This window comes from Juglans regia, chromosome 4, assembly GCF_001411555.2.
Source record: "Juglans regia cultivar Chandler chromosome 4, Walnut 2.0, whole genome shotgun sequence".
Lineage (NCBI taxonomy): Eukaryota > Viridiplantae > Streptophyta > Magnoliopsida > Fagales > Juglandaceae > Juglans > Juglans regia.
Genome location: NC_049904.1, coordinates 22,281,077 through 22,424,253, shown reverse-complemented (window position 1 = coordinate 22,424,253; position 143,177 = coordinate 22,281,077). Strand labels below are relative to the sequence as shown.

The 143,177-nt window shown below is 36.0% G+C and overlaps 13 protein-coding genes, 1 long non-coding RNA gene and 2 pseudogenes across 16 annotated transcripts; 12 read left to right on the top strand and 4 right to left on the bottom strand.

Annotated features, from left to right (window-relative positions):
- Positions 1–22,138: 22,138 nt before the first annotated feature.
- LOC109019995 (GDSL esterase/lipase At4g18970-like) lies at positions 22,139–23,356 on the top strand. Its single transcript, XM_035689887.1, has 3 exons — positions 22,139–22,263; positions 22,565–22,820; positions 22,946–23,356. Exons 1-3 carry the CDS (start codon positions 22,177–22,179, stop codon positions 23,167–23,169), a joined length of 567 nt encoding a protein of 188 aa, XP_035545780.1. The 5' UTR covers positions 22,139–22,176; the 3' UTR covers positions 23,170–23,356.
- Positions 23,357–46,006: 22,650 nt separating this feature from the next.
- LOC109019994 (GDSL esterase/lipase At1g29670-like) lies at positions 46,007–48,110 on the top strand. Its single transcript, XM_019002379.2, has 5 exons — positions 46,007–46,350; positions 46,706–46,830; positions 46,968–47,213; positions 47,331–47,574; positions 47,662–48,110. The coding sequence occupies exons 1-5, from the start codon at positions 46,113–46,115 to the stop codon at positions 47,877–47,879; spliced, it is 1,071 nt and encodes a 356-aa protein (XP_018857924.1). The 5' UTR covers positions 46,007–46,112; the 3' UTR covers positions 47,880–48,110.
- Positions 48,111–50,786: 2,676 nt separating this feature from the next.
- On the top strand, positions 50,787–51,136 carry LOC118348333. The gene is made up of 3 exons (XR_004801422.1): positions 50,787–50,856; positions 50,956–51,015; positions 51,108–51,136. It is a non-coding gene; the product is annotated as an uncharacterized LOC118348333 (long non-coding RNA).
- Positions 51,137–51,554: 418 nt separating this feature from the next.
- Positions 51,555–52,687, top strand: LOC118348202 (protein FAR-RED IMPAIRED RESPONSE 1-like). The gene is made up of 3 exons (XM_035689229.1): positions 51,555–52,235; positions 52,395–52,554; positions 52,674–52,687. The coding sequence occupies exons 1-3, from the start codon at positions 51,555–51,557 to the stop codon at positions 52,685–52,687; spliced, it is 855 nt and encodes a 284-aa protein (XP_035545122.1).
- A 76-nt stretch (positions 52,688–52,763) lies between these two features.
- LOC109016366 (protein FAR1-RELATED SEQUENCE 9-like) lies at positions 52,764–54,938 on the top strand. The gene is made up of 4 exons (XM_018998783.1): positions 52,764–53,651; positions 53,739–53,828; positions 54,346–54,426; positions 54,906–54,938. The coding sequence occupies exons 1-4, from the start codon at positions 52,764–52,766 to the stop codon at positions 54,936–54,938; spliced, it is 1,092 nt and encodes a 363-aa protein (XP_018854328.1).
- Positions 54,939–71,193: 16,255 nt separating this feature from the next.
- On the top strand, positions 71,194–74,600 carry LOC109017061 (acyl carrier protein 1, mitochondrial-like). The gene is made up of 2 exons (XM_018999385.2): positions 71,194–71,461; positions 74,166–74,600. Exons 1-2 carry the CDS (start codon positions 71,255–71,257, stop codon positions 74,340–74,342), a joined length of 384 nt encoding a protein of 127 aa, XP_018854930.1. The 5' UTR covers positions 71,194–71,254; the 3' UTR covers positions 74,343–74,600.
- Positions 74,601–74,880: 280 nt separating this feature from the next.
- Positions 74,881–76,014, bottom strand: LOC109015016 (putative invertase inhibitor). The gene has a single exon (XM_018997513.2). The coding sequence runs from the start codon at positions 75,692–75,694 to the stop codon at positions 75,146–75,148; it is 549 nt and encodes a 182-aa protein (XP_018853058.1). The 5' UTR covers positions 75,695–76,014; the 3' UTR covers positions 74,881–75,145.
- A 4,171-nt stretch (positions 76,015–80,185) lies between these two features.
- LOC109017055 (10 kDa chaperonin 1, chloroplastic-like) lies at positions 80,186–83,085 on the bottom strand. The gene is made up of 7 exons (XM_018999381.2): positions 82,959–83,085; positions 82,777–82,835; positions 82,510–82,560; positions 81,816–81,881; positions 81,642–81,689; positions 81,421–81,450; positions 80,186–80,519 (listed from the first exon to the last, which is right to left on the bottom strand). The coding sequence occupies exons 1-7, from the start codon at positions 83,038–83,040 to the stop codon at positions 80,451–80,453; spliced, it is 405 nt and encodes a 134-aa protein (XP_018854926.1). The 5' UTR covers positions 83,041–83,085; the 3' UTR covers positions 80,186–80,450.
- A 1,382-nt stretch (positions 83,086–84,467) lies between these two features.
- LOC118348201 lies at positions 84,468–86,237 on the top strand (annotated as a pseudogene).
- Positions 86,238–87,978: 1,741 nt separating this feature from the next.
- LOC109017037 (E3 ubiquitin-protein ligase ATL4-like) lies at positions 87,979–89,285 on the bottom strand. The gene has a single exon (XM_018999369.2). The coding sequence runs from the start codon at positions 89,252–89,254 to the stop codon at positions 88,235–88,237; it is 1,020 nt and encodes a 339-aa protein (XP_018854914.1). The 5' UTR covers positions 89,255–89,285; the 3' UTR covers positions 87,979–88,234.
- Positions 89,286–91,473: 2,188 nt separating this feature from the next.
- On the top strand, positions 91,474–92,670 carry LOC109014808 (annotated as a pseudogene).
- Positions 92,671–95,387: 2,717 nt separating this feature from the next.
- LOC109017045 (ATP synthase subunit delta', mitochondrial-like) lies at positions 95,388–98,058 on the top strand. The gene is made up of 2 exons (XM_018999376.2): positions 95,388–95,762; positions 97,501–98,058. Exons 1-2 carry the CDS (start codon positions 95,493–95,495, stop codon positions 97,843–97,845), a joined length of 615 nt encoding a protein of 204 aa, XP_018854921.1. The 5' UTR covers positions 95,388–95,492; the 3' UTR covers positions 97,846–98,058.
- A 4,140-nt stretch (positions 98,059–102,198) lies between these two features.
- LOC109017030 (FCS-Like Zinc finger 3-like) lies at positions 102,199–103,431 on the top strand. Its single transcript, XM_018999361.2, has 2 exons — positions 102,199–102,500; positions 102,805–103,431. Exons 1-2 carry the CDS (start codon positions 102,376–102,378, stop codon positions 102,995–102,997), a joined length of 318 nt encoding a protein of 105 aa, XP_018854906.1. The 5' UTR covers positions 102,199–102,375; the 3' UTR covers positions 102,998–103,431.
- A 1,587-nt stretch (positions 103,432–105,018) lies between these two features.
- On the top strand, positions 105,019–108,707 carry LOC109017009 (pentatricopeptide repeat-containing protein At1g12620-like). The gene has a single exon (XM_018999344.1). It carries the CDS (start codon positions 105,093–105,095, stop codon positions 107,757–107,759), a length of 2,667 nt encoding a protein of 888 aa, XP_018854889.1. The 5' UTR covers positions 105,019–105,092; the 3' UTR covers positions 107,760–108,707.
- An 810-nt stretch (positions 108,708–109,517) lies between these two features.
- LOC109017020 (probable serine/threonine-protein kinase PBL19) lies at positions 109,518–114,393 on the bottom strand. Its single transcript, XM_018999353.2, has 4 exons — positions 113,456–114,393; positions 111,839–112,099; positions 111,608–111,730; positions 109,518–110,251 (listed from the first exon to the last, which is right to left on the bottom strand). Exons 1-4 carry the CDS (start codon positions 113,804–113,806, stop codon positions 109,703–109,705), a joined length of 1,284 nt encoding a protein of 427 aa, XP_018854898.1. The 5' UTR covers positions 113,807–114,393; the 3' UTR covers positions 109,518–109,702.
- An 11,197-nt stretch (positions 114,394–125,590) lies between these two features.
- On the top strand, positions 125,591–139,003 carry LOC109016986 (eukaryotic translation initiation factor 4G-like). 3 transcript variants are annotated; one of them, XM_018999334.2, is made up of 10 exons: positions 125,591–125,716; positions 125,834–126,062; positions 126,256–126,404; positions 126,595–126,741; positions 126,903–126,976; positions 127,104–127,160; positions 132,164–133,585; positions 133,689–136,858; positions 138,144–138,338; positions 138,438–139,003. In XM_018999334.2, exons 2-10 carry the CDS (start codon positions 125,899–125,901, stop codon positions 138,778–138,780), a joined length of 5,721 nt encoding a protein of 1,906 aa, XP_018854879.2. In that variant the 5' UTR covers positions 125,591–125,716; positions 125,834–125,898; the 3' UTR covers positions 138,781–139,003. The 3 variants fall into 3 exon arrangements, with proteins under 3 accessions (XP_018854879.2, XP_018854869.2, XP_018854875.2); XM_018999324.2 differs by having other exon boundaries at positions 126,589–126,741; XM_018999330.2 differs by lacking the exon at positions 125,591–125,716 and adding an exon at positions 125,730–125,748 and having other exon boundaries at positions 126,589–126,741.
- Positions 139,004–143,177: the final 4,174 nt, after the last annotated feature.

Sequence of the window (143,177 nt, the reverse complement as noted above, 5' to 3'; positions counted from 1 at the left end):
CAACCGAGTTTATGGCTTTATCGGCGTGTAAATCGACATAAATAGTCCACAATGCAGCAGTTCCCTTATTGGCGAAAACCAGAGCAAATGTTAAGGTAAAATCGCGACGTCTTGTCTACGATGGGAAAAACGTGGCTGAAGGGTATTATCGACATTTTTATATCCTAATACGACGACTAAATAGCACCGTTAAAAATATGTTCTCTTGTGGTGGTTGGAAGTCTATTTATTAGATAAATTGTAGTTTCAAAGGCAACGCCCACTAAGAAAAGAGAAGAGATGTATGGGCCAGAAGAGCAAGCCCGGTTTCAATATTATGTTGATGCTTGCGTTCAACGAGCCCGTTTTGTTGATGTGTATGAGGGCAAGAAAGTCTGTGATTAATTCCAAGAGATTGACACATTGTAGTGATAGGTTTATATTCCCCTCCACTATCGGTTTGAAGATTAATTAATTTGGTGTTAAAAAATCTTTCAACAAGAGGCAAGAATTTTGTGAAGACATGGGTGGCATCAGATTTAAGTTTGATTGGAAATAACTAAGTATAGCGAGTAAAATGATCGACAAATGAGATATAGTATTTAAAACCCAAACATGATACATAAGGGGATGGACCCCATAAATCAAATGAGGCTAAAGCTAATGGCCGATTGTATTGGGCCTGGCTAGAAGAAAATGGTAGCTGGTGCCCCATCCGACGATGCCATTGAGAAAGGGAAGTGGATTAGCTGAGATTCATGGTTGGAGAGGAAGAACTGGTGCTTGGGAAGACATAGAGACCGTCAAGGATTGGTTCAGTGAGTTGGAGGTTCTTGGTCGTTGAATCCTTCACATAAAAATGGGTTGAGTGAAATTCGAAAAAGCACTTGTTATCAACACAGAAACGAAGAACAGAAATTAAGTTTTTGGTTATTTTAGGCACAAGGAGTAGGTTATGCAGATGAAAGGAAGAAGAAGAAGAAGAAGAAGTGGAGAAAGAAGATTCACCAAAATTTTGAATAGGAAGACTGTTACCGTCACCAACACAAATTGTATCATTACCAGTGTACTGTTCGGATTAAATATTCCAGTTAGACAGATCATTGGTGATGTGGTGATTAGCCGCAGAGTTCGGGTACCAAATGTCCTCTGAGTGCACACTTGGAGTAGTATAGTTGGCGGAGAACTAATTTTAAGTAGAGGAGTGATTGAACCGATTCCTGCATTGGAGGGCAACGTAACCATACTTGTTGCAAACTTGATAGGTAGGTTGTTGCATGTTGCTCTGCTAAGAACCATTGGGAGAGTAAGAGCGACCACCTCGATTGTTAGGAGGTCGTCCTCTACCACGACCTTGTCTGCCATTATGAAATGGAACACGGCCACGGTTTTGGGTCGCTGTAGTGAAATTGATTGAGAAATTAGAGGAGGGTGTGGTGAGTTTGGCTGTGTGAGTGAGGTGACTCTCATGAATTAAAAGAAGTTGATATAAGTCAGGAGAAGTCAAGGGACCAGTGCGGGTGGTGATGGATGTGAGGAAGGATTCATAGGTTGGGCCTAAGCCATTGAGAATGTATGAGACAAGTTCCTTTTCAGGGATGGAAGTGCCAGTTGCAGCTAGAGAGTCAGCGAGAAGACGGATTTTATCGAAATAATCAGTGATGGATTGTTCACCCCGAGAGAGGTTGGTAAGCTGGAAGCGAAGTTGGAATTCTTTGGCTTGAGATTGAGAGGAGAACATGGAAACCACTAAGTTCCTTAGTTGTTGAGCAGTGGTGGAAGAGAACATGACCTAAGATGGAATCTGAAAGGGAAGAGAAAAGAACATTGAGTAACCAGGGTTAGGTTTAGGAGGAGAAGTAGTAGATTCATAGATGAATTCGGGAGGTTTGGATTGAGTGTCATCAACGTAGCCATATAGATCTTGACTACGAAGATAAGCAAAGGTCAGGACTTTCCAGAGTAGGTAGTTTTCGGTGGTGAGTTTAGTGGTGACAATGTGGGAGAAAGAGGGGGTGATGGAGGGTGAGGTGAGGGAAGAAGACGAAGCAGAGGAAGAGGCCATGGATTCAGTGGGACTGGTTTGAGTCATGGAGCTCGTGATACCATGTTAGAATAACAGAATTGTGAAACTTTCCTCCGTACTTTTCATTATGCCAACGGGGGTCTATATATAGACTTTTACAAGATAGAGGGGAAAGAATAAGTTTGTTATACACAGTAGAGAAATAACAGAATGCAATACAATTCATAAAGTGTTATTCTAAGTGTTGTAGTTGCTTTGCTGTTGGTGCAGTGCCTCTTTGGTGTTTATCTTGATGATTAGTAGAGGCACATAGGCTAATAATGTGAACCTCTAGGATACCAAATTATTAACCAACTTAAAATTATTTGAATACTTTATATATGATTGTACTGTTAATTATTTATAGTACATATACACTAAAGTTGTGAAGTATTGTAGTATAAAGTTGGGAACAAACAAACATGATGATCATCAAGGCCCCTAAAATTTGTGGTAACATAGTTATTTTAACGGGATGAATTAATATATATATGGCTGGACATTTTTCCATCAGGTTTTTTAAGAAGCTTATGTAAAGATATTTTAGTTATTTAACACAGACAACTAGTATGACTGTTTTATTTTATCTAATTATTTTATGAGATATTTCTCCGAAAATTTTACCTCGAGTGGATTACAAGGAGCAACATTGTTTGACATGTCCATGATTCCATAATTCCTATAATTTTTTTTTTTTCAGCTACCGAGTATGATCAGGCCCCCCGTTGCCCTTACGATAACGATGTTGTTCATACTACTCAAAAGCTGTTCAACCACCCTAATCAGAAAGCTTTTTGATTTTTTTTAGGGCTAAGTACGTAAGCTAGAGTGGCTCTAATCACGGAAATATACTTGAGATACCTACAAAGTGGACAAGTACGTACTACTTGCAATGGAAAGTTTTGGGGAAGGACACAAGATAACTTAATGAGAAATACTTTTTGTCCCAAAAATGGGTCTCGAATGACTCTTTTTTTTTTTTTTTTACATAGTAATTAAGGAAGTATTTTTTTTAATGATGTTGTGAAATTTTTTTTTTTAAATTTTTATGATGATTAAAAAAATACATGAAAAAAAAAAGAAAAGAAAAAAAGAAAAGTGAAATAGACTGTTCGGGATCCTTATTCGGTAATCGGGATCCATTTTCGGTGAACGTAACAATTCTCTAACTTAATTCAGATCTAGAAAATTACTTCAAGAGAAGGATAGATTATTACCCTTTTTTGCATATACTCGAATTCTGCGAACAGGAGTTCATTCTGGTTGATTTTATAAGGGGAAGGAAAGAAAATCATAAAATGGAAGTTGTTAGTGGCAGTTCAGGATGCAACAACAAAAACCAATTAATTAAGTGGCTTATTTTCAAGAAAAAGAACGTATCATAGGTTTCTAAGAGAAGAGATGGAACAGAAACTGGCCTTTCTGGACCGAATTCTACTAATTGCCTTCTCTAATTTGCCCTCCAAGCTCTTGAGATCTTTGACATTCATATTGCTCAAAGACTCGCCCAATATTTTCCTGGAAAAACATTCTTAAAGGAAATTTTATATATTGCAATGTTAAAGTTCCAAAGAAGGAGAATATTATAGAGCCTTTTTTATTATTATTATTACCTGTTTGAATCCTGCACACTAGTAATTTGTTGTCGTAGGGTTAGGGGTGTAAATTTAAACCAGTAAATCGAAAAATCTGTCCAGACTGGACCGAACTAGACTGGTTGGTCCGGTTTTGAACCGGTCCGGTCCGGAACTGGTTCTTATATTTTGAAAACCAGTCGGATCCGGTCCGGTTTCTGTTCCATAGTTTTCGGGACCGGACCGGACCGGTTGGAAAATATATATATATAAAAATTAATTTTATATATTATATAAAATATTTATATATATAAGTTTTATATATAATATATAATTATATATCACATATGAAATAATTTCATATTATAATTTATATATTACAACATAAAATGTTAATCTTAAATATGAACATTTGTAATTTGTTTGATCATATGTTATTAATATAATTATATATAAGATAATGTTATTATAATTTATAAAATAAAAGTTTAATCTAAAGATGAAAATTTAATTGATCTTATGTTTTAAACATAATATATATATATATATATTAAATTATTAATAAAATTTTATTATAAAAAGTAACACTTTATTATATATTTTTTACATTTAAGAAAAAAACTGGAAAACCGGACTAGACCGGACTGGAAACTGATAAAACCGGAGGTACCGGTTTATGAGGGTAATTGGAGCGTAATCGGCTTTGAAAAATACAAAACCGGTACATACCAGTTCGATCCTAGATTTTGTCCAAAACCGGACTGGTTATACCCCTACGCAGGGTATAACCAGCCTCTCGATGGTAGAACTAATTAAGATACAAATAAGGTTAGTGCTTATATATAATACTAAAACAACAAATATAGAAAAGAGATATCTAGACAAACTTTATAGACCAAAGTTCAGCTCATTCCTGATCTATTGGTTCAAAAATTGGAGTGATTATCTAGACAAAGGCCATACGGGCTGATTGTGGTTTAATATTTCTTTAGTCAATTCCTGGGATTGTTTGGATTTGCATGTAGGTACGTCTGATTCAAGAAGAAGTATTAATTATATATATGGTTTAAAAGCAGCAATCATATGCCTTTTTCTCTTCCAAAAGTACTCATAGGGGTTGAAAGGAAATCAATGAGATATATATTATAGTAATCACTATAAATTGAACTATATATTGGACAAATTAAATCAGAAAATGGCAATTTGGCCAGGTAATCGGCATGTTACATTCCAAAGATCAGTTACCAAATCAAGATTTAAGTTATATTTAGGAAAATATTTTCAAGAATGATGAGTCCCATAATTGTTAGCATTAGAGCAGGCATCAAAGCATAGCTAGTTTCAAGTCATAGAGGGGGTATACTAAATTATAAGCTCTATTAGAATTCTGTGGCATTATTTTATATCAGCTTAATCTTAAACTATTGAATACTCATTGGTAAATGGATCTGCCAAAAGAGAAATGACTACCATTGCGTTAGTGTGGACGTCCACTAATTAATTAGAAGTGGGGCGATCAAAACCTAGGTTAAAATCTCTAGTAATATCTATGGACATACTCATAAGACATTGAATGTTGATAAGTAGAGTGGCGAAAAGAGAAAGGGCTACCATGTGTTACCAATGAGCTACCGTGGACATTAGATTTGGAAGCTAGCAATATGGAGTGTTACGATTTCAAGGATTAATGGTAATGTGATCAAATCAATATCCGACAGTCTTAGTACTTTTGAAGCACTATGGTCGTGTGTATCATACAACTTTTGATATCCTGATCATGATCAGTAGTCTAAGGCTAAAGCTAATTCCAAATGCACATTGATGCAATCTTAGGACCTCATTTTCTTTTGTTTCTCAAAATTAGAAGCGATGGTAGAAATATCATTTTATGTTTTCATGAAGATCAATTAGATAAAAGAACGTATAAGTCTACCTGGGCATTAGCTTCAGAAACAGACCCAGTATTGGAGGAATCTGTGCATGCTTTCTTGTACTTCTCAATCGTTGATTTGACACTGAAATGATATAACCATAATGAAATCATGTGAATCCCAAGTTAGGAAACATCTCTCCGGTAACTTGAAATAATAAATAGCAACCCTAATAAGAATAGCAAGAGAGAAAAAGGGCTACAAAATGTTATACTAAAAGTCTATTTTCAACAGGAAAAAAATAAAATGAAAAGAAAAACAAGCCAATTGTGCTCTTGCTGGAGAGAACTTTTGAAAGAGTAATGCTATATATACACCACATTTTCGTCCCACTTTAATCTCATTATGTAAAATGCGTCATAGTTATCCCTATTAAATGATAAGTAATAATTCAATAAATGATGATCTAATGGTAATAAATGTGTCACATCTTACATAGTGAGAAGATAATATAGTATATAGAATTTTTCACTTTGCAAACATGTTTACCTTTATTGCAATTGCTTATAAAACCCCCGCCAAAAACATGTTTACCTATATATAAGTGTCAATAACATATATAGATGAAAAACAATTAGTATTTCATGAATAGTATAATTAAGGATTAAATTAACTTTGGACTCTAATGTGGCAGGAATCTGAGAAGATAGATCATCGGTTATGTTTCAAGTAGCTATAATACATTGTAATTGGTAAAACAAAATCAGCGGCCTGCATCTCTTGCTTGTCCTAGTTCTCTAATATCGACCATTCACGTGAATGTGAACAGGCAAATGCACACTTTTTTTTCTCTCTTTTTTTATTCATAATTGTTTACAGGGCCTGTAAAAAGGAAACTGTATTCTAACAGTGCATATAAAAAAGAGATATACATGGTAATAATAATCAGCAATATTAGTAGTAAGAACATTTTTTATGGATTTTGTCCGCGCAGATCTTTTTGATATATTCTTGATAAATAAATTATATACACAACACAACCAATAATAACATCATAAAAATAGTTAACAAAAATTCCAACAAAATAGTTACTCTTGAATGGAGAAGAATAGAGTTAGATCAACCGTCTCTAGATAGTGGAACATTTTTTTCTTTTTTTTTTTGAAAGGTAGGACAAATTCCATTCATTCATAACGGAACATTACAGCTTTAACCTCTGGCATACATAATACAAGTCAACTATTGTTTTTAAGACTCTCCAATACACAAATTTCTATATAACTAACATGATCTAATCTATTGCTATAACTATCTACAGACTAGGCAACAGAACTTTAGATTTAAAGTTTTTCATTTTTAAAGCATACAAGATGACAATAAAGTCTTTTAATAATCTTATCAAGTTGGTGTTAAAATAGTTACCTTTTAGACAAAAAAAATAAGTGATTTAATGCGTGGACCGTAATTCCTTACTCTTAATAAGTTGAAGAAACTGATGTGTTATCAATTAAATTTTAAAATAACAAGTAAATCATCTTAATATTAATTTCATTGATAATGTGTCACCAATCCAACCAAATTTATAAGATTTTTATAATAAAATTTGTATTCATTTTACATTTTAATTCCTTACCAATGTGTTGTTTAATGAGAAAATCAAGAACACTTACGTCTCTCAGTTAACCGATTCAAATACGAAACCCCATATCTCAGGCATAGGGTCATCATTGTACAGTAGATTGTGAGTATAACAGCTGAAAAGATGTGTTGGGCACAACGTATGACCATATGTAGAGCTGTAAATGAACCAGTTTACTCGATAGCCCGCTCGATTAAACTCGAATCGAACTCGACTCGTGAAAAAAAAACTCGTTCATTAAAACATATACCCGCTCAAATTGTAAATGACACATACCCTACAAAACTTGACTCGACTCGACTAAGGCTCGTTAAGGCTCGCTCGTTTATGCTCGAGTCGACTCGTTAGCCCGACTCGATTAAAACTCATTTATATATTGATAAATATATACATACACATATGTATATACACACACATATATATAGTAACTAATAATATAAGCATACAACTTTTATAATTAAATATATAATATGTAATCTAATTACTTGTGTCTATATAGTGAATATATACTTCATAGGTATATTTTATAATTTTTATAATAATTATTAGATAAAATTTAATAATTTTATATACTAGTATATGAGAACCATATATGAAATAGATATATGATATCATATTAAGTGTATGTATTAATAATATATGTAGATATATAATATATTGTTATTTTAGATAAATAACAACTAGTTAGCTATTAATTATTTATAAATTTTTTAAAATTTTATAATTCAATAGAGGTCATACTTGTTAGTTATATAAATTTAATATTAAATTTTTATTTATTTATTTATTTATGAATTATTAAATCTTATTAAAAAAAATATACAGTTCGAGCTCGAGCTCGGCTCGACTCGAACTAGTTTGTGGGACGAGTTCGAGTCGAGCCGAGCTCGAGCTCAAACTGTGTACAATGAGAAAAAAATCCGAGCAGCCCTTGCTAGGATGGTGATAGTGGATGAGTTATCCTTTAGGGTTGTTGATGGCCAAGGGTTTCGGGAATACACTAAATCCCTTGATCCTAGGTTTCCAATTCCTTCTCGATTTATCATAATGTGTGATTGTATGAGGCTATTCTTGAAAGAGAATGATAGCTTGAAGAAAATATTTTTGACCACCAGACAAAGAGTGTGCCTGACCACCGACACTTTGACTTCTATCCAAAATATTAATTACATGTGTGTGACCGCTCACTTTATTGATAGTGATTGGAAGTTGCAGAAACGAATTATTTCATTTGTTCGGATTAGCGACCATAAGGGGGCAACGATTGGGAGGGAGTTGGAGGAGTGTATGCTTGATTGGGGCATTAACAAAATCCTCACAATTACGATGGACAATACTACCTCTAACGACTCTGCTATTGATTGGTTGAGAACAAGGGAAATAGGAAGTGAAGATTGTGTTGCAGCTCACGAGTTTATTCACATGAGGTGTACGGCACACATCTTAAACCTTGTTGTGAGTGAAGGTTTGAAAGATGTTGATGACTCGATCGTAAGAGTCGGAAATCTGATTAAGTATGTGAAGTCTTCTCCCCAAAGACTTGTCACTTTCAAGTCTTGTGTTGATAGGTCAAAAGTGTCATGTTCTAGTTTCTTGTGTCTCTTGACGTGCCTACTAGATGGAACTCGACTTTTCTTATGTTGGACGTGGCTGAGAAGTATCAAAAAGCCTTCCAACTTTTGCTTGATGAGGATCCCTACTGACGAGTTTATTTGTCTAAGGATGGGCATGGGAAAAAGGGTCTAGGAGCTCCTGGGGCTGATGATTGGGAGACCATAAGAAAATTTTTGAAGTTTTTTCAGGTATTTTATAATGTCACCTTGCGTATTTATGGTACACTATATGTCACATCAAATTTGTATGTCCAAGAGCTCATTAATATTCATAAAAACTTGAATACTTTTTGTAACAATAGTAATCGACGCTTGAGTTCAATGGCTTTGAGAATGAAGACAAAGTATAATAAATATTGGGGTGATCTTGAAAAAATAAATCGATTGTTGTTTGTTGCTGCCATTCTTGATCCACGATACAAATTGGTAGCTCAAGCATATTGGTTCAACAAAACATTGGGCGATGAGAGGGGTGAGGAATTTGTTGTACTCCTCAAAATGGATATGAAATATTTGTATGAATAATATGCAGGGTTTTGTGGTGGTTGTGTAATTGGGTCTAAGTCAACTTAGAGTCAGAGTGGTGAGGCTAGTGCATCAATGGGGAGTAGTAGCAATACTTGTAATGATGATGATCCCATGGACTTTTTGATGGGATTCCATAAAGATCGAAAATCAGCATCTTTGATGTATTGTAAGTCTGAACTAGAACGGTATTTGTTGGAGGATGTTAAAGTTCCTACAGTGAATTTTGAAATTTTGGTATGGTGGAAAGTCAACTCAAGCAAATATCCGGTTCTTGCTCTAATGGCAAGAGATATCTTGGCCATTCCAATCACCACCGTTGCATCTGAGTCGGCATTTAGCACAGGAGGCCGTGTCCTGGATCCATTTAGGAGTTATTTGGCTCCTAGAACTGTTAAAGCACTTGTGTGTACGCAAAACTGGTTAAAGTCAACTCCTATATGCTTGAGTCAAAATTATACAGATGCCATTGATGATGCGGAGAGTTATAAGTTAGACTCAGGTAGTGTATTTAGAGATTTTTTTAAGTTGTTATATATATTGATTTTGACATTTTATGATACTAACCTTCTATACTTTAACATCTTAATGTAGAATTAATCACTGGCATGGCCAACTTACTTCGTGAAGATGATTGATATATTGGACATATTGAGCCTTTGAGGTTTGATTTCTATTTACTTTTCAAAGACAACTCTGCTATCTACTTCTACTTTGTTTATACCATAGGTCCATATTTATTTAAGTTTTTGATACCGTAATTCAAAAAAAACTAAATGGATCCATTCCTCCTAATAAGCTTTTTGAGAATATTACAACTATGTAAGATTTTGCATCTTCCTAATAAGATGTAATATACATGCTTTTTATGTTTGTTTAAATTTATTTTTCGTATGATATTAAAGTTGGGTTGTTTTTCTTACTAATATTTTCATTTTTTTTTTCAGGCACAACTTAAAAGTTTGAAGTTGGAACATTTGGAAATTTGTAACATTTAATATATTTTGGTTCATTTGTTGGGCATTTAGAAGTTTGTAATTTATTTTATTTTGGTGCATTTGAAAGTTTGTAATTAAATATTTTAATGTTGTTGGAACATTTATTTTGGCTGGATCTTAGAAGCTTGTTGGATTTCTTTTTTTGTTAGAATGATGTGGATATTAGGATATGGATGATGGGAGTACAGGTAAAAATTAGACTTTCTTTTTAATCTTTGAATGCATGTTATTGTAGTAGTGGTACGTAAATATTATTATAATAGATGCAGATGATGGATGGTAGGTGTGATATGTGGATGTTTATTGTAGTGATTAGTATTTAGTTGGATGTGGATATTAGGAAATGGATAATGGATGATGTGGATATCAGGTTTTTGTTTTGTAATGCAGGTTTTTGTTTGCATGTTCTTTTAGTATAAATTATAATGATAACATTAGATTGATATTGCATGGTCTTCTATTTAGTTTAGATTTTAATATTGAGAAAGTTGAAATTTGAAAGCTCACAATTTTTTTTTTTTTTAAAAAAGTGGGTCAAATATGAAATTAAAAAAGACAAAAAAATAAAATAAAAAAATCCAACTCCGCTCCGACAAGTCAAAGTCGGAGTCGGAGCGGATAATGTACATCGCGGAGTCGGAGTCGGAGGTCGGATTCGACCTCCGACAAAGTCGGAGTCGGAGTCAGAGGTTGGGCCCTCTGACTCCGAAACAGTCGGTGCTCAGCCCTAAGGATGAGCCATTCTCATACAAGGGAAGCATGCGTGGATCTGCTCAAACCAAAACAGAGCATGTCTAGTCTAAAATTATATAAATATTCCATCATTTAATTTTATATTTTAGGACCTGTCATTAGATTTAAATTGCTATAGCTATACAGTGTAACAGTAGCATAAATTTAGCCTTACCGTTCATATGTTTCCTAAATTAGCTTCCTAATCATTCTGTCTATAACATGGTATTCCTATCAATAAAGTGTGAGAAATTCTTCATTGAAATTATGGGAATAATTATTTCCTTACATGGTATCAAAAGAGCCGATCTCTAACGAGCCCCCGATTCAAGTCACCACAATGTCTTCCTCCTCCGATCAAAATCAAACTTTAACCTCAACACCCAACCTCCTTCCACCGCAGATAAACCTCTCATTGCTCTCAATATCACTGCCCAAATCAATGAAAAATTAACTCCCTCCACATTTCCTCAATGGTGTGCTCAATTTGAAGCACTCCTTATTAGTTATGATTTACTCGCCCATGTCGAAGGAACCCTTTGGTGCCCCTCTTCCACTGGTACCACAGCTAATGAGCTAAGAAAGATCCACTGGGTCCGACAGAATAAAATTATCCTGAGTGCTATCCTAGCCTTAGGGGTGTGCAAAATTTCGAGAATTCCGACTCCGTCTGACTTCCGCTCAGACGCCGACTCCGACGTCGTTTTACAGCTGGGTTTAAAAAAAATTATTGAACGACACCGTTCCACCTAATATGGAACGGCGTCGTTTCATATTTAAATAACCTCCAAAACTCAGCCCAAGGTCCCCCGTCCCCCCTTCTTCTTCCTTCTCCCATCTCTCTCGCGCACGTCAACGAACCAGTGAACTGTGAAGCCGTCCTCAAGTCTTGTGTCTTTCTTGCCAGCGTGCCGCCGTTCGTCGTTGCTCCTCCGTACCTCTGTTCCTCGTTGCTCCTCTGTTCAGCTTCCACCTACAATGAGAGTAAGGTTATGAGCCCTAAATTTAATTCAAGCACGTCTCTTATGAATTGGAGTCAGCAGTTGTGATTCTTGTGAATTGGTTGTATTGAATATTCAATATAGTCCCAACACGGCGCTCAAAATCCTGAATTTTACATTGTATTGAAAACTTGCGCTCGAGCGAGGTGTCGAGCGCAAGTCGAGCGCACGTTGTATTGAACATTGGCTCGAGCGATATGTCGAGCGGAAGTCGAGCGAACCTCTCTGGAAGAGTTCTGCTCGAGCGCTACGTCGAGCGCTCATCGAGCGATCCTCTCTGTATGAGTTCTGCTCAAGCGCCACGTCGAGCGCACGTCGAGCGAACCTCTCTGGATGGATTCTGCTCGAGCGCCATGTCGAGCGCACATCGAGCGAACCTCTCTGTATGAGTTCTGCTCAAGCGCCACTTCGAGCGCACGTCGAGCGAACCTTTCTAGATGGGTTCTACTCGAGCGCCACGTCGAGCACACATCGAGTGAACCTCTCTGGATGGTTTCTGCTCGAGCGCACGTCGAGCGCACGTCGAGTGAACCTCTCTGGATAGGTTCCGCTGAGTCGCGCGCAAGTCAACCGAACCTCAATGTAATAATACATCGATACAATAATATATTATGATACAATAATACATGTCCTATTGTATAATACAATAGCCTAGTTTATTTTTAAACTCATTTTTTGCTTCTAATTTAATTTTTTTCAGCTTCATTGATTGTGATATGGATCCTAGACATAGTGGAGATGATCGTCCACAAGGGGATGTGGCGGATGCCAATACTACAACTCCTACACCGGTGGGTACTTCCACCCCTAGAGCCACATCTAGAGCAGCTACATCTAGAGTAGCTACATCTTGTGCGAGTAGTCGACTCCCACTCCCAGTTGATATAGAGGATGAGGATATGTTCAACGAAGAGGAGGAGATGCACATTGAGCAAGATCAACCACCACGACCTTCTAAAAAGTGGTCATGGACATGGGAGCATTTCACCAAAATTCCCGGTGAAATTGCGAACCCAGTAGCAAGATGCCATTACTGTGGATCACTTTGTAGGTGCCATTCGAAGAAGCAAGGTACCAGTGTGTTTATAGCACATCTAAATGGTTGCTAACGATATAAGATAGCGAAGGGATTGCAAGCCACTGATCAGACCAACCTCAGTTACCAAACTTCTACAGCCACTGATGGTACACAGACTAAGAAATTGGTCATCCCTCAATACAGTGAGAAGATGTTGAGGGACATGCTTGCAGAGATAATAATTACTGATGAGATCCCATTTACCACAGTCGAGAAAAGAGGCTTTCCAAAGTTTCTAAATTTTGTTGAGCCACGATTTCTCATTCCATCACGGTATACAGTGATGCGAGATTGTATGAAGAGGCATGCGAAGGACAAGGAGGAGATGAGGAAGATGTTTATTACCACTGGCCAGAGAGTGTCTTTTATGACTGACACATGGACTTCCATACAGAACGTCTGCTACATGTGTATCACAGCACACTACATTGACAGTGAGTGGATTTTGCATAAAAAAATTATTGGTTTTAAAGAAATTATGGATCATAAAGGTGCATCCATTGGGGCAAAGATGGATGATGGTTTAAAGGACTGGGGAATTCGAAAAGTGCTGTGTATTACAGTTGACAATGCCAGTGCGAATGAAACAGCAATTGATTGGTTTAAGCGAAACACGACGGTGAGAGATGATGTCATTCGGGCCCACGAGTTTATTCACGTTCGATGCTGTGCTCATATCATTAACCTCATAGTTGTTGAGGGATTAAAAGAGGTTCATGATTCCATAACCCGAGTCCGCAACATTGTATGATATGTGAGGGGTTCCCCTCAAAGGTTTGCCAAGTTTAAGGCAATAGCAGAAGATCTGAAGATTGAATGTTCTAGTATGCTGTGCTTGGACGTTCCGACTCTATGGAATTCTACATACATGATGTTGGATGTGGCACAGAAGTACCAAAAAGCATTCGAGCGGATGGAGATCGAGGATGGGGGCCTGAGGTATGCTTTGTTGGAGCCAGCAGGACAGGGGCTCGATGCGCCAGACGCACATGATTGGACCAGTGTGAGTTATTTTGTTGAATTTTTAAGAACTTTTTATGAGATAACCATGTGGCTATCTGGATCCAAATATACGACTACGAATTCATTTTTCAGCGAGCTCTCGGAGCTTCACTTCCAGTTGGAAAATAGTTGTACTGACTCTCCTGGATTGTTATCTGCTATGGCTACGAGGATGAAGATCAATTATGATAAATATTGGGAGAATATTGAGAAGATAAATAGATTGCTATTTGTGGCTGTGATCCTTGACCCCCGAGTTAAGTTGGCCGTTCTAGAATTTTGGATAAATTCCGTCCTCGGGGCAGTGAAGGCTGCAGAGTTTATTAGATTGCTAAAAAGTGATGTTGATGACTTATATAATCACTACAGTACAAGTGCTCAGCTTTCATCCGCAGTTGGTAACTCCTCACATCCGAGGCCGACAGGATCGACAGTTTCCTCAGGTGATACTGACCCATCTGTAGGGGTTAGAGGCAATCGTATTATACGGCAGTATCATCAACTCATGTCAACAAGGAATATTATGCATTGTATATCTGAGGTTGAACGATATTTTATGGAAGCTGTCAAGGCACCTAGTGATGTATTTCAGTTATTAACTTGGTAGAAAGTTAATTCCACCAAGTATCCAGTCATTTCCCGTGTGGCCCGAGATGTACTAGCCATTCCTGTCACTACGGTTGCCTCAGAGTCGGCATTTAGCACTGGAGGTCGCGTGTTGGATGCTTATCAGAGTTCATTGTCACCGTCAACCGTGGAGACCCTCGTTTGCACACAGAATTGGATAAGTGAAACGTCCATTGGACTAGATACCATTGGCGGTGATGCCGAGAGCTATAGGCTTGAATCGGGTAAGTTTATATGCTTTTAAATGATGATTTAATTATTTTTAATGTTTCTAACTTCTACTTTTTATGATTTTATAGATCTAATTGTGAACCCTAACATAATTACCAATGATTGAGAGTCTGGAACGGACGCTACTTGAGAGTTGGGATGGAGTTGAGAGAACCTCCTTTCATGGTAAGAATCAAATTATTCTTTTACCGTATTCAATTTTTTATTATCAATTTTTTTTCATCTATTGATTGCTACTTTCTATCTTCATTTCAGGCATGACCAATGGAACAAAAAGTATTTGAGTGAAATTCGTGTTTAATTTTTATGTAGTTATATTTCAAGGCTGAGTCATATTGTTATTACGTTATAAATGAGACTGTTATAACTTATGGCTACATCATACATATTATTTAATTTTTAAACTATTTATATAGTTATATTTATGTAGTTATATCCCGAGCAAAGACGTGGGATAAGTACTCTTTATTCTATAATTTCTATTAGTACTTATCCATCCTCTCTCAAACGTTTATAATTTATTATCCAACTGAAATTAATCGAATTATACAAATTCGTACTATCATTCTTTTCTATAAAATTTTAAATTTGTGTAATTTTCAACTCATGAGTCATGAGCACTTTTAATGCTAAATTTCAGGCGGACATAAAACAAATTAAAGATATAATTAAAATTCAGTAACAAAATCAGAACGAATATTTAAATTATTGAAAACTCTTGAACAAACCAAATATTTGTAGATGGTTCACTTTTAAAAAAAATATATATGTTGCCACTATCTGAAACGAAATTGAACAACAAAATTTAAATAATAATAAAAAAAAGAACAGAAAACAACAATTAGAAATTTATTTATTTATTGAGTTCGGAAATTTAATTCGGAGTCGGAGCTCCGACCTCCGTTCGGAACTCCCTCCGAACTCCAGTCGGAGTTCCGATCGGAGGTCGAAGCTTCGACTTCTCCTTCAATCACACCACTTATTGCTACGGCAAAACATCTCATGAAGCTTGGAAAAAACTAAAAGCCCTATATGCTAGTCGGTCAAGAACCCGTGCTATGCAGTTAAAGGAGGAACTCTCCTTAATCCAGCGTGGAGATCGATCGATTACAGAATACCTCCATCCTGTGAAGGCCTTGGCTAGTGAAATAGCCATTATCGATCACTCCATTTCGGATGATGACCTAACTCTTTATGTGGTGAATGGTTTAGGTCCAAATTTTCGGGAGATTGTAGCTCCTATTCGAGCCCGAGAATCATCACTGGCCTTTGAGGAGTTGCACAATCTTCTAGTTGGACACGAGGCCTATCTACGGCACCTTGACGCTACGACGCGGAACCTGGTTGTTTCCACAAATTTCACAAAGGCGAAGCAGTCCTCCCACGGGGGGAGTCACCCATGGTCTTTCAAGCCAAATGGAAATTAACGTAGGCCTCAGGGCTCCAGTCCAAGCCGCAATTCAAATGGCCCTCAACGTGATGAACGTCGCTCCTCTGGTAGGCCCAACAATTCCAATTGGCATTACCAGCCCAAATGTCATATTTGTGATCAATTGGGCCACATTGCCAAGTCCTGTCCTCAATTCCACTCACAGAATGTCTCCATAAGTTGTGCTACAACCTCTACAGGAAAGGACAAAACTTGGTTACTTGATTCAGCCGCTTCTCATAATATCACAGGTGATCTTTCAAATTTATCCATTCACTCTGAATATGATGGAACTGACGAAGTAATTCTTGGAGATGGTTCAGGTTTGGCAGTCTCGCACATTGGTTCTTTGGCCTTGCACTCTCCTCAACGAACTTTTACATTGCGTGATACTCTTTGTGTTCCAAATCTTTGCAAAAATTTAATTTATGTTCATCATCTCACCGAAAAAAATAATGTCTTTGTTAAATTTCATTATTTTCATTTTCTTGTGAAGGACAAGATCACGGGGGCAATTCTACTAAAAGGAGCATGTAACAATGGCATCTACACCTTCCCGGAATCAACAATGGCATCAAAAAAAGTTGATAATCTGCAGGAACGGACTAGAATTGATGGATGGCACAAGCGTCTTGGGCATCCTTTTATTAAAATTGTTCATCATCTTGTCAAGAACTTTTCTCTTCCTATTTCATCAAACAAAAATTTCTCTTCATTATGTTCTTCATGTTCTATTAATAAAGCACACCAACAACCCTATCGTGGCACAAGTCTTCAAAGTCATGAGCCATTTGAACTTGTTTACACGGACGTGTGGGGTCCCGCTAGTTATACTGGAATTGATGGATCACAATATTATCTTATTTTTGTTGATCATTAAACAAAATATACATGGTTTTATCCAATGATCACTAAATCCGGTGTTTCTAATATTTTCCCCCATTTCAAAATGTTTGTTGAAACACATTTTCAAAAACCTCTCAAAACACTTTACTCCGATAATGGTAGTGAGTTTCTCGCTTTAAAATCATATCTATTGCTTCATGGCATAACTCACTACACCACTGCTCTTCACACCCCACAACAAAATGGTGTCTCTGAATGTCGTCACCGTCATCTCGTTGAAACGGGTCTTACACTTCTCCATGATGCAAATCTTGACTTCTCGTATTGGCCCCATACCTTTCAAACAGCTTCTTACCTCATAAATAGACAACTCACACCTCTTCTTCAGGAAAAATCACCTTTTGAAGTCCTTTTTGGTCAAAAGCCAAATTATTTGAAATTCAAAAAATTTGGATGTATTTGTTATCCTCTCACACGGCCCTATAATTCCAATAAAATGCAACCCAAATCCAAAGTCTACATTTTTCTCAGTTATTCACCAACCCAAAACACATACAAGTGTTTTGAACCCTAAACAAAAAAAAAAATATTCATCTCACAACACGCGCTATTTGATGAAAATCAAACCCACTCCAGTCTATCCCAATCCGTGCCTTCCGTGTCAAACCAGACCACTTGAAATCCTCACAAACCATTTCCCCTCTTCTTCAATGCTCAGCAACCTGTCGTGCCTCCATCAACGTTATCCGTCGTGCCAGTTTCATCCCTGCCTCTGGAAGTGTCCCCTGCCATTGTCACGTCCTCCTCAGGTAATTTTGGATCTTCTGATTCTTTACTTCATGATTGTTTGCAAGCCCTAGATCATAACACTACCCATCCGACTTCTCTTCTATAAGAAAATCAAATTGTTTCTTCTTTGAATTTACAATCACAATCTCATGCAGATCCACCTCTAGGTCCAGTTCACAATCTCACAAATCCTAATCTTCCAAACCCCACCGAAGCCAATAATCCTCCCCAGCGCACTCATAATATGACCACAAGATCAATGAACCAAATTTTCAAACTCAAACAGCTCCATACCGTGTCCTAATATCCTCTCCCCCCCGACCATTGAACCAACGAGTGTGAACCAAGCCATTTCTCAATCTCACCGGCGTGAGGCCATGTCCAATGAACTTACTACTCTAATGAAACACAGGACTTGGGATCTAGTTTTACCACCTTTAAACTGTAAACTCGTGGGCTGTAAGTGGGTATTCCTAGTAAAAAGGAAAGTTGATAGGTCAGTTGACAGATTCAAAGCCCGTCTAGTTGCTTAGGGTTATAATCAATGTCCTGGTGTTGATTACAAAGAAACTTTTAGTCCTGTGGTTAAACCAGCAACTATTAGAGCTGTTATATCTATTGCATTCATAAATGGGTGGGATTTGAGGCAAATGGACATCAACAATGTCTTTCTCAATGGTGAATTAACTGAGACTATGTTTATGTCACAACCCCCAAGGTTCAAAGATTTGTCCAAACCGAATCATGTTTGCAGGCTGAAAAATGCAATCTATGGACTTAAATAAGCCCCTCGAGCTTGGTACACAGCACTCAAAAATGCCATTCTTCAGTTGGGTTTTCACAACTCCAAGGCAGATTCATCTCTCTTTATTTACAGCCAAGGAGCTAAATCTTTGTTATTTTCTTGTTTATGTTGATGATCTTGTACTTACCGGAAATAATTCACTCCTTGTGGATACTATTGTTAAGAAGCTGGGTGACATGTTTTCTCTCATGGATAAGGGTTCTCTTCATTTTTTCTTAGGGATTGAAGTAATTCCCACCAAGACAAGATTATTCCTCTCCCAACATAAATATGGTCGTGAACTCTTAGCCAATACAAGTATGAGTGGTGCAAAAGATATCTCAACCCCTCTCTCTACAACCCAATCCCTTCAATTGGTTGATGGCACTGTTGCTGTGGATAGCTCAGAGTTTCGTAAGATTATTGGCAGCCTTAAATACCTCTCATTGACACGTCTAGATATCTCATTTGCAGTCAACAAACTCTCTCAATTTATGCACAAGCCGACTACAAATCACTGGACAGCAACCAAAAGGCTCCTCCGCTACTTGAAACAAACCATTTTTCATGGTATTCTAATAAACAAAGTTGGCACTCCGGTATTAAAAACATACTCCGATGCCGATTGGGCTGGAAATGTGGATGACCGCACGTCAACCTCTGCCTATATCAGTTTTTTGGGCTCTAACCCCATTTCTTGGAGCTCAAAGAAACAAAAAGCAGTTGCAAGATCCACAACAGAGGCTGAATACCGGGCATTTGCAAATGTGGCTTCCTGAACAATGTGGCTGTCCACTCTTTTTAAAAAACTAGAATTTCCAGTCAAAGACTCTCCCCAGCTATTATGTGACAATCTTGGAGCCACCCATCTCAGTTTTAACCCGGTCAATCATTCGCACATGAAACACATAGATATTGATCTACACTTTGTGCATGACGTAGTGCAAAAAGAAAGCATCCAGGTCCGACATGTACATACTCAAGACCAACTAGCTGATCTACTAACAAAGCCGTTGTCAAAACAGCGCACGGAATTGCTACGTAACAAGATTGGTCTTGCCGATGGAAGCTCAATCTTGCAGGGGCGTATAAGGGAAGCATGCGTGGATCCTGCTCAAACCAAAACAGAGCATGTCTAGCCTAAAATCATGTCAAATATTCTGTCATTTAATTTTAGATTTTAGGACCTATCATTAGGTTTAAATTGCTATAGCTATACAGTGTAACAGTAGCATAGATTTAGCCTTACCGTTCATATGTTACCTAAATTAGCTTCCTAATCATTCTGTATGTAACATGGTATTCCTATCAATAAAGTGTGGTAAATTCTTCATTGAAATTACAGGAATAATTATTTCCTTACATCTCATTGGCTCATCCCTATTTCACTGTCTGAGTCCTCTTTTCTATTTCAATTTTGGTGTACGAACGAGGATGAGAGAGAGAGATCTCTAAGAAGAAGGTTAGAAATTCTCCCATGGGGAAATTAGTCTCACCTTTGGACAAGTTGAAATGCTATTACATTCTCTCTCTGGATTGGCTATGGTGAGTTTTTTCTCGGTCTAAGGGTTAGTACCCATTAGAGCCTTTGGACAAGTTGATTGCGCCATGTCGTTGCTAATGAACCCTAATTAGTCCGGTATGTTTGACTGTGAGAAAATCTAGCACAAGGTGCAACTGAGATTTGGGATTCTTAGGGAAAAACCCTAACTTAGGTTGGTGTAACTATGACCCGATTTGGGTGTGATTGATTGGAAAGAAGAGTTTCAACAAGTTGCAAGAGAACCCCTTTCGGTTTGAAACCTTAAGTTGCTCTTACACCATAAAATCAAAGAACTTGATGATTTTTTGGAATTGTACCTCGATTTCTTGTTGTCAACGGACATGCCATTGAGGAAGTGTCGAGGAGATGGAGGGGACTGAGCTAATGAGAACGTGACAGCTTTTCTTGTTGCTATTCTTGGACTCATAAAAGACACGAGAGAGTGAGAAAGAGAGAGTAATAGGAGGGCAAAGAGAAGGAAACAAAAGTTAAACAACAATGGAGGACGTAGGGAGCTGATCTCACATACCTGCAAACATTCCCAAATTGGACTTGGTTCTCTGCTTACAATCCTAATGTTTCTATGTCTATCTATTACACCAGATCTACGTATCTAGCTACCTAATCAAGATCTAAAACACGATCATAAAAAGAAAAAATAAAAAAGGAGGAAAACACATAAAGCTCAAAGATGGAAAGCATCAAAACAGAAGAATGAAAGAAAGCTTAATCTTAACTGCAGTACCATTTTAATGACTGCGTTCTGAGGGCTTAAATTCACCCAAAGATCAATTGCAGAATGAATATTTTCAACCAGAAAGCAGTAATAGTTTAAAATACTAAAAGAATGACCATTAAAAAGATGGCCTAAGAAGGTAAAGAAGTTGATCCGTAAGTTAAGATGAACATGAGCAAAGAAATAAAGCTAAAAATCTTGAAAAAACAAGCAACTTAAATCTGACAACTTTTATTTTCTTTCACCAAACAATATTAAAAACTTCGCAGTCTCTTCACCCAACTAGATTCTTTTCGGGGAAAAAGGAGTACGGTACCATTAAAAACAAAAGATAATGCTTATTATTCTCCTACCGTTCTTTTATTATATTATTATCTTTTAATTTTTTTTATTTAATAATTAAGAAACTAACTATTAGTGAAGTTGTATTCTTTTTAATTTTTTTTTTAATAATTAAGGATATTAAAAAATACTTAAAAAATAATAATAAAAAAATAAAAATTTCAACTACGCTATAGATCTGTAAAATGATGGTAGGATTTAAACCAATCTTTATCCTATTATTTTGGATTTGTTTCAGTGTTCAAGAAGACTAGTTGCTAATTAAAGTGCAGGTCTAAAATACATTTTTGACATCTACAGACTACAGCTGGACTTATGAAAATCATGCTGCATAGCAGCAATCTAAAATTCTTTTTTTTTTTGTTTTTGTTTCCAATCGACAGCTAAGCTTTTGGGCTTCGATGATTATACACCTCCCTATGCAACAGCAAGAGGTCGAGACATACTTAGAGGAGTGAATTATGCATCAGCAGCCGCTGGAATCAGAGAGGAAACTGGGCGCCAACTGGTAGTACAAAAATGTTTCACTCACTTTTTCATTGACAAAGTTATGATGATGAGTTCAGGTTGTGTGCTGTGGTTCAGTTTTAAAGGAACCCTCATTCATGCAGGGAGGCAGGATTAGCTTCAGTGCATGGGCAGGTGAAAAACTACCAAGACACAGTCTCACAAGTGGTGAACTTACTTGGAGATGAAGACTGCTGCACAATACCTAAGCAAATGTATATACTCCATTGGATTGGGCAGCAATGACTACCTTAACAACTATTTCATGCCCCAATATTACTCCACTGGCAACCAATATACTCCTGATCAATATGCAGATGTTCTTATTGAACAATATACAGAACAACTAAAGGTCAGTGCTACATTTCCTTACTCTTTACTTTCGGCTTTTTCCCTAGGAAACTGGGCTAAAATGGGCTGAGCTGAGCCTTAAAACCGGCTCTAGGTGACTGGCCAAAATGGGCATTACCTGTTAAGACTTCAATGTTACATTGCCAGTTATAAACTTCTTTCTTTTGGGTTGGGGAAGTGGGCATAGTACTCTGGCCTTACTGAATGTGCACCCTTCCATAAAACTGGCATTAATGTTCAAGTTACCCTAGTAATCTGCATTTGGGAAACCATGTAATATTTGGACAGGTTTCATGGTACAGATCTTGTATGACTATGGAGCAAGGAGAATGGCCTTGTTCGGGCTAGGTCAAATAGGCTGCAGCCCAAATGAATTGGCTCAAAATAGTCAGGATGGGTCAACATGTGTGCAGAAAATCAATTCTGCCAACCAGATATTCAACAACAGGTTGAAATCTCTTGTCACTAATCTCAACAGCAATACACCAGATGCAAGATTCATCTATGTAGACTCTTTTGGGATTTTCCAAGATATTATAAGCCGTCCTTCATCTTTCGGTAAAAATCATTTCCATTCAATTCAAGTTGAAATTAATCTTTATATGATTAAGGAGGAACATGTGCCATTATTTATATTGAGGTATTCATGCATGCTTTGTACATCTTTCTTTTGGCAACTTTAGGTTTCAGTGTAACAAATGCCGGGTGCTGTGGTGTGGGAAGGAACAATGGGCAAATTACATGTCTACCTCTTCAAACTCCATGCCAAAATAGGGATGAGTATCTCTTTTGGGATGCTTTCCATCCAACTGAGGCAGGGAACGCCATTGTGGCCAGGAGAGCTTACAGTGCTGAGTCTGCATCGGACGCTTACCCGATTGATATCAAACGATTGGCCCTGCTATGAAAAGATCATGGAGATATTAATGGTTGTGATTTGGGCGACAATTAAGATGCATGGAAAGTTGCTGATAATTGTGTTTCATTACTATTGTAACTATGAACCTAAAGATCTATGATCCGAACTCCAATGTCCATTTCGTGGTTTGTGCAAATCATATCTATGAATCTTGTTTATAAATTTTGAGCTTAAATACTGATCATGCGCATCTCTACTTTCCTCTTTTCCTTGCCATTCTTGAAAACAGAACAGTAAGAAATCAATGATTTGTTTTGTAGCATTATATATTAAGCTTTTTAAAACATAAAATTAGCAATACAAAAAATCGAGCATTTATAAAGAATAATTATTTATGACAAAAATATATTCATTTTAGTAAAAAATGATCATTTTGGTAGGAAATACAATACAACAAAAAAACAATTTTTAAGTGCAAGAGAAAGCCAACTAAATTTGAACTAAAATGAGTACAGGCTCAACTATTTATGTTAGTATCCATGCACACAGAATATTTCTTTTCTCTAATATGCCCTATAACATTAATTGTTAATTTCGTGTTAACCGAAATATTTATACGAGCAGCAATAAATGTTGTAGGGTCCGGTTCATGCGTCTATCTTTCTCGTTTGAGCTTCTTAAGTTCGGATAATATTTGAATGGGCCTTGACCTGGTTCCTTTTAAATATGGTTTCATCCTACTCAGTCTTATAGAACTTTATTTTAATTAATTAGGGGTGAAGACCGACATATACAGTTTCCATTTTGGTCCGACACAAAAATGAAGCTAAAACAACTGTTTTCTTTCATGCTTAATACCGGCCGATTAAAGCGGAGAAAACTAGCATATTCGGTTTCAAATTAATTCCAATCGGTTCGTCGATTTCTTGTCGGTGGCGCGATGAGAGAGAGAGCCAAGAGAATAGAGGTCGCAATAAGAGAGAGGAGAGAGTTTGGGAGAAATAGAGAATCTGGAGAATAAGGGGGAAGGGAGGGGGCAAGGAGTATTAAACCTTAAATCTAAATGACGTTTGGTGTATTAACCAGATGGCTTTGTTTCATTTTTTTTTTAAACAATACATGTAAAACGACGTCATGTAACTCACTTAAGTAAAATAACATTGTTTTACATAAGATATATATATATATATAGGCCAGTCAATAGTTTGAATCAGACTGAATCGGCCAACATCAATTTTCTAATGCCGGCCAACCGATTCTATTTTTCAATGTATTGAAAGTATTACATATATATATATATATTAAATCATATTTCCACAATCATAATTTCTATTGTTTTCACAATCATAATTTCATTTTATTCTATTTTTCAAGTATCACAGCCTAAAGTTGATAGGGCTTTTTTTTATAATCATTGTTATTGAAATTACCCAAATACTCATGTATAGTAACACAAAGAACTACCAATTCACCCAATAAATTGTTAGCCGATATTCATACAATTATATGATAAGAAAACATTAATATAAAATAAATCAACTACATATCACCAAGAATGGTAAAGAAAGGAAACCATTTAAAGAACTTTTTAAAAGTAAACCCTACAGAATAGACCAACCCAAAAAAGTAAATTTTATTATTTGAAAATATACTACAAGCAAGTTTCAATTAAAAAACATTTGTCAATTGATACCTCTACTTTACCAGACAAATGACACGTTTGTCTTTACCGCAGTAGCAGCTAGAATCTCTAACGATCTTCAAATATTAACTTCTCTACTAGAACTCCAATGGGTGAACACAATCACTCTATCTCAACTTTGGATCACGATTACACACTTTGAGAGAAACCACATGAAAATTCTCAAGGGAATTTTCTTACTAAAATAAGCATTGGAAACTGATCTAAAAAATCTCCAGGACTGAATCTCCGCAAATCCTAATTAATAGGGCAACTTAAATATCTTTCTAAAAGCAGTTTCCAAGTCCTAATGAAATTATGCTGATGGATTTAATCTGTTGCGATGATTTCTACTAACGGTTAGTTGACGTCTAAAACTTATCTTCTCATAATATGTTGATTTCAAATTCAAAGTCTTCTCCGGATAATATAAGGCTCTTGAGACTTGGAATTACATATTTTGACTTATCTAAAATACTTAATTATAAACTCCAAACAAACCCAAACTATTTTACATTCAACAACTAACAAAATTTAAACTTAAGATTATGTCCATCATCTTAGTCACCTAATGCTAGCCAAGCACTTTGAAATTTATATTCTCAATCTCCTCCTCTGGCGGATTGATGACAAAATCAAATACTTGTTGAATGTAACTTGAACCTATCAAAAACTTGGAAAAACACTAAGAGAAAAAAAAACATAATTCCGAATACACAAGTAGAGACATAAAAACAATAACTGAAATTTTAAATAATCATTAAGGTCATGTCTAGCAAAAGTACTAAATCTAACCTACAAAAAATCATAAAGTTAAGATTGTACTTGTTGCAAACCCAAGCAAAATGAAATTTTAGCTCTCTCCCCTAAATCTTAAAATTCTTTAACACAAAAAAAAAAAAAAAAAATGTCAACTCTCCCTCAATAGCATAGCTCCTCCATCTCCAAAAAGAATTCATTCAACTCTCTCTCAGCTACACACTTCCAACTCTCTATTTTTGTCACAAATCTGTCATGGCTTACACTTCCTAGTCTGAAAAAAAGCAATATGTTCACTATTATACTCAACAAGCAAGAGATCCAGACTCATGCTAACTATTATGCGGGAAATGAGAATAAAATTCTTGAGAAGACCCTCTCACAACTATGAAGAATTTCAACTCTATAATGCACTATGATTTAAGTGATGTATGAATATGAATTCATGTAAAGAACAATCCAAAAATCTTAGTTGAGGCAAAACAACAAACAATTGGTGGGCACCAAGGAGAAACCGAATGGTAAAATGCAAGAACACATAAAAAATTATCCCAAATACATGAGTTTCAGAAAAAATGCAGAACCACCCAACCATATTGTTCAACTGATTCACAACTCCACGAAGTAAAAATCCAAACCGAAACTCCAAAATCGCAACTAGAGAATGAAAAACCTCAACTGGGTGAAACTCAAACCCTCGAAATAGAACAGTGAAGATAGGGCACTTACAATGAAGGAGAAGCATATTGATGATGATTGTCGCTCTTCGTAGACACAAAAAACACTAGGCTTGAGAGAGTTGAGTAAATGTTTTCAGCGTGGTCTCTAGAGACGTTAGTCACTAAGAGAGTCTAGCATGACTGGGAGTCCCGCTCGAGTGGGACATATTAAAAATGTCTAAGGAGTTCCATTGGGAGTCCTATGCAAACAAAATGATGTGCATGTAGATGAGGACACAACTACAAAATTAACTAATAATTAACTGATACAAAATTAATGCCCATAACCTTAAAAATAAAATAAACAAATAAACACTGACCCAACAATATTTTACAATAAGCAGTAAAACAATTTAAATTTTGAAACCAACTTAATCTCCTTAAAATCAAGTCATTTGCCTAAGTATACCAAATGTCCAGGCAACATGTTTCAACACACAACCAACCTTAAAATAGGTTCATACACTCTTATTTGAAATAAAGAGCCAAAAAATAAGTGTTGACACATCACAATTTTTTCATGACCAATGTCCATGTGTGTGTATGAGAAACAACTTATCACAATGATCAATTTTTCTTATGGATAGACTTATTTATATTTTTCCTTTTTGACACATAGATAAACCCAAAATTAGTCATCTTTTACCTCAAAATGCAAACTTTATGCTAGGGCTTAAATAATTGACAAGAATATCTCATCTGAACATAAATTTGCTCACACCTTTGAATGTCCACTTTATTGCTCATCTTTTTCCACAATGAATAGAGCAATGTTTTTTTTCTATAAGGACCTAAGAAACATGATTTGTATAGAGTGTTTGTCCTTTCCCACAATGAATAAACACCAACATTTTTTATATGGATCGAAACCCTATGTTTGGCAAGAAGAGATAGCTTGACTTTTAGTATTAGGATCAACTAGTATTAGTCAATTTGAGGTTTAGACTCTCCCTTGGAACAACATCCATGAATCTTTATTGAACATACTAAATGACTAATAATATGGTGGAAATAAATTCCTCACGGTGCACTAGAATGTGACTTTGGGCAAATATGAACCATAGGGTCTACACTCATATTATAGTTAACAAAAAATTTAGATAGAATGGACAAGTATGACCGAGTACACTTGACTTGGCAAGGCAAAAATTTTCTCTTCATTTTTCATCTTTTTGGTTACAAATTATTTTTTTATTTTATTTATTATCATTTTTTTTAAAAATGAAACAAAATAATAGAAGACAACTCAACCAAAACAAAACAAAAAGAAATGAAGAAAAATAGAAGTATGTGAAATGCATGTCCTAAACTAATGATATACAGGGAATGCAAGAACATGCAAATGTTCCTATCAGTTAATGTCACACGGCATCTTTTTTTACCACCCACTTTCTTTTAAGTTTTAAGGTGAACTTTACATCATCAAAACTTTTGTGGTGTTATCCTTGTTGCCAAAACAAAATTCAGACAACTCACATACCATTGCACTTATGGTGTTTATTTGTCGGTTTAATGCTTGGACAGGGTTCCCAAGGGTCTTTGCCTTCTTCGTTGATTTCTTTTCACCTCCATTTTTCTACACTTTTTTTAGATTAAAGCAATATAGTCTTATATGACCAGAAATACCACAATGATGACAAATAAGTACAAACTTACCTCTAAACTTATCGAGGTTCAGCTTCTTTGAAGTTGCTCTTAGATTGGACTTTTTAGAATGATTTGACTTTGAAAGTGCTTCACTTAGAACATCTACAACTTGACTTGTTTTGACAAAGATAATATTCTTAGAGGTGGTGGAAATGGATGATGATGCTTTAGAATCTTTCTCTTGAGAAGTTGTATACCCCAACCCTATACGGTCATTGCTGAGCTTTTAAATGCTTAACATCTTTTCTAGTTTATGAGTTGCTGATTTTTGTTGGTTCTGTTGACAACTCTTCAACTCATTGTCTAGGGCACCCTTTTGAGTCTTAAGCCTTGAGATCTCAACTTCAAAAATTTTGAATACTTTGGAGAGATTATTCTTTTCATGTTCCACTATTGTGAGTTTGTTGTACAGCTTCTTGTTGAGTTTTTTCAGCTTGACAAGTTCTTCACATAAGTCATTTTAGGCATCTTATATGCTTACCTCATGATCAGCGTCTACACTAGCTAAGAAAAAAAAAAAAAAAAGCATTTGGCTTATATTAAATACCTAAGAAGTTGAATGAAGTATGTTATTTTTTTATGAAACATTTCCTAAATTTCAAAGCGTTGTTTTTTTAAGATACAAACAAGGATAAACATAAATACTATTAAAAGTCATTGATTAAGCAATTATTATCATTATTTGTAACAATTATTTTACATGGGCAGTTGGAACATGCATGATATTATCTATTCTATGGATGTCGTCAATGAAATAGTAATAATATTAATGTGATTGAAGTACTAGATCCATCTGAAAATGTGTCGATAATTTTATAGAGTGAGGAGAAGTAGGCTCCCCCACGCAAACTTGAGTAGCCCGACAGGATAACACATTAAGTAATTAAAGTTCATGGCATATCTCTTAACCCACTGTCCAAAAATCATATAGGAAAAACATGTTGTATTAACCCACATGAAACATCTATTTCTAGATCTCTAGAATTAGACCATCTGATTTAGTAAAGCAATTGAAAATAATCTCTTTTCAAAAATCTTTTCAAAAATAAAAATAGAAAAGGAAAGGAAAAAATAAGAGAGAAAATCGCTAACCAGTTCACCGATTTTTGTATCACCACTAGAAATCGGCATTCTTTTGTCTTGATGTCAAATAAGCTCATTCCGCCAAAGGTGTTAGGTCAGTAGGCAGCTATTCCCTCCATGTTTACTTCATTATTTTGGAAGTTCGACAATCGAGCTAACTTCTTATATTTTATCATTTTCTCCATCTTTCTTTTGAATCCCCCATAACATTTTTTGTTGTTAACTTAATTTGAGTTAATTAAGTTCTTTAGGTTAGAAGGTGCAAACGTTTCTCTAATTTGTCATATTTTATCACTATAAAGGGAAAATTTCTATTTATAAGTCATGGTAGATAACAAATTTACTAACGCTCTTGTATGGCATAAATTTTTGTTTTGAATTTGAAAAAACTGTATTTTTTTTTATATTTTTTTTTTAGAAATTTAAGAAGGTTGTATAGGGTTTTGTGTTTGGATAATGATTATGTAATCATTAGATGAAAAAAATTAAAATTTTGAAATTAAAAAATTTTTTTTGTTTTATTTATATTTGGGAAGAAAATATATAAAAATATCTAAGAATACCTTATAATACCTTAGAATATTTTATAACACAAATAAGACCTTAAGCCTCGTTTGGATACTTAGAATATCATAATATATTTGTGAATAGTAGTAAAATGATTTGAGTTAACATGTTTTATTAGGTTTTAGAAAAATGAGATTGAAAAAGTTAAATAAAAATATTATAAAATTAAAAAATTGTTTTAATATAATTTTTTTAATATTACTTTTGTTTTGAAATTTATAAAAGTTATATTATTTTTTGTAATTTGCTTAAGGCATCATTTGGATATACGATTTAGATGAGATGAAATATGTGGCGCCCCCGACCCCCATATAAGGAAACACAAGAATCGAGACATCGGGATGATGACAACACGGTCACGCATCCCAACGAAAGTGCCAAGTGTGTGTGTAAATGCAACAGTGTACAAAAACAATGCAGCAGATTAGTCAACTAAATACCATAATTTAAATATAATATAAACATCAGTAAAGGTTTAAAAAGTAGTTATACAGTCATCCAAAATAAAAATACAATACAGTAAAATAAAATAACTAAGCAAGTGATCCCAAATCACTCCTCGGGCAAAGCCGTCTCCTTAGGCTCACCCTCATCCTCCTCATCTGCATCAAAATCTGCGTTACCACAAAATGGTACCGCATGTAAGTATAACTCAAATAACCACGTAATGAAAATGCATTAATGCAACCAATATGCATGCATATGAAGAAATATGCATTTTCCTCAAAACATCATTTTTTTCGAAAATGTTTTTTTTCCAACACGTCAAAATCCCATTTGGCCCAAAATATCCGTAAAATATTTTCTCAAAAAATGATTTACACAGAAATAGAACACACACTATTTTCCCATAAAATAGTTCATTAATCCATTATTACCGTATGCACCATGGTCTCCCCTAGGGACCATTCGCATGTCCTGACTTCGTAGCGATGTCCAGTTCCGCGCCTAGCGCGTTCATGGTCAGACATCCTCTAATCCCCGCCAGCAGAAGGACCACAGAGTCGGCACGAGACCATCTCGTCCGATCCTATTGTCGCCCAGCGACAATCCAGGAGACATCACTTAGTATATTCCACTCCCGAGTGACCAAATAAGCTCCACCGAGATAATGCCTCATCTCGGCTTGAGGTCGTGATACACACGCACCCAAAATCCATTCTCACATGAAAATCCAGTTTTCATAAACACATGAGCATGAATGCAATACACGAAAACCCAGTTTCCTTTACAAACATGATCATGCGTGCAAAATGCAATGTACATGAACAACACAATATCCAAACCAACAATTACCAACCCAATCCATCACACAAACCACTCCAATCACCAATCCATCCGACCCCCGTACTTCTCGGACTCAGTCCGGCATGTTCAACCAAATACAGTGAAATGAGTTAGTGCAAAAATACATTTAAATCACGAAACTTCTTTGGAGAAATACTTACAGTGCTATATAGCAATTTTCGAAGGATCACGAAGTTGCAAGAAGTGACGTCTGAGCAACATAACAGTGCAAAATGCACTGTGGCCGTAGGTGTCAAATACTCACTTTTCAACGGAGACAAACGAAGACTCAAGAATGATAGGGTAGGGCCTAGGGATGTCGGTCAAGCTAGTGGTGGTGGTGGTTGGCTGTGGGTGGTTGCGGAATAGGCAGTTAAAGACCAAAAACACCCAAATCGGAAATGGGATTAGTTACACCGGTGACGGATCGGAGTTGGGGTTGGATCTATTGGGTTGCTAGAAGGTCGATGATGATGTGGTGAGAAGATGGTGGCCAATGGTGGTGCGACGGCAGCGCATTGGCGGAAAGAGTGCCGCGGCTTGGAGAGGCTCATGGTGGCTAACGGCGGCGCGAGAGGAGCTGAGGTTGGTGGAGTGAGGTCGCCGGTGGCTGGGGAGGCTAATGGGCTGGGCAGTGTTGGTCATCGCCGGCTCTCGGCAGCGCTGGGTGGAGAAGAAGCAAACGGACGGAAGAGAGGGAGAGGGGGTGGGTGTGGCGCGCGGGAGAGAAACCGAAGGAGAAAAATGAGGAAAAAGAAAAAGAAAGAAGAAAAGAAAATGAGAGGGAAGAAAAATGGAGGGAAAAGAAATGACGTCCAATCATCATATCTTGGGTCACAAAAATAATCTAACGGAAACGATTTCAAAACCACAAATTAAATAAAATAATTTAAACGTAATAGTAAAAGTGAAATTAAAATAATTAGATCCCACAATAATTAATTTAGAATAAAGAGATTTTAAACGTATAATAATAATTAATAATAAGAAAGCACTTCAAAATATAATTTTCACAAAATTAAAAAATTATAAAATAAACCCACTAAAAATCCAACAATTTTAAAATAAGAGAATAAATTTTTGAATCCATAAAAATAATCCTTCAGTAAAAATATACTAAAATACGGGGTGTTACAAAATATTTTGAATACTAGTGAAATTTTTGAATTAAGATGAGATGAAATAGTTTGTAAAAAATTGTGTTTTGATAGTGAGAGGAGATGATATAGTTTTTATTTTTTGAGATTCGAAAAATGTGTGGATCCTAGTGTTTTATTGAGTACCTGAATTGTGTATTGTTCATATATTGTTCATGTTAGTTTTTACTGTTTTATACAGTTTATTTACTATACATTTTAGTGGATGTTTCTAAAATTTAAGAGGTGAAATATTATGTTTGGATAGCCAAAACTATTATACGGTACAACTCTAGAAGATATGTTTTCATCTATATTGGCTGACCAAACCGAGCCTAAGAGTTTAGAAAAGTTTTAATGATTAGATGAAAATATTGAAAATTTAAGATTTAAAAATATCTGTATTTAGGTGATATTTCAGAAGAAAAAATCTGAAAATATTTGAGAATAGTTGTGCTGACAAACGGATGCTTAATTTGTAAAAAAATGTTTACATATTAACTAGGTAAAATATCACTCATTATGTTATAAAAATATTTTTATTATAAAATGAATCTAATCTTTATATTTAAACTACATCAGTATATAAAGTTATTTAAAGTATGCAACTCTCACATATTTTCTTTAAAAAAATAGATAATCTGAATGGAGAGTGTTACTCCACCGACAAAATCTACCAAAATGTGCTAATAGTGTATTTTGTGTTTTTTTTAATGCATGTGTGTATTATATTTTTAAAGTACTAAAAAACACACATAAATATTTTAAAAATACAGTTTGGTATACATATTGGGTACCTGCACAAATTATTTTCCAACTTAAAATCAAAAGTGCTGCTAACACTAATACAAATTATATTTATTTTCTCTTAAATATTTTTTAAACACTGTAAAAATATTTTAAAAATAAAAAAAAATACACCACTTCCCTAATAATTACTTTTTAAATCATTAAAAAAATAAGAAATAAAAAATAAAATAAAATACCTGAATTGTAAGGGCAAATTCACATACCAATTATCATTTTTCTAAAATTTATATAAAAAATCATTCTTTAATAATGTTTTTTTAAAAGAATTTATATAAAAAAAATCATTCTTTAATAATGTTTTTTTAAAAGAGTACAATTTAAAAAAAAAAAAAAAGTATGGAAAACCTACGCACCTTCCCCATCCATTGCTGTAGTTGATTCCGCAAAGACGTGAGGTTGGTCGCCAGCTATTTTTCCCCACGTTTTCTTCATTATTTGTAGAGTAACAGCGACCAAACTGACATCTGCATTAACTAGCGGACAGTACTGGGATCCACATTTAATTGAAGGAAGTGTACGAGGCATATATATTTTTTATTTTTTTATTATTTTTTACACAGTTTTCAATACTTTAAAAAAATATTAGTTCATTAATATTCACATTTTTAATCATTTAAATTAAAAAAATTTTAAATTTTAAATTTAACAGGTCATTTTTATCGGTTCAACTATGATTTTCTGATTGCGGGTCGCCAACACTTATCCTTGAGTTTACCGCTGAGTTTTTAAGAAAAGAAAATTGATATTTGTAATTGTAAGTGTGTAAATATTTTATAATCGTTTTGAAAAAAATAAATAAATATAATATTTATATGAAAAGAAATTAATTTTTTAATAGTGAATCTCATTATTTTTTAAAACGACTGCATGGCACTTATACATTCTACGACTATACGTATCATTACTCAATTAATATTAAAAAATTAATATATTTTTTAAATTCTTTAATGATTAAATATGTTAAATAAATATTTATAAAAAATAATAAAAAACAAATTATACATGAGTAATGCTACTCATCATCTCAATTTTCATCATCTTTTCATCATCTTATGATGTGTCATTAGATGATTAAATATTATTTATTATATTTTATTTATAAATCTATCATTTAATACTAGATCATGAAATAATAAAAAGATGATAAATAATTTTTTTTTATTATACATTTGTGTTGGTTCCTCAAACTTAGCACTCATTGTATCAGCTACTGTTTACAACACATGAAACGAAAATGAATAGTTGGTCTCTCCAAGTCCACATATTGTATCACTCCCAAATTTATTTTCTTGAAAAATAATTTGGGTACGAATGCAGTCTATTCTATGCTAGATAATTTATACAACTAATTCTTTTAATAAACGTGAGAACTAATTAAATTTTTTTTACCCTTTTTATAATGAGTTCATTTCTTTAAAAAACAAAAACTTCCAGATGACTGTCGATAAAAATTTATTCAAATTTAGATAATGTCTCTAGTCAGAAAATTGATTGACATATCAAATAACTCTTATATTATTTATTATTTATTTAATATTATTCATTGTATTTATCTAGCAACGATAAATATTCTAATACATACTTATAAATATGTCTTTTCTTTTATATCCCCGTATACGAGATGAGATTGTTTTAAATGAAAAATAAAAATTTAAAAAAATATTATTAGAATATTATTTTTTAATATTATTATTATTTTAAAATTTAAAAAATTTGAATTACAATATGTGGACTTGGAGAGACCAACCTTTTTAAATTTGAATTACAATCTTTTTAAATTTCAATACAAAATATAATAAATAATTCAACTTTTTCAAATCTCAAAATAATAATAATATTAAAAAATAATATTCTAATAATATTTTATCATCTCAACTCAATTCAACTCAACTCACTTCAACATCCAAACACAACCTTAATGATGAGATAAAATACTTTCCGAATCTAAATGGAACCTAATTATATTCGAAGAATTTTATATCACACTTTATTATTGTAAAATAATTTGATTTAAAAGATAAATTTTAAATTTAAAGATTAAATTAGAGTATATATATATTGTGCGGTACAAAAAGTTAAAAACATCTTCCAAATTTAAGCATGAAGAAGAAAAGGTTTTTTTTTTTTTTTTCCGATTTGAACTTGTACAAAGCTTTGGGGTTGGTTTTGATAGTGAGTTAAAATGGTCTGTGAATAGTAGTAAAATTATTTGAGTTAAAATATTTTATGAGATTTTGAAAAATGAAAGATAAAAACTTGAATAAAAATATTATAAAGTTAAAATATTGTTAGAACATAATTTTTTTTATATTATTTATATTTTAGAATTTGAAAAAATTAAATTATTTTTATATTTTGTTTGAAAGTTTAGAAAATTTTAATAATTAAATAATAATTAGATAAAAAATTAAAAATTAAAAATTAAAAAATATTTATATTTGTAATATTTGGATATTGAAATTAGATATTATGAGATAAGATGGAATAAGATAGAACATCACTATCCAAATCAAGCTTAATCGTTAGAGAACTGCAAAAGGGTCTTGAGAGTTCTCACCAATAAGTGTAACATGCACTTTTTATTTTGTGTGTTTTTTTTTAAAGCATTTTTTAAATCATTTTAAATATTTATAAAAAATAAAAAATAAATAAAATTCGTACAAACTTTCGAGATAATTTATTAGTGGCTTGAGCATTTTCGTAGGGGGCACTCGGCAGCACTACAACGATTGAGATTCCTTCCGAAGAATTCTCCATGGCCAAAAGTTTATTTTTCATAATTTGTTTAATCTCTTTAAACATTTAAAAAAATAAAAAAGATATTAAAAAATAATTACTTAATTATTAAGTAAAAAAAATTAGTTGGGACCCACTCTTGATGGGATGTCTCGGTAGAATAGTATTTTTCTTTAAAAAATTATAAACATATATTTTTCACAATTCATTAAATAATTATATTTAAAAACAAAAAATATTTTGATAAAATATTTTATAAAAATAATATCCCTTTACAAAAATATCTGTAAAATGAAATATATTATAAAATTTTGTGTGGATTTTTTTGTTTTTTTCCCTAATAGGTACCATCTGAAAGCTGAAGGCCTCAATTATTGTGACATTGTCCAGATTAATGAGTTGTCATCGAATAAAGGCAAACGTCTAATCGACTTACAGGTTTTGACTGAGTACAAGCTAATCTCCGTACTTCCTTTGAATTCTTGTTGACATGACTTGCACGGCTTTTGTGAACAGATTCCAACAATTTTCTAAAGAAAAAGAACGAGAGGTTTGGATACCGACCCATCTCACATTGTGTTTGAATATTAAAGTGAATTGAATTAAATTGAATTGAAATGATAAAATATTATTAAAATATTATTTTTTAATATTATTATTATTTTAAGATTTGAAAAAGTTGAATTATTTATTATATTTTATATTAAGATTTGAAAAAGTTATAATGATGAGTTGAGATAAATTGAGATGAGTTTGGTAATCAAACTCACCCATCTATTCCCTTTCAATTTTTTTATTATAATTTTTATATAAAATATAATAAATAATTTTATTTTTTTAAATTTTAAAATAATAATAATATTAAAAAAATATATACTAATAATATTTTATTTAACTTTTAACTTTTATTTAAAACTATCTCATCTCATCTCATTATTCAAACCTTATATTTAGAATAATGATACAAACTTCAAATAGACAAGCTGATAAATAATAATTTTTTTTTTTTATACATTTTTAAGGTGAGATCTATTTTTTTACAAGTACTTGCATGTGACTTATTTATTTGAGATTTATACAAATTATTTGTTTTCCTTATAAGATTCAAATTTTGGTTAGAATTTTAGCATGAATTTGATTAGGTGAATTTATATTGGACTAGTCATTTTAAAGTTAAAATAATAATATAATATTATATATTTTAATAATAATTTATAAAATATATTTTTTGTAATATTTTGCAAATATACTTCGTATATTAATTGATAAATTAGTTTTTAATTAAAATAAGGTAGAAAATAGAATTATATATTAATTAATAATTTAATTTTAATTTCATAATTTAATTATTATTAATAAAATAGAATAAGGTAGAAAATAACGGACTATTTATCAAAATTGAAATGGATAATATAGACTTTAAAATAATTAGATAATATAATAGTTGTAGAAAATGATTAAAATATTATTTTGGTGAGTGAATAGTATCTAGCCAAAGAGATGACTAGGGAGCTTAGTTTACTATAGCTCATATGTTGAGTTTTAGTAGTTTGGCTAGTCTAATGTAAAGGATTTTACTCATGCCTAGTCAAAGTATGAAGATGCATTGACATTTAGTTAGTCCAATACCAATGCTTTAAGACTTCATTCATTTTCTTACAAAAATCGGTTTTGAGGTTATTAATTTATTTAAGGCTACATTTCAATGTTAAGCTGATTTTATATGATTTGATTTCATCTCTCAATTGTAATATTTGGATAATATTTATTCCACAAATAAAAGTCACCCATGGTTGTTATCCATTGATTTTTTTTATTTATTTAATGAATAAAGAAGTATTTTTTAATGATGTTATGAATTTTTTAAAGTTTTTAAGGGTATAGTTAAAAAAAAATAGTAAGTTTTATCTATAAGTAATTTGAGATAGATAAAAGTAATTTTAACAAATTCAAGCATCGCCTAAGAGACATCCTGATCAAGGTGATCTCAAAAGAGATTAGCGTACAAACCGAGCTTCGAATTCTTATATTTATGAGATTTGATTTACTTATTTGTTCGATATCTCTGAAATAGATTTATTTATTCTCAACGACCCTTTTTATTTTTAATGCTCCCAAAAATATCACCAACCACCATAAAAACTTTTTTTTCTCAATTAATATCCTAGCTAGGGCAAGATCCCTTCTACGAAACACCAAACGGTCCATACTCTTCATACCATGTCATTGTTCATGAAGAAATGCGGCAGCCAAAAATGATTTCAAAATCTATAAACTCACATGTTTTTATAGAATATATTAAGCTCCGTCTGATATAGAAACGGTTTCATCTGATCTCATTTTATCATTAAAATTTTTTCAAATTCTTATGTAAATATAAATAATTTAACTTTTTTAAATTTTAAAATAATAATAATATTAAAAAATAATATTTTAATAATATTTTATTTAACTTTTAATTTTTATCTCAACTCATGATCCGAATCTCCCTTTATTGTTAGAACAAATCGAAAGATATGATACCCGTTAATTCGCTTTTTTCAAGGGTGAAAATTAAATTTACAATTTTTGTTTTGGTCTTTTTATAAGAACTAATATTATCCCATGCGATCTGTACAAGAAACATCAACCAGGGTACGTAGCTGCATGACAACCTACCAGCAGCACGCTAGCTACTATTATTAGTCAAATAACAACAAATTTCTGACTCGCTTCATCATCCCATTACAGAGATTATAAAGTCAGGTAAAAGAAGACATTGACTCAGGAGTCGAGAGGCTGCACCAATCCGCCACGTGGAATCAAAATTGAGTAGAGCCAGTACTGGATCATGTAATGCTGTTCACATGAGTACGTAGCAAGATAAGCAGCAATTCAACCCAACCAGCTACCCTTCATAGTTCACTCCAAGCCACAACAGCCCAATTGGGTCCGACAGCAACAGCAGAAGAAAAACAAGATCTTTCACAACAAGCTCATAATTAATACAGCAAGTCTATGATACATCACCACGTTAAAATTGTAATGAACAGACGTACGGTTTCTTAAGAACATAATATCGCTCTAAACACATCTAATCAATCTCTTTCACTAAGATAATAATGAAGGAGACGACGAATAGGAAAACAAAAAGCTAATTAGATCGTATGCTCGTGCCTTTATTTATTTATTATTTTAAAGAGTCGATAGATACACATATAGTAATTTTATCCTAAATTTATTAAGAAAAAACTTCACTTATAACGAAAGAAAAATCGTAAAAACAAAATGTTACACTTGGAGATTTACAAGGTAAGCGCTATAAATTAACCCAAAACCAAGTGTCAAGACACGCTCAAAAGGAACATAAAAAAAAACAAACAAATAACTACTAACAGGCCTAAAGCAAACCAGCCAACAAAAATTCAAAATAACAACCAACTTGCAAAAAAAGTGACGCTATTTTTCTATTCATAAGTACCTAATTATTGCCTATAATCGAATAGCCTGAAGACCAACCTTATCAATTTTCAGAATCCCTTTGAGCAAATGTGGCACTTCATTGTAAGTATTTCACGTACCATTTTTCTTATCTGAAGCCCAACGTGCTAAGAAATCTGCTCCTGCATTTCCATCTCTATAAATGTGTAGGACCTTAACTTCCAAGGTAGGAAGAATAGTTTTTTATCTTTTCTCAATAAACTTCCACATACCATATCCCACATCTCCCTTTTTTTATCCAACGAACCACTAACAAAGAGTCTGATTCAATCTCTACTCTTTGAATAGTTAAATCCTTACAAAATTGAAGACCAAAGTAAAGTGCAATGAGCTCCGCTTCATTATTAGAACCATGCTCCAGTTCTTTAGCAAAAGTCCAAATAAGGTTCCCCTTCTCATCTCTAATTAGCCCCCCTGCACCCATACGACTTGGATTTCCCAAAGAACTCCCATCCACATTTAATTTCGACCAGCTCAGAGTCGGTGTCATCCATTTCACCAGAGGAAATCTCTGTCTCTTCACAGGTTTAATAGGAATAAAGAAAAAATTTAGCACTCTTTCATCTCCAGCATTCATCTTTTTACTAGCATGCAAGTGAATTCCCACTCATGCAATAGCAGCCTTAATCGAGCCCTATAACGAGCCCACATAAATTCTTTTACCTTACATACAAGTTTTACATCTCCAAACCCAAAGAGACCAAGTCACAATAATAGGAATAAGAGCAAGCAAAGTACCTTTTTAGTCGAATGAGCAGCTCGCTGAAACCAAAATTCCGTAGACGCTCGCCATGATCTCCTCGGGTCATACTGCATCCCCAACTGTAATGAGACACACCTTCAAATATCTACAGCAACCATCCCGTTGGCAAGGACATGATCTTGATCTTCCACACACCCTTGAGTACAACATTCACATCTTGAAGCCAAAGGAACGCCTAGAGAACTAATTCGACTATCAACAGTAAGGCTAAAATTAAAAGCCTTCCAAATGGTAACCGAACATTTTTTTGGGAGAGCTGAGTGCCAAATCCAAGAAGCCCATTCAGATTTTGATGCGTCAACACGAACACAGTCCCAAGCCGACTTCGATGAAAATTCCTCATTCAGATTTGGCTTCCAAATCAACACGTCTTCACCCTCTTTTTGTTCAAGTAGGCAATTCAGAATTTCTTCCATTTTGGATTCCCCCACCAAGGAGTCGAAATACAATTTCTAATCAAATCCCAGAGCGGCATAGAAAACCCAAACGAAACCATAACATGAATTAAGAAGTCCCAATCAATGTTGTCATAAGCCTTAGCCATGTCAACTTTAATGACGATGCTACCACCCCTAATCTTCTTTTAAGCATGTGTATCATTTATTGGGCCAAAGAAATATTTTCAAAGATACTTCACCTAGGAAGAAAAGCACCTTGTTTCGGAGAAACAAGTTTGTTTAAGATGGGTGATAATCTTCACACCAAGATTTTAGAGAAAACCTTATACACCACTTAGCATAAACTTATAGGGTGAAACTTGTCAAAACCAGTAGGCTCCTGCATTTTCAGAATGAGAACAATATAAGAGGCTGAGTAAAATCTAGGCATTGGGGTTCCAAGAAAGAACTCCCGACCAGCTACCACCACATCAGCTTTGACAATATCCCAACACGCTGTATAGAAAACATAACCTCTTTAACCTCTTGGATCAAAGGGAGCTGAACGAATTTGGCGTTCTCCTCTAAAGAACAGAATTATGCACCAATGACGACAAATCTGAGAGCTCTCGACGACCTCTAACCCGAAGAAAAGAACTGAAATAATCCACAGCACCTGAATGAATAGCTTCCGGGGTAGCTAAATAGCTCTCATTTGTACACCTCATTTCGTGCACTATAGGCTTAGTTACAACAGCAAAAATTTTAAAGAACTGAGCTGAGGCCTCTCCTTTTTCCATCCACCTAAGCTTCACATGTTGTGAAAACCTAGTTTCTTCTCTTTGCATCCACATAGCAAGATCTTCCTTGGCCACCAATAAAGCCCTCTCCGTATCTTCTAAGAACTCATCCTGGAGTTGGCTTTCTAACTGTTCAATTTGATTTTCCAAAGCTTGGATGTTTGTTTCTGTGTACCCAAGAACTCGACGGGTCTAGTCTTTCAAAATAACTTTCAATTTTTTTAACATAGTAGCAAGTCCAACAAGCCCCATAGTATTTATCGAATCATTCCAGGAACCTTTTACCATGTCCTTAAAATTACTATGGGACACCCACATTTGCTAGAATTTAAAGGAGGAAAGACCATAACGAGTATCCACGATCTTGAAAACAAAAGACAATGGGGCATGATCCGAAGTCGATCTGTCCATATACTTGCAAGAGGCATCTGGCAATAAACCTGCAGCCACGACATTCATCAAGCATCTATATAATTTTGACCAACTTCTAGATAAACCCCTCTGGCCATTACACCATGAGAATTTACTCCCAACAGCTTGCATGTCAATGAATCCAAAATTATCAATAAACTCATTAAACTCATCTATGGCAATCCCCAATCTTGGTCGACCACCACGATGTTCCTCCTCCCCACAAATAATATTAAAATCACCCAGGCATAACCAAGGTGCATCTTGGACTGCGTCTAACTGTAACAATCTCCAGAGTTCTCTCCTTTCTAAGTGATTACATTTAGCATACACCACATAAACAACAAATTGCCGAGAATCCATACACAAAGAAACAGTCACATGCTGGGCACTGTAGCTTAGGACCGATATCTGCAAGTCTTCGTTTCATAACAACCAAAGTTTACCACCAACACAGAGATTAGAAAAATAATGCTCAAAGTGCAGCAAATGTTTCAAACTAATCATTCTATTATCATATGCAAATGGCTCAGCTAACATAATGAAATTCAACTATAATTTCCTAACCAACTTACACAATCTTCTCCAAGACGATCTAAGGCCCCGGATATTCCAAAACATAGGAGAGCAATTTATAAATTCATACAAATGGGTTTGCTAGGAACCCGAGTCAAACTTCTGAGCAAACTTCCCCATTTGGCCAGATTTTTTCCATTTTGGTATCACTATCCCAGAGATAGTTTTTGTTTTTACCAAGATGTTCCCCACATTTTTTCTTTGGATCAGACCCACAAACATCCTTTCCTACTGGGTATCCAACATCCGGAGCATCCTGTGAAGGCCTTACTAACCCATCCTCCACCATGACATCGTCAATCAACTCCTCAATCACCACCTCACCAAAGCCTGTTGATAGCCTGTGCTATTCCCCTATTTTATTACCGTCCTCAAAGCAAGGCATTTCCAAAAAGAGGGAATGAGCATTGGCATTATCAAGAGCCCCATGAGCACAGATTAAATATTGAAAACTTGGAGAATTTCCCGCTATAACAATCTTAGAGTTAAGAGACAACACTTGGGGCATCCTCGCTACAACCATCCCAGCACTCTTCAACATCACATGGTAGTCCCCTGCATTGTTAACATCTTCGGCATTAGCAATATTCCCCTACGAATAAATCAGATTCTGAGTACTATGCAAAATCGGACTCTTTTCAATTGTTTGGGCCTATTTCATGACTCTGTTGCATACACACTACAACATTCAAAGTTGAAACTGGCACATGTTCCTTCACAATTCCGTCTGTGTTAACAACTTCCTTGCGCTCTTACAAAAAAATTGGTCTAGCCGCACATTCATTTTCCAAACCCACCAAGGATCCATTCGGCCCTACCTCAGTTACTTGTTTATCTTTGTGGTTCTGGGACGTCGGCTTTCAAACCTACAGCTGCTTCTTGCCTTCTTTCACTTTCCAATCCATAAATTTCTTTGACCCTTCCTTTTTGTTACACAATTTCAAGTTATGACCCTGCATTTTAAATCTAGTACAGAAAGCGGGCAAAGTCTGATCATATTCAATTTCAACATACCAACTCCATTCATGGTGAGGGGTACCTATCCAGATTCCACGAATAGGTGTTTGTGTCGCATCAATTTCCAAACACACTCTAGCCACATCGGTTTTGGTAGCACACTTAGTAGCATTATCACAATGTAAGAAGTGACCAACATGAGCAACAATATTTTTCAAACAAGATTCATGGTAAAAGTTTGGGGGCAAACCAAGGAGAAAAACCCATACCGGCACTGTCAAGGGTTCGGATTCCTCATGAAAATCTGGTTTCCAATGATATCCATGGTAAGACACTCCTTCTATGTCAGTTGCTTCCCTCGATAGAGCCTTCACGAAATCACTTTCGTTAAAAAATCTCATGAATACATTTCAAGCCTTGTGCATTGCCGAGACAACGAGTTGAGAGTCCAACCCCCATCTACCCCTTATGAATGCCCGAATCACATCCAGAGAAGGACGTTGCTTGAGGAATTTTAGTACCTTGGAAAACCTGAAGGGTGTAGCCGATCTCTCAATTTTCTATTTGGAGAAAAACACACAAAATTCACCATCTAATAGCTTTGCCTGATAAAAAGGGATATCCACCTCTAGTAGGGGCTACGGAGGCTACGCCACCATGTCAGTGAAGGTCTGCAGCTACCCAGATGGTGCCAATAGCCCAGGGGGGCTGATGAAATGTCAAAAACTACATGATTAAGCTACTAAAGTGAATGAATTGTTTAACAAAAAAAATGAATTGAGCACTTAATTATGTAGTAATTTTTAGTAATTGACTCAATATTAAATTTTGATATTTTGCACTTGAACAGAGTTGTATTGTAGTTAGTCCACACCGAAATTAATATCCCAAAATTCTATTCCTCATATCTTATTTATGTTGCAGGGCATTATGAGAAATATGTTAAAACACGTGTGTATTCTTGGAATTACTCAGTTGACACAACAACATCAAAAGAAGACAATGGAAACTCAGTTCACACGGGATGCAAAACGCAAGGCTGGAACGTGGCTTGCAGGGCAGTTCACTCGGGCAAGAATGGAAACGCTGGGCTGGAGAGGAACTTGCTGCAGGACCTTCAGGACGCAAAACGCAGACCTAGAGATGTGCAACGCTGCGTGGCTTCAATGCTGGTGCAGATTGATGGGCACGAATCCGCATCCTGCAAGAACCTGGGCTAGATCGAGCAGCTCACACGAGTAGACCCACTCACGCGAAACGCTAGGCTGGAGAGGAATTGGTGCTGGGCTGAGGAGATGAAACGCGCAACTGAAGACGCGAGCTGGAGCTGGAGACACGAACTACAGGACCTGGAATGAGCGCATTGCAGAGGGAAACAAAGGGGCAAAACACGTAAGTGGAGAGGTTAAACGCATACTCACGCAAGCGAAAATGCAAACCAATAGACATGAGACACAAGGGAATCACACACTGGAGAGAAAAGAGAGTATAAAAAGAAAATTCTGGGTTGTGTGCCGCTTCTTCGATTTTTTTTCTGCTTCGTCTATTTTTTCTTCCGCTTTTCCTCTTAGATATTTTTCTGCTGCAACATTTTTTTATTGAGCATTTTCCTTTGAAAGTAGTAATTAGAGATGTTGGAATTTAATCTTTTTGGGCATTTTGTTAATCTAGAGATGATAGGCTAGATTTTTAGCTTGGAATTCAATGAGTAATCGATAATTGTTTGGAGTTGGATTTTCTTTGATATTTAGTGCTTTGGATGATTAACTTGATGGATTATATTTCAATTTGCATCTAGAAAAGATTGGAGTTCTTTGTTCTTGGTTTAGTTCAGTTGTAGACGTAACGGCACAATTGATACTTGAACAAGTAACATGACTTTGATGGTTTTCTTTCACTATTTTATAGTTGTCATATAATTTGTCAAGTAATTTTATTAGAATAAAAATTGTGATTCATTGCTATATTATCCGACCATAATTTCTAGGAATGAGAGAATGGTTGAGAGAAGATGAAAAGAGAAGTAAATCTATCACCAAATCAGAGGGCAAAAATTACATCCCAAGTGTTTGTTTTATTGCTTCTTTCCAGTTTAAGTCAACTTCTATACGTTTCTTTTAAATCTCTTGATTCTTAGTAATTTTAGAAAAGTAGATTCAATTTTATTTTCAGCTTTACTCGTGCTTGAACTTCCCAACAATTTCACTCTTAATTCATTCCACACTTCCTTAGTAAATAACCCCATTTTGGTGTCGATATAGTTAGTAGTTAATTTTTGAAATTTATTTCTCATTTCTTATTTTTTGTTCATTGCTAATCATTTAGTTTACTGTTGCCTTATCATTTCAAAATTTCTTATCACCACAAACGGTAATATGTTGTCTTGCGAATATGAAATGTTTACTAAATTCTCATTATCCTTGTCAGGGCCGGCTCAATGGTAAGGCCATTGAGGCCATTGCCTAAGGCCCCCACTCTATGTAAGGCCTCCAAAAATATAAATGTATTGTTTTAATTTGAAAATAAAAATAAAAAATATTTCATTAAATAAAATTTTAAATAATTTTTATAGTTTTCAATGTGTGCAAGGCCTCATAATACTCAATTTAACATTTAATACAGTTAATTTTTTTTATATAAGTAATACAATGAATTATTTATATTTTAAATAATTTTTTTAAGATCTTACTAAATTGAGGTACAAAATTTGCATTGAGACCTTATTTTAAGTTGTTGTAAATATATATTCACAAAAACTGTATTTAAAGATTTTAAATAAAATCTCATTTTATTGTAAAGTTTGAAAATATTTCATATAATAGTTTATATTTTATTATATTATAATTATGAATAACTCACTTAAATTCGCCTTAGGCCTCAATTTATATTGAGCTACTCCTAATTTTTGTGAATTTAATATTAAGATTTACCTTTATATTAATTTGACAGCTTCTAAGCTAAGAAGTCAGTGCCATGACGGCAGCCATGAGGCGCGCACAATCGAACCCTCGAGAGATGATAGTCGAGAGAAAAAGGGTAAAATGGGCAAAGAGCATTCCACAGATGTATATATTATATATATTACTACTTGCCTGCAGCATTTTACCTCACATTGCCTTTCTTTTCTTTTCTTCTACCTACTTCTTCTGCAGTATTTGTTCTGATCTTCTAATTGGTCGTTTATTTGCACCCCGGAGAAGAGATGAAAAAAGCGGTGGTCCTGTTTTTTCTTTTAGTTGTCACGTCCATTGAACTACTTCAAGTACATGGGGAGCCTCAAGTACCTTGCTATTTCATTTTCGGAGACTCGTTGGCGGATGATGGCAATAATAACTTGCTCCCAACACTGGCTAAAGCAAATTACGAGCCATATGGCGTTGACTTTCCTGAAGGACCAACTGGAAGGTTCTGCAATGGCAGGACCATCGTTGATATCCTAGGTTTTGCCCCTTTCTCTCTTGCAGCTCTATCATGGTTTTAGTTAATCTTAGATCCGGGGCGTGGCTTCCTCCTCATTTCTTTCAGTTTTACTTCGTTTGTTTGTTTGTACCCACTTCGTTTAAAGTTAATTTTGTGTGTCAAAATCTATGATAAATGTACTCCAAGAACTTCTTGGGTAATATTATAAAGCTGAGGATATATAGATATTAGATCGCTCAATATTGTTAGTTTATCGGTTCCAACATTCTTTCAATCAGAACTAGCTACCAGATAGATATCTCTTCAAATTAATTTATGGGTTTATTTATGAACATAATTATTAGGGATGTAACTGTAAATTATTCCCTCACACAGCTGAAATGATGGGCTTCGACGACTATATTCCGCCCTTTGCAACTGCTAATGGCACAGAGATACTCAAAGGTGTGAATTATGCATCCGGCGGGGCAGGAATTCTGAATGAAACTGGGCAGACCTCGGTAGTTACTCAATTATATTTTTGTCTTGCACTGTTATTTCGTTACATTCCGTTCTTTGTATCGCCTCTCTGCCAGTCCTCTACGTTGACTTATAAGTATAATGACTCGGACGAATGTGACAAAAATTTCTCAACCAGGGTGCTCGCATCTGCATGGACGAACAGTTGAACAATCACCAAGTTACAGTCTCAAGCATTGTCAGCATGCTAGGAAGCAGTCAGTCAGCAACCGAGTACCTAAACAAGTGTTTCTATTCGGTTGGAATGGGAGATAATGATTACATTAACAACTATTTCCAGCCCGACTATTACCCGTCAAGCCTCCTGTATACTCCCGAGCAATTTGCTAAAGTTCTCATTGAACAATTTTCTCAGCAGATAGAGGTCAGTAATGCTGCTGCAAAATCTTTCTTTATTACTTTCTTTCCTTTTGAACTACTTCCCTTTTTGTGATTATCCCTGATCATCCGATTCTCTCGCTCCCCATTAATTATGTTCTAGACTTTGTACAATTATGGAGCGAGGAAGATTGTATTGTTTGGAGTAGGAATGCTAGGCTGCACTCCGAATGCAATTTCTGTATACGGCACAAATGGCTCGACATGTGTAGAGTTTATGAACTACGAATCCAGCTTCTTCAACGTTGAGCTTAAATCTCTTGTCGATGATCTGAATACTGAGATGCCTGATGCAACTTTTATATACGTGGATGCGGTGAAGTTAGCCGAGGATGTTATCGCTGCGGGTAGATTTCCTTGGACTTTCTTGCTCTGTCAAAATGGCTTAGATCTTAGTAATGTTCTTATATAATTTTGATGTTTTTGCATTTCAGCTTTCAACGTTACAACTGTTGGGTGCTGTGAAGTAGAGGAATTAACTGGACTGTGCATTCCTAACCAAACTCCATGCCAGAATAGGTCGGAATATGCGTTCTGGGACTCTTTCCATCCTAGTGAAGCAGCTAACCTAATTTCTGCAATAGGAGCATACAGTGTTATCTTCCCATCTGAGTTTTACACAAGAGATAAAAGTCTCGTGGCTGAGCTTTAATCACGGGTCTGTATGATTGGTCTTAAATCTTTTGTGTTGGTAATATTTTATGACCACAACAATACATAGGTGCTAGAACCAAGGTCGTCTCTGATAATTGTACTCCAATCTGAGCACTATCTATGGAAATAAATATCATTGTAGCTAGATGACTGGCCTAGACATGAGTCTGTAGCTAGATGAATCTGAGCACTATCTATTGTAATAAATAAACAGTTCTTCTGCTTGCAACCGTCGGCGCGGAACCGCCGCGGAACCGGCTGACGTGGCACTGCCACGTCAGCCGATAATTAAATAATAAAAAATAAAAAAAAAAAAAAAAAAACAAAACCCGAGTGAAATATTCGGGAGAAATGGAGGGAAATACATTTCGAAGAACCCCCGAAACGGAAGAACCCCTGAGACGTTTTCGAGGAATTTGTATCTTGGTCTGTGGTCGCCGCCGTCGCCTTCTTTACGGGTCCGAAAGCACACTGGTCACTGAGTGAGGAGGTGAGCTTCGTTTTTGTGGATTTCTTTTCTCCTCCGCTTCCTATACTTCGCATTTCATTTCGGATTTGGCCACTGTTTTGCTGCGATTTGGACTGAATATCGGGTCCAAATCTCATCCAACCTGATTTCGAACCCCCTTGTATACTTGTTTGTTGTGATGGTGGAGCTTGTACCCGAGCTGTTGCATTTTACATGTTTACTCGAGCTGTTGCATTTTACCTGTTTGATAAAATGCGTGAAATATTAGGAAATCTTCTTGTTTGTAAAGATAGAGAATGCTGCAGGAACAAAGTTACCCAACAGGAAGAATGTTGTAAAAAACTTTTTCCTCGAGTAATTCAAAATAAATAATATTTATGAAGGGGAAAGTTTTTTTTATATTTCTCCTTAACTATTACGATTGAATTTCCGTCCTAACCTTTGCTGTGATCAGTATTTAGTGGACTAAATAATGGATGGAAATATTTGTGAACAATAGAGAGGTACTGATGACTTTTATTTTCAGCAATTATATATTAGAGATGATGTGATAAACTTTTTCTTTTTCAGCTTGTATATCAGAGTTGATTCCTTTGTAACATTTTAACTTTAGGACTTCAACAGATACATTTACAGGCTCTAGTTGGTTATATCAAGAGGACATTGGTTACTCCAAACTAACCTCGGTCATTTCCTTCTCAAAGCCTAAGAAGGTGCTTGCTTTATTCTGCATTCACTTCTTATATTACTAATCTTCTCTTTTTCTTGATCAATAAAGTAATTTATCTTAAGAGGCAATCAGATTAGTTGGAGAAAGCTTGTGCGAATGTGCACATTTCTTACCAAAGTTCAATTGAACTTTTGAAACCGATGTAGCCGAACTATTTGCCCCATGTTTTCAGATTCAACAGCTGTGTGGATTCCTAGTAGTTCCATGGTTGGCATGCAAGATCAATCCTCTGTATAAAACACTGTTCATTAGTTTATCAATCCTTTTTCTTACCCATTGGAGTGGGCCAAGAGAATATTGAACCAGACCAAATATTTGGTCAATTTTCTTTTTTATTTTTTTCTTTTTTTTCTTTTTTTTGTGTATCTTTCATTAGCACTGTGCAGGCTGGTACCACAGGTGATTGTTGGGGACCTCAGCTCTCCCTTTTAATTTTATGTTTAATTAATAAACTATTTATTCTTGCCAAAACCAAGTAAATGAAAGGAATGGGGAAGCATTTAAAGAGGGAAAAAAAATACCCGAGTTTTATTTATTTTTACAAAAATGTAATCTAGAAGAATGTAAAGAAATCTTCTTAATAGATTTCATATGGAATGATGATGTTGCTATTTATGGTCGACTGCACATCCACTCAAAATGATGGAGAGAGTACAGTTCACCATCAGTTTGCTCTTCCAGCCGATGGCCAGATAAAACACACTTGGAAATGGCTTGCTTGAGAAAATAAATAAATCCAGTAGTTTAAATACTCAATAATTCCAGAGGAAATCAAAACTCCTCAATAATTTTAGGGTCCTAAAATCCTTATTATGAATGAACTTGACAAGACAGATTAGCCATTACTAATCCATGCACTTGCTGTTCTCTCTGCTGCTGTGTCAAAGTTCTTTCATTCATTCCCAACCATGTCAAAGAACTCCCTATACTCTTTGCTTTTCCATGAACAGATTCACCAACCCCCTGGTTATCTTTCAGAGGGTTAAAATGGTTTTGTTCTCAAACACAAAGGCAACTTTAACTTTTCACTTGCATCTGAGCACCATACCCAGTATAAACACCCAGTCCAGAATATCAATTTCATGGATTATTGTGGATTTACAATCTCATCAGCCAAAACAAAGTCACTGTCAATTCAATGGTATAGAATAGACAGAAGAGGTCATTTAAGAGGGAATATGTTACTAGAAATCGATTTGATTAGTCAAAGACATAATTTGAACCCTAATAGCCTGAGGACATAATTTGAACCCTAACAACATTGAAATAGCTCTTAAGCTCTAATACTAAACCCTCATATAATGTAAGCGGGGGAAATCTGCAGCTCAAAGCAAAAGGTGCACTGATACATGAAGAACCTGCACAAAACAACAGAATATCGATAGTCAAATTGTGGGGAAAGAAGTCAGTAGAGTAAACATGTGAACAGTAGATAAGATCAATGACATGTCTTTTGGTGGCATTCTACTTCCAGTACACAACTCGCTTAATTGGAGAGATTAATTCTTGGCTAATAAAGTGGAAGAAGGCAGGACAGTGAAGCTGTCTGCATACATGTAACAAGAGACGCTAAAACCCCACGTTTCTCCCATACATATTTTTCTCTATTTTCCCACACATTGTTCCTTCTATAGTATACACACTACTTTTGATGATTAGATTCATGATATCTTCCTTTCCTTCTTAACAATATGCATTTGTCTACCTCTCAGCATGGAAAAAGGAAAAGAACATTCATCTACCATAAGACCATCTACCTCAAATCCCCCATCTGTGGTATGTTATTATATGGTGCAATATATCAATAACATTAGATTCAAGATTAGTTGCTTTTATGTGCTAAACACATTAATAATTTATCCAATAACATTTCAGGACATACCATCAAGTTCTCCAAACATCCCAATGCACGGTTACTATCGACCCTCATCCGCGGTATGTAATTTAATTTAATATATCAATAGATCTGATTTATGTTGATTTTTTGTGTGGATATCATATCAATATTGATTCTAATAACATTTCAGGATATACCATCAACTTCTCCAAACATCCCAATGAACGATTTCTATGGAGCAGTGCCTGTGTGGTCATCGGGTTTTCTCCCATTTCCTGCTGTCAACCAATATCCAAGCAATATACAGGTGGTTCTGTCATGTTCTCCCTTATATGTTAGTCTTGTTGGTTTTTTTTTAATAGTTGAATTGCAGTTGGTTATTTTGAAGAGTTTAATTGCATTTTTTTCAAATAATTAACAGAATGCTAGTTACCCATTTCAACATGGCATCGAAAGCCAGTTGTCTCTCAGCAATACCTCGGTTACAAGCAGATTTCTGGGTACGGAGGATACTAGACCCTCAGTTGGGGAAACTCAGTTGGCAGCTACATCTTCTACAGTTGAAGAAATTCATCTTGATAGACAAGATGCACAACAAAGAGAGTGTGGTAGTGCCAAAACATCTGAGAAAGTTGAAATGGATGGCGATGATGAGCCCGTTTCGGGAATGGAATTTAATTCATTAGAAGATTTAATGAATTATTATAAGGAATATGGCAAAAAACGCGGGTTTGGGGTGATGACAAAAAGGAGTGAGAGGGGAGAGGATGAGACTGTGAGATATGTCACTCTTGCCTGTGCCCGTGGAGGGAAGGCCCGGAATAGGACTATAAATGTCGCCAACCCACGTCCGACAGGAAAGACGGAATGTAAGGCAAAAATTAATGCATTAAAAGTTGCTGACGGAAAGTTTCGGCTGACTACAGTTCACAATCTCCACAACCACGGCCTCAGTCCAAAGAAATCTCGGTTCTTTCGATGTAATCGAGAAGTGAGTGAATCTGTTAAAAGGGTCCTAGATACAAATGATTTGGCCGGCATCCGAATGAATAAAAGTTTTGGGTCTCTTGTTGTTGGCGCGGGTGGTTTTGAGAACCTCCCGTTTTTGGAAAAGGATTGTCGTAACTACATCGACAAGGCACGACATCTACGATTGGGCGCTGGTGGTGCTGGAGCGCTTCGAGACTACTTTCTACGAATGCAGTACAAAAATCCGGGGTTCTTTGCACTAATGGATTTGGATGATGAAGGGAGGTTAAAAAATGTTTTTTGGGCAGACCCCCGTAGTAGAGCAGCTTACCAATATTTCGGGGATGTCGTAACCTTCGACACCACCTACTTGACGAACCGATATGGGATGCCCTTTGCGCCATTTGTTGGTGTAAACCACCATGGGCAGTCAATTTTGTTAGGAGCTGGATTGATTTCCTCTGAGGATACTGAGACCTTCGTTTGGTTATTCCAAACTTGGTTGCAGTGTATGGATGGTATAGCACCGAAGGCTATTATTACTGACCAAGACAGAGCCATGAAAAATGCAATTAAGATTGTTTTCCCAGAAAGCCGACATAGATTTTGCTTGTGGCATATCCTTAAGAAAGTCCCTGAAAAGCTTGGCTGTTATGGTTCTTACAAAGGTGGAATGAAAACTACACTGATGAAATGTGTGTATGACACACAAACGCCGGATGAGTTTGAAAAATGTTGGGATGAGATGATTAGTACGTACAGCTTGCATGATAATGTCTGGTTGCAGAGTTTATACGCTGAGCGTGAGCATTGGATACCGGCCTTCTTGAAAAATGTATTTTGGGCTGGAATGAGTACAACACAGAGGAGCGAGAGCATGAATGCCTTCTTTGATGGTTATGTCCATGCCAAAACAAATTTGAAAGAGTTTGTCGATCAGTATGATAATGCCTTGAAAAAGAAGATTGAGAACGAAAATTGCGCGGACTTCCAGTCATTTAACGTCACAATTCCCTGCATCTCGAGATCTCCTATTGAAAAGAGATATCAACAGCTGTACACAAATGCTAAATTCAGGGAAGTTCAAATACAACTTACCGGCATTATTGATTTGGACCCAGTTTTACTTAAAGAGGACGGTACAATGAAGACCTATCTGGTAGAGGATGAAGTTCATCTCGAAGAGTTCACTAAGCTGGTTACACATACAGTGGATTTTAGTGATGACGATGCATTCACCAAGTGTTCTTGTGGTTTATTTGAAATGAGGGGGATAGTATGCAGGCACATCTTCGCCGTCTTCAAATGTAACGGGATTAGGACAATACCAGATAGGTACGTGCTGGATCGATGGAGGAAGGATATCAGAAGAAGATACACGTTGATCAACAGTAGATATGACGCAGGTGATCAACGGGAAGATGCTAATAGATATTCAACTCTGTTGAATATCTGTTATAAGATGATCACGTGTGCGGCGAGTTCGAAAAAGCATACTGAGGATGCAACGACTAAGTTGAATGCGATGATTGCAGAGTATGAAGCGAACCAAGAACCTCCATCGATGACTGAGAAGTGTGGAAATGTTGATGCCGCGACAAAGGACACATCGACATATGGTAGTTCAACAAAAGTACTAAGTCCACTTGTTGTGCGAGGAAAAGGCAGACCCCCATCTCTGAGGAGAGTATCCAGGATGGAGAAAGAACTGCGAAAAGTTAAGGAGAAGACGAAGAAAGCGCAGGGGAAGGGAAAACGCAAACAGGTGCCCCCACCTTGTTAATTTATATTGTTTAGAGTTTAATTTTCATACAAATGCTGTCAAGAACCTAATTAGTTACTATTTTACTAGCGAGATGGGGAAGATACACCAGTAGCGGGCACTTGCAGGAAGCTATTTGGCCCTTCTGATTTGGACGTCTCCAATGTTGGACACCTGCAGGTAATATAGTAATGAGGGAAAAAAATGGGATTACGTTCTCAAAATGATATATATAACATACAAAAATCTGTATGTTATATGAATAGACCTGTATATATCTTATAACGTATATCTTTTAAGATGAATATATGTCATATCTGAATATAGATTGTTATAGCTATGTTAAATATTCTGAGATTTACTCTTCGTGATCTATTTTGGCATTTTATTTTATGCATTGGGCTGTTGTGATGAATATATTGCCTCAGTTTTTTTTATTTATGTTTATAAAGCTTTACTTCTCTGTAGATGTACGTATGTATGTTTGTATTTCTTATCTTCTGAATTATTTCTTATATATGTTTTTCTGTTGTTTTAGCATACTTTACTATGTAACTACATGTTTTGTAGATGTAACTACATGTTTTGAAGTTTATAATTTTATTTCTCAGTTTATTTCTTGTATTCTTTTTGCCACATACCGTAATTAGCTTGGATGCTATGATTTATTGCTAACTTTTTTACAAGTATTTATCAGGATGCTAATGTAGAAAGCATACCAGCTGTTGAGTTTAGTCAAACCCAGCCTCGAGAAACAGTACTTCAAAGTCAAGAAAGCGTAAGTGGATCCAAACTATAACGATGTTATAATGATATTAGTCGATAGCACATTAAATTGAGTTAATATTTTTTACAGATGCAATTTTGGTTTGATGAGTCACAACCACAACAATGATATGATTATTGTGGGTATGTATATTTGACCATTATTCTTGATTATTATTTTTCCTTTATGTCAATCTATGTCGGTTTAGAAGCATCTAGGTAGTTTGAATATGTTTGTTTTTTCAGTCATTTTGTCGTTCAGCCTTTGAGTAGCAGATGGAGTTGGTTTGTTGTTTTTTTTTCACTTGCCAACAAGCGGATACTTGCCAAGCATGATGGGTTTGTTCATGTGCAAGTAGCATGCAATTGCCATTGATTTTATGTTCATGTTTAATTGCCCATATTGATTTAAATTGATGGCATATACTGTACCTATAATTGTTAGTAGTTTGTTTGGTCTTTGACATTTATTTCATTTATTCCTATTGACAGAAGACCCGGCTTGCAGAATGGAAGCAATTTTGAGTACTTGACTTTCTGGATTGATTTAGTGTATATCGGAAACCATGCATATGTATAAGCTGGTTCCTATTCCAGCGTTAGATTGATTTCAGTTCAATGTTTTGGTGGGTTCATGAGTTGTGCTATATGCACCTCCTATTTAATGTGATTGTGCTGTAGCGAGATGGGTTTATTTAATGTGATTGTGTAATATGAAAGAATGATCCTCTAATCTATTGATTTAGTAGCATCTCACGGTGAATATGCTACTTGTTTGTGTTAGTATTCCTTTAGTTTATAATATTATACTCTTAGAGGTAAAGCATATGGTACCCCCTCTCTTTTCTTTATTTATACATCTCTCTTTCCTTCCTTTCCCCCTAAACTTGTAACGTAATTGAGGGAACACTCTAAATATCCATTTTACGGGACAGGCATTTTGTGGATCACTAGCATTTTCAATGCTAAAATACATGCACATTCAGCTAGCTTTGTATGTGCAGGTCGTGGTCACAACCACATTACCCATTGACCAATAATAATAATAATAAATAAAAACAAAAGGGTCAGTCAAAAGGATATCTCAACTAGTCATGCGTTGAAGGTTTCTATAACTTGATCGAGCCAGCCGTGGACCGACTCCCTTAATTTCCTTCTTTTGAAACTTTTTCTAACGTACTATTCAAGCGCGACTGTTTTTTCCCTCTAAAGTTTTATAATCCAAAAATCAAAGCAACTTCTATCCTGCCATGACATCCTCTTCCGTGTCGAATAGATGACATTTTTGACTCGTAAGCCGGTTTATATGCATCCACATACAATATTACATATCGAGAGTTCAAAAGTTTGTATTCATGCATCCTCCTTTAGTTACAATATTATACTCTTAGAGGTATACGCATTGACTCTTAAGTTCTTGAAAAACAGTTGGACAAACAACTCATAATTACTACAACTAAAAATAAAGTATCATACACACACAAAGCCGACAGATTACTGGGCAAATTAGTGCAGATTTCACAACCTCCTGTACAAAATCACAAAAGCAATAAAAGCAGTACTGCATTCAAGTCATAGGTATTCTCATGCATTCAAGCCATAAAACCAGTATGTGTTCCAATATCTCCACCAACATATAAAATTAAGAAATAACAGCAGTAGTACACTAGTTTATTGTATTACAAAACATAAAAGCAACGTCCCATTTTTACACAAGTTTGAGGAATGATTTACAAAACAAGTTCCCAAGCGAAGTCTAATTTTTCACAATAAAGTGAAAGCAAAACAGGATAAAATTGCACAAAAGGAATTTTTACATAAAACTTATCCGAACCAAGCTAACAATACAACAAAGGCGACAATCCAATACAAACACAATAACTTTCGCTTTTCCTTTTTCAACTTCTTCGCCATCTCTCTCACTTTATCTTCCCTTTTGCGAACGGCATACTCGCGCTTTAATACTATATCCAACGTCTGCCGAGCCTTAATCTCTCTTGTTAAAATGTTCTCCTCTATCAACTTAAATATATCCACCCATACAAAGAATTCACACATTGCATCTCCCTGCACACAGTAAAAAGTCCCAATTAACATGGATCCATGTACACCCCGCCACCAACAAATCGATTCACAGAGATCTAACAACTATTTATGTTTATTTACCGTATTATATTTTGGGCAGGCGAAGAATCTCCTTCCAGGATTTTTCTTAGTGTACGACGTCTTTATTGGTGTTTTCAAACCACACCAACAAGTTGGTGATTCTATGATATCATCATTAACTAAATCTGATGATTGAGATGATGCCATGTGTGATTCTGAAAAACCAAGCCATGGATCCCTTGTATTAGTCAAACCATGCATAGTATGTGGCAATTGGTAAGCTAAGTCAAGGATAAAAAAGAAAAAAATAAATAAAGGTTCTCAACCAATTAGTAAGACACTCTAATATAATAAAGTGACCCAAACACTCTGATTTTGCAAAGAAATGTATACTACGATATTCCATTGCCACATGTTTTTCATTTCATATTTAATTCAACTAATTATATTAGTTGATATGAGATAGGGGTTGTTAGAGATTATTTAATCCAACTAATTATATTAGTTGATATGAGATAGGGGCTGTTAGAGATTATAGAAATGGAGAGCTCTTTACTAGATATGCATCATGAGCCTTGTTATCATGGATTGCCCCCACCTTTATGGGAAATTAAGGTACTAAAAATGCTCTTCCTAAAGTTGAAATTTGTCATCTCTAGTTACAAAGTTGATGAGGCATATTTTAAGTGGTTTTCTATTTAAGTGGTGACATAAAAAGTTATAGAAATTGTCACATCAACTACCACGATTAAATATAACATATTCATGATAATGAGTAGAACTAAAGTACGGTTTCCATTTCTTCAAGTGCAACAACACAACTCAAAACACATCTACAAATACAAATGCTAGATATTAGTACTTTGAATTCATGATAGGCTTTTCATGGGCTACATCAAGCAGAAAGAATCTAGAGGCAAAGATATCTGATTCTATTTGTAGATTCTTTTAATTAATTCAAAAAAGTAAAGGGTAGGCAAGCAAGGAACATTTTCTTTTCTTTTAGTAACTCTTTTATTTTATTTTTCGTGCTATTACCCATTTAAGCCATTTTATGTGCATGATCATGTGCATATTTCTAAAATAGGCACATTGATATTATTGATAAGCATGATTAACGATAATATCAGATAATCAGTTCAATATAAAACTTCAACAGATTTCTAACATTGCACTCTGTCATGTAAAAAACATATTTGGAAGAAGAAGTAATTACCAATGCATGGAGAAGAAAGAGGAAGGGTTTATTCAGAAATTTGTCATTGCTCTTAGAATGGATATGAAACAAGCAAGCTCATAGATCCCCATCAGAAACTTGGACAGACTATTATATATATAAAACTAATGAGAATTTCTTCAATATAATTGGAGATATTGGTCAATGTAAACTAATAAACTATTATGGAGAAAAGAATTAGCGATCATCAGTGGAAAGAAAATTTGATACAAAAAAAAAAAAAAAAACTTGGCCACACCTCAGTACTTGGATATTGCAGATGACACCTCAGTACTTGGATATTGCAGATGGCAATCAATGATTTCATCAAGTTTTTTCTCGTAATAAATAAATTCAAGAGTAATTAAATAAGTACTGCTATTGTAATCAAGTATGAATATTAGTCAATATGCTTTACAGCCAAAACAAATAAAATATCAGCCATAAGCATAATCGGAACACTTTGTATATATCATTAATCTTAACTCAGGGGACAAATCAATGATTTTTCAAATAATTCTAATTGCTTGACAAATACAAAGTTTGACAATATAAATTGATCTTTCTGTGAATTCTACAATTTCGATACACACATCAGAATCCATTGCTCATGAAATAGAAATTCAGTCCACTAACATTTACAATTTTCTTATGATTCCATGCAGGGATTCAAAGCCAAGTTATTAATCGGAGCTCAACAATATATAAGAACAAAATATAACAATCAGAGAACTAACCTGATTTTCAAACTCGGTCCGATTTTCAGTTGGGGAAAATTTTTGATGTTAGGGTTAGGGTTAGGGTTAGGGTACGGGTTAGGGTTAGGGTTAGGGTACGGGTAGGGTTAGGGTTAGGGTTAGGGTTCGGGTTTGGGTTAGGGTTAGGGTTAGGGTTAGGGTTCGGGTTCGGGTTCGGGTTGGAGACCGAGTTTTCAGGCTAGGGCTTCACATTTGACAGGGTTCCGTGGTTCGAAACAGCTCACCTCCGTGGTTTGGTGAAGACGAGAGGGCTCCTTGGTTCGTGCTTGGCCCCAGAAGACCAAGTGGTTCCGTGAAGACGACAGGGCTCCCCTGTTTCGTGGTTCGTGGTGGTTCGTGGTTCGCAGCAGAAGACCAGGAGGTGAAGACGAGAGGGCTCCGCCGTTTGTGGTTCGCTGTAGAAGACCTCCGTGGTTCGATGAAGACGAGAGGGCTCCTTGGTTCGTGCTGGGCCCCAGAAGACCAAGTGGTTCCGTGAAGACGACAGGGCTCCCCTGTTTCGTGGTTCGTGGTTCGCAGCAGAAGACCAGGAGGTGAGCTTCGTTGAATCGTCTTCCTGGTTGGGTGAAGACGATGGGAACACTGGATATTCGGGAGGTGAATACTGACGATGGGAACAATGGATTGAAGCGGGAGGAAATTTGGCCCCCAAAGCTGTATTTGCGCGTCTTCATTTCGAATTGCGACGACGCCGTTTCATTTAATGCCACGTAGGCCTCGGTTACGCGCCGGTTCCCCAACCGGTTGTAAATAGCTTTTTTGCTAATACATTAGTCTCTGACACAGACAACAGAACAAGTAACAAACTTGTTCACTGTTTTTTTTTCATCTATCGAATTTAGAGGCAGGTAAGAAAAAGCATTACTGATTAAATTGTTTTCCGACGAGCTATTGCCCGTACAATAACTCTAATTTTAATGAGCTTAATTTAGATCTGATTTAAGAGTTGAAATAAATTGAAATGATTTGTAAATAATAATAAAATTTATAAGTTAAATTTTTTTATTAATAATAAATAATAATAAAAAGAAATGAGTCTCTTAATCCAAATCGACTCTTAGGCTTCGTTTATATTTAGAGATAAGTTAAGATGATTTTAAATGAATTGAATAAAATATTATTATTTTAAAATCTTAAAAAAATTAAATTATTTATAATAATTTACGTAAAAATTTAATAAAATTATAATGATTAGATTATATAAATTTCGAATACAAATGATTTCTTAATGTTCATGATTTTTTTTAAGCAGATTTTTTTCATATTTATTTGTCTAGTGTTCTTTTTTCTGACTACGTTTCAATGTTGAATTGAGTTAAATTGAGTTGAGATGAAAGTTAAAAATTGAATAAAATATTATCAGAATATTATTTTTTAATATTATTATTATTTTAAAATTTTAAACAGTCGAATTATTTATTATAGAAGTTTGCTACATAGAAGTCACTGTAACAGTGCACTCGTTGCACACAATACGTGGCTTCCCTTTTCTTTTCTTTTTTTTTTTTTCTTTTTCAATTTGAAATTCGGTTTCTAATTTATCCCCATTCGAATTCATCCTGCGGAAGACGTTCTCCCTCGACAGCAACCCGCATCACGTTCCTTTACCCAGCGCCTCCAGGCAATGCCGTCTCTCTCGTCAGTGCCACCGAGCAGCACTCCTCCGTCTGCCCAACGCCGCCACCACTTCTTGCGAGGTCGTTGAACGGAGCAAACCCGAAACCATATTTGAATCCCGCGAAACCCACCATCCTTCCTCGCCACGAACCCGCATTGGCTTCCTCTTCCCAGCGCCACCTCGCAACGGCGTCTCTCTGTTCAGCGCCACCTCCCGACGCTCCTACGTCTCTCTAGCACTGCCACTCCCCTCAAACTTGTGATTGAACGGACCAAACCAACAAGAAGTTCAGCTCTGTTTCGCCAAACGATTTGCTCAACTTTGTAGGTAAATATTGCACCATTTTCCCTTCCATAATATTATGTTCTTCATGTATACATCGAGATGTGATTTTTGTGTTTTCTGATATGGGTATTGTGGCTTAAGGCATGGAGAAAAAAAATTTCTTTCCAGAAAAACAGGGTCTGTAAGGCATTTTAGTTGCTCTCTAGGCATCATGTAAGTATTGAAGAGTGGCTTTTGTGAAGATTTTTTCTGTTAATTAATGTGCACTTTGTCAATCTTGAGTCTAAGGTATCAATGGGTTCGTCTTCAGGTCATAGCAGTGGCAGCTACGATCTCTCATTATGTCGAAGATCTTTCACCTACCATTGGTACTTTCGTTTTATTGTTGTTATTCTAAGCCAATATTCAGTTTTTCTATGTTAAAAAATAGTAACTTTTAAGTTATGCTGTGTAGAGTTCTCTACTTCTTTTGGGTCGTCTTCAGTGATTGTAAATTTAAAGATTTCTTTACAAGGAAGATATGCAGAGATTGATCTCGTCCTTCCAGGGTAAGGAATCTCCATAGTTGTTGGAATATGTGTTTGAGATTGTGTTTGCTTTTGCCATGGAAAGTCATATGTTGTTGGTGACAATTTTTCCCCTATGATGGAAACATGTGCATGACTTGAATTAGATATTTTTATCTATGGTAACATTTTTTTATATGAAATCTTTGCAATTGCTTAGGTGTTTCTCTTGTATACAACCCATGTACGCCTATTGTTGATGATAAAATTTCTTCTTTGTACCATGCCTGTTGGCTGTTAATGCCACTGCTATGTTTGTTTCAATGCCACAAATTGTGTTTGAGTATGATGTGATGCTTTGCAAATCAGACTCCCATCACATTGTGAACATATATAGGTACCAACTTGTGAAGGTTATATAAATCATTATTGATTTTTCGCAAATAGTTAAAAAATCTTTAGAAGTAATGCAAAGATTTTTTATTAAAAAGTGCTAAGGGGCCTAGCCCAAATACATAAAAAGTATACAAAAGGATGCACCCATCTAGCTAGAAGAAGAAAATGAGCAGAATTCCTTAAACTCTAAAAGATTGGAGACTTGGTAGTTGGTGTGAGAACTCAACCAAGCATAGAGAAGAAATAGCTAAATCAGAGAATGAAGGCCATAATTGGACTGGCTCTTATAAGCATTTTCTTATGCCTAGGGCTACATCTTTAGGTCCCAAGTTCACCCATATTTTGATTTTCCATCATGGGATTCTTTAACTTTAAAGTTCTACTCAAATGTCAATTCTCTCTATCTCATATATAGACATATCCTCATAGTAGGATGGAAGAATATAGTTATTCAAGAAGAACATAATTGAATGATCGTAAGTTAATTGCTGATCAATACTCCATTAGTGTTTTTCTAACTATGGGCAATGAGGTGAATGTGTGAACTTTTGAAGTGACAAAATTTCCTTGTTATTCATGCTCTAGAGTCTAGAGTGTCTTGATTGAGCCTACCAGTGGCAACACTGGCATAGGGTTGGCATTCATGGCAGCTGCCAAGGGTTACAAACTCATAATTACCATGTATGTTTCAATGTACATGGGCTATGCCTATTGCAATTGATCTTGAATTGCATCTTCTTTGTTTTTTTGTAATTTTGTGTGCAGTTTTTCCTAGTATAGACAAGGGATTATGAGTGCTGGCATTTGAGATGCAATTTAAAACTACATCTTATTATTTTTTAGATTCCACTATAGCATCATATTCTAAAATGAGTATTTTTTTTCTTATGATATTGAAAATTGCATTTTGAGGGCTTTTAGTTTACAAAAGTTGACTGTATTATCGATTCAAGATATCCTAAGGATATGTTATACTTCAGTTCTCTCTAGTTTCTCTCCGTACAGTTTTAGTTTTTTTCCTTCTGTTGGTAGTGCCTTCTGTTGGTAGTGATTCATCAATGGCTTTTCCCTTTTGAGGGGATTAGTGTATTCTCTGAATCATTAGGTCTGTGGGTTGGTTTAGATGGGGTTGTGTAATGAGGTATTCATTGATCAGAAGTTGTTTGAGTTTAGAAAGGAGAATGCAAGGTGGTGGAGGATAATAGAAAGTAGTCATCGTGGTGTGAAATATATTTCAGTGGATTGGGAAACTTTGGGTTGGCTGGGTTCTATGGTGAAGGAGTGTGCAATAACTTTGGGTACTCAGGAGTTTCTGCGAACTCGTAGAAAAGGGGACACTGTGATAATAGTGAGGAAGGGACGTAACTTTAATGGAAGTTTTATATCCATCTCGGAATTTGGTCGTGATAAGAGGAGAGGATTGATTGTGATTCCGGAAGGAAGAAAGGGGGAGGGATGGAAGAAGCTTGCTGATACTTTAATGGAGATGGCTGATATCCAGTTGGTTGCTGTGAAGAAGAACAAAGGTGAGGGAGGTGCTCCTTCATCGTGGGCAAGAGGTGCAAGGTCGTACAGTGAGGTGCTGAAGAAGGTACCGTATCATGCTGCGTTTGACGTGGTGTCAGGTGCAACCAAGGACGTGCAGCGGCATGGTGTAGCAGAAAGCAGATTGGCGGGGCTAAATGAGGAAAGCATGTTGAAGACGTTAGCTGGATTGGAGGAGAAGATCGGCATTGTGTTAGATGAGATAAACTTTCTAAAACGGTGCGTTAAAGGTAAAGAGGTGGTGGGTCGAAATGGTGGGCTTGGTATGGGTCTGGGCAGCGCGACGGGCTTGGGCAAGGGTCAGGCTTTAGGCCCTGTGAAGGCCTGGAGGGCAGTGGAGACCGTTGGGTCGGGGAAGGTTTTCGGATCCGAGATATCGGACCAGGGACAGCGGGCGGCGCCGATAAGCTCATTACCGGCAACCCTGCCGGCACAGAAGCTGCCGACAACCTTGGTCGAACCCTCTGGTGAGACGGAAAAGGAGATCCGGCTCGGATCCGAGACTTTGGACCAGGGTCTTGTTGCTCCTGTGGCGCCGATAGTTGCTTTATCGGCATCCCTGCCGGCACAGAAGTTGCCGACACCCTCGGTCGACCACTCAGGTGAGACGGTCAAGGAGTTTCGACGGGAAGAGGTCGAGGAGGGGGAGTTTCTGGCGTTAACTCCTGCGTCTGTGGAGAATAGTCTATCGGAACTGTGTGTGGTGGACGAATTCCCAGAAGTGGTGCACGAGCAGTCTGGCTTGAGGGATAGAATTCCAGAAGAGGTGCTCGAGCAGTCTGGCTTGAGGGAGAGAGAGATGTCTCTTTGCGGTGAGGTGTTTTCGCGGGACAGTGAGGTGGTTCAGAGTGGTCTTCCACTTTTGGTGTTGAGTAGTTCTGATGAGTTATTTTCTGGGGATGATCCTTCTCTTAATAATATGGTTTTAAGTGGTGAAACTGTTTCGGTGATTTCAAATAACAGTGTTGGGGAAGAGGGGGCTCTTACTCCTTTATGTACACTCCCCCCCAGTGATTATGGGAGTTGTTCGACGAATTGGATTTTCAAAAAGGTAGAGGAGCTACAGAAAATTTTTGGGGTCTCTTTTGGAGGTTATGAGGAACAATTTATGGCCCTTCTTGTGGCTATTGAAGCTAGCCGCTCGAAATCAGCCTCAAAACAAGATAGGGAACTTAAACGCTTGACATGCTCCATCAATTATGATGTTAAGGAGGGGAGTAGCGGAAGGGTTAGATCAAAAGGGAGGGGTAAGTTAAGCTTTAATGAAGCCTAAGATCATTTCTTGGAATGTAAGGGGTCTCAATGATAGGGACAAACGCATTCGGATCAAAGCGCTATTGAGATTATGGAAGGGAGATTTGATATGCTTGCAAGAAACGAAGTTGGGTTTTATTGATAGAAGTTTTGTGCGTAGTATTTGGGGATGTTCCTATATGGGCTGGTCCTATTTGGCCTCTCAGGGAGCATCAGGTGGAGTATTATTAATGTGGGATAAAAGAGTGTTTGAGGCGATTGAGGAGTGTGTTGGAGAGTTTTCGGTTTCGGTGCTATTCAAAAATGTGAGCGATGGGTGGACTTGGGCTTTTGCAGGGTCTTATGGTCCTAACATAGATAGAGATAGACGACGGTTGTGGGAGGAGTTGGCGGGAATACACTCTTTATGGGATGTGCCGTGGTGTATGGGGGGTGATTTTAATATTACTCGTTTTCCTAGTGAACGATCGGGGCTTCATCGACACACTTTGGCCATGGCGGAATTCTCTGAGTTCATTTTTGATATGGATCTTATGGACCTCCCTTTGGTGGGTGGTGAGTATACTTGGTCTAATGGCCGTGCTTGGTCGAAATTGGATAGATTTCTTGTCTCGCCGTTATGGGAAGCCCACTATCCAGAAGTTAGCCAGAAAAGGTTAGCTAGAGTCAGCTCAGACCATTTTCCCATCCTCTTAGATTGTGGTGGCTTTCAAGGGGGTCGCCGGTATTTCAAGTTTGAGAATATGTGGCTTAAGGTGGACGGGTTTGTTGAGATGGTGAGAAATTGGTGGGCTTCGTACCAGTTTAGTGGCACTCCGAGTTTTATTCTTGCAGGTAAGATGAAAGCTCTAAAGCAAGACCTGAAGAAATGGAACTTGGAAGTTTTTGGTCACATTGACAATCAAAAGTCTATTTTGATGGAGGAGTTGCAGGAGTTGGAGGGTAAGGAATTAATGGGAAGGGCTTCGGAGGAGGAGTTATTGAGAAAAGTAACGGTTGTGGCAGATTTGGAAAGGGTATTGCTTTTAGAAGAGACTTCATGGCGTCAAAAATCCAGAGCTCTCTGGTTGAAAGAGGGTGATAGGTGTACGAAGTTTTTTCACAAAATGGCTAATTCTCATCGACGTAATAATGCGATTGAGTTGTTACATTCAGGTACACAGGTTCTATCTTCTTCGGCTGATCTAGAAAGTCACATTGCACATTATTATGAGTCTCTACTTACCGAACCAGTAACTTGGAGGCCGAAGCTTGATGACTTACCGTTTGAGGTAATTGATCCGCAGCTTGTGAGTGTATTGGAGAGACCTTTTGTGGAAGATGAGATTTTCAAGGTCATATCTGGTATGGCTAAGGACAAAGCGCCGGGTCCGGATGGTTTCTCAATGGGTTTCTTCCAAACTTGTTGGGATGTGGTGAAAGGTGATGTTTTGCGGGTGTTCAGTGAATTTCATGCTTATCAAAAGCTTGAAAAATCACTTAATGCGACTTTTATTGCACTCATTCCAAAGAAACATGGGGCGTCGAATATTGAGGATTTTCGCCCAATAAGTTTGATTAGCAGTGTTTATAAGATTATTTCAAAGGTCCTTGCTAATCGGCTTAGTCTAGTGCTGGAAAATATTATCTCCAAGCCTCAGAATGCTTTTATTCATGGGAGATATATACTTGATTCGGTGCTCATTGCAAATGAGTGTTTGGATGCTAGATTGAGGGAGGGAAGTCCAGGTATTCTTTGCAAGCTAGACATGGAGAAGGCTTATGACCATGTGAACTGGGATTTCCTTTTGTATTTATTGAAGAGGTGTGGTTTCGGCGATAGGTGGATTTCTTGGATGCGTTTTTGCATTTCAACGGCCCGATTTTCAGTGCTAGTTAATGGCACTCCTGCAGGTTTTTTTCATAGCTCGAGGGGTTTGCGACAGGGTGATCCATTATCTCCCTTTCTTTTTGTCATAGTTATGGAGGCGTTGAGTAAGATGTTGCAGGCTACTGTTAGTGGAGGTTTTTTATCTGGTTTTCAAGTAGGAAATAGCTCTGGTAGCTCTTGTATCATTTCACATCTTCTTTTTGCAGACGACACCCTGTTGTTTTGTGAAGCGAATAGGAGTCAGGTCCAAACTTTGCGTGCATTATTACTTTGTTTTGAAGCAGTATCAGGGCTTAAGGTGAACCTTGACAAGTCTGAGTTGGTTCCAGTGGGTGTGGTCCCTAATATACGTAATCTAGCAAGTCTTCTGGGTTGCAGGGTGTCCTCGTTCCCAATGAAATATTTGGGTCTTCCGTTAGGTGCTACTTTCAAGAGTAGAGCTATATGGGATGGGGTGGTAGAAAAGATAGAGAAAAGGTTGGCTGGATGGAAAAGGGTGTATCTATCGAAAGGAGGTCGTCTCACTCTCATCAAGAGTACCCTCACAAACCTCCCCACTTATTTTTTATCCCTTTTCCCTATGCCTGCAGGGGTGGTGAATAGAATTGAGAAACTCTTCAAGGCATTTCTATGGGGAGGCTTAGGGGAGGAGAAGAAAGTTCATTTGGTTAATTGGAAGACAGTATGTTCTCCAGTTGAGTATGGGGGGTTGGGTGTGTGTAATTTGAGAACTTTTAATAAAGTGTTGTTGGGGAAATGGCTTTGGAGATATCATATGGAAGAGGGTTCTTTGTGGAGGGAAATAATAGATGCTAAATATGGGGTTGAATGGGGTGGTTGGTGTTCTAAAGAAGTGAGAGGGGGGCATGGAGTGGGGCTATGGAAGTTTATAAGGAAGGGGTGGATTATTTTAGTAAATCATATTCGTTTTGTTGCAGGTGAGGGTAATCGAATCAGTTTTTGGCAAGATGTGTGGTGTGGAGATCATGCATTGGAAAGAGTGTTTCCAATTTTATATCGTATTGCAGTTAACAAGGACGTTTCTGTGGCGGATGTGCGATTATTTGCTCATGGTTCGCATCAGTGGAATATTCTGTTTAATAGAGATATTCATGATTGGGAATTATCTATGGTTTCAGATTTTTTCAGCTTGTTACACTCTTTAGGGTCTACTAGGGCGCAACAAGATAGCTTGAAATGGAGGTCCCAGGATCATAAGAAATTCTCAGTAAAAGTGTATTATAAAATTTTGACTTCACAGGATCACACCTCATTCCCATGGAGGAACATTTGGAGGTCTCGAGTGCCCTCTAGAGTTGCTTTTTTTGTTTGGAATGCCGCCCTTGGGAAGATCTTAACCACGGATAACTTGAGGAAGAGAGGATGCGTTGTACTGGATTGGTGTTACATGTGTAGAAAGAATGGAGAATCGGTAGATCATCTTTTACTACATTGTGATGTAGCAAGAGGGTTGTGGGATGAGATTTTTCGACGGGCGGTGTGGCTTGGGTAATGCCTAGGCGAGTGGTGGAGCTGATGGGTTGTTGGAGAAAACTGCAGGGCAGTCATCAAGTGGCAGCAGTTTGGAGAATGATTCCGTTGTGTATTATGTGGTGTATTTGGACGGAAAGGAATATGCGCTGCTTCGAAGACAAAGAAAGAACAATGATGGAGCTGAAGAATTATTTTCTGCACACTTTATTGCTTTGGTTTTCAGTTATTGTATTAAATGGGGATGATATACATGAATTCCTATCTTTAGGTTAACGCTCTTAGAATGTATCTAGGTGTTCAACTGTATACTTCCTGTGTACTAGGTATATGCCTATTTCATTCACATCAATAAAGTTTATATCTTTACTTATCAAAAAAAAAATGTTATACTTCAGAATCTGTTACTAGTGAATTTCAATTATTTATTTATTACTGCTGCACTATAGATTAATTATAATACTGTACCTAGATGATGGAGAACTTAATATTTATCTTTTTTATGGTAACTATATGGGTAAACAATTCAGATTTGTAATTAACATTGAAACACGTAAGTGAACTATGCTTCCACAAATGGGAATAATTTATAAGAAAGACAAATGAGAAAATGTCTCATCTGCACGAACTTGAAGCATTTACTCGTAATTAGTTAGACTTTTTTGTAATCTTGTGAAATCAAAGGACTCTGAAATCTGAAATGTTCTGTATTTGTAATTAGTTCGTGAATGCTTGCAAGTACATTTTGTTGTTCTATTGATTATATCTTGTCCTTTTACAATTTTCCCCTAGAGTGGACAACAATGAATGTAAATTGCTCTACTATCTTATGCTAACAAATTTTGATGAACTATTTTCAGGGCCTCTTTAGATCGGATGCAGATTAAACAAATTGGAATAGGACGGTGCAAATTATGCTCCTTTGCATGATTGGACAGTTGCAAAGAAGTTCAAGACGAAGCTAGATTGTATATTATTTTGTTGTGATTTGTGCTGTAATTATTTTAGAGTTATGCTACACGTAAGCCTCACACTCTGCACGCCACTTAAAAAATATGTAATTTTACTCTTTTATCATCATATTTCATATTTCATATTTTATGAAACATGAGGATAAAAGAATAAATTCACATACTTTTAAGTGGTGTGCAGGAGTGTGAGACTTATGTATATAATTTTTCATTATTTTATATTCGAAAAATAATAATGTATGTCAGTAAGTGCTAAGATATGGATGTTAGGTCATTTGTAGTGTTCATTTAGTTAACGTCTTTTTGAAATGTTGTAATATTTGTAAGACATTTTGGAATGTAACTTTGAATGTTTCTTACAAAAAAGTTTTATAATGTAATTGTTTACATTGCACTCTGTTGAGTGTGATAGTAATGATAACAATATCTGTCCAAAATTATATCGTAATCTTTCCAAAATCATAGGGTAATCTGTCTAAAATTAGAACCAAACTCTGCCAAAAAATACACTAACCACCAAAAATAAACTAAAATTTAGTAAACTAGACAAAATAATGCAGGACCAATAAATTTAAGAAGTGTGCAATTACAAGTGTGCAATAAATTTAAAAGAGTTTCACTTAAGTTACAATAAATTTAATGACTGCTATACTTGAGTCCACACGGCTATTGTTGACTACTACACTTGAGTTACAGCACCCAATGGCTATAGTCCACTCATTGCCGTGCCCTTCTAGTCCCATCTGCTATTGTTGACTGCTACACTTGAGTTACAAAGTTATGAGGCATTACTAGCTACAGATAAAAAAAAATAAAAAAAAAATTAAATGTTTGACAACTACAACACATCCAAGTAATACTTTACCCCAGAATCAAAAGGCATTGTTGATATTTTACTTTTCTTGCAAAAAAGCAAAATCAACCAGCCAAATGCAGATTATCCAATCCAAGCTACCGGATAACCACAATCTTTCAATAGAGGAACAAAAACCATCAAAAGAAAGACTATCAGAATATAGTTACAAAATCATTTCACACATGAAAAAATGATATATAGAAAGTACAAGATTTGAAAAAAAACCCGACAGCTTGAGGTTTCTTAACCTATTTTCATTATTCATATGGAACTGCATGTAAGGACGGAGATCACACCAACCAAGTTCAAGTGAGGGAAAGAAGGTTTTTCTTGTTTAGTGTTTTTTTTTTTTTTTTTTTGAAAAATTATACTTTCTTCTACATCAACTTTTTCCATTTATTTTTCTTCTTGGTTAATTCATCCTAAACCAGAATTCTAGGATGGTTAGAATATGCTTGTAAAAAAAGAGATATGAGCCATTTTGTAAAGACTAGCTAGCTTATGCAAGGAATTAATTTTGGTGTGAAATAAAGAAAAAATAATCTCTCCAAATGGTTTTCATTTTCCAGCTTCCATCTAAAAGCATGTTCATGTCTTCAAAGTCCTGATCTTTGAATTGTTATTAAAGAAAGTATTGATACTTTCACTCCATGCAAGTAGAAGACAAACTTGCCCATAAGTTGTTTTTCATAATATGTATAGCCCGCCCAACTACTATACATTATCGTGCAACTCATATGTATATATAGCTTGGATTATTCACCAATAATCCAAACTCATGAATATGTAGAAATATGCAAGATACCAGTGCATGCCACTTCCATTTTTATGTACAACCTACATGTGCATTTACAAGCATTAATCATACAACTGAAAAAATTTCTAAATGGACAATTACAAGCATTATGTACAACCTATATGTGTCTATATCTATATCTGTACAACAAATTTCATTTCTTTTCCCCCTTCTTATTTTTAAGCCATGAGAAGAGATTAAGATCAACCAATCCAAAGTAGTGTAAGTACTCTGTAAGCCACCCAACAAACTACGGTATGCAATTGGTAGAGAGCACTCAGACGAGATAGTTGTTTAGGATTTCTAGTTGCACCGCCAATATCAAGTACTCAACCAGTTGTTACCCAAACACTCGAGTCATCAACAACTTACAAATAATGTGCTAACCGAGACTTCAAACCAACAGAGATCATCACTAGCAACCATTAATTTCAAGAAAGCATGAAACTCATTAATATTTTCATCAATACTCATAAATGGAGTTCTATATCTTCATACCCTAAGCCCAATACCCATCTCCGAAAGATTAAATTTGCCCCAAACTTTACCACTCTCAGTACAAATAACTTAATAAAGTGGAGTTACCTCTTGTTGCTGAGCAGATGGGAGGCGAAATAGAGATAGGAGTCATAGGTGCTGGGCGACGAGAGGGACGGCGACGACTCAATGTGCGTCGAGCGGTGGCATTGGTGAAGGGAGGGCATTGCGGGATCTAGGTGACGAGTGGTCCCTGTGAACTCCTCCCTCTTGTTCAAAATGGACCGTGGGGAAAAAGGCTGGGCGGCGATGGGCAGAGGCAGGCCGACAAGTCTAGAGGACGACCTTGCTTCGATGGCCAAGATTCGGGCCGGGGGGGAGGGGGGGGGGGGTTTTGAGGGCTTGGGGCGAAATGGCAAATGGGAATGAGGGCTGAGAGACGGAACGCCTCAAACCGGTTCAATGTCTTAGTGAATCCGATCTACAAGTCATGTGTGCGATGGTTGCAGCTAATAGTGGCTTCAATGAAGATTTTTTTTTACGATATTTTATGTTAAAATTTAAAAAAATTATAATTAAAAAAAATAAAAAAATTATAATAATTAAATAAGATAAATTAAAATATTCTCACGTCATTTGACGTGCTCTGCCCTTTTACTATTTTGTTTCACTCCCGTGAGAGAGAGAGAGAGAGAGATGGCATTGAGGGCAGCCATACTTCGCCACGTCCGAGTTCCGGTCCAAACCCTAACCCTAATCGGACTGAGACTTAAGCGACCTGTACCGTACGGTGGTTCCCTCCGGTTCCTTTCGTCTCACGGCGACGATCATCTGACCAAAGAGGAGGTCATCGACAGAGTACTCTCCGTTGTCAAGAGCTTCCCCAAAGTCGATCCCTCCAAGGTCTGTCTTTCCCTCATCCCTCTTCGATCCCCACTTCTTATCTGCTTTTCTAGTAAAATAACTGTTTGTTTCCTTAGAAAATACGACGAGTGAGATGACCGAGCATAATTTGCTCACCTCTTCATGATTTATTCTTTCAGTTGCGTTGAGCGAGCTGAAATCTTTCTCGGTTAGGTTTAATGTTTTGCTAATAGATAGTATCTTTCGTGGAGAAAGTATCCGTTTTGTTGCTGAGGGAATGTGGTGAAAGGTAAGTGGAAATAAAATTTTGAGCCATATGAAGTGATACTGCTGCTTGACTGAGCCTAATACGGCTATTATGGTTTAATTGATCCGTCTAAGATCTTCTTAAAAGTGTAAATACTTTTTGTGATTGTTCAGTTAGGCTTTTCTTTGCCAAAACCATTTCTTGATAGATTTAAAGAGCTAGTCTCAATGTGCTCTGTTCTTATATTTGACAATGCAAGGTTCGTACTAAACAATTAAGCGGTTACTTTTCAATAATGGGCAGTGATTCTTTGTTCGGAACAATATGCAGAACTCAACTTTTTATACAGTTAAGAAATGTTATTGCAGTAATTAACCCAAATTCCAGTAAAATTCTGATTTTCTTTGTGGAAAGCTGTATCGTCCAGTCTGATATTTGCACTCGAAAAGTACAATTTTGCAGAGAGTTAACAATTTTGTTTAGCATCAGCATCAGGTTTCTCTCCACATGTTAATAGAATGAATCCCAACAGAATATTATTCTTCTTGGCTTCTTCGGTCTTATTGACTGTCATGCTACTTCTCTCCTTAATTAATTGGATAAATTGTCTTTATAGCTTATCTCCCTCTCTTTTGTTATTGCGCTTCATTTCATGATCGCAGCCTTAATTCATATAATCATATCTTACTTTTTGCTTGTAAATATGTTTACGCAGTAGTTAAGTAAAAGAGCTATATTTGCCTAGAAAAATGCACACTTTTCCAAATCTTCAATATACACTCAGACCAAAGGATTCTTTCACTATTTGGTTACTGGGTGTTTCTGTGTTTTAATCTTGTCATCTCAGAACGTCCTTCAGTTGAAAAGCTTAAAAACAATGGAGAGAGGGGTAAAACCTCTATACTAACTGCTTGGTTGAGTAGTTGCCAATTAGATATTGAAGAAGTTCGTAAGCATCTGATCCTCTGTCCTAGCTTCCATGGCCCTATAGTTGCAAGGAAAGTAAGCCACAGGGTCTTGGCTTCCACACCCTGTCCAAGTTGGGAAAAACATTTCTTGGATCTCATGGAACCTGATTTTCACCCAATTACTATTTTGAATTATGTGACATTGCCCTGTCCCACACCTCAACCACCACCCCAAACCTTTATTTTTCTGTCTGTATGAAGTTATGCTTTTTGCACTTCATTTTGTTTGTAATTTCTTTTTTTATTGGCACCGGGTGTTCGGGAACAACATCTTGACTAATCCTGAGGGTGCAGGGCTTTGGCAAGGAGTTTTTCGCAAGTGCACCTAGGGTAATTCAAGGGAAAAATCCCTCAGTCCGATAGCTCCTAGAGATTGTTTGCACTCAGTGGGATTCAAACCTTGGACCTTGGAGGTAGCATACCACAAGAGTGACGCATTTACCACTTGAGCCAGCCCCTAGGGATTTGTTTGTCATTTTATCCCGCACAGTGCCATTGATTTGTGAAGTTCTGTGTAAATCTCACAATATGGGTTTGGAAGTTATATTGAATTTGGGTTTTTGGTTTGTCCACTGTTCCACTGATATATTTAGCATCTGAGGTTTGGATTTGCTTTTTGTCTGAAATATAGCATTTTGAGATGAGTTGCTTGTTTCCCCTAGCATCTGATGAAACTGCCATTTAGTCAATAAATTGTTAAGTGGGTTTCAAAAGCTAATACCGGTAAATTTATATTGTAAATTTTATGGTGATTTTCTTTAGGCTTTCAATTTGTAAACATCACTGATGGTTGTCAAAATATCCCCTTGTTGATTTCTTTAGCAGAGTCTTTTCTTAAGAAGGTTATATCATCTAAAGTTTTGAAGAGTCAACTGATGCCCTTCTGTCAAATCTGAGCCCTCTATTTTTTATCTTTCCTTTCTCAATTTTGATGCGTTTTTCGTTTAGGACTCGTTTGGTTATACAGATGAGATGAGAAATTTATGAATGGTAGTGAGATAATTTGTGAATAATAGTAAAATGATTTGGGTTAAGATTTTTATGGTGTTTGGGAAAGGAGAGAGAAAAAGTTGAATAAAAAAATTATAAAGTTAAAAGAGGGTTAGAATATAATTTGTTAATATAATTTTTGTTTTGAGATTTGAAAAAATTGAATTGTTTTTTATGTTTTATTTGGAAGTTTAGGAAAACGTTTGAAAATTTGTGATGAAAAGTTGAAATTTTGAAAATTTGAAAATGAAAGATGTTTGTATTTGAATGGTGTTTAGATGTTAAGATGAGATGAGATGTGATGAGATAGCTTAAAAGGTTTGTGAAACCAAACTAGGCCTTAGTTTCCCTTTGCAGTATTTATCATCCCCTATTTAACATTTTGAATCTATTAGCCTTCTTTTTTCTTTTAATGCATATATAGTAATTTAGGGTGTCTATTTCATTAGTAACGGTTTTATCCTCTGTTCTCCTAGTAAATTAGGCACAATATCACGGAAAATATGTTATTGGATTACAATTTTGGATGCATCTGCAGGTGACTCCTGATGTGCATTTCCAGAATGATTTGGGCTTGGATAGCTTGGACAATGTGGAGATTGTAATGGCTCTTGAAGAGGAGTTCAAGCTGGAGATTCCGGACAAGGAAGCCGATAAAATTGACTCCTGTGATCTTGCAATTGAATACATCTCCAACCACCCAATGGCTGGTTAATTTAGTATAATCTTTCGGATCTCGTTTTTCTCATTTAACTGCTTGTGGAACAGTAATCTTTTCCGTCTTTGTTTTGTGTACTTGAGTCTTGGATGTTTGTAGAGAGGTGATCCCCAGATTCGTGGTGGAAAATAATTCGAAATCTATTTGAGAAAAAAAAAAAGGAGCCTTTTCAGACATGGCTTTCGACTGTTCATTAAACAGTAATAATTTGTTTTACTGCCCTCAAATATCTGAACGGTTGTGTTCTTCACATGACATGCCTAAGCTTCTTACTTTCTATGTTTGTTCTTTTTCTTTTGATAAGGGTATCTTGGGGCTTGATCCCAATTAAAACTCTAGCAGTCTTTGTCTTTCCGCACAGTAACCAATTATCAGACCACATCGAATCTTAGAAGTGGTTCCAAGGGCAGGGCGTGATTGTAAACTAACCTGTGTAGTCGGATTGAACCATTGAATACGTACCTGCATTTCAAGCTTATCATAATCTAAATTATTTCTATTTGCTAGCATAAATCCCAATACGTTAGAGATGGACTATACTTTATAGCAGTGTTCGGCATCCAAGCCCATTGCGCAAAGACAAAGCATCAATCATGAGTGACTTTGTTAATGGCAATTAACATGACGACAATATATGTCACCCTTATGAACCATAGCACCCCAACAACAGAACATGTAAACTGCTAATTTAAAGAATATGGAAGAGAATACGTACAGATCATAAGAAACTAAACGACAAGTACAAAATAGTGAATAAAGACAAGCAGCAGCTAGACCTGATCTCCGACGTGGGATGATGATCAGTTTAGAATATTAATAATCGAAAGCGATAGAGCAGACAACTGAAAAGTATCCTTGTTTCTTTTCTTTAATGGCGAAACCACACCTTTCTTTTCCTTGAAACCATCTTCACAAGTCGTAGAGACATCGATGATTGAACTTACATCGATGTTAACATTTTCATAGTGCTTGGTTTTGTAATCTTTCAAGGCTTGTCCAAGAGTTGGTATCGCATCCGAGTAAAGACTAAAGCAGTCATCCAAACACGCCCTAACAAAGGGGTCTAACCTGTTGTTCTTCAAGAGCTTCTGAATGTGATGTCTCGTGTTTGTTACGTTGTCTTTGATTAACTTGATTGAGATCTTGCCAAGCTTACGAAGATCATCAGCATGGTGGCTTCCTGAGGCAGCTTGCAGAGAAGTTACACAGAATTTGTAGGTTAGGTTCGGGCTTTTCTGCACACATTTCTTGCAAGTTTCAGGGATGAGATTGTTGGTGCTCATGGCATGGAAGGTGGAAAACAAGAGGAAGAAAATAGGGAGGGAGAAGTAAGAGAAGGTAAGCCTCATTTTCTTGGTATTGGGATATAGTAAGGATATCTACAATTCTTTGTTCAAAACTTCAAATTAAGGAGAATTCTTTATAACCGTGAAGATATGGGCAGTTCGGATAACACTTTCTAAAGGCGTGGGAAAGAAGGGATGTGCAGGAAAGTATTAGCTAAAAAAAATAAGGTGGCTCGTGACTTGTGCTTGCAGAAGCTTGGGGCTTCTATATCATCGTCATCTTTGCCTAAGTGGTTGAACAAAGAATGCGTTACGACATATAAACATGGGTCCCATATGTAATGTATTGTCCATGTATTGAAATTACATGACATAGTCTAGCTTTAGGGACTGGATTTGGAAGCGGAAAACCCAAGGGATGTTGTAAGTTTAAGCAAGGTTTTTGGAGTTGTATGATAAGTTTAAGAAACGTTTTTTGAGCCATTTAGAAAAAAGTCAATATAGTTCTAAAATTGTTCATCCAAGTCCGGGTGCTTGGATATATCTGGATTCGGATTACCGGATAATTCTGGACCCAGACCTAAGTATTCAATGAGTAACATATACCCGACCATGTTAACCAGAGTTATGACTCGGACCAAGACTCGGATGAACCCGAAAGTATGGCTACTCGGATTTCTTTTCTTTTTTTTTTTTTCCGTTTTTTTTAACCTCCGAAACTTGTAAAGATCATTTCTCTCAACCACATGTTTCCCTTTCTTTCCCTATAATTATTCAACCACATGTAAATCATCCAGTAACTTCATTGTTAGAAAACTCTCAAAGATAAATCTGTCAAGAAGACGATTTCCAGGTTTGAAAATTCCTCTCTATGGCAAGGACTTGTGGACACGCCAGCTCGCCTGTATCTTTTGTTTTGCATTTTTTTGTTTTTTAATTCTAAACCATATTCTGAGTTTAAAGTTTAAATTCAATGCCTAGATAATGTAACCATATCCACACCCGCAAATAGACGGGTAATGGCATCTAGTTATTGGATTGAGTAGGCCTATTTAACTGGGCTGGACTTTTTTTCGACCAGGTCCTGAATCAGGATAACCGGGTTCCGGTACCCGAATAGCAAATCCCGGATATATCCGTGCCAGGTACCGGATTTAAAACCTGGAACCCAGATTTTAAAGCCGATACCCGAGTGTTTTTAAAAAAGAAAACTCAGTGTTTAAACGAGGTTAAAACCCAAACCCCAGTCTCATTCCCGTCTCTCTCTCTCTCTCTCTCTTCGCCTAGCCGCCACTGTGTGCCGTTCTTCACTCCTCACCAGTGACCATGGGTCCACGATGACACAATCTGTCTCACCGCCGGCCTTTCAGCAAATATTTTCCCAATTGGCCTCTTTGATGTGTTTTCTGAGACCCTCTTGGGTAAATGTTCGCGTTAATATTTGATTTTGAATACATTATTTTTTTTTTGTTTCCAGATTTGCAAGAGGGTCCCAAACCAGTGGATGATGGTGGCAATCAGGGAGATCTAACAATTGTTGGGTGCTCTGTCTGGGTTTGCGGCGTCGTCTTCATCCTCATGTCGTCGACTTCATCCTTGGTTTTATTCTCTCTTAATTGATTTTGGATTTGTTTTAATGAGGATGTTTGAAGAGCATTTTTATGGGTTAGATTTGTTTAGTTGAACAAAGGAAAAATAAATAAACATTTTTCTACGCACTTGAAGATTGGGTTTGTTGCCATGTACATAAAAGGAAAAATAAATAACAAATCTGTTTAGATCTATTTAGCTGCAAAATGCTAGAGTTGTGGGTATCGAATCCAAGAAGTTTTAAGGCTATTGAGAGGTGGGTTGGCTTCAGAAATATGTTGAGTATGTTTCAGAAGTATGGCTTCTGTTTAGTAAAACATATATAGTTTTGAATATAGATGACCATTGGATATGGTTGTTTGAAAGTTTCTAAACTTGTCTGTTTTTCAATGGACTTCATAAGGTCTAACATGAGAATTCAAGATAATGGTAAACCTCCAAAATAAAGATATAAAAAATTTCTATTCAAGGTGGCTCTCATGACAACTTTATTATATAATGATCGAACCTAATCTATTGTGGTGGGATATCAAAACTCTGTTTTAGGTTCTTGTTTATTAATTTTGCTAAGAGAAGTGGTTGTCTAGGGATATCTATTTGAATGAAAACTCTACAAAATATTTGTTAGTGTGGGTGTATTTGGAGAAAAAAATGAGAATCCATGATGAACATGACTTGGATTGATCTTTTCACTGATTTGGTAAATTAGGTAATGCCTAGATTTTACTATTAGCTCTTCAGTCAGGTTTTGTTATTTTCAATAAAGAAATCTCATAATTAAGCTTTCATTTTCAGGGTATGATGTTATTAACTCACAGTTTTTATCTTTGTATAGAAGGATCGAGCAAAACTGATTTTGTTCTCATTTTAATCTTTAATTTAATAAGTAGAATTTGTCTTAATCCTTATATATAATCGTTGTTCAAAACTTTTTGTTTTTTGCAGGATCTGTTTCAGTCCAATTACTTAAAGTTTGCTATTTGGTGTGGAGATTAAATCAATGATGGACATGCTATTGATTTTATAATTCATATATTGTAATTTTGTATTTTGTAATCTAATGTATAAATAATAAATAATGTAATATGTATTGGATTGCATTGTGATGCATGCATTGATGAATTTATGCATTTAGTATTTAGAAGACAAATATTATGCGTTCCAACTTGACTTCTTAGAATTGTTTTTAATAAAATAAAGGCTTTTATATAAAAAATAATTATGGTTTGAAATTTTTTAAATAAATATAGGCTTCTGCATAAAAAGAGTTGTGCTTTCAAACAGATTTTTCTTGAAAAAACTTTCGGGTATGAACCTTAAGTATGAACCTTTAGTAAAAAACATTAAATATGAACCTTTAGTGTTAAAAATAAATTAAAAAAAAAATCAGGTATAACTCGAAACTCGGATTTCCGAGTTTCAAAAATCCAAATTCACCCAGGTTTCGGCCTGAGTCTGAACCGGTCCGGGTTCCGGCCCGAGTTTGAAACTCGAGTTTCGGTCCCGGTATACCCGGGTTTCCTGGCCGGAACCCGGATAAACAGTCTTAGGACCGAATAAAATCTAAGTCGATAACCTCTCAAGTGAACCGGTTACCTAGATTTCAGACCAAACTGGAAAAAATCCGGCCGACATGAAGAGTCCCATACAGTTTATCCATTAAAACGTCAAAATATGAAAATGGTTTCTACAGGAAAACTGGGTTTCATTAGATACATGAAAAAACAGCTAGAGAAACTATTGTGTTATAAGTTCTATGCAACTATGGAAAGAGAACACTTTTACTCTTCCTCTTTTTTGCCTTCATCTTATAACAAGGTAAACTGTGATAGTGTTTTTAGTAGAGCTGGCTGGCTTGGGTGATACCTAAGAAAGTAGTGGATTTACTTACGTGTTGGAATTGACTTCATAGTTGTTCACGAGTGGCTGCTAAGTGGAAGATGGTTCATTTGTATCTTAAGTGGTGTATTTGGTAGGAAAAGAACGAGCGATACTTTAATACTTTAACATTTCATTATGAACTGTTGTAACTTTTAAATTTCATTTATTTATGTCTATGAAGCGGTAAACCTTTCAAAGCAATATTTCATTATAAATCTTTGTAACTTTTAAGTTTTAATATTTCATTATGAAAGTTACAATGATTCATAATGAATTGTTGTAACCTTTAAGTTTCATTTCATTTTTTGATTCATAATGAATTGTTGTAACCTTTAAGTTTCATTTCATTTTTTATATATAAAGATATAAACCGATTCAAGTCTCCACCGAAAGGCACTGTGCCAACCTTTATATTGTTTCATCAAATAAACCGTCTTATAAACCGTTTCGAATTTCTCCACCATAAAACCCCATCTCTCTCTAAATCTATCTCCCTTATATACAACATATACAACAATCCGCGCGTTGCGCTGGTTATAGGCTTGTAATAATAATAATAATAATAATAACAACGATGGTCTGTGTCTCTCTCACTTTGGTACACAACACAATATTAGATCTGCATTAGTGTCCGTGTGTGTCCACAAATCAAGCAGTTTTTCTCACTTCTATCTAATATTGGATCTGCATGGCTTAAAGCGCTGGCCTTTAAGGCCAGTCCTCCTCAATTGGTTTTTGGAACCATCTGAAATACACAAGAAAAAAAACTCTCTCTTTTGTTCTCACTTAATAAGATATTAAGGCTGTGAATTTATTAAATGTTACTCTAGTTTTATACTACGTAGTACACTTCACCACTAAGAGAATTTATCAAACTGGAGAAACTTGTTAAGCAATTTTATAAGTTGAGCTTAAGGTATTTTTCCGCTGTGCATTCTAACAGTGTCTGTGTGTGTGTGGGTGTGCAAGCTCTCCATGTAGTAGCTACAATTCTTAAGACCAGTGTCATGAATTCGGAATCTATTGGAAAGTCTATGTTTTCTACCCATGACAATCCAAAATGATTTTCATTTTCCATCATCATGCATGATAACAATCCTTACCCACGAGCCTTTTCATGATAGATTCGTCCTTCAATATAAAATTCTCACAGGTACAAAAATAATGTCATTTGTGCATGCAAGTAATGTAGTGGACAAAATTCAACATGAATTGGATATTTCCCTACCACAGGGTGTCAAACAGAATGAAGGTAAGAAGAAAACACCATCCTAGCTTACTACGAAGTGCACAAGATAGGCCAAGAATCATAAGGAAGCAGTCTCGTATAATAGCGGATTGCTGACCACTACTCAACCACAGCCAACAAGTCACTCGACTTGCAGAAGCAGTGCTTAGCATCCGTTCCCAAGTCAACCTGAAATAGCACCAACATAATTTTTCTTCAACTGATTATGAAGCAGGTGATGATGACGATAACATTAATAATAATTTCTGATTGGTAGATAACCACACATTCACATGTTATAACAGTGAAACTCAATCAATCCATTTTCATGGGTCGCCAAAAGAGCATTAATTAAGGACAATTTACAGTTAACTCCACAGGACTGAGATAGTGTTTGAATTTTTATATTTTTATCACTACAAATGTTTGAGTTTTTATTATGCCCATGCCATCAATTGACCTAATTTTTTAAGCGAGGTACAGAGTCCATGCAGCAATTTAACATTAACATCATTTCAGCAATGGAATATTCTTCACATAGCTTACCACAGTGCCACCACTGAGATTAAATACATAGCAGGTTTTTATCCAACAAAAAACATTATTGTGATTAAATGGTCATGAGAAAAATGACTGCTAGTCATGCGCATTATATTCTCAGAAATTTTCAGGCTTGGCCAAAAGACTTCCTGGATTGTTATTAAAAATATTTACCCCCTGATAAAAGATGACCCAAACTATCTGATCACAATCACATCTTTCCCCTTATTCTGAAAATTCCTATGATTGTCTCAGTAAGCTTGAAGCCACTAATAAAATGACTAAAGCTATTAAAAAACTCATCAGTAAATGCACGAAATATGTAGACAAGTAAACCTAAACCTAATATTATTTAGCAGTAGAACAGACTTCCAATTTAACACGAAAAGTATGATGACCAAGTTTTTATTACATCACAATCATGGGAAATATTACATGAAGAGTTTTTCCCAAGGTATACAAAGGCTCCTATTACCAAGGGCTACATGATAACTTCATAATAAGTTACAAAAAAAAAAAAATGATAACTTCATAATAAAGTAAGGCTCACCTCATAAGCATTTATGTCTGAGAAGAGAACCTGCCACAAAATAAGCATTCACTTCAGCTAGATGTGCAGCAAGCAACTAGAGACTTCTTGGAAACAATACCATTAAGCATAAGAAAGAGTTCATTCATCAGAAAGTTAATGGTCACACAGCATCAACATGGTTTCGGTGGCAGCCACTCACTTCAAAAATTACCAAAACCGTACATATTCTGATTGCTTACCTTCTTTCCAGCCCCCACTTCCCCAACTTCCACACCAACAGAGAGAATCTGAAACAAATATCACAATATCACATAGCAAGTCAAAATATCCAGAGGACCAGAGAAACAGTTTTTTACACGAAAAACGAGAAATTCGTGTTTTCACAAGACAGCAAGAGCTGGCATTTGGCATACTTCTCCCATAAGATACCGCTCAAATTTAACAGCTGATTTGGGCAACAAGACTCCACCAGCTGATTTCTGTGGCATAAAAAATTTATTCATTAGCATGACATGCAAAGGAATATGCAACTGCAACTCTTGTATATTTATATGCAACCACTACTTATAAAGCACCCAAATGCAACCGATCTACGTGCTGTGCCTATACAAGTATCCTGGTAAAAATGTAAACTTTATTTGCTTTTTCATATAAATCCTGGGCAGAATGACTATTCAACACCAAGATTTTTATTTTCAATCTTTCCTTTTCTCCACAGAGAGAATACCAGCTCATACTAGACTAATGACCAAGAGATCATTCGGTCCATATCAACTTTTGCTAGAGATGTTCATATCTCATATCTTGGAAGGTTGGAAAGGAATATACATGGTTTAATGCAGACTACATTAAGTTAGATCAATGAGTTCCAAATAATAAAGTACTTAGGGGCCACTTCGAGCAGCTACTGGAAGCACTAGAAAGCACCTTTTCGTGCATTCGCCAACACACACAAAAAGTTCTTGAGAGAAAAAACAGACTAGTCCCAATTGCTAGAACTATCTATCAAATCAAACGTTGCTCAAAATCGCAATTTTGCCATCATACCATGTGACAAGCGTGAAAATGGATTTTTTTGCACAACACAAGCAACGAAAGACATCATACCTCAGGCAGCTCCTCAAGACGAATAAGCACTCTATCAGCTTGTGGAACCACCTGCAACACAAAATGGCATTTAGTGTAAAACTTAAAAACCTCAATAACAACTGCGTTAAACAAAATCAGATAGTTTTATGCCAAAAAAACCGTAAATTTAGGAAAGAAAACATAAATATTTCTGTGCAGGAATTTGGCAATAACTGCTGCAAAACCAAAAAAAAAAAAAAAAAAACTTTAGAGATTGAAAAACAGAAACAATGAGAACAAAAATACCTTGGTGGGCTCCCATTTCTTGGAAATGGCGTTGACTCTGAGAGAATTTCTGCGCAGACCTATTGATGACCCAGACACAAAACAGTCAAACAATTCGAAAGAGAAAAATTAAAAATGAAACATCTAAGAAAAATAGAAAAACAGGAGTGGAAGATATGTCTGAAACGGGCTTAGCGTAGCACCTAATGTTTTCTGGTCAGATAGAGAGGGCGCGCTGGGTTTGTATATAAAGGGTTTAGGTAATGTAAGGAAAGTAGACGCCATGGATAAAATACTCGAGAGAAACAGAAATGGAGGCAGGTGGCTGGCAGCTTTGAGCCCCTGAGGCGAGTGTGCCCTTTAAAGCCTTAAAATCACGCACGTGTGGGCTTCAGTTTACGTGTGAGGTCTAACAGTTATAACTTATAAGTTAACTAATTGCTAGATTTTCATTTCTTTTTAGCCATTTTCATTAGTTTTTAATGTTGTTCCTTTCAAAAAGAAAAAAAAAATGATGTTAAAAATAATTTTACAAATTTAATAAAAAACTGACTTTAAACCTCCAACTCCCCTGTTTATCGGACTGTGCTGTTCAATGCTCAGCATTATTACTTCTTTCCGTTGCTTGTATTTTTGCTCATGAAAATGCTCATTTATAGTTTAGTTATAGACACACATCAGTGAAAGCTGGGCTAGCAGATTTCTACGTTTTGAAATCAGCTCCATTTCTCAAGGAAAAGAAATCCCAAAACACAACACACAAACGGCTACTTGACGACCACTGCAATCAATATTAGTAGTCACTCACTCAATTTCCTCCCTACACTTTCCTAGTAAAAAAATTCTGTCCTCGTTTTACTTTCCCACAGATTCTAATCTCCCTCAGATTCCCTGTAAAGCAAAACCCGTATGAGTTCACATTTGATGATAATGGTGAAGAAGCTCTTTCAATATGAGTACATTTTTCTGTATCCTCTGCTGCTAGCGGCTGGTGTGACTGCCAAGAGGCAAGGACCATGGTACTGTAATCACCCATTCTATTCTTTTTAATGGTTTTGAAAATTCGATTTAAAGCTTCTATCTGCCTCCGGCGTTATTATTTTGGCTTTTGTTCCCTTTTTCGGCAAGTTTAATTATTCGTGTCATCGTTTGTATTTTCTCCATCTGTGGTTTTTGCATATGCCAAACTTTTGTGCTTTTGTATAATGGAACTGGATATTTACATAGATTCAGTTACTTTTCCAGTGCAATTAGCGTGCTTGAGAATCTGGCCTGAAATGATGGTGGATAATTGGAACAGATTTCGTTCCCCAAACAATTTATTGGATTTTCCTGGTACCATAGCAAGATAAGTTTAATGTCATAATAAGAGAAAATGACTAGGATCCTTCACTTCTAATGGCTACTTAGAAGGAGTAATCATGAGAGTACATAGACAACCCAAGGGATTGGTCCAAGTGGTGAAGACATTGCTCTTGGGGTATTACTTCCTTCAAGGTTCAAGGTTCAACATTTTACGAGTGCAACAATTCTTTGGAGCCACACCTCCTGGTGAAAAGCCAGCGATTTAACAATTTTCATGTAAGGAAATTTCTGAAGGTGTGGTGCACGGGATTGGGGTTTACTCTGCAGGGTGAATCAGAAGGGTCCTGCCTTGGAGAGGTTCCCCGACATAATAATAAAAAATAAAAAATAAAAAAAAGGAGGAGTACATGGAGATCACAGGAGGTAAATTCCATGGGAAGCTTAGACTGCTCTAGATAGACCACATTGCCTTTTGATGTCTTGCCTTTAGAGGCCCTCTGATTATATTCTACTTCTTTACACTGCCTGACATGACAAAAAAAAATGAAAGCTTGACCTTAATAAATTACCTTCAACAACCACAACTCCTTCAGATTTGGAGAAGAGACACGGTTGTTTTCCTTGTGTTCAGAAGATCAGTACATGGGTGTTAGGAGGAGTTTTGGCATGAATTGGAGTTCTGGCATGGTTTGGCCTTCAACGTAGCTAAGGAGTTTGTTTCTTGGGGTCCCATTATTTTTAGTTGCTACTATCATTAGGTCTATCTTTGTAATCCTAATAAAGAGCCTTAGCTGCTCTTAATTCAGTGGTTATCTGTTGTTAGGATTTCAATCGTATCAGATGAATAAGACTTAAATTAATGAATGAAGGATGCAACTTTTTATTCCGAAACTTTGTTTGCAAGAGGTCAACTTTGATAACCAAGAGTAATTTTGTCGCAATAGTGAATCAAAGGAAGAGGGATCCCTCATCCTTTTCTGTTGATCGCACTGGAATTCATGACAATTGGGATCACCACTACTGTTTCTATTTCTGAGAGATTAAACTATCCACTTTTAGCAGTAGGATGACTGAGCCCTTTCTATAGAAAGAGTGGGGGGCCTATCAAATCAAAGCAAGAACACCTCAAGTATGTTCAGAGGGGAGGTTGGATTTCAATCCAAGTAACCCAATCCAAATTTGGTCCCCATCTCTCAAGAGAGGGCCAAAGTGTCCAAGGTTGTCAGAAGCAGGTGCTTACCATTGAGAGAGTAGGGCTTTTTGGTCGAGTATATAACAAATAGTTGATGATTCCTTGTCACAGCACTCGTCTTCTAGCATCAAATTGGACTGCATGATTTCTAACATAGGTTGTTAAATGATGTTTATTATGCAGGAAATCCTGCAACCGAGCTTGTGGACATCATCAACAAGAATCGAACTGCACAAAAACTTTCGCACCTAAACGACAGCCCTGGTCTCGGGTGCATGGCCTTGCAGTATCCATCTTGAATTATGCAAGGAGAACTGCACGAGCAACAACACTGTAGACTGTGAACCTTCAGAAGATAACTTCACCGAAGTTTTTGCTCCCAATTGTGGAGTAGAGCTACCCACTTTTAGCACCATAATCGGCCACATTGTGGGTTGTCAATCGAAGTATCTTGAGCAATTGCTAGCCTTTCCCCATGTTCTAGTTAAAGACAAGAAATCTCTATCTCTACTGAGAAATAAATCACATGCTGAAGTGGGAATGGGCATGGTTGGGTTCCATAAAAAGTCCTTTTGGTGTGTTCTATTCAGCAGCGGACAGAAATTCTACGTTTGTGCTTGAAGATCATGGCATAGGGATCAAGCAAAAGAAAGGGTGCTACAGTGGAAGCAGTCTTCCATGCAACGGGGCTCAGAAGACGAGCACTGCTGTGTTTTTTAGCATCATATCCCTGACCTTGCCATATATTTTTCTGCTACAACAGTGGTTACAGTTTATTTGTCTCCGAACATCATTACACATAGAACTCGATTTGAAGTTGCGGTTCACTTCCATGCATGGACTTGGACGAATGCTTCCAATAATATCCAAAGAAGCATTTCCATCCAATCCATCCTCTCCCCCACCCAAAGAAAATATTTCAAAAGGAAAACATATGAACATGGAGACATCATACACCAACAATGATGGGTTGAGCATGGGCTGAAGCTTTGGGTATCTCCATCCCAATACAAGCCCAATCTTTTATACCCCTTGTAAGGATAAAATATAACAGGCCTATAGTGTTTCTTAAGCCCAACTTAAGGTGGGAGGACTCATCAGAAGGAAAGAATAAGAAGAAAAATGGAAGGGACAAAAGGCTGAGAAATATGTCAGGGTATCACGAGGAAAAGAGGGAAGTGGACATAAAGGAGGGTAAAGTGACATAAAGCATAAGGGGGAGGGGACGTAAAGCAGGGGACAAAAGATAAAAAGGAAAAAACCAAACGACTTCATGGACTTTTGGCCATGATTCTTCGAGACTTCACATTCTCCAACCTTACTACAAAGACTCCAACGAGAGGATGAAAATCACAGGATAGAACTCAGATCTCCATTGTACAGAGAGGACGAGAAACCATGAGAGATTATAAACAAACATATTATAGTGAATTTTCCCCTCCTCAAACTCCCGTGAACATAGGCTTAGTGCCGAACTATGTAAATTTGTCTCTTTCTATTTATTTTCTCTGCATTTATTTACTGTTCATCGACATGAATGTATGCACGGACATCGTACAATCGCACCAAACCACTGCCAAAAGTCCACACAACACTAATCGAAGCCCAAAATAACCACAATTGAGTCAGGAATAGATCTTTATCTCCTTCCAAACTATTGCGTTATTTTTAAACATTAACACCCCCTAATAGATCAATTGCTATAGCAATAAATAATGTTAATTATCATCGAAGGACATTATGCTAAGAAAGTATTAAGCGAAAAAAGGGGAAGGAAATCACAAGAATTGACTTATTAAAAAGTACACTACTCAAATTTAGAATCTTTGAAAGGCATTAATTCAGCAACTTTCTCCCAAGTCCTAACAACTTCAGCAAGCTAGGAATCCCCAAAAGAAAGAGCCACTACCCATAAATTTATCCTGTCCCGGTGAATAATGGTCAACACTATCAATTTAGTTTTTATTCTTTTGTGTTAGAATTTGCAAAGTCTGCTGAGATAAATGTTATAATTCAACTTTTTTAAGAAAATCTGAATCTGTTTAGATCAAATTATTGATTAACTTTACCATATCTTCATTCAAATCAAATCAAATGGTCAACAGATGGACAGAGAGAGAGGCTATACATTAAAATGGTTGGTGATGGATCATAAATGAGTGCAGCGAAAAGACACCGTACGTGATCAACTACCAGACCGTGAAGCATCAAAATTCGATAAAAAAAAATTCTAAACATTACACAATCATCTCATTTTATATAATAAATATAAAATGTAACATATTTATCTAATAATAATAAATATAACATATTTTATATAATAAAATAATGATATAGTATATAGCATTAATCATATTCAATTCAATTCACTCGTAAAATTAAAATCTATATTAGAAAACTATTTTGTTTTTCTTAAGCCTAAGGGTGAGTTTGAATGTTGAAATGAGTTGAATTGAGTTGAGATGATAAAATATTGTTAAAATATTATTTTTTAATATTATTATTATTTTAAAATTTGAAAAAGTTGAATTGTTTATTATATTTTGTGTTAGAATTTGAAAAAATTATAATGATGAATTGAGATGAATTGAGATGAATTGAGAGTAGTTAATGATCCAAACGAAACCTTAGTGATTATGATAGCAATGGTGTTTTTTCCTAGAATTTCGTAAATCCAATCACAACCGTTAACCTTGCCCAAAAATAGAAACGAACACCGTCCAAAATTTTCCGAAATAAAATCTAAAAAATATTCTTTATAACAAAAATGAATGCCCGTAAAATCAGCGACAAAATAAAAGTTCCACTATTCCCACTCAAGTTTTTGCCATATCCTCTCCAAAGTTAAAATTGTTTGCAGTTTCTCAAACAGTCAATGGAGTGGATATTGCAAAAAAAATAACAGAGTGGAATTTTAACTATTTAAAATTTCGTAATTTTCAGAAAATTCATTATTGTCCTAAGAAGATTTCCTATTTACAATCATACCCCTGATAGCCATCGGAACATCTCGCTTATCTCTTCGCCGACTCGGTTTGCTTCGAGGTCACAATCTCCGATCCCCGTGATCTCGCTCCGGCGACTGCTCCCAGTGAAAAACCTTCCGGAGCTCCGAAATGACAACGCGCGGGATGACAGTGAGAATGAGAGCCTATCAATATACTCCTTCAGCCAACTTCTTCCAGCCGCTATCTCGGAAGCTAGAGTGGACTCCATGTCCGGATGAACCGGTAAAGCTCCGCTTTCCTCCTTGTCCGACAAGCTCCTCCGGTGCGCGTGGCTCAGACTGATCTCGGAGTCATCCTCCACGAGGTATTCGAACGATCCGATGGAATAGGACCTCCGCGTATCGCCGGTGTCCGAAGCGGCTCGACGGTGGCTCACGTTTCCGATCTCCAGCCTAAAACTCTCTCCTGCTGCGGAGGTTGCACCGTTAGACGAAGCGAGCGAGGCCTTCATGAGGTCCGACTCCGAAGCGAAAATGGAAGACCGGCATAGCGGACAAGTCTGGTTGGAACCGAGCCAGGTGTCGACGCATTGCGAGTGGAAGGCGTGGCAACAAAGAGGGAGAAGACGGAGCTGGTCGTTTGGCTCGAATTTGGACAAGCATATGGCGCAGTCGGCAGAGGAGGTGGAGGAGGACCGGCGAGTGATGGAGGAGAAGTGGAAGAGAGGGAGAGTTCGGACGAACGAGTTCTTAGGATTCTCCGGAGAGACGCGGCGAGCAGAGATGAACTCCTCGTCGGTGCTGGTGGTAGTGGAAATCGTGGACGTGGAGGTAGATAAGCGGCGGATGCAACGCCGGTTTAGGTGGCGCAGGAGGAGACAGAGGGAGACGGAGGTGATGATGGTGACAACGACAATAAAGATGATAACAAGTACGCTAGGTTTCATGGATGACGACGAATGTGGCGAGGCAGAGGTAGCGGTGGAGTCCGTGACTGTGCCTCCGAGGACGTTCAGCCATGGAGGCGGCGGAAATGAAGAAGAAGAAAACGACATCGTAGAGAAAATAAAATCTTAGAGAGAGAGAGAGAGAGAGAGAGAAATGGCGCGTAGGAAGGTTTATAAATGTTGTCCGAGCAATACTGAAAGATCTGGGACAGGTCAGTGAGCGAGCGTGTGCAAACGGGACAACGTGAGAGGCACGTGAGGTGAGTTTTTTTATAATTTTTTTATTTTTTGATAGTTTATAAGTATAACAGCGCCTTTAATGGTTAAATTTTATTAAGAAAATATTTATTTTTTGATAAAAAAGCAACTAAAATATTTTTAAAATTATTTACGATAATTTTTTAAAAATATAACATTATCTACCGTAATTTTTTTTAACAAAAACTTTAATTTCTTTTTTTTTAAAAAGTGGATTTTAAATTTTTTTTTTTAAAGTGCTTAAAGCATTGTTTATAAATTTACCAAGTATACTATTTTTTCTTTAAAAATATTTTTGGACTGTTAAAACCACTTTTAAAACTTCTAAATTCAAACCCAAAATAGTATGAGAAAATTTCATTTCCTTTCGAAAATGGGGTATATTTATTTCTTATATTTCTTCCGGTTTTAAAGTAATATAATTCGGAAATAAATTTTAATGTATAAAGAAAGAAGATGGGTGGTTCGAGATGGGTGAACCGAAACTCATTGAATGAGGGTGGGTTCGGTTGCTTACAATTTTCCTTGAATTTTATATGGGTGGTGGTGGTGTGGAGCTCTGAAATCTGAGCACAGTGCGGTGGATAAAAAGAGTAAATGCGAGTGCCGTTGCCTCTGCCCGGCGCATTCATTCCATTCACAGAGAGAGAGAGAGAGAGAGAGGATATAAAAGAATGACACCCATGGCTTAGGTACTACCGTTTGGTAATTGTGTGGGCCATTTGGGTTCCTTCATTTCATCCTTTGTCGACAGCTGGGACTCTTGGAGGGTTTGATTGGAAATGGATGGCATTAGTTTATGAGAAATATTATTTGTATTTTTTTAAAAAAACTAATAAATACGTTATTTACATAAAAATAATAATTTTTTAATATTAATATTTTTTTAAATGAATATACAATACTTACACAATTCATAATTATATCTAATCAACTTATAACTTATTAGTCTTTTTTTTCTTAGCATCAAAATTTGAAATATTTTTATGCTCCAAAATAATATTTTTGTGATTTAAAAGTGGAGATTATTACCAATTTCATCCACCACCAATTACCATAATTCCCTGAGATTTGGGGATTTAGTTGTACCATTTTTAATTTTATATTCTCAACTAATTTCACTTAATAAGGTAAATACAAAATAAAAAATAAAATAAGCATTCTGTTCTAGTTGTGTGGAACCTTGTTAAAGTTTTGATTTGAAGAAATTTATAGTATTTTTCCGCTAGTACCAACATAAATGCTTATGGTAGTAAAAGGTTTACTTTTTTTTAAAAAAAAATAGATACAAAATATTTCCCATTGTATAATATCACACAATGCGTATTCCATACTATAAGGTCGGATAAAGTATTTGAATGTAGTAAATGAAATCCCCACATTATTTGAGAGGAATGGATTATTATATTTTATAAAAATTATAATAACTCTAATTATAACATTGACTAATTCCTTTAAATTATGAAAAATTATATTTTGCATTCTTAAGAGCACTCTCAATAGGTTTTATAAAACTCATTTTTATGTAAAATTCGAAAAAAAGTAGCTCAAAATTGCCTCCAATGGATCATGTATTTTCAAATCTATTTTCTATTTTGCTATAGTGTTCAGCTACATGCAGTAGCGTGAACTATACACAAATATAAAAATATTTTATTTATTTATTCTTTTTTCATGTACTTTGTCTCCCACAATAGTTTCTCTCTTCTTGTATTTTTTTTCCAACAAACTATTAAATAATAAAAAATTTAAATGATGTAAAGAATAATAGATAAACTGATGTATGGTATATTATAAAAGTCAGTATATAAAATAGGAAAAGTGAGTTTTGATTATATATTTTAAAGAATAAGATACATAAACTATTGAGAGTGCTCTAAATATGCAAGCTCTATACATTCCCCTTTTAAAAAAAGTAAATAAATTTGAAACCACGTGAAGCAATATCTTTTTAATAGTGGGCAACATATTTTTTTTAAAAAGAAAAATGCGCAGAGGTTTGCACATCCTAAGATTATATCTAACATTACTCTTAATTATAAGTCTACTTGCGACTGAAATTTTGTCTGGATTGTTACGCGTGAATTGTTAATATTGTGTATTTTTTAACATTAAACTAAGGTATTATTATACAAAGAAATCTTCTACGTACAGTCACGGTGGGTAATCGCAGGGGAGTCGTCCTGCCATGTCAACCGTTACTTTAAAAAAAACTGCAAATAGAATCCAGCAAGCTCTCGCATCAAGCCTCATCGCCCAATGCCACCACTTCTCCAAGTCGTTGGTCCTATCCCTTAACTCCACCACCCACTCACCTCTAAGGAGAAAACCCGTGCCGCCCTCTCCCTCCTCAAGTCCGAGCAAAACCCCCACAAAATCCTTGAGATATGTCGTGCCGCTTCCCTCACTCCTGACTCCCACCTTAACCGCATCGTCTTCTCCTTCACCGTCTCCAAGCTCTCTTGCGCCAATCACTTCGATGTCATCTTCCAATTCCTCGAAGAGGAGCTCAAGTCCCACCCCAACCTCAAAATCGAGCGTTTTGCATCCCACGCCATTGTACTCTATGGCCAGGCCAAAATACTCCACTAGGCTATCGAGACTTTTTAGCAAATGGACCGAATGGGTATCGACCACTCTGTCAAATCCCTCAATGCATTGTTGTTCGCTTGTCTTCTTTCCAAGGATTACAAGGAGCTGAAACGGATATAACTTGAGTTCCCTAAGATTTATTTCATCCAGCTAGGTTTGAATACATACAACACAATGATAAAGGCGTTTTGGGATTTAGACTCTACGAGTAACAGGTACTTGGTGTTGGTCGAGATGGAGAGGAAATCTGTGAAGCCAAACGTGACGAGCTATGGGAACTTGATTGCTGGGTTTTACAAGGAGGACAAGTTCGAGAACAATAGGAAAGTTATGAAGTTGATGTAGGACCATGGGGTGCACCTTGGTATTGGTACCTATAACATAAGGATTCAGAGCTTGTGTAAGCTGAAGATGTCGTCGGAGTGCTTGATGGAATGATGTCGAAGGGGATGGAGCCGAATGCGGTCAGATATTCGCATTTGATTCATGGATTTTGTAAAGAAGGGAATTTGGATCAAAGGGAAGAAGTGTTCATGGGAAGACGAAGGATGGGGACAAAACGGATCATTTTCCATTTCACTATAGTTTCATTTTCCACGTGGGCACCAACTCTCCCACGGTTACGCATGGCACTTACAGATAGCTTTTTTCTTATAGAAATTGTATTCAAATGAATGGGATAAACGGAGCCGTAAATATGGTTGGTATTATTAGTTGTTTAATTAGTTCACCTACTGCGCGAAGTGCTGCTACAAGGAAGAAGAAGCAAAATAGAAAATGTACATAGGAGACACATAGTACGTACAAGAATAAGAGAGGCAGATCCAAGGCTATATTATTATTATTATTATATATGCAAGGAATTTATAGCAAAACCAAGAAAAGAAGCTGGCTCCATTATTCCATAATAATAATAATACAATAAAGGCACGTCACTCTCATTATGGAATTAATTAGCCTTACCACATAGCAGCATGATCATATCATAATCCCCTTTCATTATACTAACATCATCATCATCATCATCATCATCATTATATTATTACTTAGCATTTATCTTATCTTAAATGTTGTAATCACGTCACATGCTCTCTATCTCTCTCAGCTCCCTATGTGTGTGGGTTGGCAGTTGGCACTTGTCATTGAGATTGCTTTCTTGACAATCTTGGTGTGTTCCAAAGAGAATATAGAATCATTGTGTCCGATAAAATTGCATTGCTTTTTGGATCTGCAGCTGGCCGGTTCTTCTTGCTGTCTTTGAACAATAGTCTTGGCTATAACTTGCCAGACTAATTCTAATGAAATATGATAAGAAATACTTTAGTCATACAAAAAAAATTATATAAAAGTAAATTTATAATCTTACGTTATTTTGTGTATTAGATTGTAAAATTATTTTTATTGTAAAGTAGATATAACGTATCATATGAAATCACGTCAATTTGCGAGTTTATTTTTATAGAATATTTTTGTAGTTAATACTTCTCGATACTTAGAGCAATTTTTCTTTCATATATATTCAATATGTTTGTATTGTCCTTTTAATTTTTTTGCCCCCTACTGATTTATGGCATCACCTTCCTAGATCTTCAGATCATCAAGAAGGGAACAAAAGTTTTCAAAGGTTTACACGTTTTTTCACTTAAGTAATGATGATTATGGCAAAATCACTAAATAATAACATATGATTGGAGATGCAATATTGAATTAAAGTGAATTGAGCTTTGGAATACATGCTTGTCTGGAAAAACAATCAATGATGTACGACAAAGACAAATCATGAGAACCAGAAAGAAAACGCAGTAATATTATAATAAGCCTTACTGCAAGATATATGCATCCAAGGGTTCACAGCCAATTCATTATCTTTCAAAGGTAAATAACATACGGTTCTGGACAAAGGCAGTGCAGGTATTCAATGCATTCTTCAGAACTAACGAGTTATCCAGAGTTTTTTTCGCATTGCTCATGTTGGTAACTTTATTCATGTAAACCGAAATGATATGATGAATGTCATCATCTTGTTAAAGAAGATCATCATTGTGCTTTAATCCCTCTAGAGCTGAAAATCAACCCATAAGAAAGAAACAACACGATATTTGCCCAGTTCGTTTTTCTGCAGTAAAGATGTACCAAAAGACTTCATTCAAGATCAGCACAAACTTCAGAGAGAGAGAGAGAGAGAGATGGGTGTAATTGAATCAGGTGAGCTGAATCCACTGGAACAACCAAGTCATTAAACTTGGGATTGACATACTTCATCTAAGGTGGCCGAGATGGGCCCTCTGATCGAGACATGGTTACTGAAAAGGGTTTTTTTATTTGTTGATGAATTTTAGAGGGTTTTTAGCTTTAAAATACTTGACGAAACATGTATAATATTAGAAAGATGAAAACTGAAGGTACACTAATAATTTTAAAAATGGCTGCCGGCTCTGTCCAGTGTCCTCAGTGTTTGCTTCCTTTGGACTCTTGGCATGCTTTGGAAAGCTGTGATTGTTGGTCTTTTTTATTAATGTGAATCAAAAAAAGCTATTCTCTTTTATTTTTCTGTAAACATTAATGGTACTGGGGAAGCACATATACAACAAGCAGGACAAAGATCCCCAGAGACAAAACACTCTTTCATCATTTCATGTGTCGTTTGGTTGACTGATCCCTTAGCAGTTCATGGTTACGATTCATATACTAAATTAATTTTTAATACATGTTGCTCAATTAGAAAAAAAAGAAGGCAGTAGGCACGCCAATGCAATCATGGTACCCTTTAATATTAAAGTAACCCATATGGCTTGTTTAACGGATATAGTTGTTCCCAAGATTTAAAACCAAACCTGCACTGTGAATTGTAAAACCTGGTTCGTTCTTGTTTAATCAATCCAATGCGAATGAGAAGATCATTTAATTTATCTTTTAAAGAAAAATATACAAATTTATTTTACAAACTTATGTAAGATGATGTGGTACTAAATTGTAATTAGAAATATTACAATCATAAAGAAATCTTATAAAAATAAATTCACAGACTGGTGTGGCTTTATGTAATATATTAGATCTATTTTATAATAAAAATAATTTTATAATCTAACGTATCACATCAAGATACATCATTTTGTAAATTTACTTTTATGTAATATATTTTAGGCTAAAATATTCTCAATTGTAATTGTCACTATTTTTGTTTGATTGATGGGCGATTTTCTTGTATAAATTGTAGGAAGGTTGAATTGGGCCTTAAAGAGGGGAAGTAGACTTATTAATAATGTGGATCGGATGTAGGTTGGTAAAGGCATTTGGATTATGGGCAACATCTTCCGAACAAAGAGGCTGGACCTTTAGAGCCCATTTGCAGGCCCTACCAAAACTCTGTGCGACACTGTCACTGACCAACCTTCCCCTATATTCCCCTACATTTGCTCGAGGTACCCAACCAGCAGCACCCGAACCATCTCCCTCCGATCCTGCAAGAGCCGAGCAACCCCAACAATTTCACCCCATGTTCCGCCGAGCCAGTGGCCTCTTGGCCCGATCATTATTTCTCTCCTCCTCTAGGTCCTGGGTTCGACCATTCTCGACCGATCTCCCGGCGGCTCCGACCGCGGACTCCACCTTCGTGGAGGCCTGGAAGAAAGTGGTACCAAACATAGAACCCCCCAAGACCCCTATCGCCTTCGTGAAACCTCGCCCTTCCATTCCCTCCTCCATCCCTTCCAAGCTCACCGTCAACTTCGTGCTCCCGTATGCCTCCGAGCTGTCCACCAAAGAGGTCAGTCTCGCCCAGATTCTTCTTCCCGAGTCTCGTTTATTATAGGGTAAATCTCTGTGCTTTTGGTTTATTTTGATGTGAATTTGAGTGGGTTTCGTTTTATTTTTTATTCCGAGGTCGAGTAGTACGCCTTTTGCGTCAGTTTGATGGATTGCTTTTTTGGATTTTTTTTTTCTGTGATTCCAAATTGGTTTTTGCATTAATTTAATTCGAATGTTGAATATCAAACTTGTTGTGGTCCATAAAATACGGGGCTTTGGGTCAGTAAATCTAACAATGCGATCCTTGTGAAAGTATGGATATTCAGAAAGTGGGAATAGGTTACTTGTGGGTTTTTTTTGGGATTATAAAGAGTCCTCAGTCCTTTTCTTCCATGCAAGTCACCATTCTTCAAGTTTTACCCGGAAGACAAAAATGAGATGATATTTGAGTCGAGCACCGCACAATTTCTTTGAAAAAAATGAGTAAATATGAGATCTACATGAAAATGAATTAATTTTTTAATAGTAGACCCACTCTTTTTTAAAATGATTGCGCGGAACTATGCATCTACGACTGTATTAGCATTACTCAACTTAAATATTCTGTTTTTCGCGTTCCTTTGAAGAAGGTTAATAATCCACAAACTATTCTGATACAAAACTTCCTCACATTCCCCCTTATTATTAAGTACATTTGCTTAAGTATGTTGTTTCTATAATTTGGTACTGATCAGAGGATCACACACACACAAACATACACAAATAATTTTTTTTTATTGGCACTGGATGTCAGGGTACAAAATCTCGACTAATCCCAGGGGTGCACAGGCCTTCAACAATAAGTTTTTCACAAGTACACATCGGATAATTCAAGGTAAAATTCTTCCAATTTGATGGTCCCTAGAAATTGTTTGCACCCAAGAGGATTCGAACCTTAGACCTGGAGGGAGCATATCACCTAGACTAAGGCTCTTACCACTTGAGCCAACCCCTAGGGGTTACACATATAATTTGTTAGGACATATAGCCGATCCTCGTTATATTTTCACTTGAAAAAAACTATTGAATCTTGGTAGCACTACTTCTAGCATATTAGCTTGGCTTAGGATTTTTCATATTATCTAGGTAACTCTAAGCGAGCGAGGGGGAATACCTTAAAACCAGACATTATTCCTTTTATAAGTAAATTATATGTATACATTATTATTGTTAGAAAGATGTAGTTTTCCTACTTATCAAAAAAGAAAAAATATTCTTTCCAATTCATAAGACGGTCATCATGTCCACCCTTTTTTTTTATGAAAGGAATGTTGATAACACTTATAATGCAATTTAATTTCCTTGGACCTTAATATCCGTGGTATTTCTTTGCAAATTATGAAGATGAAAGGAGAATTTGCTTGAAAGATGTAACCAGTGAGCTCAAATGATCACTCTTCCCCTATAAGGATGGAGTGGAAGGTTAGGCCATGAGTTCAACACCCATGGGGTGTGTGTATAACCTGCCAATCAAAAGAATAAAAAGCAGAAGAAGTTTGCTTGAAAGATGTAGGACTTAATAAGGGAATAATCATGTTTTTCAGTGCATAATTGTCATTGGTGAAACTCAAATTGTATTTCCTGCTTTTCTGCCTGAGTCCAAGTGGATAACATGCATATTTATGCTGGCTTATAGAGGTAATACCTGTACAGTGCACCTAAAGGAAAATTTCTTGCCCATCATTATAAATCACTGTTCTTGATGTTTGTGTCTTCAGGTTGACATGGTCATAATACCAGCAACAACGGGGCAAATGGGTGTTCTTCCTGGACATGTAGCAACAATTGCAGAGCTGAAACCCGGTGTCCTGTCAGTGCATGAAGGGAATGAAGTGACCAAGTATTTCATCAGCAGTGGCTTTGCTTTCATCCATGCAAACTCATATGCAGATGTTGTTGCCATCGAGGCTGTGCCTATTGATCAAATTGACCCAACTCTTGTCCAGAAGGGGCTCGCAGAGTTCACACAGAAGCTGAGCTCAGCCTCAACTGACTTGGAGAAAGCTGAAGCTCAAATTGGAGTTGATATGCATAGTGCTCTCAACTCTGCTCTGACAGGTTAATATTATTTGTGTTTGTGCTCCCCTCTTGATCTAGTCACTTTGTCACTTTTTACTTCTTTATGGCTACCCTCAATGACTCTGATTTTTCTCCTGGAGCCAATATTTCTCAAGACATTTGGTTCTTTTATTTCTGCGTTGAATGTGGGTTTGGTGGAAATAATCTTGAAATGTGAATTCTGGCATTCAGAAAGTTGGAGCAGAACTTCCAAGGAACGAGGATTTTTGCCTCCATTCTTTTATTCTATTCTCCTTTTGATTTAAAGATCAAAATAACCTCCTCTCATCTCTTCTTTTCCTTGTGTTCTGTTCTGATACTCTTTCATAGACCCTCTTCTTCCAACAACAGGATCCTCCCCATGTCTAATGTTCATAAATTATACCATTAAGAGACGTATTAAACTCCTAATAACCAAATTAGATTTAAAATACTCAACACGAGCTTGTGAGGAGCCTGATTAATTGAGTTATAAACATGTTAGCTGACCTGTTGCCCACAAAACCTTTGAATTATGAACATAACTTAGACTGGAAACTACATCAGAATATGCTTTTGAATTCCAAACTGTATTTTGTTATGATTGACACGCTCCTGAACACCTCACATATCATTTTCAGTGCATAATTGTCATGTTATCAAAGCCCATTACAAGTCAATTTTATACTGGAATATGTAAACAAACAGACAAACAAAAGGATGGATGTTTGTAGCTCACATAAAGTTCAGCTCTTTTTGTCGTTGGCAGATGATTTGTAGAATCGACGTAATTCATGATTGATCATATATTACAACAGCAAATAATGATAGAGATTATTAAGACGTAAGTTAGAAAATAATCCCCCCTTCACCACCAAAAAAAAAAGCTAGTGTTTATCCGAGATTTTTTAACAAAATGAAGTCTACGAACTTTTAAAAATGATTACCCCTCTCTATAAATAAATAAACATAAAAATAAAACGCAAGGGAAGTAGGGATAGTTGGACCACTAGATGAGGGGAAGGCAAAACCACTGATGTTAGTCCCACCCCAATCCCTGCAACGGGTGGCTGGCTCCCTCTTTGAAACGAGGGCCAACCACACTATGCAGGGCTGTTCTGTGACCCACCTTCATAAGATGACGATAACTATTATGGTATGTGATAATTCGTAAAGACACCCGTTGAAATGGCTTGATCCGTCTCCTGATCATTAAGGCTATGTTTAGATGCTGAAATGATTTCAATAATATATAAATAGTAGTAAAAAAATAATAAATCGTTTGTCTACGCTAACCAAACATAGTTTAAGATCTTATTTGAATACAAAAACGTTTTCATCTCATCATTAAAAATTTTCTCAAATTTTCACTTAAAATATGATAAATAATTCAATTTTTTTAAATTTTAAAATAATAATAATATTAAAAAATAATATTTTATTCAACTTTTAATTTTTAGAAAAAGATACTCTGCCGCCCTAGTTTGATCGCTAGTCAACTTTTTTTTTTTTACTTAGTGATTAAGGAAATGATTTTTAAGTGTATCGGAATATTTTTATTTTTTAAAAATATTTAAAGATTAAAAAATGTGAAAAAAAAAGCAAAAAAATAAAAAAAATAGCATGGGAGGCATAGTAGCCTTACTCTTAGGCTTCGTTTGCTTCCTAAATTCATCTCGACTCATCATTACAATTTTTTCAAATTTCAATATAAAATATAATAAACAATTTAATTTTTTCAAATCTCAAAATAATAATATTCTAATAATATTTTATCATCTCATCTTAACTTAACTCAATTCAATTTAATTTAACATTTAAATATAATTTAATTTTTATTTAAAATTATCTCATTTTATTTTACTATTTAAAAAAGACGTAAGATAGGTGGTGGACCTATGGTGACAATAATGGGATGGGCCAATAAACCCAAACATCTTTTCAAGTGGTAGGTCATCTTCTCAAACAGTGGTTTTAAACAAGTTCTAATTTTGTAACTTAAAAAAAAATAAAAAAAGAAAAAGAAAAGTGTATCTTTCTTAGAAAAATTCCCTCCTAAGTTCTCTTTTGGTCATTTTTTTAGAAGCTAAAGTTTCAACTATCTTTTATTAAAGTTAGAAGTAATAGATTGTATAACAGCGAAATCATGATGATATCTAAAAGGGATCCCAAATAATTTAATTGATCTTGATCACATGTGCAAATTAAATTTCTTTGATTAAAGAAATGCTTAAAAATGATTTAATTTAAAAAAAATATATATAGTTCTCCATTGACTTACTTTTAGTAAAATAACAAGGAAGCATCTCATTATAACTAATAATAATTTATATATATATATAAAAAGACAATAATTTCACATTACATTATTGACTTGTTTTTAAGCTCACATGAGCTTTGTGAACTATGAAAGCCCATCACAGCCTTCGTACCGTGGAGCAATCTCCACCGTCGATGCCACTTACCTAAGATAGCGTGCCAGCTCCAAGAAATATAGAACTGGGAAATTGCGTCGATTTTGTTTTGCTTTGTTTAAACGGGTGCCACGTTGCACGTGCAATAATTGTGTGCGTGCTGCGTTGGTGCAAAAATGAAGGGTGCACGTGTGACGGGCACTAAGAAGGGGGCGTTATTAGCCGTTAGACTGGTTGACAGGGGTGACCGGGCGACACGGGCAGTGGCTGTGGGGCCGGCAGACAAGGACCTAGTGGGCCCACTAGGAAATAAGAGCCAGCACGGCCGTGCGTCACGTAGGTCCCAGTTTGTTTGTTTTTCAGAGGATGTGGGTCCCGGACCAACTCAGCTCCAAGGTTGGCGTTTTTATATGATTTCTCTCTCTCTTTTTTTTTTTGTTTGTTTGTTCTGTTTTGTTTCTTTTTCCATTGGGTGGTGGGGTTTGTGGGGCCTACGGTTCACTATTCAACCAGTTGGGGAAAACGACGTCTTAGAGCGGTCCATGTGGAGTCTAGAGAGATCATGAGGTGTGACGTGAGGGGACCATTTTGCCACCCCCTCCCTATGATTTTCATTAACTCAAATTATTGGCATAGATGTTTTCATGATTTATATATCCCGCCACCTAATTTTTCCCTAATCTCCCGTTATTCTCTCTATTTATAAATCAGCACATATAGTATTAATATCTACTTTAGGTGAGACTCGTTTCTATTATTTAAATTTTTCAATTTAAATTTTTTAAATACGACATGCTAGATATGTGAATGTTTTTAAAAATCATTATAAAGAATAACAATTTGTTTTTTAGAGAATACAATATCTCATTCGTTAAGTTCACATTTGCCAATAAATCCTCGAAACAAATAATTAATTTTGAAACAAAATTATTAAAAGATAAGTGTTATTACTGTATAAAAGATCTTATAAAAATAAATTTATAAATTGATATGATTTTATATGATTCGTTATTTTTTTTTATAATAAAAATAATTTTATTATTTAATATATCTTGTCAAATTACATTAATTTGTAAAATATTTTTATAATTAAAATATTTCTTTTACTAAAATGTAAGAGATTTTGTTAAGTTGGACAAAGTGAATTTGAGTTTAGATGGTAGTTTTTTTTCTTAAAAAGAGTCAGTTTAGACAGTAGTTGACGAGGGCAGGGAACATGAAAGTTGAGGAAGTTTCCGTGTTGTTACTTTTCAACCTCTCAATGCCGCCCGACATGCTCTGGTTGAGATTAAAAATATGTCTAGGAAAAGCAAAGATTCCCACTTTTTTCTACATTGAGTAAAGCAATTTGTGTCCTTTAATCTAGATTAAATCTGAAAAAGAGGGAGGAAAGAAAAATAAAAAAAAAGTTTCCATCGTTCTGTAACTATAAAATCCCATTACATCGGGCTATGAAATAAATGTACGGAAAACTATTCATGATACCTAAACATCGGCCATAGGTATCGAAGTGTTCTATTACAAGAGTCTAGGTGAAGTGAACCCAAATACTAAAATTCATGGCTGTACCACAAATACCCAACATAGAAGGGACCAAGCATTAAAAAGCACTGCACAAAGGGCAAAAGGACAAAAACAAAAACTTACCCAAAAAGAGAAAAGAAAAGAAAACAGAGAGATGCATGTACTTCAGCCAATGGATTCATTCCCACTGAATCTCCAAAACCACTCCTTTTTATTAAAAAAAACTTTTAACTTTTGTTATTTAATCACCTTCATTTACTATATATCATATTTTTATTTAATTTTTTTATCTTTAATTTATTCAATTAATTTATTTATTATTCATATATCACATTAAAAAAAATAAAAAATAAAAACTGATGTGTGATATACAGAAATAATTAATATAATTTTTCTTAACAGTATTAAGAAACTAATTGGAGCAGACCATCTGTCCACAGTGATCCATGTAGCACCTGGTTGTAACAAGTCAAGGCAACCTGTTAAAGTCTTTATATTTGGCCACTCTACCTGTGCATTCTCCACCCTCTCAGCATTCATTTCACTCCTTAAAGATCCTAGCTTTTTTCCTTGTTAATTCTGTGAGTTAAGAATCTGCATCTCTATAGTTTCTTCACTATGAGATCGGGCATCATGTTCCATTCCGAGGAACCTGAAGATCATTACAGCAAGTCCCACTTCCTTGAAGCTTGTTTCCTTTGCCGGAAACCGCTAGGTTTGAACAGTGACATATTCATGTACAGGTTAGCTTGCCTTTTGTTATTTGTTTTTTCATCACGATTTTCATACACTTTCTTGATCATCTTAATCCTCCGATGTTGGTTTCTTCTGCACGCAATTATTTACACATATAAATTGATTTGATTGGATTTACCCGCCTTTCACGATGTTGTAATGAAAAAGTATAGATCCAGTGAACCTAGAGATGTTAGAATCTGAACTCGTGAAGTTGCTATAATCCCAGTACTTCTAATTAACAGTTTCTTTGAATTCTGTGATTATTTTGAATAGATTCTGATGGGTATTTGTGTGTCGGAAATTTTGCAGAGGGAACACACCGTTCTGTAGCAAAGAGTGCAGGCACGAACAGATAGAGATTGATGAAGCCAAAGAGAAGAAGAGCTGGAAGCTTTCTCCTTCTTCAGCCTCTTCTTCAAATAGAACCGCCAGAAAATCAGACACCAACAAGGATTCCACTCCAAGCAAGACTGTACCGACGAGTACGCTAGTGGTGGCCTAATCTCTACATGCTATATAGCTGAGTAGAGGATCTTTCAGATTTAGAAAAAAAAAAATCCGCGTGAAAGTTCGTGGAGGACAAAGCTAGATGTGATCTGAGTCTACTCTTTGTAAAGCAGTAGAAAGCGGTGGGCATGCATAGATCGATGCGGGTTTGACACGGCCTAAGAGGATGCATGCCCACCAGAGATTTTGCGTAGGAGGAAGCGCCCAGCGGAAACTCGGCTGCGCTTTTTCGGTGCAATCAGATCTTGTTTAAATCTTTTCTTTCCAAAATTTGAGGCAATGGAATATCAATTAAGAGACTTTTTCTCGAATAATTTTACACTGTAGTTTTGGGTTTCTTTCTGCTGCTGCATATTCTCCGGTTTCTTCCTTCAAATCCATTTGTGTAGAACTCCTGCTGGCTTCAAGGGGCTGCTATTTAGTATTTTCCCTAATTTTTCTTTGTCTAGCATAAAGAGTAGGTCAAAACTCCAGAAGGAAAAAGCTATTCGCAGTACAAAACTGGCTCACAAAAGGGCTTCCTTCACGAATGACAAAAGTAACTTACTGTCATTCTGAATCATTAAAATCAATATTTAGTTATTTCAATATAAAATCAACCGTTTTTTTTTTCCCTTGCATCTCTTTACTCGTGCATGTTCATCTCAAAAGAAGTATTTGGCAAATAGAGAGAGAGAGAGAGAGAGAGGAGTTTCAACAAATGTCACTGCTGATCAAGCAGTAGGAATATTGTCATCGATGAAGTTTCAAAAGCAGCGATTTACCTTGTGTTGCAGAGTCTTTTTGACTGTTAGATCGATCGATCGATCACCAGAGAAATTATGAGCCGTGGCCAAATCAAAGTCTCAGATTTTGTTATCATATACTAATTATTATTTCCAAGCTGAAATCAACATCACGTACGTACGTTTGATCCAAAGTTGTGTCTTTGGAATTTGGATCATTGGCTAGATCACCTTAAATGTGAGTCTCAACGAAGAAGCCATATTGAGTGGTTTAGGAGAGGCAATTAAGATCCAACGCATATAATAGCTCTCTCGTGTGAGCTAGAAAGATGTAAAGAGGTAACAATGATACAAGGCAAGGATCACGTGAGACACTGCTGTTGAAAAAAGTAAATCCAACATATTTTTTTTTTTTTTTTACACTTTTTTAAAATGAAATCTATTTTTTTATAAAGAACTTATATCATTAGAGACGTTACATAAAGGTGTAAAAGAGATTTTTTGACGAAGTTTTTGAGCTAATAAGTGGCGTGTGGGGCCTCATGGCAGATTCTCTCCAAAATTTAGGTGGTAGTGGATGATGGCATGGCTGTAAGCAACTAGCGAGCATTTGTGGGTCTATTCTGATCATCAAATTCAAGCAAATTTACAAAAAAAATGAGGAAAAGCTTCAAGTCTTCCATGACACCGTTAAGGCGTAAACGTTAGAAAGGATACACAGCTGGGTGTGTGCCCACCCTCATTCGGGTTGGTTCTATCTGCATATTAAATATCTCAAATGATTTATAAATAATAATAAAATAATTTAAAAATATCTAAAAATAATTGTGTTTCCAAATAGACCGTATCTTAAGAGTTACATCTATACATGATATGTTGGTTTCGAGTAAAATAAAAATATACCGACAGTCATTAATAAAATAGTGGGCTCTGTACATGATTAGAAGTGATTGAAAAAATGAAGTGGTTAATGCATTCTTCAATTTATAACTGTCAAATTTAAAATACATCAATATAAAATTTAGAATTGTGCTACACAGAAGCCTCACAATATGATATATGAGAATAAAAAAATAAGATCATATATTTTTAAGTGAGTGTACAGAATCTGAAGCTTATGTTTAGAATTTTTCTAAAATTTAAGATGGTAAATATCTGAATTTTTCTTAATGCTTTTAAAACCCATTCCATAATAAGGCAAGCCCAATGCCATAAGGTTGCTTGAGTAGGCCCAGCTTCAAAAGAAAAGGTCCGGTTTTTGCAAAACCCGAACCCCCCCCAAAAAAAAAAAAGGAAAAGAAAAGGAAAAAACCATTCTCCCTGTGCAAAAAAGCCCTCTCCGACCACGATCCGCGGCACCCTCGGATGTCTGCTAATGTGCGCTGCGTGGTGCGCAACACTCTCAAGGTACATTCTTCATCTCGAACACTTGCTCTTTTCAATCTTACTCTTCTCCCCAAAACCCAAACCCATAAACCCTCACACTCTGCCTCCTTTAACTCTTCTTCTTCGACTTATAGTTATCAAAGTTTTGACTTTTTGGAACAATTTTTGCCTCGTACCGATTCGAATTCGAGTGGTTTTGGTTCCATTAATTCCAATGAGCGGCGAAGAATAGCTGTAGGGTTATCCAAGATGATCAAAGAGCGACAAGGCTTTGTATTGAGGGGATTTTCGCAAAATTTTTGCCCTTGTTTCTTAGTTAAGATAATGAAACTGTTTGGAAACAGAGAAACCGCGTTTGCCTTCTTTAAATGCGCGTTTCGGGATTGTTCCGAGGGGATTGTCCGGTTGTGTTGTGTTGCTGCGCATATTTTAGCAGCGGAGAACCTTCGGTTTCTCGCACAAGACATGGTCTCGTGGATAATTAAGAGAATTGGGGCTGGAAGGAGTGAGGAATTGGTGCAATTTATGTGGAACGGTCACCATGAGTATGAGTCCGATTACTCGGTTCTAGACACGTTGATGAGGTGCTTTGTGAATGTGGAAATGGATAAGGAGGCATTGGGGGTTTTGGATAGGATGAGGAAGGGAGGATTGACGCCGAGTTTATCGGCCCTTTCAACTCTATTCACGTTGTTGCTTAGAGTTGGTGATTATGGTAGTGTGTGGAAGATGTTTAGGGATATGGTTTGTAGGGGGCCTCGCCCTTCTACTTATACTTTTAACGTTATGATTCTGGGCTTTTGCAGAAAAGGTATGGTTAGAACTGGAGAGAGTTTGTTACATGTGATGGGGAAATTTCGGTGTGAACCTGATGATTTTACGTATAACATTGTGATCAATGCATACTGCATAAGGGGATGGACATCAGATGCACTTAGTTGGGTGCATTTGATGTCCGCAAGGGGTTGTAAGCCGAGTGCTGTAACATTTAATATGGTGGTAAATGCCTTGTGTAAGGAGGGAAATGTGGTGCAAGCAAGGAAGCTCTTTGATGGAATTCAAGATATGGGTGTCTCTCTGACTGCCACTATATATAACACTATGCTGGATGGGTATGTTAAGGCAAGGGACATTGATCAGGCAAACATGCTTTATGAAGAAATGAGGAAGAGGGGCATATCTCCTAATGGGATAACCTTTAATATTTTGGTTGCAGGGCATTTCAAGTATGGAAGACAAGAGGATGGTGACAGGTTGTTAGGGGATCTATCTGTTCCGGGATTGTTCCAGGACTGTTCACTCTATGACATTTCAGTTGCGGGGCTGTGTTGGGCAGGTCGGTTGGATGAGGGCACAGAGTTCTTAGAGGATATGCTTGAGAAAGGAATAACTCCAAGCGTGATTGCTTTTAACTCAATTATATCAGCTTATAGCAGAGCTGGGTTGGGAGCAAATGCCCATGAGACGTATGAAACTATGGTTAGATACAATTTAAGTCCTTCATCTTCTACATGCAGTTCCTTGCTACTGGGTTTGTCCCGGAACGGGAGCCTGCAAGAAGCTAGAGAGCTCTTGTGTATGATGATAGAGAAGGGTTTTCCCATCAATAAAGTGGCTTACACAGTGCTTTTGGATGCATATTGCAAGATAGGAGATCTGGAAGGGGCTCAAAGTTTGTGGAATGAGATGGCAGAAAGTGGGGTATCTCCTGATGCTGTTGCCTTTTCAGCCTTTATAGATGGACTTTCTAAAGCAGGTCTGGTGGAGAAGGCATATGATATGTTCTTAGAAATGTCAAGGAAAGGATTTGTGCCAAATAATTTTGCATATAATTCTTTGATTGGTGGGTTTGTGAACCATGGGAACCTGAATGAAGCATTAAAATTGGAGAGGGAGATGAGGCAAAAGGGACTTCTTCCAGATATATTTACCACCAATATGATCATTAATGGGCTTTGTAAACAGGGTAGAATGAAGTCAGCAATCAATGCCTTCATGGACATGCAGCGAACCGGGTTGTACCCCGATATTGTCACGTTCAACACTTTGATTGGTGGTTTTTGTAAAGCATTCGATATGGTTCGTGCAGATGAGTTGGTGGATAAAATGTATGCCAGTGGCTGGGACCCAGATATCACTACGTATAATATTCGCATTCATGGTTTCTGCAGCAGTCGAAAAGTGAATCGAGTGGTAATGATGTTGGATGAGCTTGTTACAGCAGGTATTGTTCCAGATACAGTAACATACAACACCATCATTAATGGCATTTGTAGTGATATACTGGATCGTGCCCTGATTTTAACTGCAAAACTGCTTAAGATGGCTTTTGTTCCAAACGTAGTTACAACCAATGTGTTGTTGTCTCACTTTTGCAAGCAGGGGATGCCTGAGAGGGCCTTGATGTGGTGTCAGAAGTTGAGTGAGATTTCATTTGATTTTGATGAAATTACCTTTAGAATAATGGACAGGGCCTACAGTAATATACAAGAAGATGAAGAGCTTTTCAGAGAAACATCTGCAAAGAACCTCTTTCTGGATTTCCTCATGTACATTACATATGATTATTTTTATAGAAATAGACCTCACAGAGATACAAATCAGAATTCTCTTAAACTAATTGGAAATGGTTTTGGTGGAGCATGAAAGTTGACTTAGATAGCAGTACCATTGTCGTGACTGGAATCTTCTGTAATCATGAGTGTGGTGCAAGCTATTCTCAAGGTACGAGGGCATTTTATGAATTGAATGGTGGTGATAAGTTGGAAGCAGCATCAATTAGGGGAAGTCATTGGGTTGAGCTGGTTCCTATCGAGACTAGGTTGGACTTGACTAAAATTGATTCCACTACGGCAGAAAGGAAATGAAAAGAATGATTTAGTAGAGATGATGAAAAGAGATGGTTCGTGTCAAGTTGAAATAAGGGCTACTTTTTTATTGCCGCTAAGGCAAGGATGCAATGGTGGTCATTGTAGTACCCGGCGGCAAAATTTTTACCACCTTTAAAGTTGTTTGTTCAACTCAATATTTTAGCTTTGCAGAGCATGTCCGTGAAATGAATTCATCCGATCAAAGAAAATATTAAGGATGCCTCTTGTTCAACTGAGTTGTGTTGGTGTGGAAGTTTTAGCCGGTGGCTTTTTCCATTATGCTTGTCTGTATATTTTTCCTGTTTGCAACGAGAAGCAGAAATCTATACACATCTGAATTTCTTATGGCCAAATGGAAAGCAGAGTTCCATTCAGTCTAGTTTGAATGAGAAGAAAGCTTAATTGGCATGGATCCAGAAATGAATTACCGAGACTTGGCTAGGTCCTCAGTGCTGATGACCAACAATGGGCGTGAATACGTCTTCGACAAGTAGCCGTTTGGTGATGCCTTTCATGCTGCCAAAAGAAGTTGACATGTTGCCGACCTTAGGCTTGGCAGAGCTGATACACTATAGTTTTGAGCCTTTTTTTAATTTTATTTTGAATGGTTTCATGGTTTAAATTGCCTGTGAAATAAGAATCTTACATCCTTCATCTTTGATTGACTTGTGATTCTCTTTGCAGAAAAGATGTTTGAAGCCAGTATTTTTGGCGATTTAAGTAAGTAGATATAATTTTCCTCAACCACCCCCCAAAAGAAAAAAACAGAGATAGATACAATTTCTGAGTGTTGTTGGAATGTGAATATCTAGTTATACTCTGATCTCCGTGGCGTGGTCACAAGAAACTTGGAATATGGTCACAAGCTCTTAACGTTTGATCTCAAGTCCCATGTAAATCGACATAAGTTACTAGTTCCTCATAGAGTACCCATGAAACATTCTCCAACATCCACGAAAACGATTTGAACTGATAAATCGGAATAAATTTATCGGAGCTTCCGGGTTCTGAATTGTGCGGTGAAGTGTGCACCAGCCCCTTCTACATTGCTTTATGGCCAGCAAATTGCGGTTTTCGGTTTTATCTATTTGGAGAGCATTTGGGGAGACTTTGAGTTTGGACTGTGATGGAAATGTTTGACAGTGGAGACAGTCGTCATGAGAAATGCGAGATTAGGGGCAGCTCCTCCTCTCTGCAATGTGAGCAGCTCGGTGAAAGAGAAACAATGTTGTTTCGAGGACAAAAGACTTATTTGTTTCTTTGCCAAACTAATTATTTGAAAAACCACGCACTTTCGTCTTTGGACGGTATAAACTGCAATTTTATCTTAGATTTCATTTGTCTTTCTGATTGTAATTCGTTGAAGAGGACTTGTTACAATCACCTACATTTTTATTCCGCTTACTTCAAGTAAAATTTATAATCTTCATCAAATAATAAGTTCACTTGATAATTTCGCAGAGAAAATTTCCTCAAAAAATAAGTGTCAGCAAAGAAGCTGAAGGAGATTGTAATAACTAATAAGATGAAGAAGTTAAGGAAACAGAGCCTGCCATAATATGTTTCACCAACAGTAACCTGTACACAAAAAAAAAAACCATAATCTAACATACTTTCTATCTCATCCGATGTGTTTCTGTCCACCACTTTACACGCTATTAACAGCCATGAAACCCTAAAATTGGACAAAAATGAATCTTGGGAGTGGGAATAAAGCTATTAAGGCACTTGGGCCCTCTGCATTATCATAAATCTTCTTCTACTTGCTCCCTCCACATGCTCACCCAGTTTTGACAGTTGGGTCATCCGCCTTTTCCATGATTCTGAGGCCCCCATTTGATTCCTCTTCTTATCCGAATCAACTGGGTCATCTTCAAAGGACTCGAGACTTTTCTCAGAAGGGTTACCATCCTCGGATTGTTCAATTATCTGCTTCAATCTCTCTACTATCTGACTCATCGTTGGCCGATCTTTAGCACTTTTCAATAAACAATTGTCCGCTAACTTTGCAATTTTTCGAGCTGCACTACTAGAATAAACGTTTTCCAGTCGAGGGTCCATTATCAAGCTGAACTTTTTACTATCAGCAGGGAACTGTTTCACCCATTCCAAAAGTTTCTGTTCTGCCCTTGGGCGGTTTCTTTCCAATGATCTCCTGCCTGTAAGAATCTCAAATAGTACAACTCCAAAACTCCACACATCACTCTTAGTTGTCAGATGACCAGTCTCGATGTAATCTGGAGCAGCATATCCGTATGTTCCAACCACCTGATCATCAAAAGTGTTCTAATGAGCACCACAACAACAATATATTACAGTGGTTCCAATGCAACCTGAGTTTTCTTCTAACCATGCATCACCTGACTTCAACATACAGTATGCAGCAATCCCCAATAAAGTTTTGAAGATCCAAGAGACCATTACATTAGTATCTTCAAAATGGGTGTAAATATGTAGAGTGAATCCAATATGGCAATATAGGTTGATTAAGGTATTAATGATTTATCTGAAACACACCTTGCTGGTGAAGGTGATCAACAATTTCCAAGACCCAGCTGACCTGACGTGTATCAGTTATGGTTTAGGGTTAAGACGCCCGTTGGGTTGCTTGTCCATTCTGGATGTTGATGAATCAAGCAATACTTTAAAGAGGCACAATACAAATGCCATACACATTTTATTCCTCTCTCGATCTCTCGTCTCATCTCTGCCTCCTGCGGTTGGATCGGCACCACTCACACCACCAAACTCCACATCAATGTTATTCATATCCCGTACCGTATTGGCATCCTTCATAGTATCAACAACAGTCAACAGGATAAGGTCTAGCCAAAGTTAAGATTCAGCCCAAACTGACCAACCGACCTACAATCAACCACCCACCTCTATGGCAATACTGTTTGACAGCCATACACTGACCGGTCTGTTCAAGTATAATCTATGGCAGTATCGGTTTGGGTCAGCAACCCCATTATATTTACTATACTTTGGTTGACACCCATTGGTTTGCCCGTTGGAAACGGCAGAAAACTTATCCAAGTGGTCTCACACAAATTCATTCTTGTATTTCACAATTATTTCCCCTTTAATCAAGTAAAATATAGCCATCATTTTTTTTCTAGATGAAATAAAAAGTAATCATTGTAGTTGAAAAAAGGTTGTATAATGCAATATTTTAGCGAGTTTTAGTATAATCCTAGAAGCTTTTTTTGTTTGCCTGATATATTGTATACGTTTTTATATATATATATACATATATATATCTATTATAAAATTGTACTTAATGACTTTTTTATGCTCTGTCTCACCATAACATATGAAATATTAAGGTTCCGTTTGAATTGAGAGATGGGATGGATTTAGATGAGTTGAATAAAATATTGTTAGAATATTATTTTTAATATTATTATTGTTTTGGGATTTGAAAAAATTGAATTATTTATTATATTTTGTGAAAATTTGAAAAAGTTGTAATGATGAGATGAGTTGAAATCACTTCCCAATCCAAACATAGGCTAAATATGCTTTTAACCTTCGTATATATTTAACATATATAAAGTAAGAAAATTGTTAGCAGTGATGCGACCTAAAATGCTCATGAAAACAAGTGCATGCAACACTTACAGCTGTTGAAACATGACTTTGCCCAGCCATCGGCCCCTCCCTAGCAAGCCCAAAGTCTGAAAGCTTTGGTTCAAAATTCTCATCCAACAACACATTGGATGTTTTGAAATCTCGGAAAATTACCTTCAACGTGAGAGTAATGCATTTAGGGTTAACAATAACGAAGAGCAAAGTTGAATCTTGAAGATAACATGTAGTAGAAGGTATGATGTAGAACTAATTGGGAAAAACCTGAACTTCCAATCCCTCATGCAGATAAGCTAGTCCTTGAGCTGCTCCCAGGACTATCTGTAATCTAGTTTTCCAAGAAAGAGCTGCGCGTGCCTTACTGAAAAGATGGTCCTCTAAGCTTTTATTTGCCATGTATTCATAAACAAGTAATCGCTGGATTCCTCTTCTCCCATCAGTAGCACAGTATCCTATGAGTTTGACGAGATTAGGGTGCTCAACAACACCGAGAAATTGAACTTCTGCCACCCACTGTTTGTGGCCCTATATTGGAAACAGCAAATTAGAGGAACCATTCAGAAAATCAAAATCCTTATATAATCATAATAAAAAATCAAGGGAATAATAAGCACATTAGCATGGAAAGAAACAAAACAACAAGAACAATCGAGAGGAAGAAAGATCTTTCATCAAATGTGTGGGCAGATATATGGTTCGTTTTTCCTTTTCTCTTCTTGTTCATTTTCTTTTTTTTTTTTTCAGGTGGGGGGATCTTAAGGTTGAACTTTAGGGAGAGCGGCTTGCTGTGCACATCCCACTCATCTCAATGGCGCAGGGCCAAGATTTTGAAAATCCTTTTCCATGCTTTCATTTTCAGTAGATAAGCAGCCCCGTAATTTCAAATTTTAAAACCAAGATATTTTTGTAAAATAATAAGGCATTTGATAAAGATATCCTTTATTTTAAAACATGATTGTATAATATATTGTGAAAAGGAAAATTTTATGCACCATACTATCTTCTTATTTTCATCTCATTAAGTAAGAAGTAACACATTCATCACCATTGGATGAAAGTGATAAATGTGTCACATCTTACTTAATATGATGAAAGTAAGATATGAGTGTGGTATATAACATTACTCGTTATGAAAAGTTACGTGTGTTTATCATTTTTCAATTTTAGATGCCATGAGAGAGAGAAGTCATAGAATCCTGATGCCCAATCCTTCACTCCTCGTAACCGGTATATGTACCAATGCGATGGTCCCAGCCATCCATTGGACTTCAGGAAAACCTTCATGAAGCCTCATTAAAGATAACTCATTAATAGAACAGTAGCCTTAATTGGTAGAACAGAAGCAGCTGGGCCTCAAACTGGTCCAGACCTAGAACATCCGTTCCCTCCCCCCCCAGACAAAAAAAAATTCTTGCTTAAATATGAGGGTGGTCAATCAAGTATCAACCCAGTTTTTCCAGGTAAGAGGGGCTCTAAGGTCGAAAACAAAAAATTGAAAAAAAAAAAAAAACTTTTTTGAGTTATATATCTGTAGGATCAACATAGAAACATTTACACTGGCAAGGATACCGATTTACCATCTGGAGAGCTGTTTTTTCTTCCCCCATCTGGACGGTTTGCAGAGAGTGGCTAGAGGTAAGAGTAATAAGCAAAAGTAGATAGAAGTTACCTTAGGTCCATGAAAAAACAATATCCGTTTGGAAAATAGGTGAGCAGAGGAATGCCAATGGAAAGATAATATAATTTAAAATGTAATTACAGGCTGCTATTGCACCAAAATTGCAGAGACAGAGCACTTAAGAGAGTTAAGTCAGTAAATTGTGTTGAAAGTTGAAGGAAAATGAAACTTTTTTGATTGAGAACATGATCTAAAACTCTGACCTGTAAACCATCCTCATTCAGCTTTTTAATTGCAACCACAATTGGATCGCCTTTTCCCTCTGCAGGCTTGATTGAACCTTTGTACACATTCCCAAATCCACCTTCCCCAATCTTAAGAAGCCTACTGAAATCATTTGTTGCTTGTCTGAGCTCCGAGTATGAGAAGACACGCAAACCATGAGCCTTTTCTTCATACAGTTGTGGTATACCTCGCGGGGAAGACGCCGAGCATGAAGACTTACTGACCCTATCAGCTCCAGAATAATCGGATTTTCTTTGCTCTTTCAACTCTGGGGCTGATCTTTGTTCCCTGCCTCTGGATTTGTCCTTAAAGTAGTAGAAACAATTCATTGCGCGGAATTTAGCACCAAGTTCCTAAATCTAAATGTTATCTTATTTTACTGTCATTGGATCAACCCGGAAAAGAACTGCACGAATAAATAATTACAACTATAAAGCATCAGCACCGTGTTAGACGAAATGAGAGAGAGAGACGAATATGGCACATAAATGTAGAAACAAATACAAGCTTTCGGAAAAAACAAGTAAAAACTAGGAGGGTTGGGAGAAAACCACAAAACAGAGGTAGTGATATAAAGTTAAACCAAATGGGCAGAAGTCAGTAACAGAATAGTGGAAATCAAAGGGGATTTTTTTTAAAAGAAGAAGAAGCTTGAGAAAAGAAGTGAGAAATGGAAGCAATCCAAGTGAGAAAAGAACTGTCAGATAGGGAAGTGGTCACAGAAATGGGAGAGCAAGAGCTGGCTGAGGAAAGGATAACAGAACAGAGAAAACCCAGATGGCAACTCAATAAAGCTATAAACTTGATCATCGAGTATACGGAAGATACAAATGCAAATTGAGATTCATGAAGTCGAGAATGATCCAGTTGAGAAAAAAATAATAATAAAATATTAAGCCCGGAAAGGAAGCGCAAGAAAATATGGGCGAATAGTCTATAAAAACTGTGTATGGTGTTTGGGGTAAAGTTTCATGGATTTCTTTTAAGGCTTTGTTTGTTTTTTAAATTTATCTCAATTTATTATTATAATTTTTTAAAATTTTAATATAAAATATAATAAATTTTTTAATTTTTTAAAATTTTAAAATAATTATAATATTAAAAAATAATATTTTATTATCTTAATTCAATTTTAACTCAACTCAAAGTACAGATTCTCAATTTTGAAAAAGAATTGCTTCTGCACTCTCAAATCTTTCGGTCTGGTAAGTGGATGGTGGAATAGGTACTACCATAGGGTCTAGCTTGTCCCTTTCCCTTCATAATTTTTTATTGAAGAGGTCAAGAATTCAACGTTGAACAGAAGGATCAGCATAAATAGCTACCGCTCCCAAACCTCGCCTGGCGTTGCAATTTAATGAAAAGCCATTGCTGTGAGAATTGACATAGAAAAACAATCACATCAAACGCGTTGGCGTGTGATCCAATTTTTGTAAGGGTACTGCTGGTGGGCCGCCAGTTTTGACCGTTTCGGGTCTACTAATACAAATTTCATCTTTTATCTTTTATTTTTTAATAATTTTAAAAAATTAAAAAAATATACTAAAATTACATTTGAATAGTAAAAATATCTATCGAAAATATTTGTGAATAGTTATAAGTAAAAATTAAAATAAATTTATAGATCCTATTAAAAGTATTTTGAATTATTTGAATGTATAAAATATTTTAAATTGTTAAGTTTTAGATAGATAATTAAAAAATATGTGAGTCTCATCAATCATTATATTTTTTTAATAATGATTTTATTTATATATAATAGTGATAAATATTATAGTGATTTTATTTTTTATTTATATATAATAGTGATAAATATTATATTGTCTAAATATTTTTTTATATATAATAGTGATAAATATTATAGTGATTTTATTTTTTTATTTATATATAACAGTGATAAATATTATAGTGATTTTATTTTTTATTTATATTTAATAGGGATAAATATTATAGTGATTTTATTTTTTATTTATATATAATATAAATAAATATTATAGTGAAATTATTTTTTACTTATATATAATAGTGATAAATATTATAATGATTTTATTTTTTATTTATATTTAATAATGATAAATATTATAGAATATTTGTGAATAATTATGAATAAATATTAAAGTGGGTTTGTGGGTCCCATTGAGAGTATTTTAAGTTGTTTGGCAATGTGAAGTATTTTTATAAGTACGAGAATATTTGAAGAGTGTTGAGAAGAGTTTACTACCCAAACGTAGCCTAATACACTGATAATTACTTCATAATAAAATTATATATATATCTATATATATAAACAGTCAAAATGGGCTGCATGATAATATTATTCTTTTTTTAATCACCCTTCATATCCATAAAGACGAGAGTTAATTATAATATTATCAATGGCTTTCTACATGCCTACCATTATTCAAGTCCAATGCCTTTCATCTATTATTATTCAATTATTAAAGATTATATTGTGATAAAATACTTTCATGCAAGACTAATGTTCATGTTCTTTAATCTTTAGTGTAAATACTAATAATCTTATCTTAATTAATGCATTATATATACCCTACATATATTGTCTAGACATTCTATATACCCTAAAAAAAAAATAACCAGAAAAGATTTTCCATCTAGAAATGTGATTCGAAAGAAACGCACCACCAACGAGACATCTATTATTATTATATACAAATGAAGCAAATTAACAAGGTGTACGTTGAGATTGACTCTTATCTTTGTAACGCAAAATCGACACTTTATGGGTGGTGATTCTAACATTTTGCCTCTAGATGCACATGAAATTTGAGAAGAGAAACCAGAGATCTAAAACATATGGATTCAACGAGTTTCTCCCTTTTTGAAATAGCCAATAGGGCACTCTCACCCCTACGTACGTGAAGATTAGAGTTATGCGACTCCTATCAACACATGCAATGAAGCAGTGTCTAACACAAGAAAGATAGATATCAAGATTTACATAAAAGATTATTAAAAATATAAGATTATTAAAAAGCAGTGTATGGATTTGTTTGTTTTATAATCTACTGGTTGTGGGTTCCATGAAGAGTTGTAGTAGTGTATTAAATTATATATGGCACCTAATAATTACATTGGTTCACAGATAGATAACCCGTTCTCTTATAAATAAAATAAATAACCAAAGTTCATGCTAACACGTTGAAGTTTATTATTTCACGCAAACCCCTATTAATATTCATGCAAAGCTAGGGTCAATTAAGAACGCTGGTTTTATATATGGACACGTTTATCCTATTATATATAAGCTGGTTTAAGCAAAAGTTAGGCTAGCCTTGAAAGGGGGAAAGGAGGGACCTTATTAATTACTTCTAGAACCAAATAACAACTAGTTTCGGTGATTTTGTAGCACTTGAAGTCAAAACCATCGCATGACACATACGCCATCATCGAATAAGATCTCATTTGATTAAGTTCATATGATATGAGATGAGATATTTTATTAAAAATTAAATAAAATATTATTATAATATTATTTTTATTTTGAGACTTTAAAATATTAAATTGTTTATTATATTTTGTATATGAATTTAAACAAATTGTAATGATTATATAAGATGAGATTATTTAATTTTGTATAACAAAATCAACCCTAAACAATAATAAACATGATCATTTAAAGATTCCAAACCAAAAGAAAAAAAAGGGATCATTCCAAAACCTAATCAATGAGAAATTGTACAACAGTTTGCTTACCCAACAAGTTTCCATGCAGCTCATTGACCGTGTTGAGGTTGTACGAGTCTTCATGAAAACCGAATCATAAGCTAATTCAGGAGGTATAAAAGATAAATATTAACCAATATTAAATTAACATTTATAATATAAATCTTGATGTCATACAGTTGATTAATTTGGATAAAAACATATAGAATTTTAAGTGGTCATGATATATTAGTTATCTCAAAGGACTTGGGATAAACTCTTTCGTGCAGTTTAATTTTAACCATAATATTTTATGTTTCTGTTAGCTGAAATATAAGGGAGAGATTAGAAAATGTCATGTCTGTTGACCTGAAAAAAATAATATATAACAAATATATATAATAGTTCATATTCCAAGAACTTTCGAATTGAACTGATAAATCTTGATCTAATTTTAGTAAACCAAAAGATTATATGTTTTTAAGGTATCAGTTTCGATCATCTCAACGTTTGAACATGGAACACCAGAACACAGTTTTCTTAAATATTACGTACAGGCTTTTGGAGTTTCGATGTTGTCTGAATTAATACCAGTTTATACATGATCAGTTGCGTTGGCCAGAAGGGTCACCGATGAAAGAACTGCCATCAGTACCACACCTATCGATGGAGATGATCAGGGTGCGTACGTAATTTAATTTATTTTCTTCATTTAAAAAAAAAACACAAAAATTAAAAAATTAGAATGTCGAACATTCAATTTTTAGATAAAAAGTTATATTTGTTCGGAATTATTGTGTGCAAATAAAACATGAGCTAAATTTTTTATACTGTCCGTCATGCAGTGTTGATCACATGAACGTAAACAACGTGAAAATTTTATCAATGTAATTACACTACAAAATTAGACGATAAATCAAGTCACGATAAATAAATTCAAAATTAGATTGTAATTAATATAGACGATCAAGATTATCACTACAAAAAATTTGTTTATGTATGACTAGTTATTTCTTATAAAAATAATTATATCAATTAAAATGAACATGTTTTCATCGTAAATAATTATTTTTTTCTTAAATAATCCGCTATAAATATTATTTTTTTTATAACGATATCAATGAAGCGAACGTGTAAAAATAAATATTGTGCCATTGTTAATAGGGTTTCAAGTGTCGCATCTTTATATAGTCAAGAACGTCTCATTTTTATAAAGAGTAATATTAGAGAAAAATTATTATAGCAGTACACACTTTATATTCACTGCGTGACTGCTTCTAATTAATTATTCCTAACACTTATTTAAAGAGATATGTAATTTAAATGATATTATATCATATATATGTAAAATGAATACTTTTAATAATAAATTCTATATTATTCATTCTTTTATAAATTTTATCTTCAAGGGGCGTGAGATTGACAAGAACGTCAAAATCAGTAGTTCAGAAGATTAGTTCAACATGTGTACTGTGAAAAGTTCCGATCTTGAAGAGAACTTTGCAAGCTGGAATGCACGTACCAGAGCACCCATGCATGCACAGTCCAACAAAATGGTATTTATTTAAACAGAAATGCTATGTACAACCGCCCGGGGTAACCTTTGGGGAACCCTTGCCCCCGTGGCAAGTCAAACGGCGCGTTTTGAACGAAACAAACGTTGTTCTCACTCCTTCCCTCTGTTTTGAAACTCACTCCAGACTTCTCTTCATCTTCCTTCATCTTCCCTTCGCCTTCTCTGCCTCTCCCCTTCGTCTTCAAGAATTTCACTCTGCCAGCGAAATTTTTACACCCATCAAGAGCAAACTCATACTTATTCACACCCATCTTAATGAAATTTTCACACAACAAATCAAGAGCAAAACAAAACCATAAAGAAAACCATCAAAATCTGAAAATAAGTATGAGTTTGAGCAAAACAGATTAAAGAAATCTCTTCTTCCAAACTCGAGATCGAACAGAGCCGAACTTTTCTTCTCAGACCCAAGATTGAAATGAGTTTTTCTTCCCAAACCCAGACGACGCGATCTACGGTTCCCAGACTCAGACGGCGAAATCTCTTCTTCTAGTTCAAAGATCGAGCAGAGCAGATCTTTTCTCCCCTTCTTCCAGACGACACAACCTCCAGCTTCCCTCTTCAACAATTTTCCCTCTGTTTTATTTTCGTTTTCATTTTTTTTTAATAATATATCGGCTCACTCATGGTTACAAGAGCCGGTGGTATATAGTTGGAGATGAGATGAAGAAGGGAGCTTCGTGGGTCTATGGAGAAGACGAAGGGATTAGCTTCGTGGGTCTGTGGAGAAGACGAAGGGGTTAGGTTAGCTTCGTGGGTCTGTGGAGAAGACAAAGGGGTTAGCTTCGTGGGTCTGTGGAGAAGACAAAGGGAACTTCGATGGTGGCTTCGTGGAGAGCAAATCTGAGTGGAGAAGAGAATGAGTTTTCTGAGTGGAGATGATGCCATAGTCTTCGATGATGACTTCGTGGAGACAACCAAGGTGGAGAAGACGAAGGAATCTGCTTGACTGGGGAGGGGCGTTTGAGTCATCAAATGAAACACGTCGTTTCACTTGCCACGGGGGCAAGGGTTCCCCAAAGGTTACCCCCGGCGGTTGTACATAGCATTTTTGTTATTTAAATATGCGGTATTTTTTAGGTGGGTGCCTTTGCTATAACGTATTGGCATTTTACTTATCAAATAAGTGTTATATTCAAAATTTAATAAATTTGTGTTTAAAATTACTGTATTAGGTTCAGTATACACTAAAATCTTTAACTTTAAACTACAATACATTTAAGTTCATCTCTAAATTTAAAAACTAACTGTTCACACTCTATAATCATTATTTTATTTATTTAAATTATTATTTTCTAATTTTAAGCCACAATATATTTAAATTAGAAAACAATAATTTAAGTATCAAATTAAATTATTAATTAAAATATATTTAGCTTAATTATAAAATATGAACAAAATAAACTAAAAATATTATTATTAAAAAATAATATTACATTATTATTTTGACTAATCCAATGATTAATTTAATATGGAATTATGGTTAGAGACATTTTAAATTTATGAAAAATATGTAATTTTTTTTTATCAAAATTTAAAGATAAATTTAATAAAATCAATATTAATGCTCTTTCCTAATTATGAAAACCATTGTTATTGTCAATATAAACCTGTTAGGCAAAGAAAATTCATTTTATCTATCGAGGAATAATACCATTTATAAATGAGTATTGGTTCTACAGCCACACATGGGGCTCCCGGCGATAGTGCATTTATTTTTCTCTTTTATTTTTTTTCATGTATTATTTTTTAATACTTTGAAATATTAAAAAAAATTACAATATCATTAAAAAATTTCTTGATTATTAAGTAAAATTAAATACTGTTGGGAGCACAAAGTGTGGGTTTAACATTTCTCTTTATAAATATTTTGATTATCATCTTTAAAATGTCTCTTGTGCTTAATTACCTGTCAATAACTTGACACAACATAATTTTGGGATTTTATCATTTACTCTTAAGTCTTGACATATAGGTGATACCATCGACAAGAAAGAAGACGAAAATTTAGATTTTTAAGGGGAAAAAAATTATTATACTTTCAAATCATTATTTTATAAGTATGCTATAAAATTAATTTTTTAAATTAAATTATGCTATATAAATATTTTATTATGTGTATTATTTACGTTGACTTATAAAATAATTTAAAAAATATATATAATGATAGGTTTACTACTTACTACTATTCATTTACTACTAGTCTACTTCTTTTATTTTTTTTATTTAATGGTTAAAGAAGTGACAATTATTGAAATATTATATTTTTAATTTTTTTTTAATGATTAAGAATGTTAAAAAAGTACTTAAAATAAAATAATAAAAAAATAAAAATTTTAAATACACTATAACATAATAAAAGGCTGATAAGAAGGTAATAAATTTATAATTATCCTTAAAAAAGAAAAAAGAAAAAAAAAGGTAACAATCCAAGTACCTTTAGTACTTAACCCTGTCCAGGCCTCAACTTTTGGCCCAAACTAAGGCAGCCCCTCAAGCCCAGAGCATATATACACTAGTAAGCCTGCCAAGGCATTACCTGGCCCAAGCACATTCTTTTGGATTTGCCTAGAGAAGCTGATCGTCCTCGAATATTTTCCCTTTTAGTATTTTACGGCAATTGCTTATAATCCAAGAGTCAAAAAGTAAAAGAATAATTATAAAATCCAAAGTAAAAAAGATATGTTAAAAGTTGCGTCGGTTTGTGAAAAGATCCCATTCCCTCTCGGAGTCTTTGAAACCAATTTTGATAAAATACGAAGGGGAAAATGCTTTTAAAAAGAACCAGAAATCCATATACACCGCACAAATAGGAAATGCTTTTCACCAAAACTCAATAACAAGATTGGAGTGTTTGATGGGATGGAAATTTTGTGAATAGGAGTAAGATGATTATGAATAATAATGAGATAGTTTAAATTAATATTTGATGAGATTTTGAGAAATGATAGAGAAAAAATTGAATAAAAAATATTATAAAATTAAAATATTGTTAGAATATTTTTTTAAATATTATTTTTATTTGTGAATTTGAAAAAATTGAATTGTTTTTTATTTTTTGTTTGAAATTTTAAAAAAATTGTGATGATTAATTTGAAAGTATTTATATTTGAGTAGTATTTGAGATAAGAAGAGATGAAATATTTTTTTAAACAAGGCCTTAAAATCTTTACAACAGCTGATACCTTAGCGACAATAGCAAGTCAGCAGTAGCAGAGGAGTTGCTTAAAAAAAGAACACACAACAGTAGCAGATGCGGCAACAGCAGCTTCAGGCCAAAGGCCTTCCGAACTCAAAACAAGCCTATGCAGATTGCAGAGACATGTTATAGATTGGGAAAAAGATATAAAGTTGGTGTAATTTCAATGTTTGATTTATTCTCTCCTCTGCCAACCCCATACACAAAAGGGTAGATTATAAAGTTGCCTGAGCTGTCGAGCTTGCCTAAGTGCAAGGCATGGCCAGCAAATGTAAACTTGTTAACATAAAGACACCATGCTGATAAATGGGGCAACATATGGTTCACCAGATTGAGAGGGCCTAATCTCCTAAGCAATTGTCTGAAGTTGCATGGTGATATCAAGGTTTCAAAGTAATCAATGCTGCAAGTACAAGTACAACCAACTCTTGCATCCCTTTACTCTTTGCTTTGCTAAAAACATGCTTCATGACAGACAAACCAGAAGAGGAAGACAAACAGGCAAACAAACTCGAGCAGAGAACAAAAAAGAACCAAGATTTCAAAACAACCTTCCCTGCCCTGCTGCTGCACAGTTTGATTGGTAAAGTGGTTAAAGGGAATAGATGACAGCACCATACAAAAAGCCCACATGAAAAGAAAATGAATTCCTTTCCTCCCACCACTTGAAATGGGCTGCCTAATTGATGCTTAAGCTGACTCTGAACTTCAAAAGCCTGGGGAACTTTAGAATCTTCGCTTTCACCCAATTCCACCAATAATGTTTCTTAAAGCAACAAATTCTGTTCTGTTGGATGCAGGCCTCTCTAAGTTCCATGCCAGTAACATGGTTTCTCCTATGTAAACATGAAACCACCATTTTGGCCAAACATTCCAAGATGTGTAGAATTACAATTGCCTCGTTTGTAAACATGAAACAAGATGTGTAGAATTAAACATGAAATCACAACGTGTCTCGTTTGTTTTCACAAAACTTCTCAACTCAACTCATCTTATCATTACAATTTTCTCAAATTTTTATACAAAATAAAATAAACAATTCAAATTTTTTGAAATCTCAAAATAAAAATAATATTAAAAAAATATATTTTAATAATATTTTATTCAATTTTCAACTTCTATCTCAACTCATCTCATCTGCAAAAACAAACGATATAGAATATCTTCATGGTTGCATAAATTCATGTTATAAACCTTGTGGACTTGCTATTCTCACACACACACACACACACACACGATAATCTCTTCAAACTATCAAGCATTGCAATCAATCCGACTTTAAGAATATGGCAAATAGCAAGCAGAGTTAATGGTTGAATATATTTAAAATCAGAACACTGCGTTTTTAAAAAGCATCCTATTGATAATTTGGACTCTTCTTCTAAACTCTAGCAAAACGACGAAATGTTGGAAACAAAACGGCTGTTTCATTGATGCAACCATTTACAGCGACTTTGAATGCTTGTTGTGATAAAGGGAGTTCCCATTATAGTCCCTCCTAAGCAATCCCAATGGCCGAAAAGTAAAACCCAACTCGAAGAAAAGGAATAAAAGTCGCTTTTTTTTTTTTTTTTTTTTCCTTTCTTTTTAAAAAAGTTAGTAGTTTTAGGTGCTGCTTGACTAATGAGTTAAAAGATACCACGAGTTGAGATATAAAATTAAAAATTGAATAAAATATTATTTTTTAATATTATTATTATTTTAAAAATTAAAAAAAAATTAAATTATTTATGATATTTTATATATAAATTTAAAATAATAATAATAATAATAAAATAAAATATTTTTACCATCAAACGAGGTTTAATCGGATAATAAGTTAAACAACCACATGTGTCACCCATGAAATACGTCCATGTGGAAAACACTAAACAGGTATCTTCTATTTCCTTTTTTTGATCGGTGGGCTTGACTTTCGACCACAAATATTTTTGGACAATTTGTTTTTTCTTTTGAAATTTATGATGTTTTTGATACGTGATTAACAATGTTCGTTGAACTATAGAGTTATTGCTAACCGAAGTAAGCAAATAAATAAATACAAGACATTTATTCTTTATTGGATCAAGATATTTAAAGTGAAAGATAAATATACTATAATATTTATTGAAAATTTATTATTATCACACGAAAATTCGTATAAAATTCAAATAAATTTAGTAATAAACCATATTGATCATAATTAATAATACACTTATTTTTCTAAAATATATATATATTTTTTAACTTGGATTTGATTTCCTGATCAAGTAATTCCTAAAATGAGAAACTTTGTCACAAAACATTGCACAAACGATAAAGTTAATCGCCATCAACTTTTCCATCCATACTATGCTTCCTTCTTCCTAAAGAAAACAAAACATCTTCCAATCCATTTTCAAAATTTTAATTTATTCACACCATCATCCTTTTAATTAAGATGCGCGTGAGAAACACGTACAGTATCTCCAACTCAGGAGAAAAACTATTAGGTCGGTGACAAGTAGAAGAAAAAAAAAAGTTAGAAATTAAAAAAAATATATCAAATAATAATAAGGCCTTGTTTGCATTTAAAATTCACTTCAACTCATCTCAATTCATCTCATCTCATCATTACAACTTTCTCAAATTTTCACATAAAATATAATAAGTAATTTAACTTTTTCAGATCTCAAAACAACTTTTTCAAATTCTTAATCAAAATATAATAAATAATTCAACTTTTATTTTACTATTTACAAACTATCTCAACTCATTTATAAATTCAAACCACTCCTAAATATGTCACATTATAGAATAAAAATAAGATGATAATATAGTATATAATATTACTTTTAGGGGATGTATGTAAATAGTTCTCATCTTCTCTCATATTATTTTATTCTTAAATATCATTAAAATATAAATATTTTTATATTAATCATTACAACATTCTCAAATTTTTTTTTTTAAAAAAAAAAAGTATTTTTCAAATTTCAAAATAAAAGTTATATTAAAAAATTATATTTTAATAATATTTTAATTTTATTATATTTTTTATTCAAATTTTTATTGTCTTATTTTTTTAAATTCATAAAATACTTAACTCAAAATTTCTAATTATTATTTATAAATTATCTCATTTATATTTATAAAATTTTTATCGCATATCATTCTTAAAATATTCATTTACAAAAGATATACAAGAAGAAAGAGAGAACGATTACATATCTCCCTAAAAGAAAAATCTCAAGGATGCGTTTATATGGTACGGTAATTTTAGATATTTTATAAATATTAATAAAAATAAAAAATAAAAAATAATAGTAGAATACTTAATTTTTCAAATTAATGTAATGGTGCGTTTAAATATTGAATTAAATTGAATTGAGATGGTAAAATATTATTAGAATATTATTATTTATTATTATTATTTTAAGATTTAAAAAAATTAATTAATTAATTAAATTTTATATTAAAATTTAAAAAAATTATAATAATAAATTAAAATAAATTGATATAAATTTAGATTCGAAACGAAGCCTTAACGCTCCTTCCACTTTGACCCTCGAAATCGAATTCTCTCTCTCTTTCTCTGCTTTTCCTTTGCCGTTTCTGAAAAAAAAAATATTGGGTTATTTAATTAAATAATATTTTTAAATTTAATCTGATAGATACTCTTTACCAAATCACCCTCCCCAATTTTGCTTCTTCTCTCTCTTACGCTGCTACCTCTTCTCTTTTACATCTCTCTCTCTCTCTCCTTCTCTGTTTTTTTTTTCACCCTCTGTCTCTGATGACCGCTCAGTAAACCCTAATTCGCTCTACACTCTCGCTTTAGAGGTCCTTGAGTCTCTCCGTCTCTGTGTATTTATGTGTGTGGATTTTGTTTTTTGTTGGTTTAATAGTGTCGTGGGGATTTTTTTTTATGGTTGTTGGATCTTGTTTGTCTGCCTGCAGAGAAATTTGCGAGGAAAAGAACAAAACAAAAGCGAAAAAAGGAGGGAATTTAAGGGTTGGGATATATGTCCCATAATCAATATAGGTCGGATAAGAGCGAGACGACACAGTACAGGAAACCCGATAGGCGATCCGCAAGCTCCAACCAGCAGCGGAGTTCCTCAGGAGCTTACGGCAAGGGCGGCGGGCCCGCCCCTTCTCCGTCCTACCATCTATCCTCCAACCGCAGGTATCATTGCTCTAGGGTTTGTGATTTGGAAACTTTTTCTCTTTCTTTTTAAATTTCGTGGCGTTTTTGGGAAGTTATTTTATTTTATGATTGTTTTGTGGTGTATAGGGGAGTTAGGGTTGTTTATTTCGTTATTTGTGAATTGCGGTTTCATTTTTTGTATGTTGCTTGGGCTTTTTGTGTATGTTTTTAGTGTTAAGAAGAATAATAATAATGCACAAGGAGGAGGTCAATCCAGGGCAAGCTTGCCCACTTTCAATTCGTCATCATTGGAGTCTAGTAATGCTTCTACGCCGCTTGGTACCGTAGTACAGAATGGTTCCCATGTACAGCCCCAACATGGTATGAATTTTTCCCTTACAGTTTGAACAAAAAAATTATATTTTATCTGCTTTATTGCTTTGTGAATATTGAGGTAAGAATGTTGGTGGGGTTTCCTTATAATTGATAGAAGTTCCATTGTTTTTTATGAGTTTATCCTCTTGATTGATTTGGATTATGATTTTGTTGTTATGGTTGATGGTAGGACCAGCATCTGATGTGCCGACTACAAGCACAGCTGCCAAGCCGACTGAGTTGTTGGCTCCTCAGAGAAGCACCCGAGCAGTTCCAAAGCCTCCGACTTCTCAATCTGCCTCTGTGAACTGTGACTCAACAGCTCCTACGACACCTGCAAAGGGTATGTCTTGAAGCTTTGGAGATATGTCTATTATTTTTTTAACTATATGAAATTTGTTGTAATGTGGAAGACTATCAATGTTATTTTTTTTTCTTGGCAGTGATTTGTAGTATTAGACAAATGAACTAATGATATAATCTTTATTTTTTTCTGTGGATCAGCCCCTGGAGATGCGTCTAAGGCATTCCCCTTTCAGTTTGGGTCCATAAGTCCTGGTTGCATGAATGGGATGCAGGTGTGCAAATGCTCTCACATCCCCAAAATGAGCGTTATTGGTTTTTCCCAGTTGAATGGTTCTCAGTAGTTTTTGTAATCTCTTTTAATATAGTCGAAAGGATTGTGTGATCATTTTGTGTTTGTAGGTTCCTGCTAGAACTAGCTCAGCACCCCCAAATTTGGATGAACAGAAACGAGATCAGGTTTGTACATTTTTTTTCTTCCCATTCTCATCCTTTTTTTTTTTTTTTTATATATATTTATTTATAATTAATAAGAGTTTATTACCATAAATAGGCATAGCCTAAATACACATGAAGTATACAAGAGGAAATGCCTACGTACAACGACTAAAAAGAAAGCAAAAACTAGAAAAACTCCAACACTTCATCACCATTCATTACAAAAGCCTTAGCCCATAGACATGGTTGATTAAGGAAAAATTCCCGAATTTCTTCCATCGATCCTTCTTTGTCTTCAAAACATTTCCCATTCCTTTCTAGCCATAAACACCACATCAAACATGAAGGAATCATTTTCCAAAATGGCTGCAATAGGTAGACACCGCCCAGCATACTTCCAGCAGGCTAGTAAATTCACCACATGCTTTGGCATCACGCAAGAAATACCCATCCTTTCAAAAATGACATTCCTCAAACTTTTAGCCACCTCGCAATGGAGAAACAAGTGATTAACTGATTCGCCATATTTCTTGCACATAGAACACCAATCAACAATACAAAGACCACGCTTTCTTAGATTTTCTGTTGTCAGAATTTTATCATGAGACACAAGCCAACAGAAGAAAGATACCCTTTCCAAATACTTTTCCAGGGGTAATCACTTACACCTTGGCAGGTTAAAGCATTATAATAGGAGTGAACTGAGAATCTGAAATGTGAATCCACAACTAACTGTCTACACTTCCTTGGACAATCTTCAACTCATAATCTGCTGAGAAAATCTGAAATTACAGTGACTTGCCAATCATTTACATTTCGCAACAGTCCATTGAGTGCTACTATTCAAAAGAGAGAGAATCAACCACAGTTGCATCTTGCTGCCTTGCAATCTGAAAAAGAGAAGGAAATTCATTCTTGAGAGTTAACTCTGCACACCAATAATCTTATAAAAAAAAAAAACTCTCCACACCAATAATCATGCCAAAAGTGAATTCTTGATCCATCCCCCACCTTAAATTTGGCATGTTTAACAAACTCCCCCCAACCCATATGAATAGACTTCCATAATCCCATCCCATAAGCACCTTTTACTTCATTTGAACATCAACTACACCCACATACCCCCATATTTAACATCTGTCACATTTTTCCATAAAGCATCTCTTTCTAAATGATATCTCCATAACCATTTCCCACAAAGAGCTTTATTAAAAAGCCTCAAGTTACACACACCCAAACCACCATTTGAAATCGGTTGACATACCTTATCCCAACTCATTAAGTGATATTTCTTTTCCTCCCCTTTACCTCCCCACAAGAAATTCCTATAGATCTTTTCAATTTTCATAGAAACCCCAGCCAGTAAAGGAAAGAGAGAAAGGAAATATGTTGGAAGATTGCGCAGCGTACTCTTGATTAAAGTGATTCTACCCCCTTTAGACAAATGTAATTTTTTCCAGCTGGCTAATCTCCCCTCAATCTTCTCAATCACTCCTTCCCAAATCGAAACAGATTTATGCGAGGCACCCAGGGAAGACCAAGATATGACATTGGCAGCGACGATATTTTACACCCCAAATAGTGGCTAGATCAGAAATATTTGACATTGAGCCCACCGGAACTATTTCAGACTTGGTTAAGTTAATTCTCAACCCCGACACAACTTCAAAACATAGCAAAAGAGCTCTTAAAGACCAAAGTTGTTCTTGATTAGATTCACTGAAAATTAATGTGTTGTCGGCGAAAAGATGATGAGAAACAATCACACTACTCCGAGAATCGCAGCCCACTTCAAAACCCAACAAAAAGCTACCTCCCACCGCCGCCTCCTCAATCATTCTACTCAATGCATCCATGCCAATAATAAAGAGGAAAGGAGATATCGGATCTCCTTGTCTCAAACCATGTGAACTATTAAAGAAACCAACCGGTTTACCATTCACCAAAATGGAGAATCTTGGTACAGAAATACAATGCTTTCTCCACATACACCACCTCTCACCGAAACCATAACGACCAAGAAGATACAATAGAAACTCCCAACAAATATGATCAAAAGCCTTTTTCCATATCCAATTTAACCAAAACTCCAGATTCGCCCATTTTAATTATGTGATCCAAACATTCGATAGCCGTTAAAACTGAATCTAGTATTTGTCTTCCTCTCACAATAGCATTTTGTGACTTCAATATAATTCTTCCCATTATTGCACTCACCTGATTGGCCAGCTCCTTAGATATAATCTTGTAGACCCCATTAACCAAACTAATTGGCCTGAAATCCTGCATAGTTACTGCCCCCCACCTTTGCAGGAATCAAAGCTATAAAAGTAGCATTGATACTTTTCTCGAATTTCATAAAAGCATGAAATTCCGGAAATACCTTCATAATGTCTTCCTTCTCTATGTCCAACATGCTTGGAAAAAAGCTGTAGAAAACCCGTCCGGACCCAGAGCCTTGTCTTTAGCCATTCCTTTGACAGCACTAACACTTCATCTTCTTCAAAAACTCGCTCCATCCATGTTGCACTTTCTGGATCAATTGCATCAAAAGACAATCTGTCTAGCTTTGGTCTCCACGAATATTTTTCCTTGAACAACTTCTCTTTAAAATTGACAGCATGTTCCTTGATGGCCTCTTGATCCGAAAGCATGTTTACACCATCTCTTGAATAACTTCAATTGCATTGTTCCCTCTATGAGAATTTGCCATTTGATGAAAAACTTTTGTACACTTATCACCTTCCTTCAACCAACGAACCCTAGATTTCTACCTCCAAGAAATTTCCTCCATTAAAGTGATCTTTTCCAGTCCAGCTACCGCCCCTTTGTTCCTCTCCAACTCCTCACCTGAAATAACCCCCGACAACTCGTTTTCCTCCAAACATTGCAGCTGTTGTAACAAAGGCTTCCTTTTATTTTCAACGTTCCCAAACTCCTCAACATTCCATTTTTTCAGATCTTGTTTTAGAGCTTTGAGTTTACCAGCCAAAACAAAACTCAGAGTGCCATAGAACAAATATGAAGACCACCACTGCCTCACCCATTCCACAAAACTCTCATCCTCCAGCCTCATTTTTTTCAAATTTAAAGTATCTACTTCCTCCACTAAGGTCCCCACAATCCAAAATAATAGGATAGTGGTAAGAGCATAATCTTGGTAACCTTTTCTGATTCAAATATGGAAAAACAACTCTCCCATGAAGCTGTAACCAGAAATCTATCTAGCTTTGACCATGTCCTTTTGTTGGACCACGTAAAGCCCCCTCCTGCCATTGGTAAATCAATCAATTCTAACTCAAAAATCAGATCAGAGAAATCATTCATTGCATTAGTGAAATGAGAATCCCCCACTCTTTCGCTAGGAAACCTCATAACATTGAAATCCCCTCAAAAACACCAAGGAAGATCCTAACAACAGAAAATGCCCGCCATTTCCTCGCATAACGTTCTCCTATTAATCTCCAAATTGGGGCCATAAACACCAGCAGAAGCCCATTCCACTCCATCATCAACATTCCTAAAATGACACGCCACCAAGTAATCTCCCACAAAATGATCTATCAACTCCACAACCCTCCTATCCCACATAATAATGATTCCACCTGACGCCCCATCTGCTACTAAATCCACCCACCCCACACAATGACAGCTCCACAAACTACTAACAATTGATTGATTAACTAGTTTTAATTTGGTTTCCTGAAAACAGATCACATCACCCTCCACTTGCGGATCAAATTCTTCACACGGAGACCCTTTTTGTAATCGTTAAGTCCCCGTACATTCCAAGAGCTTATCTTTGGTTTCATTAATTGCTGTTGGCAACCCTTACCTTGCCTTTATCTCTAAGACACCTCCTCCCTTTGCATTATAATCAAGTTTTTCAAATTAGGTTGCTGGTGAGATTCCGATGAGAATCTGGATGCCGGAACCCCCTCAACAGATTCCCCCGCCTTCGACAACCCACTCTGTGAACTCTGGCCAAATGTTGGAACCGTCGATGCCATGGGCTGGGCCTCCTCACCTCTTGGGTTCTTCGAATGTTGTTGCCCATTAAAAGACTTCATCCTCCACTGCTCTGCTCTGATTTAATTTCTCGGCCTCGACCCAGTCCAACTCCTTTATTACTCTTGGGTCCAATCAACTTCCCCTTTCCAGAGGATTTCGAACCCACCAACTCTCTCATTTTCCTCACAAAAACAGCCCACCCACTCCCTTTCCATCCTTCAGGAATCACAAGTATACCCTGCCCTTTGCCAGTGCCAAACTTGACCAACTTCACAAATCTACCATACGAGTTTTGACACCTTTGGACCAAGAAGACTCTGTTTCCTTACCTTCTAGTCTGGTAAGATTCTGTTCTTCCCGCTTGTCTCAAGCAATTCTCAACCACCTTAGCCGTCCAAAGAACCATATCTCCCTTAAGAGAAAGAGTCTTCGATAACTTCCTACTCTTCTCTGAAATACAGAAAAAAGTCGCCACCTTTCCTACTAAATTCAAACAACTTAGCTTCAATCTGGAAACTACCCTCCATCTCAAAGCTATAGATTTATAACAGATGAAAACGAATGCAAAAACTGAAGTAGGTTATAGCTTATCTCCGGCAAGAAGCACTGGAAATAGAATATGAAAGGACGCCATGACAGCCTTTACCCCCAGAAACCTGAACAACAATATGTGAGCACTTAATTATAGCCTTGTGGACTATAGCTTGTCACATTCTCAACTTATCAAAAAAAAAAAAAAGCTTGTCACATTCTCATCCTATGGACTGCTTATTTGTTGTAAGTCGATCCTTAATTATAGCCTGTATCCTTGCTCTCATCTTTGTTTCAAGTGGTATGGAACTATGCACAATGTCCTATTAAAACTTAGCATGTTTTTTATGTGGCATTTCCTTTGTGCCTGGACAGTTGGTGTGTGTATGGTTCCATTACTCATCGTGGGATATTGGAAATTTATGGCACTGGGCATTTATATTTTTGTAATTAAAGAAACCTTTTGTATTTTTAACCTGCAGGCACGCCATGATTCTTTTAGATCTGTAGCTCCGTTGCCAGCTCCTCCTGCACCTAAGCAGTTACCGAGAAAGGATGTCGGTCCTGTAATCCAAGCTAATACTGGGGAGGCTCATTCAGTGCCCAAGGTCAAAAAGGATGTGCAAGTCTCACCTCCACAACCAGCAAGCCAACCACAGAAGCCTTCTGTTCATACCATGACTGGGATGCCCATGCAAATGCCATTTCACCAGCCACAGGTTCCTGTGCAATTCAGAGGCCCCAACCAACAGATTCAATCCCAGGGCATGACAGCTGCTTCACTTCAAATGCCATTGAATTTACCTTTGTCCATGGGAAATGCACCCCAAATGCAACAGCCTATGTATCTTCCCAGTCTCCAACACCTTCCTATGCAGACACAAGGTCTTATTCATCAAGCCCAGGGCTTGAGTTTCCCAACTCAAATGGGTCCTCAGTTGGGCAATATGGGAATCAGCATGACTCCACATTATCCCCAGCAGCAGGGGGGAAGTTATGGTGGTCCTCGTAAAACTCCTGTCAAGATTACTCATCCAGAGACACGTGAAGAGTTAAAGCTTGATAAACGGGCAGATTCCTATTCAGACGTCGGGTCAGCTGGTCCTAGGTCTCACCCTAACGTGCATCCTCAATCACAACCTATTCCATCATATGCACCTTCTCATCCCATTAGCTTTTATCCTCCCAATTCTTACAATGCCAGCTCTATATTTTATCCACCCCAGAGTTCTGTTCCTTTGACAAGTAGCCAGATAGCAGCCAGTTCTCAAGCTTCAAGATTTAACTATCCAGCTACACAGGGTCCCCAAAACATGACTTTTGTGAATCCATCGGCTCATAATCCCATACCTGTAAATAAGATTGGGACCCAAATGCATGGTGTTGCAGATCCACCAAACTTGGAACGTTCTCGTGATGTACATAACATAATCTCCTCTCCTCCATTGACAACAGTACCAATTACAGTTAAGCCAATCACTGGCCCTTCTAATGGAGAAAAGGTTGGAGACTCATTGCTGCCAAATTGCTCACATGGTGTTGAAAAGGGTGAATCTCCAAAACATGTGAGGCCATCTGGGGAAGCTAACTTGTCACATCCTCAAAGGGACTCTCAGAGGTTTCCAGAAGTCTCTTTGTGGCAGATGAAAACTAGCTCTGAATCATTGGTCTCCAAGTCATTGCCGGTGGCGACTAAACAGTCAGCGGCTGTTTCAGATGCTAGTTCTTCTGACGGCCTGGTACCCGATCACTTATCTTTGGTTTCAGGTTCACCATCCGAGGAATCTGCACTAGTTGTGCCCAATAATGAAGGCAGAAGAAGGGAAACCCTTGGTAGGTCAAACTCGATTAAAGATCATCAAAAGAAGCCAGACAAGAAAGGATATATTCAACCACAGCATCAGGTATTTTTATGCTGTACTTGTTTATTACCATTTCTTTTAAGCATCTTTATTTTGATTTAGCCTTTTCCTAATCTTTTTAGTAAAATTTTACACCTTTCTACAGGTTGCTAGCCAATCTATTTCAACCTCAAATTTTCCTTCTCGAGCTCTAGAGCATGGTATATCTTCTAACGGTGGAGTTTCAGGAGCTGTACTAGCTAAAACAACTACTACGCATGCGAATAGTGAAGGTGTTTCATCATTACAACAATCACTGCCATCTGTTGGTGATGCTACTCATGATGCTTCTGAATTAAAGGTTGACAGTGTTGGAGAGGACTCAACCAGTGTCTCATCTCAGATTTGTGGTGCTCGAATCATTCTTGATACCTCTGAAACTGTTCATCATGCTAGGCCAGATGAACAATTAGACCAAGAAACTATGGGAATAGATGAACAAGGAGAAAGCAGATTGCTTGAAGGGTCCAAACAGGATAATATCGGTAGTGAGATATCTTCAGAGCCTATTTTGTTAAAATCTCAGGAAAATATTAAACAAATTGTGGGAGAACAGTCTGGACAAGATTCTGGTCTGAAGGCAATAACTACAAATGATGAGGTTCTAACTTCAAAGACTGTACAGAGGGGGCTGGATGAACCTGTGAGGTGTCATACAGAAATTGACAGGACAACTGATAAATTAGATGGTGGAAGTCCTCATGGTGAGAGGAGCTTATATTTGGATGCCTTTTCAAGCAGAAGTGATAGTGTAGGCAGTAGTGAAGTTGTTGCAATATGTGGTATATCAGATCAGCTGTCTGCTTATATTCCAACCCCTGATATTGTAGAAGCAACCTCAAAACATGAAGGGGAAGGTGTAGAGAACATTGATGGCTTGGTCTCTTTCGGAGCATCAGGTGCCAAGGATAAACCTATTTCCGATCTGAATAGGGCAAAGGGTGCTGGTAAAGGAAAAAAGAAGAGAAAAGAATTTCTTCAAAAAGCTGACGCTGCTGGGTTAACTTCTGATCTTTATAATGCTTATAAGGGCCCGGAGGAAAAGAAAGAAACTGTTGCGTCTACAGAAACTGCCGAGAGCACTTCTTCTAACGTGCATGTGAAGGAGGCACCTACTGATGCTGTTGAATTAGATGCCCCAGCAAGCGAAAAAAGTGGACTGGAAAAAGCTGAACCTGATGATTGGGAAGACGCTGCCGACATATCGACACCAAAATTAGAAGTTTTGGATGATGGACAACAGATACATGGAATACTGGATAATCATGACAAAGACGGAGTTGGAACTATGACCAAAAAGTATTCCAGAGATTTCCTCTTGATTTTTTCAGAGCAATGCACTGATCTTCCACATGGTTTCGAGATTACAGCTGATATAGCAGAGGCTGTGATGAGTGGTGGTTTCAATAGCTCTCATCTTGTTGAACGCGATTCATACCCTAGTCCTAGGCCAAGTGGGGGATCTCGAATAGACCGCCATGGTAGTGGTATGATGGGGGAAGACAGGTGGAGTAAAGTACCTGGTAATTTTGGTTCAGGGCGGGATGTGCGTCTGGATTCCGGCCATGGGGTTAATGCAGGTTTTCGACCTGGATCAGGTGGTAATTATGGTGTTCTCCGGAACCCACGTGTGCAAACACCCGTGCAGTATCCTGGAGGTATCCTCCATGGGCCATCTATGGGTCCTCAGGGCGGAATGTCTAGAAATAGTCCTGATGCTGACAGGTGGTTACGTCCTACCAGTATCCAGCAGAAGGGTTTGATTCCATCCCCTCAGACTCCATTACTAATGATGCACAGAGCTGAGAAGAAATATGAAGTGGGTAAGGTGACGGATGAGGAAGAGGCAAAGCAAAGGCAACTGAAAGGCATTTTAAACAAGCTCACTCCTCAGAACTTTGAGAAACTTTTTGAGCAAGTGAAAGCCGTCAAAATTGACAATGCTGTCACTCTAACTGGTGTCATCTCGCAGATCTTTGACAAAGCTTTGATGGAGCCTACTTTCTGTGAGATGTACGCTGATTTCTGTAGTCATCTGGCTGTGGAGTTGCCTGATTTCAATGAAGACAACGAAAAGATAACTTTTAAGAGAGTACTTCTGAACAAGTGCCAGGAGGAATTTGAGAGAGGGGAAAGAGAGCAAGAAGAAGCTAATAAAGCTGATGAAGAGGGGGAGATTAAACAGTCTGCAGAGGAAAGAGAAGAGAAGAGAGTTAAGGCTCGAAGACGAATGCTGGGTAACATTAGATTGATAGGGGAGTTATACAAGAAGAAAATGTTAACTGAGCGAATAATGCACGCGTGCATACAGAAGTTGTTGGGTCAGTCTCAGACTCCTGATGAAGAAGATGTTGAAGCTTTGTGCAAATTGATGAGTACTATTGGGGAGATGATTGACCATCCCAGGGCCAAGCAGCAAATGGATGCATATTTTGACAGAATGAAGAGGCTCTCTACCAATTTGAATTTATCTTCTAGGGTCAGGTTCATGTTGAAGGATGCTATGGATTTGAGAAAGAATAAATGGCAACAGAGAAGAAAAGTTGAAGGGCCGAAAAAGATTGATGAAGTGCACAGAGATGCTGCTCAAGAACGACAGGCACAATCCAGTAGGTTGAGTCGTGGTTCAAGCATCAACCAGTCAGCTAGAAGGACACCTATGGATTTTGCTCCTAGGTCAACACTATTGTCTCCCCCAAATGCTCAGCTGGGTGGTTTCCGTGGACCATCTACTCCAGTTCGTGGGCTTGGCATTCAGGATGTTCGGTTGGAGGACAGACAATCTCATGACACTAGGATGTTGTCAGTTCCCTTGCCTCAGAGACCCAGTCTTGATGATTCTATTACTTTGGGACCTCAAGGTGGTCTTGGGAGAGGAATGTCAATCAGAGGACCACCGTCAATGCCAAGTACTCCAGTAGCTGATGTGTCTCCAGGCTCCACAGATTTCAGAAGAATGGCAGCTGGTTTGAATGGCTACAGCACTTTACCAGAGCGAACAACTTATGGCACAAGGGAGGATCTTGCTCCAAGATTTATTCCGGTTAGATTTGTGGCTCCAGCTGCTTATGAACCTTCAAGTTCTCAAGAGCGCAATGTGAGTTATGGTAACAGAGACCCAAGGAATCCAGACCGGAGTTCTGATAGATCTCTTGCAATCTCACCACCTGCACGAGGGCAGGGAACAGCTTTTCCTCAAAATGTTCCTTCAGAAAAAGTATGTCCTGAAGAACGCCTTCGGGATAAGTCGATGGCAGCAATTAAAGAATATTACAGGTTTCATCTTGTCTTATGTGTGCATCTATTGTCCTGTTATACCAATCCCTATTTTCCAAGTTTAGAGAATCTTGCATCATCTGCTTGCCGGCACATGAGTGCTTGCATTAAACCTCTATACGTTCATCCGATTAAAGTCTATAGAAGCTATCCAATGCAAGAGTATGGAATGTAGTCAATCAGTACACAGGCCATATGGGATCTCTGATTAGGGTAGGTTTGGATAGTGAGATGAGAATTTTTGGTTTTAGATGAAAGTTTAAAATATTATTTTTTAATATTATTTTTGTTTTGAGATTTGAAAAAGTTGAATTGTTTATTATATTTTGTGTGGGAATTTAAAAAAGTTGTAATGATGAGATGAGATGAGAAATCTTGATCTTGTCTTTGCCCCAAACCTGCCTGGCTCCCTTTGTTCGCTTGCAAGTTGAAACAGATTTTTTGCTTCCTTCATTGCTTTGTTCACCTTTCTGCCCCTTGTATTGTCTTTTGTTGAAACTCTGAATTTCGAATGAGCTGGATTGGATTTGATTAGGTATGCTTAGGGTTTTGAAAATCAACCAGGTTATTTGTCTATAAAGTTTTTTATTGTTGCTTATAGTATTTTTACCCATAAAATTGTGGTGGCCATAGTTTTTGACTCGGTGAAGATTTATTCTTGTAGTGGTGTGGGGATGCTTTGTCATCTCACTTGATTTTCTGAAATGACAAATGAGACTTGGTGAAGAAACCCTATACATATTTTATAAGTTCCGTGTTCTCTCTTTTTTTCCTTCTATGTACAGTTGAAAAACATCTTCGAAGCATTTGAATATTATCTTTTTTCCTCGTAAACTAAGAGACTGAATAAATAACAGAACACAGTTCACCTGCTGCCTGAATTAGTTGTCAGCGGGAGTTGAAGGTTGTTTATTGTTTTGAAGGGAGGGATGCGATGAATAGAGCGAAATCACATAAAAATAGTTTTCATCAAATGATATGATTAATAATCATGATGCTAGCTTTTAGGTTCTTGGTATTATAAACTGGAGGTCGTACGACATTTAAACTGTAGGCCAGCGAATTGGTAAACTGGCCTTGTGTAAAGTTCTTGGAGTGTCACTTGCACTTTACCTCAATCAATCTACTCGGGAGCATGTAGTTTTCCTGTTGGGACAGTTGTGATATAATCCCCTGTTGCTGAGAATACAAAACTCCATAGCGCTTGTTTTTTTATTTTTTTTTTCTTTTTTGCTATCCTTATCAATATAATGGATGATGTTTTATTTTTTATTTTTAAATTCAGTGCCAGAGACGAGAAAGAAGTTGAACTATGTGTTAAAGAATTGGATTCCCCAAGCTTCCATCCGTCAATGGTATCGCTATGGGTTGCAGACTCTTTGGAGAGGAAGGATATGGAAAGGGATCTTTTGGCAAAGCTTCTGATCTATCTTTCTAAGTCCGGGGATGGTGTGTTGAGTCAAGCCCAGCTCATCAAAGGGTAAATGATATTTCACAATATTAGTTATGATCTTTTGGCTTTTCATGATTTAGATTCAGTGCCCTATTTACTTACAGCTGTTTCCCTACATCTGGCCAGGTTTGAATCTGTTCTGACTACTCTGGAGGATGCCGTAAATGATGCCCCAAGAGCACCAGAATTTCTTGGTCATATCTTTGCTAAAGTCATTACAGAAAATGTGATCCCTTTGAGAGAGATTGGGTTGTTAATACATAAAGGGGGAGAGGAGCCGGGTCATCTTCTAGAAGTTGGGCTTGCGGCAGATGTTCTTGGAAGCACCTTGGAAGTTATAAAATCCGAGATGGGGGATTCTGTCTTAAATGAAATCAGGGCAAGCTCCACTTTGAGGTTTGAGGATTTTCTGCCTCCAGATCCTTACAGGTCAAGGAAGTTAGAGAAATTTATTAAGGGGGAAATTTGATGCTCATTGTATCTTGGTAGAAGAAAAGGAAAGTGTTTTAGGCTAGTTCTTAATTTGCGACCAAAAAAAAAATATATATATATCTTCTTCGAGGGTGGGCGGGGATTTATATATCGGGCTTTCCTTTTCCTTCTCCATGTCTTAATATTATTCTTCAAATGTTAACTGGGATTATGAAAGGTTCAATTGAGCATCGGAAAATTTTAAGTTTTCCTACTTATAATTTTCTTGAATCACGCTGGTGATGTCGACATATTGGGTCGAGTTGATGTTAGTATTTCTTCGTCGTCTAACAAACAATGGTTTGTGGATGCTTTTATTTAGTGCCACAGATTCTCGAACCAGATTTGGGGCACGAACACTCATACTCTCATTCCATGTCTTGGCAATTGGCAATAGATCAAAACTCTTCCATATTGTGCTCCGTTGAAAATAATGTGTGCTAGAAGAAGGGCTTGGTGGATAGTGTGTGTTGTATTTATAGTTTTGCTCTAATAAATTTTATTATGGCCTTCGCGTGGATTGTTCTTTCCACATGCACTTAGAATAAGTTTAGAGTTATGATGTCTTTACAAGTCAATTATGTCCAAAATGAGGTATTCCATAACAATTTACAAACGCCATAACCCAAATGAGAGCACCTACTGTGTAAAATCTGGTTTTATACCTTTTTGCTATATCTCATCACTTGAGGGTTCTACTGTTACAAAAACATTGCACCACATTAGATTATGTTAATAATTTATTTAATTGGGTAATGTTATATATAAGTTCACAAGGCACAAATATTCAAAAGCGATATATTTTTTTCAAATAGATTGTACAAAAAATATAACTATATATATATATTTTAAATAAGATATAGCAAATTAGAACATATCCATACGTGGTATGCGCTTTTCACAGTAAACTTCCCATTTGAATTTCCACCCCACACTAGTTTGTCTGAAACCTCTTGACCAATCACAAGAATCTGCATGATCTAAACTATATCATCATGATTAAAAATAGCTTGAAGTAGATTCATATTCCACCAACCAGCCCTTGTGTCAATCAGTTCTAAAACTAGAGCATTTTCAGATAATATACTCACTGGAGATTGAATTCGATTTGTCTTAGTCTGTGGCAACCACTTATCTTTCCAAATGTGGACTTGCTGACCATCACCAATTCTCCATACCATTCCTTCATTCAATAAATGTGTTGCATGCCAGATACTCTTCCAAATGTATGAAGGCTTTGATCCCAATGTAGCAGTAAAAACATATGAGGGTGGGAAGTATTTGGCTTTGAAAATTTTACTTGGAAGGGAGTTTGGAGAATGTATGCCTGCTTTGTCAAGTGTGCATAATTAAAAGACTCTAGATTCCTAAAATCCATTCCACCATATGGCTTCCCCATACACAAATAACTCCAATTTTTCCAATGTATTATGATTTTACTATCTTAATTGCCCCACCAGAAATTCGAGATCAGAGAGTTTAGCTTCTGACATAGACATCTAGGCAACAGAAACACATTCATACAATATATAGGAATGGCTTGCAAAACTGCTTTAATGAGTATTTCCTTCCCTGCCAGATACATAAACTGCCTTCCAATTAATCAACCTACTCCTCACTCTATCAACCAGTCCATTGAAAGCAACAGTTTTTTATCGACCAACCAAATAAGGGAGTCCCAAGTACTTATCCATGTTACAAGAAGCCCTCAAACCTGCAATTTCCATTAAATATTGTTTAGCGGAAGAACCTGTGTTTTTACTGAAGAATAAGGATGTTTTAATCATTTTGAGGTACTATCCAGATGAAGATTCATAAAGACCCAAAATGCTATTTAGTCTCATCCATTCATAGAGATTTGCTTTACAACATAAAATACAATCATCATCAGAAAGGGAAAAAAAAAAAAAGTGACTCATTTTCACCACCCCTCTAGCTACAGGCACACCAGATAACAAACATTGCTGTGTAGCAGCAATTAATTGAGAACTTAAGGCTTCAGCACAAAGAATGAATAAGTATGGTAACAGTGGACAGCCCTATCTTAATCCTCTTTGTGGAGTAAACTTTTCAAAAGGTACCCCATTTACCATAACTGAAAAGGAAGATGAATTAATGCATTTTATAACCAAATCAACCCACTTACTTGTAAATCCCAATTTAGACAGCACAGATGCCAGAAAGTCCAACTCAACTCAATCATATGCCTTGCTCATATCCAATTTCAAGGCCATATATCCTTGTCTACCTTGTAGTTGTGCTTGCATAATATGAAGTGTTTCATATGCAGTCATAATATTATCAGTAATTAGGCACCTAGGAATAAAAGCACATTGATTTTGAGAAATAATAGAAGGCAAGATCAATTTTAATCTGTTTGCAAGCATCTTGGTAATAGCTTTGTAGACCACATTACACAGGCTTATGGGTCGATATTTAGTAACAGACTTTGGGTTTCTATCTTTGGGAATCATAACAATATAAGTGTAATTGATGTCAGCAATATTCCTCTCTCCATTTAGAAAATGCAGCATTGCATTACATACCTCATCACCAACAATAGACCAATGAGTCTGATAAAAGCAAGCCTCATAGCCATTTGGACCAGGTGCTTTTAGATGACCCATCTGAAATATAGCTTCCTTAACTTCTTCCCTTGTGAAAGGCTTTAACAAATCGAAATTCATTTAAGGAGTAACTTTCTCTGTAAGAGCAGCTATCTCACAGTAGTAGAGGGGAATCTTCACAATAGTTTGTGTCTTAGTATTTATGGAAGAAAATATGGTCTTTGAGAACAACAAATGAAGTGAAAGTCTTCATGTGTCGTGCTTGTGTTGATGCTCTTCCCACTAAATTAAATTTATTTAAGAGGTATTTGGTTGTAAAAGCTGTTTGTCCTATCTGTTTACAGGAGGTTGAATCTCTAGGTCATATCCTATAGTCATATCCCTTAGCACAGGATGTGTGGTTACTAGAAGATAAGGCTTTTTATAAAGCAGCTATCACAGATCTGACTTTCGATAAGATCTTTGTTCAGGTGATGGAGGGTCTAATATCACAAGATCTGGTTTTATTTGTTGTTATTAGGGGTGTAACTAGTCCGGTCCGGTCCGATTTTGGACAAAATTTAGAACCGAACCGATATGTACTGATTTTGTATTTTTAAAAACTAATTACACACCAGTTACTTCCCTAAACATGTACATCCGGTTTTACCAGTTTCAGTCTGGTTCGGTTCGATTTTATTGTTTAATAAAATGTAAATTTGTAAAAAAAAATCTGTTTATATAAAAACCACAAATAAGAAACCATTAAAGTATCATATAAGTACGCACCAACCTTCACAATGCAAACGAAACCAAAAATAAAATGGAGAAAAAGATCCAAACATGTAGACCAAAAGTAGAAACGGTAGTTGAGAGCTACAACCTCAGCTCTGGATTTTGCAATCAAGCACGACTTCAGATCTTCACACCCACATGTAGAGCCTTTTAGACGCCCATCAATCCAATCGGTTTTTCATTTGCTATCGGTTTAAAAAAAAATATTTATGTGATTTATTCAGTTTAAAGTTTTACAATTTTAGTTTATTTTTAAATTAATTTATATTATTATATAAATTATATATAATATTAAAAAAGTAATTTAAAATAGATATTATATGGAACCGGTCTAGTCCGGTCCTAAAAAGCTTAAAACTAGAATCGGACCGGTTCCGACCAGTTTGGCCATTACAAAAATCGATTTTGGACCGGAGCGATCAAAAACCGAACCAGTTTGACCGGTTTGGGCCTGTCTAGTCCAATTTTCCCCTTTTCTTACACCCCTAGTTGTTATTGCTAGATCAATTTGGCTGAGAAGAAACAAACTAATTTTTGAAGATTCTTTCCAAGATCTCGTTGTTCTATATAGTAATGCTGTAAATGAATGTTCTACTTATAGGGCTACTATGGGGACTATAAGAACTCAACAGGGGATAACACAATCTCAGCCACCACAGTGAGAAGCCCCTCTACCAAATTGGGTCAAAACAAATTGGGATGTAGCTATCAATGCTAATCATCAAAAGATTGGTATTGGTGTTGTTATTGGAGATGGTGAAGGCCATGTTTTAGTAAGTCTGATGAAACATCTAAGTTATTATGTGGAACCTTCTATAGCTGAAGCTCTATTGGAAGCAACTACTCTATGTAAGGAGCTTCATCTGCAGTATGTTCTTTTTTAATGAGACTCTCTGGAAGTTGTTGAAACTTCTTTAAATAAAAAGGAAACTGATGGCTCATTCAGATGTTTGATTTCTGTAATTCCGAGGACACTAGACAATTACTCTTGAAAAATACGGCATATCAAAAGGGAAGCGAATGGGGTGGCACACACATTTGCTAGGGAAGCTGT

What these genes read in the sequence shown, in the direction of transcription:
- LOC109016366 (XM_018998783.1), top strand. Translation starts at nt 52,764, where the DNA reads ATGAATGCCTTCTTTGATGGTTATGTCCATGCCAAAACAAATTTGAAA. An exon ending in GGAAGGGAAAACGCAAACAG is followed by an intron (nt 53,652 to 53,738) that starts GTGCCCCCACCT and finishes CTATTTTACTAG; the next exon opens with CGAGATGGGGAAGATACACC. An exon ending in CCAATGTTGGACACCTGCAG is followed by an intron (nt 53,829 to 54,345) that starts GTAATATAGTAA and finishes AGTATTTATCAG; the next exon opens with GATGCTAATGTAGAAAGCAT.
- LOC109017030 (XM_018999361.2), top strand. Translation starts at nt 102,376, where the DNA reads ATGAGATCGGGCATCATGTTCCATTCCGAGGAACCTGAAGATCATTAC. An exon ending in AGTGACATATTCATGTACAG is followed by an intron (nt 102,501 to 102,804) that starts GTTAGCTTGCCT and finishes GAAATTTTGCAG; the next exon opens with AGGGAACACACCGTTCTGTA.
- LOC109017037 (XM_018999369.2), bottom strand. Translation starts at nt 89,254, where the DNA reads ATGTCGTTTTCTTCTTCTTCATTTCCGCCGCCTCCATGGCTGAACGTC.
- LOC109019995 (XM_035689887.1), top strand. Translation starts at nt 22,177, where the DNA reads ATGCCCCAATATTACTCCACTGGCAACCAATATACTCCTGATCAATAT. An exon ending in AATATACAGAACAACTAAAG is followed by an intron (nt 22,264 to 22,564) that starts GTCAGTGCTACA and finishes TTCATGGTACAG; the next exon opens with ATCTTGTATGACTATGGAGC. An exon ending in AAGCCGTCCTTCATCTTTCG is followed by an intron (nt 22,821 to 22,945) that starts GTAAAAATCATT and finishes TGGCAACTTTAG; the next exon opens with GTTTCAGTGTAACAAATGCC.
- LOC109016986 (XM_018999324.2), top strand. Translation starts at nt 125,899, where the DNA reads ATGTCCCATAATCAATATAGGTCGGATAAGAGCGAGACGACACAGTAC. An exon ending in ATATTCAACCACAGCATCAG is followed by an intron (nt 133,586 to 133,688) that starts GTATTTTTATGC and finishes ACCTTTCTACAG; the next exon opens with GTTGCTAGCCAATCTATTTC. An exon ending in GCAATTAAAGAATATTACAG is followed by an intron (nt 136,859 to 138,143) that starts GTTTCATCTTGT and finishes TTTTAAATTCAG; the next exon opens with TGCCAGAGACGAGAAAGAAG.
- LOC118348202 (XM_035689229.1), top strand. Translation starts at nt 51,555, where the DNA reads ATGGATGGCGATGATGAGCCCGTTTCGGGAATGGAATTTAATTCATTA. An exon ending in ACCAATATTTCGGGGATGTC is followed by an intron (nt 52,236 to 52,394) that starts GTAACCTTCGAC and finishes ACTTGGTTGCAG; the next exon opens with TGTATGGATGGTATAGCACC.
- LOC109017020 (XM_018999353.2), bottom strand. Translation starts at nt 113,806, where the DNA reads ATGAATTGTTTCTACTACTTTAAGGACAAATCCAGAGGCAGGGAACAA. An exon ending in ATGAGGGATTGGAAGTTCAG is followed by an intron (nt 111,731 to 111,838) that starts GTTTTTCCCAAT and finishes CTCACGTTGAAG; the next exon opens with GTAATTTTCCGAGATTTCAA. An exon ending in AAAGTCATGTTTCAACAGCT is followed by an intron (nt 110,252 to 111,607) that starts GTAAGTGTTGCA and finishes TTTGATGATCAG; the next exon opens with GTGGTTGGAACATACGGATA.
- LOC109017055 (XM_018999381.2), bottom strand. Translation starts at nt 83,040, where the DNA reads ATGGCGTCTACTTTCCTTACATTACCTAAACCCTTTATATACAAACCC. An exon ending in ATCTGACCAGAAAACATTAG is followed by an intron (nt 82,836 to 82,958) that starts GTGCTACGCTAA and finishes GGTCATCAATAG; the next exon opens with GTCTGCGCAGAAATTCTCTC. An exon ending in CAGACATAAATGCTTATGAG is followed by an intron (nt 80,520 to 81,420) that starts GTGAGCCTTACT and finishes GTGCTATTTCAG; the next exon opens with GTTGACTTGGGAACGGATGC.
- LOC109017009 (XM_018999344.1), top strand. Translation starts at nt 105,093, where the DNA reads ATGTCTGCTAATGTGCGCTGCGTGGTGCGCAACACTCTCAAGGTACAT.
- LOC109017045 (XM_018999376.2), top strand. Translation starts at nt 95,493, where the DNA reads ATGTTCCGCCGAGCCAGTGGCCTCTTGGCCCGATCATTATTTCTCTCC. An exon ending in CCGAGCTGTCCACCAAAGAG is followed by an intron (nt 95,763 to 97,500) that starts GTCAGTCTCGCC and finishes TTGTGTCTTCAG; the next exon opens with GTTGACATGGTCATAATACC.
- LOC109015016 (XM_018997513.2), bottom strand. Translation starts at nt 75,694, where the DNA reads ATGAGGCTTACCTTCTCTTACTTCTCCCTCCCTATTTTCTTCCTCTTG.
- LOC109019994 (XM_019002379.2), top strand. Translation starts at nt 46,113, where the DNA reads ATGAAAAAAGCGGTGGTCCTGTTTTTTCTTTTAGTTGTCACGTCCATT. An exon ending in GACCATCGTTGATATCCTAG is followed by an intron (nt 46,351 to 46,705) that starts GTTTTGCCCCTT and finishes TCCCTCACACAG; the next exon opens with CTGAAATGATGGGCTTCGAC. An exon ending in CGAGGATGTTATCGCTGCGG is followed by an intron (nt 47,575 to 47,661) that starts GTAGATTTCCTT and finishes TTTGCATTTCAG; the next exon opens with CTTTCAACGTTACAACTGTT.
- LOC109017061 (XM_018999385.2), top strand. Translation starts at nt 71,255, where the DNA reads ATGGCATTGAGGGCAGCCATACTTCGCCACGTCCGAGTTCCGGTCCAA. An exon ending in CCAAAGTCGATCCCTCCAAG is followed by an intron (nt 71,462 to 74,165) that starts GTCTGTCTTTCC and finishes ATGCATCTGCAG; the next exon opens with GTGACTCCTGATGTGCATTT.